At 42.7% G+C, this 120,094-nt stretch overlaps 4 protein-coding genes and 1 non-coding gene across 8 annotated transcripts in view; all 5 read left to right on the top strand.

Moving 5' to 3' along the window:
- Positions 1–11,014: 11,014 nt before the first annotated feature.
- Positions 11,015–64,085, top strand: PHLDB2 (pleckstrin homology like domain family B member 2). 3 transcript variants are annotated; one of them, XM_026041689.1, is made up of 18 exons: positions 11,024–12,358; positions 21,073–21,456; positions 23,941–24,084; positions 24,969–25,106; positions 34,533–34,661; positions 38,486–38,641; positions 39,362–39,472; positions 40,781–40,870; positions 44,256–44,402; positions 45,132–45,305; positions 46,024–46,164; positions 46,701–46,800; positions 52,315–52,522; positions 55,801–55,891; positions 56,326–56,472; positions 58,160–58,379; positions 61,605–61,690; positions 62,441–64,085. In XM_026041689.1, the coding sequence occupies exons 1-18, from the start codon at positions 11,024–11,026 to the stop codon at positions 62,579–62,581; spliced, it is 3,942 nt and encodes a 1,313-aa protein (XP_025897474.1). In that variant the 3' UTR covers positions 62,582–64,085. The 3 variants fall into 3 exon arrangements, with proteins under 3 accessions (XP_025897482.1, XP_025897488.1, XP_025897474.1); XM_026041697.1 differs by lacking the exon at positions 45,132–45,305 and having other exon boundaries at positions 11,015–12,358; XM_026041703.1 differs by lacking the exons at positions 34,533–34,661; positions 45,132–45,305 and having other exon boundaries at positions 11,018–12,358.
- A 1,318-nt stretch (positions 64,086–65,403) lies between these two features.
- ABHD10 (abhydrolase domain containing 10) lies at positions 65,404–72,418 on the top strand. 2 transcript variants are annotated; one of them, XM_026041674.1, is made up of 5 exons: positions 65,404–65,447; positions 67,681–67,864; positions 68,735–68,846; positions 69,840–69,977; positions 70,373–72,418. In XM_026041674.1, exons 2-5 carry the CDS (start codon positions 67,800–67,802, stop codon positions 70,712–70,714), a joined length of 657 nt encoding a protein of 218 aa, XP_025897459.1. In that variant the 5' UTR covers positions 65,404–65,447; positions 67,681–67,799; the 3' UTR covers positions 70,715–72,418. The 2 variants fall into 2 exon arrangements, with proteins under 2 accessions (XP_025897459.1, XP_025897454.1); XM_026041669.1 differs by lacking the exon at positions 65,404–65,447 and adding an exon at positions 66,647–67,000.
- Positions 72,419–77,927: 5,509 nt separating this feature from the next.
- TAGLN3 (transgelin 3) lies at positions 77,928–88,205 on the top strand. The gene is made up of 5 exons (XM_026042005.1): positions 77,928–77,961; positions 78,200–78,604; positions 79,489–79,663; positions 83,921–84,023; positions 87,666–88,205. The coding sequence occupies exons 2-5, from the start codon at positions 78,425–78,427 to the stop codon at positions 87,805–87,807; spliced, it is 600 nt and encodes a 199-aa protein (XP_025897790.1). The 5' UTR covers positions 77,928–77,961; positions 78,200–78,424; the 3' UTR covers positions 87,808–88,205.
- A 10,301-nt stretch (positions 88,206–98,506) lies between these two features.
- The window catches only part of TMPRSS7 (transmembrane serine protease 7), a 29,748-nt gene continuing 8,160 nt past the window's right edge, over positions 98,507–120,094 (top strand). Inside the window, exons 1-13 of the mRNA XM_026041964.1 lie at positions 98,507–98,558; positions 101,499–101,602; positions 103,564–103,762; positions 104,353–104,483; positions 106,940–107,007; positions 107,728–107,921; positions 109,054–109,092; positions 111,006–111,234; positions 112,531–112,661; positions 113,979–114,091; positions 115,605–115,711; positions 118,032–118,168; positions 119,391–119,498. Of these exons, the coding sequence (XP_025897749.1) occupies positions 98,507–98,558; positions 101,499–101,602; positions 103,564–103,762; positions 104,353–104,483; positions 106,940–107,007; positions 107,728–107,921; positions 109,054–109,092; positions 111,006–111,234; positions 112,531–112,661; positions 113,979–114,091; positions 115,605–115,711; positions 118,032–118,168; positions 119,391–119,498 (1,612 nt within the window). The remainder of the gene's footprint in view (positions 98,559–101,498; positions 101,603–103,563; positions 103,763–104,352; positions 104,484–106,939; positions 107,008–107,727; positions 107,922–109,053; positions 109,093–111,005; positions 111,235–112,530; positions 112,662–113,978; positions 114,092–115,604; positions 115,712–118,031; positions 118,169–119,390; positions 119,499–120,094) is intronic.
- Positions 119,691–119,773, top strand: TRNAL-CAG. Its single transcript has one exon. It is a non-coding gene; the product is annotated as a tRNA-Leu (tRNA).

Raw genomic sequence — 120,094 nt, 5'->3', positions numbered from 1 at the left:
GAGCCCGAGCCTGAGCCCCAGCCCGAGCCTGAGCCCGAGCCTGAGCCCCAGCCCGAGCCCCAGCCCCGCCGCGCTCCCGCATGAACGCGTTTGCCTCCCGCCCGCCTCCCGAGGCGGGAGGCAGGAGCGGCTCTTTGTGCGCGCCCCTTTGTTGGGCTTTTCCGCTGCCCGCCGCCGCTTGGCTGCCCCCGCATCCCGGGCGGGTGTTCTCCAGGCATCGCTGGAGCTGGGCAGCAGGGACCCCGCGCTGGCTTTGGGGAGCCAAGGGATTCTTTTATTTCCACCCCCGGCCTCGGTCTGCGCGGAGAAGTTGGCCCCGCTCCGTGGCTCTGGCAGCCCTGGGGGCCGTGTTGCCCGTGAGGGACTCGCGGAGCTCCGAGCAAATGGTGCTTGTAAATCCCGTCCTCCTCCTCCTCAGAAAGCTGCCCGCTCTCCCASCTGGAGGAGGAAGAGGATGGGAGCTGATGGTCCCAACGCCGCCTCCTCCCACGCCAGAACTGTCTGAGAAATTTCCCCGTGTGGAGAAGTGTCAACAGTCTGGCTGTGCTTACACAGAGGATCCGGAGACGGCGTTTCTGCTCCTGTCGTGGAGCTCTGTGTCATCTCAGGCACATTATTTTGTCACCAGCTCCTTTCCCCCGTTTCCTTGTCTTGTCCACTTCATGTCCACATGTCCGGGTCTTGTCCTGGCTCATCACGCGGCCGGGTCCCRCGTTTCTGCCTCTCGAGGGTGACCCTGTGGACGCATTGCCTGTGAGGACGTGGTGAATGTTTGGTCTTTGTGCACCATATCACCACCCTTCCAGGAGAAGGTCGAATATACAAGAGAGACAATTTTGCCAGTTCTCAGATTTGGCAAATTTCTTAAGTGTTTTGTTTTCTAGGTCCTTGTTCTGCCCAGAGATAAGGTACTGCAAGAGAAGCTGAAGGGAGTTGGAGGGGCAGAAAAGGCACTGTGATGTGGAAGTGAATCACGAGCAAGGCAGAGGGGCTGGCTTTCCCATGGTGAAAGGAAATAGCCTAGGAAAAAATTATAACTTGGGAGAGCATTTACCTGTGGTTAGCAGGGTAAGAGTTGCTTACATGGCATCAAATGGTAACCGCTTACCATTTTAAGAGCCACTAACACCTGTTTATGATTGTTTTAAGTAAGTGCTTCCTTTTCCCCAGCAGACATTCCTTCCCCTTCCTTCCTGACAAACACTAAATCAATTCTTTGGGTATCCGTGTTTTCACAGGAAGCCTTTGGCATCTACCAGGACAAGAAGGTAGTTGTTCTTTACCATTCCCCCTCCTCCTCCCCAACAGTTCTTATCGGTACTTATCAGGTACAGTTAGCAACCAGCATCTTGAAAGTATGTGAAGATGCCACTTGACTGTTATTGAGAAAGAACAAAGGCCGTGATAAAAGTTGGGATTATTTCTTAGACGGGAAGCAGAGCATGGGGCAGATAAAAATTGCAGGTTCACTGTGGGGCTGGAGTTGGGTCCGGGTGCTAGAGCAGACAGCGCTTCCCTTTCCATTAAGTAAGCAGCTATAAGATGATGCCCTGTTCCAGGTGTTCATAGCAGCCCTGTTCCTTTGGGCTTTGTTTTAGGCTGTTGGAGCACATTGAGGGTGCCACGGGAATCCAAGAGATTTCCAAGAGATTTTTTCTTACCTTATCTCTTGCAGGTGTGCTCAGATACTAACTGAACTGCCTTATTTACCCGTGTTAATTATTTAAAACGGTGTCGCTGCAGGTGTAGCACGTGGAGTGCTCACTTCAAGGAATGAAATCCTGACATGTCCTGGTGAATGTTTGACCGTATTTGTGTAGGCAGGCACGTGACGGGGTTTGGTGGCACAGCTGCCACAGAGGACACGTCTGGCCACGTTCACGCCGCTTGAGCTGTCACCGTCGTGATGGGGTTGTCGTGATGAGAAGCGTTTTGTTTAGGGGCACGCTCACTGCCTCAGAGTGCCGGGAAATCAAGAAGCATTAGAGGAGCTGGAGGGTATGTTTGGAAATATGGGGCAAGTRTCTCGGGAAGGGAGACAAACTGAGGAGGAGAGGACAAAGGGAATGGAATAGACAGAGCCTGTCAGGGTAAGTGGGCACTGAAGGAAACTGGTTAATGAAACAAACTGACAAAGCCAAAGTGACAGTGAAAGGAATCAGGGCAACGCAAAGTGGATCACGGGCAAAGGTTGCCTCCAAAAGGAGGGTAATATAATAGCAAAAGATGACAAGGACATCCAAGGAGGAAAACGGAGGAGAAGATCTTTAGAGCTGTTTGATTAGTCTGTTTTCTGGGACTTGCGTGTCTGCTGTGTGTGACAGGCTCACATCGGACATGGAAAGGGCAGCCTGAAGGCAAGTTTACTGTGTCAAGTAGTGTGGAAAAGGAGGGACTTTTCCCTTGGTTTTGAATCAAGCCCCTCCTGAAAGGTTGAAGATAAAGAGAAGCTGTATTTCCTGGGCTTCAGGAAAATTGTATCTGTGTAGTGTATTGCTGTGCATTTACAACCACACCACATATGTTGTTTGTTCTGTTCGTGTCGGGCTGCGCAATTAGCTTCAAGCAGTCATAGGCCACCAGGAGACCTTTCCTTTACCTTTAGCCATGTCTGCATGCTTTTTTTTTTTTTTTTTTTAAGCCTGATTGGCAAATCTTTTAATTTTTAATAGGAAAGTAGTTAATGAAAGTACTAGGAGGYAGGAAAATGCCCAGGAGGTCATTGTTACTGCAGTGAGATGAATCTGAGATAGCTGAGATTGGGTCAGGTAACTGACTTTAAGCTTAGTTAGTGGAAAGGTACCGAGGCAGTGAAAAGGAATACAAACTTTTGAGTTACTGGTCGTTATTAGCCCTGTTTTGCTAAAACTTTTTTCTTGATAGTGGATTTTGTTTGGGCAGAAAGGATCAACTCTCATATTAGAAAAGTACTTCCAGGCTCAGTTTAGTTAATTTGAACTAGTCCGGATGGAATGTGGTTTGTGTGAGGGGAGATTAAAGGGGAGGCAGTGATACCTGCCAAAATAAGGCAATCTGAATGAGTGTTTTAATCTCTCTTGTCCTTTCAGGTGAGTAGGAATGGAATTAGCTGAAATGTGTGCTGTTACACTTAGTTTCAGCTAAGAATAGCTGTTGCTGAACAAAAGTTACAAAGCTTCAATATTTCCACTGTAATTTTCTTTTGGTTCCACACAGCAGTCAATGTCTCCATRCCATTTTTTTAAGATCTCAAGTTGTAATCACTGAGCTGTAATAGTTACACGGTAATGAATATTTTCATTTTTGATGAATATTTAAAATCAGCAGTTTTCATGACCTGATAAAATACAGGTTTTCTTTCTGTTGGAAAGGGTAGCTGATGCGACAGCTTCTACAGCATCCATCCTTATAAAGTAGGATGGAATCATGTTTATAAAGTAGGACAGACTATTTTAAAAGCAAGGTATTTGGGTGCAGTTTTGCCTTTCTGCTTCAAGTAGCTGAGGCAGTTACTTCAGTGAGATAGGTGTGATTTATTAAGGGCATGAAGTTATTTTTTCTTGGAGGAAAAGATAAGCTATTAGAGTGGCTTCCTCTGCCACTCCCTTTTCCACATCGGAAACCTGCAGGATTACAAGGGAGGGGCTTAGTCAAATCTGATTCCCATATACTTGATTTTTAATTTATTTAATGTTGGTGCAAGTGCCAAGCTGTGTGCTTTGGGAACCAGGGCTCCCTATAACTGTAACCAGACCTAATGATCACTTGAACCATAGGGAGGAAGGATTTGAGGGATTTCTGTTGTGAAAAGCTGGGGACTGAGCAGTTTTCAAGGCTGTCCTGGCAGGGAATTAGATTTATCTYGAGATCTCCTATATTGTGTTGCAGGGAAGGAGGAGAGGGAGCAGCGTGTGAGTGGATGTGTAGATAACAGCCCTGCTGAGCTCCTCACTTTGGTCTGAGGTGACTGTGATCCCCATTAGGGATGTGTCCCCTCATTACTTTATAGGTATAAAACCTTGGCTGAATTGTGCAGGTTGCKTTTTGTTAATATATTACTGTATTTTGACAGGAGGCTTTAAGAGGTTAGAGGAAGACTCATTTACACATGGGTGTTTTTGGATTTGGGATTATAGAGGCCTGTGAGTTTTACTTGCCAGTCAGTTGGAGTTTACTAACCCCTTTTCTTCAGTACAAATAAGGTGAGGAAAAAACTCAGCCTTGATGTAATCAGGAGCATGTCCATTGTTTTAAGATTAAGCGGGAAAGAAAGAAATAAGCTGGGTAATGGAGAAGGTATTGCAAACAGGGAGAATTGCGTCTGCAGGTGTCGGAGCCGTGGGCCTCAGACCTCGCGTTTGCTTCAGGGCGGGAGGCTCCCTTTCCTCCCCGGCCTCGGGTGTTGAGTCGGGGCAGGTGAAACGGACACAGGTCGTTCAGGAGCCTTCTCCTTTCTGGACAGATGCAGCTGTGACTGCAGTGTGTGGCCTGTGATAGCGATGCCTTGCTGCCCCTGCCCTCCGTGTGCTTGCCGGGGATGGCAGTGCCCTGCTCTGAGAGCCTCTCCAGACGGATACAGCGGGGCAGGAACCGCCGGCAGTGACTCCTGCTAACGTTTGCTAAGAAGCTGCAGAAGAAGAAACAGTGAAGATCAGAAAAGCCTTAGGGGAGAGAGGTTCAAATGTGAGGGAGAACTTCATTTAAAGAAGACTTGATGCTCAGTCACAGGGAGACCTCAGCTWCTCCTAAGAGCTGGGAGTGACTTGGTGTAGCAGTAACTTGTATGCCATGAAAGGCTCTGCTGAAGGGAGRTGGGTATCAGCGAGGCACAAAGGAAGGATAAAGAACTGGAGGTGGGGAGAAAATACTACCCAAATCTGCCAAATAAATGCTGGACMGAGATGTACCTGGCGCTTGGTAAAGCTGCAGTTCTGCCCTTCTGAGCTGGGCGAAAGGAATTTTATTGTAATGTGACCCTGTGTTATAATATCTTAAAGCTGGAATCCTTTGTTTGTCTCACGGCCTGTCTGAGACATGAATCACTGCTTCTTCTGGTCGTTAGTAAAACAAAACTTAATTTGGCCTGGGCACTGTGCGGATGAAACATGATTGGTAATGCTGTATACATTCACTTCTGATGACTTTATAAATACCAGATGAAATCATTTTTCTTCCTTCCAGACAAGGCCGAGTGCAGCGTATGCTCTTTAATGAAAATCAGTCTAGCTGGTTGCTGGATGAGGCCCTCTATAATGCTGGTCTCAAKGAATAGGATTTTGTGTGAGCAGATAAAACTGTTCATTCTGAGCTGTTTATTTGTTTAATTCCCTAAATCCTTGGTTGCTTATCATTTACGTTCATAGCAGAGATTTGTAAAAGGAAAATTCACCCCCTTCCCCCCCGCCCCCCCAAAAAAAAAAAAAAAGAAATCCAATTATGGTTAATTGGATGACTTCTCTGATCTCTCATTCTCTGAGAGAGAAGTGTAATGAATTCTGTAACTTGAACCGGACCTGTATAAATATTTAATCTTTTTAGGACATTCTTCATCTTGGCTATTAGCAAACCTAAGTATTTCTTGAAATGAACAAAAGATTGGATTTTCAGTTAGTTATAAATCCTTCCCTCTGAGTTGCTCTCTCTTTACTGTCTCTCATATTGAGTATGTGCTAGCCATGGCCTTGCAAGATAGACAGGATGCAAATATGTGAGGAGTAAACAGCTGGTTTTTGTCTTTTTTTTTTTTCCTGATGGTTTTAACAACCATTTTAAACAAGCAAAGCAAGTAGAAATGCAAGAAGTCCTGTTATTTGCTTTTTTTTTCCCCAAGCAACCAACTGTTCCTTTTGTCTTTTGATAAGCCGGCTTGTGCTTATTTTTATTTTCTGATGGATAATGTAATTATACTTTTTGGTATAGAGCAGCGGGCATTTTTGCGAGACACCCACTTGCTTGAAGCTGAACACGTCCTGAGAAGTTAAAAGGTTTTCCACTCTCTCCTGGGGAGCACCGGCCTTGCAGTTTGTTTTCRGCAGCACCTTAGGCGCAAGCAGCGGGCCAGGATGGTAACGTAGGAGCAGTTTCAGCAGGAATCCTGTCCCGTTCCTTAGTGTTTGTGGGCAGGCAAAAGGCAGGGTGCCAGCTCCCAAGGGTGGGAGAACCGCTCTGAGCCCTCCTTAGGGCTCCGTGCGGGAGCCGGCCTGGCTCAAGGGATCTGCACATTGGCTGCCTGTCTATCAGCGAGCTCCTGCCGAGGCCCGGGCATGGTCCTCCCAGCCGCATTCCCAGCAGGAAAGGAGGAGACTGTGAGCTGGGAGGGTTATGGGTAGCAGGCAGCTTGGAGGAGAGGGCAAGGCAAACTGGAAGGAATTAGGGAAGGAATCTCCCTGTGGGGCGAAAGGCCCAGCAGGGGGAGAAGAACAGTAAATGTTTAATGTCAATAAAATAACCTGTCGAGCGTGAAACTCTGGTTTAAGAGCTCTYTGCTATCCAGACGGTTTCCCACAGTTTGCTCTGGAAAACTTGAGGCCTGTGGTGCTGGTGAAGGCAGGGCCTGAGTAGCCCGGGGGAGGCAGGGAGCTGTGAGGGGCTCTTCCCCCCACGCCACCCCTCGAGGGGCAGAGCTGTTGCCAAAGGGGGTGAAGATCCTGTTCCYGGGGATGACCCCTCTTCCTAAAGCYGCTGCTCGCYGGGAAGAGACATGCCTGTGGAGTCACAACGCGCTCCTGAGGAGCAGTCAGAAAAGACAAAAATAATAACAATAATAATAATAATAAAAGTTTTTATAAAGTGAGATCAGCATAGATATGATTCATGCTGTAACAGGGGAGGGAGAGGGCCTGGCTAGCACAGCAGGAAAGTGCTTCCCGAGGGAAGAAAGCAAGGAAATAAGAGCCAGAAGCTCTGCAGAGTCTCTCTCCATAGGGATTTAGCAGTCAGCTCCCTTCCTTGGGGGCTGGCCTCCTGGGAGAATGGTGCAAAAAAGGCATGGGGAGCAAACTGGGTGCAACAGAGACCTGCAGCGCTGAGCCTGTGGTACTGAGGCTAAATAGGTGGCTCGTCTGCAGCCTGCTCCAGCCATCTGTCCCCGCTCTCTTTCTTTTATTTTTCCTGCCACATTTCTATTTGCCTGTCCAGAACTGAAGGGCAGAAAGCCTGCAGATGGTCACCATTAATTTTGTCACTTGATGCACTTTTTAAAGCTTTTCTGTCAACCTTTTAAAGGCAGATGTGTGTCTGAGGAAAAAAAGCTTTTCTTTTGTACTTTTGGTAGAGGAACCAACTAGAGCAGATCTTTTTGGATTTTGATTTAATTTAAGTCTTAGTGGCTGGGATTTAATTACAGCATTTCTTTTTAAGCCAAGTCTTTCTCATAGTTGTATCAAAATTTTGTATAGACCTTGAAAAATCACTTTATCTTTGTAGTCTGGTTTCTTTGAACTTAAAAAAATTGTTTCATGACAAAGCATTTTCTGTGCATACCAATTTTTAGGTAGTTTTTTTGCAATTCCTGAATGCTGGCATTAGGTGGGATGAATTTGTGCTAGGGATTTTCAAAAATAGACTTCTGTGTGGAGAAGCCCAACCTTCCCAATGCTTAAGGAAGCCGCAGGAATGCAGACACAACTCCAGAATTCTAGGTGTAGGAACTACCTGCACGGGTTTGACACCATAGCTAATATCAAATGGTCAAATCAGGGAAATGGCCTCTTATACTGAAAGAAGAAGTGCAATAATTTTTTTTGCAGCCTCCACATTAAACTTAGAGTGTCCTTTCCAAACATCYTTTAACATATTTCTTTATGAATTGTGTCTGGAAATTTTTGCACAAGAGAAGTTAGACTTGGTCYAGCTACATGATTTTTAAAATGGTCTCAGAATATGTTTCTGAAAGCAATATATTTTTTTCTTTGGTTACTTTATTTGCATGTCAAAATTTATCTGGTTCACTAGACTTAGCTTTTCTTTAGCCCTCCTGTAGGCGACAAATAGGATGTCAAACAGAAGTAAGTTCTCCTCCTTTCAGAATGTTGGCTCAGGTAATCAATGAATAAAAATAAAGTTGATTTGTCTTAGATGTTTCTGACTGTGTTCTCTTGGTCCTTTAATTCTGCTGACACTGAGCGCTCTGCTCTTACTGCGTGTTCAGCTCATTTTACCAGCAAAACKGAGGCCAGTTGTGATATCCGGATACGTGATGCCCAGTCAGGCTGCCCGGGCCACATGAGGTTGGAATGCATGCTGAAGACCCTCACATCGGATCAGGGAAGGAATTGGGGAAGAGTTCAGGAAAGTAAGATAAGAAAGGAAACGAGGAACAAGAACTGGGCTGGAGGAGAGGGGAAGAACCGGCTCCCTGGCGAAGGGCTGGCTCCGGCGCCCGCCGCGCGCAGCCCCCGGCCGGCGTCAGCCGGGCAAATTCGGCCGCGTTCATAAAGCTGCATCCCAAGCCTTAGCTAACAAAGCAAACAAGCTCTGGTTTGTGGGCGGAAGTTAAGGTTCAGTTAAACATGTGCTGTAGTCCAGCTGGGGTTTAACCTTGTGATTGTGGGCGCTGTGGCGTTGGCACCAGAAACACAGGCGCTGGCACAAGGTTTAGGGTAGAGGGAGTTGAGTTCGAGGGACTGTGCGAAGGTATTGTGACCTTTTCTTGCTGTACTTGTTTGGATGTGAAGTACAATGAACCCTTCCTTGCCGTGGTGAACGAGCCTGAAAGTTTCCATGAGCTAACTTGGTGCTTGGCAGAAGCATTTAGCCGTCACAGGGCTAAATGTGTCCTACTGGTGTTGCAAGGGAGTAATAAACAATTATTAAGGCTCCATTAATTAATATGTATGCTGAGCTGTTAATATAGGAGCTGGTGGGACGCAAGAACATTAGAACTTGAGTTGTGTTCACATTATGATTTGTGTAGTACCTTTTTGATCTGAGATTAGCTCATATTTAAGGGAGATTTGGGAAAGGGAGGTGGAAAAAAATAGAAGTTACCTTCTGTTGCAGAACAGAAGGCAAGTATACAAGACATACAGGCTGTGTTTGATATATATGTACTTTCAAATAACTGTTTCACATGTTGTTCTTTATAGCACCACTAATATGATGGGTGTTTGATCTTTTTCAGATGGCTTGGTTTGGTCTCGACAGTGCAATGTTTAACATGGGTCACGTTCTTCCTTTTGTACATTTGAACTTCATCATTGCTATTCATCAGAAGTTGTAAAAGTAATTTAAAAAAAATTTCTTATAATGTGACATTTTACTTGATTTTTATTTTCCTTATAGCGATGGTAGTCTGATAGAGAGCYCCATAAACTTAGTGGTCCAAAAGCACCTTACTTGTATCATAATAAACATGTTAGAAGCATAGGGAATAAAATAAATATGGTTTGCATAAAAAAAAAAATCAGTTCTGTGTAGTAGTAAAGTAGAGGTCTGAGTGTGAAGCTGCAATAAATGTTTTCAGCCATTAGTAGAGCTTGTAATTAACGCTCTTAGCCCGGTCCATGGTACTCCAAGAGATGAGTTTGCTTTATTCCGTGATGTTCACTTTATTCCGTGATGTTCACTTGTTTTATCCTCTGCCTATTCAGTTCCATTATTTATGTCAGTTACCTTCGCTCTTAAATTATTACTATTATTCTTATTTTCCCTTAAGGATAGGGAGTGCGTTATTGTGCACCTACATGTAAGCTAGTTCGTGTGAGTTGGAGATGATTTTCACAAGCCTGTGGAACAGATGCCTGTTGAGATGCCCCGGACACTGAGGAGTCGCAGCCTCTTGGCCTTGTCAACAACGCAGGGCCCATCAACAAAGACCCCCCAGAGGAGGCATCGCTGCTTGCAGCAGATGTGTGAGGCTGGATGGGCCTCATCCCTGCTCCGAAGCTCGCAAGGGGGAGGCTGGAATACGAGTTGTGTGTCTAGATTAATGCAATTGTCTGAAATGAAGTATCACCTCTGAGGATTTTGAAAGCACATCACGTGCGGAGATGGTCGGTTTTCCTGTAGGGTGGCAGTCTGAGACTAGGTTTCGTATGAGCTGTCCGGAGTCACAGGTGAAATGTGACTGACCCACGAGTAAATCCCCAAAATGATCCTGGTTTTCAGAAGCAACACTCAGTGTGGCAGGAATTGACGCTGATGAGTGACTGCCCCGTTAGTTTGAAGCACAGATAGCCTAGCATAGCTGAGAAGCTGCTCTAAAGGTTAATTGTGCAGTTTCTGCATCAGCTGATGTCTGAGCAAGCCTGCTTAGGGTCCTCCTGTCTGCCACAGCAACTGATCCTGTCAGGGGCTGGGCTTCTTTCTCTGCCTTCCGAAAGGTGGGACTCGGGACTCTAGGCTGGAACTTGCTGTAGAGGTGAATCATGGCATCTACCAACAAAGGCGACGATGCTCCTTGCAGATGTCGCTGTGCAGCTTTGTCTTTTAAGAACTTGAGAGCACTGAGCTAAAGCCCCTTGAAAACTGGACCTCAGYATAGCACTTTTTTGTAAGCCTTTGCATTGCAACCGTGGGAACAGAACAGACTGTTTATGAGCCTTGAACTGGGCAGAGGGCATCGTTCGCAGGGGTTAAAAGAAAAGGTAGCCAACAAAGAGCCCAGACAGGTCAGTGGCCTGAACTTTGAGACATGCATCGGTTCTTCTCGCAGCTTTGCATCTAGCTTTGTAGCTCAGTTCCTCAGCTGTAAAAATAATAATAAAAGCAGGGGCAGTAGGTAAGGTTCCTTACCTCGTGGACATCTCAGGAAACTCAGGATTATAATGGTTGGTAGCCACAGTGTCCTGAAAYGGATAGGATATCAAAGGGAGAATCTAGTCCCCCTTCTTCTCACTCTTTAACCCCAAAAAGGGGTATTGGAAGGTTATATATGCCTTCCTTTGCTTGATGATCTGAGATGCATTGATAACAAGCATGATAATTAATAGAAAAAGTATTTTTTTAGGGTTAATGTACAGGCATATACATGCAAGAGTCTCCCTCCTTACTTTCTAAACACTTTGTTTTTGCTCTTCTCTTCSTTACAGATTCAAGTAAGATTATGGCCGAGTACAGCCACACACAAAACCAGATGGAATTACAAAATGCTAGTTTGGGARAGGGTTCTGTGGTGAATTCACTTGAAAATGGTCTCCAGGATATTATGGAAAACCTCAACCCAAAGAAATACTCATCAAGTCTCAAATTTAAAACAAATGGAGACTATGCGGGTTCTTATTTAACCCTCTCGCAGCCGGTGCCCGTGAAACCCAGTCCTTCCTCCAGTGTTAAAAACACCCACTCGATTACCAAAATTCAAGGAGGAAAGCTGTTCCCGGCTGAGAGCCCCTACCTTTTGGAGAAGAGCATCTCTGCCAAGCATTTGAATTCTGTGCCCGGCCCCTCTCCGTCCTTCGGCGGGTACAGTTTGGCAAGGACTGACTTTGACATCCACGCCAGCCGAGAAAATGAGAAATCCCACGGACACGTGGACAGGTTTCACTACTCCAAGTACAGTCAGAAGAACAAATCGTACGACAACGTCTACTTCCCAGGAATGCTGGACACGAAGAAGATCTCGGGCTCTCTTCTTACCATGTGGAACGGGAGCTCGGGGAGCGAGCTGATGCTCTCGCCCGCGAGCAATTCGGGGGCAGCCAGCATGCCTTCGAGCCCCAAGCAAGGCAGGAGGCTGAGCGGCCAGGACAGCCTGGCTCTTCACACGAGACCCGTTAAGCACCGGGATGTGGTGGCAGAGCCTCTGGCTTCACGAGCTAGGAAATACTCCGGCGGATCTCTAAGTCATATGGGGATGTACAGTCGTTCCCTCCCCAGACTTTATAAAGCAACAGAAAACCAGTTGGTGCCGTTAAGTTTGCCCCCGAGAAACTCTCTGGGTAATACTAAAAGGAAAAAACTTGGAGAAAAAGATCTACCTCAGAATGCTTTGGATGCTGATAATTACCTGAATTTTTCTTCTTGCAGCTCAGGGGTTTTGCCACATGGGAATTCTGTGCCGGAGAATAATCCCTATGTTAGTTCCACTCTTAGTGTTCCTCCGAGCCCTCGAATTGCTAAAAAAATGCTTTTAGCTTCTTCCTCCTCCTTTCTTTCTGATGATTTTGATAGATTTGGGCTCTCAGGAACAAGTCCCAGTAATTCTTTCTCGCCTGTGGATTTTGACAGATCGTTCTCTGTCAGAAGAAACCTTTCCACTAGTTCCATAGAATTTGATGAAATGGATTTGGAAAACTTCAGACAGACACCAAACTCGCTGCAAACTTCTGTAAGAGAACGGAAGAACAGCATTAGCTCCATTTCTGGAAGAGAGGACCTCATGGATTATCACAGGAGGCAGAGGGAAGAGAGACTCAGGGAGCAAGAGATGGAACGTCTGGTAATTTCTCTTTTTATTTTATTTTTATTTTATTTTTATCCTGACAGTTAATGTTTGCAAAATGCCCTTTCCAAATCTAGCCGTTAGAAGGGTGCAGTAAAACATACGCTGTTGTGTTTGGAAATTCAGATCTCATCTCCTTGAGATACATTGCTTATTATGGCAGTCCTTGAAGCAGATACTTAAATAGTACGCTGCTTTCACAGCTCATATTCTATCCTGCAGCCATCTTATAATAATAATAATAATAACGTTGAGACCCACATAAACTATGATCATTCATCCTATGGCCTCTGTTAAAAAGTCTACCTACGTGAAACCCACAAATTGCACTGAAGGGATCCGGCACTTTTGTGTAGTTCGTGGCTGTTTGTTTGCAACCTGTGTCTTCAGTATAAGCTGCTTGGAGTCGCGGTTGTCTCTGGGCTGTCCTGTGGATTCAAGTGTACATGGGTGAAGGTTCTGTCAGAATATTATGTACTATTCAGAACATACAAGGAGAAGAGGAATGGTTTCATATATATTTTTTTCCCCTAAGAAGATACCTAGCATTTATGCAAAAAACTTTTTTTGCAGGAGCCACAAAGTCTAACCGATCCTGTTTACGTGTATTCAAATAATACAGATTTTATTGTTCACCAAGAACTTGAGGTTATGAAATGGGCAAATTTGTATTAGTGAGCACTCACCTTAGATTTGTGACAGTAACTGTGTGCTTTAAATACAGTTTTATATGTTTGAGGACAGCGAAAGCGGGAAGCTCCTCAACCTGTCCAGCTTGGGTGTAGCCTGCCGTGGAGCTGCCCTCTCCTGCGGGGTCATTGCTGTGGCCCCCCCTCGGAGGCAGACGGGGGCTGGGGAGGCTGTGCTGCCCCGTGGGGAAAGGCGAGCAGGAAACCCGAGGCAGGGAGAGCGGCGCCGGCCGCTTGAGGTCGGAGAGCAGGGCGCCCTGCGTGTGCAGGAGCCAAGTGCCTGATCGGATTCAGATGCAGGGTCACGCTCTGGTCCCGTCTGTGCCTCCAGCGCTGCGTGCATCCTTGGCACAACCCCAGCTGAGAGGAGTTCTTCAYGAGGGCAAGGTCCTTCCTTTTCATTATTGGTCGGCTCCGAGGTGTGTTTTTATAAAGCACATGTTACTGGTTTGCGGGGCACTGTAAAATGCTCAGCCTGGCACGGCTGAAGTCCCACATGGGAGATTTGGGCCGGGCTTCCCAAAGCCGTGGACGTTGCCGCTTCCCCACTTCCATTTGATATTGGGATCCCGGCTTGGCCACATCACGTTGTGCAKTTGCCCCTGGAAACCTCCACAGGCTCCATGTGAAGCTCTGCCTTGCGGCGCCTCGGAAGCACCGGGGAGGTTTAACCAGGGGAGCAGAGTCAGTGGCGAGTAGGAGGGATTAGGATAGCTCAGGAACAGGTTGTTACTTTGCACACAAAAGCCAAAAACACTAGCAGAAATGTGTACACATATTTTCTCTTTGCTCCTCTCTCTTCTCCCTAACATTATTTGACTCCATTTTGAATTTGCTTCACTTCCAGTCCTTTGGAAAACAATATCTGACTCAATATTTTATGATGTAAACTGTTTTTCTTATTATCAGACATTTTTTTCATTCGGTAGCTCTTTAAATGTGAGGGRTAATCAGCCATAAAAGGCAACACGGTGTAACGTGTTTGCATTTCACTGTGTATTTTATATTCCAACTCTTTTGTGGTGAGGGACTGCAGCCATTAGGGGGTTGTTTCCACAACCAGTAATGCTAAAATTTGCCCTGACATTTATTAGATGTATAACATACATATTGTATGTTATATGTGGATGTATTTTCTTTCCTCAGTTCCCAGGACAATTTTTTTTCAAGTCCTGATACTTTAGCAAGAGAGTTTGTCTGTTTTTTATTTTTTTTACCCAGTGTGGGTTTTCTTTTTTTTTAAATAAGATCAAATTTTATTTGTTGCATATAGTTTAAACAGGAAGGCACGTCCTTCCTTCTCACCAGGATCCTGCTGAGTGTTATTTTTCCTTGTTTTCTGCAGTCGAAGAGCTAATAATCAGGGCACCACCTCATCAGTGGTGAAGGAGTAWGAGGGAATAACCCACAAAATTAGATCTCAGATGTATGTGAGCAARGAGCGTATTTCTAAGCGCTCACTGTCTTCCTGTGCATCCAGGAGCCCCCACCAGCCCGTTGTGCCTGACCTGTTTGCTTTGGTTTGGGCATTCTCAGTGTCCAGAGCCCCTGAGCCCTCCCAAGGGAGTCTTTGTGTATCCAGCTGGAGTCTGGAGAGGGCAGCCCTGCCCGGGCTCACTGGGACAGGCCATGGGTAGAGGCGAAGGCGCCCTGGCTTTGCGCGCGCCTGCTCCTAGGGACAGGACACAAGCAGAGCCATGCCCCTGAACAGCAAAAATGGGTGCTCAGGAGTGTAAGTCCCGGGGGAGCAGCTCGTAGATAAACAGCCGGGGAAATGCGGTCTATTTTTATACCGTTTTTGGCTCGTATGCGTTGTGCTTTTGGAGCAACGTAGGCGGAAGAAGAGTGGAGGGCTGTTCGGAGAGCCGTATCGGAAGCGTGGCCCTGGTTTTAGAGGGTCAGGCTGCTGCAGAGCCCAGGCACGACGTGGAGCTTGGTTTGCACCGGTGCGGACGGAGAGCGAGTTTAGGGTGTTGTGTTTGCCAGCCACAATTCACCTCTGAGCTTTGGGCCTGCACACGTTATAGTTTAGCTGACTGCCCGCCCTTGGTGGTGTCTTTTTTCTTTCCGTAGAAATTATTCTGTGAGATTTACTTGTGAAATCTGGGAAACTTGTGCTTGGTTTGCTTTTTAAGCATGGGCATTTGTTACCTTTGCACAGAGAAGTTATGTGTACCCATGTGTGTTTGGTGTCTTTGATTTTCCTTTTATGGGCAGATTTACCCAAACTAGCAGAGCGCCAGCGTCACTTAGGTGGCCGGCCTGCTCGCATCCGTGGCTTGAGAAACGCCAGGAACCAGCGTTCCTATCCCAGCCCCTCTGCACAGCCGGGGGAGCGGGTGGGCTGCCCGAAGGGTGCTCCTCCAGCAGCAAAGCTGGATCCACGAGAGGCTCCTTGGGCTCCCTCTCCAGCAGGGCTGCCCAGGCAGYCGGTCTTGGTGTGGGGCTGCTTATACAAGTTTTAAACAAGTGGAAGTCAGGGTGAGCTGTTCCTAAAGTTAGCCCAGGGCAGGGATACAGCACAGAAAACTTGCACGCTGTGGTCTGTTTTCCCTGAGATTYGGTTAGTGATTGTAAGTAGCTGAGGGGGGAATGTAGGGAGGAAGGGGCCGAGCTCTTCTTGGTGGTGGCCAGTGACAGGACAAGGGGCAGTGGGTGTAAGTTGCAACACAGGCAGTTCCATCTCTGTGTGAGGAGGAACTTCTTCCCTGTGAGGGCGCCAGAGCCCTGGCACAGGCTGCCCAGGGAGGCTGTGGAGTCTCCTTCCCTGGATATCTTCCAAACCCGCCTGGATGCCGCCCTGTGCCCCGTGCTCTGGGTATCCCTGCTGGAGCAGGGAGGTTGGATTAGGTGATCTCTAGGGATCCCTTCCAACCTCAACCATCCTGTGATTCCGTGTGATTGGAATTCCTCCTTAAAAGGAGATGAACCCCCTTTTTTTCCTGTCTGAACGCAAAGCCCAGTTGTAGCAGCTCCTGGAACTGAGCGAGGGCTGCTCTGTACAGCCCGGGAGGAGCGCGGGGAGGGCAGGACACAGACCTGCGTTCGCACAGGCGTCCGCTTTGTTTGCTACCCCSCTTTTGAATAGCTCCAGCCTCGGGGGTGGTGTTTAAGCAGCGCCATGTATTTCCCCTAGATGGTGCTAGATATTTAAGGATTCCTTGGGCTGGAGCTGAACGATATCTTGCATTGGCCAGCCAGCTGTATGGATCTGTAAACATGTGTTTATAGTTTTACTACATGTAAGATTTATACTTGGAGAAGTTTCAGCTTCTCAGAGCAATGACAAGTTTGAGGAATGTTTTTTTCCTTTGTCTTCTTCCCACAGTCAGCTCAGCAYTATTTTCTCAGCATTGTTCTCTACACAGCAAATGACACAAAGCTACCCATATTCTGTAAAGTATTTAGCACTGATTCTGTACAATTTTGTATGCTATCCTCCTGCGAGGGAAATTTTGGTCTTTCCAAAGTGGTTTAGCTTTAAAACTATGGATAAGAGAGCTTATAGAGCCGATTGATCACCTACYCTGCTTGAAAAATCTCACATGCATGCTTTAAAATTTATTTTGGCAGTGTATCTTTTTATAGATCCTTTAATTATGCAGTATCCAAGCTGTGCTTAAGAGCATAAGTGACTAAAGTCTTACTCTCTTTCTCTAGAGGAATAAATAAAGGCTAGATCAAGATTTTTTTTCTACCACTAATATCTGACATTTTTTTCTACTGTTACAGAATGGCTATTTAACAACAACTTAATTTAGTAAAAGCGTGAATGTCATACCTTTTTTTCTTTTTTTTTTTTTTAAGCAAAATATTTCTGTAGCATCCTTGATTATCTGAAGTATGGATTTAGTTTAACTTCTCCAAAATACGGTGAATAATTAATGTCCAAATAGATGTATTGTTTTATTTCAAGTATATATATATATATGTAATTTTTGCAACTATGTTTTATCGAATGGAACAGGATGGGCCAGACAAAAATCYGTTTCGGTAGAACTGATTTTATTTACAGAACTTAAGTAGGTATCATGCTAAAACTTGTGCTTTAAAGCACAAGCTTTTGTGCTTGTGCTTTGTGTTAACTTTAGTGTGGTTTAAAAATAAGTGTCTGCACAAGTCCCGTAGGAGCAGAAGGCCTGGATGGGATGCCACCCTGTGCCCCGTGCTCTGGGTGTCCCTGCAGGAGCAGCGGGCTTGGACTAGATGATCCCTGGAGGCCCATCGGTCCTCAGCCATCCCGTGATTCGGTGCCCGAGCCAGCGCTGGGCCGAGCGAGCGGGGCGGGCGCCTCTGGGCGCTGAAAGGCGATTCCTCGCGGCGCCCGCGGGGATTTGGGGAGCTGCTGCCGCTGCCTCGCCAGGAGCTGGATCCGCTCCGGCAGCGCTGGTCCGATTCTGCAGCAGCTCCGCGCTGCGCTTGCCTGGGACCGGCTCAGCTGTGCCCTGGCCCGTTCCCGTCCCTCCGTTCCGTTGTGTCCGTGTGGGGATGGCGGGGACGGGACCAGGACGGCGCCGCTGAGGCCTCCCCCTGGTGTTGGCTCCCACGAGCTCGGAGCTGTAAGGCCAAAGGCAGCAAAACAGGGACCGGAAACAACGAAATCTGCGAGGCTGAAGTGAGAAACTGGTACAAAGCCGAGGGAAGAGACGGGGAAGAGCAGCCATGGGGCTGTTCTCACACCCATGTGAAAGTGTAGCTGTGAAATAGGTTTCTATCTTGGTATCTGACAAATGTGAAATCACCGGTGCCTTAAAAAAACTGAAAGGAAAGCGAAGCCTCTCGCCAGCCTCGTGACCGTGGCACCCTGCAGGTGTTAGAGAGAGAGAAGGTTTGGGGAGGTTTGTCCCGCTGCCTTCTCCCATCCTTCCCTGTCTATCCCCTCCTCTTTGGCTGCTGCCCTGCGCTTACGCTGTGAGGCTGCTAGCTGGCCTGGGCATGAGGTCTTTAAAGAGCAGCACTGGACAGGGGCTGGTGTTGAGAGCTGGGACACAGCAGCAGCAGCAGCAGCAGCCTCCCCTTCAGAGCAAGGCAGCCCTGGTCAGCCCAAATTCTTGTCTACGTTGGCCACACGGGATCGAGACAGCCCTTGTGTATTTAATGAGGTGCTGGGTCGTGCAAGCTGCTAATGGCCCTTTATCTAAAAAGCTTCCTGCTCGCCACRGTTGACGTCACCTCTTTGCTTTTGTAAAGCCTGTGAATGTGACATGCAGCAGGTGAGTAAACGCCGGCATCATTGACGTGGTTGCTGTGAACGGGGGAGTTACTTATCTCTGCTGGTTCAGGGTGGTTTTCTTCACAGTGTGCCACAGAGGTCTCTTGATGTCACTGTTTATCGGTGGCAGAGGAGGTTGTTACTCGGCCTCATCCCATCCTCCTCCTGCACCTGCATTCCCTGTTCATACACAGCAGGTAGCTCTGCCACTGCCTACAGGGCTGAAGCAGCCAGTGCTGCACCCCTGGGCAGCCCTTCTCAGAACTGCTAGAAGATCCAAAGAGAATCCCTGGAGATGCTCTAGTTTAGTAGAAAAGCCATTCTATGAATAAATACCCTGCAAGAGGGTAAAATTGCTTGGGGCTTGAGTCAACACCCCTCCTTTCCCCCAGAACCAATTCAGCCCATCCCGTTTCTTTTGCCACACTGTTCCTCTCCGCTGTGCTCAGCCTCACAGTGGGCRCGTCTGGGATTTCTTGTAAAATCTCTGCGTGGATTTTCCACCTGCTGCCGTTTCTGCATTTTCTCGTTGCCAGGGTGCKTTCCTGGACTCACACATTTTCACAGGAACAGTTAAATGCAGGTGTGCTGGAATGAGCTGGCTGAGGTGAAGTGATGAGAAGAGAGCACAGAAAATAGCCCCGGAGCTTCCTGTCCCTGAGCCTCCCGGCACGTCCAAACAGAAGCGCGAGGCAGCGGCATTGCTGCAATGTGTCCGRAAGGTGATAGGCAATCTTTTGGAGACTGACAGAGCTTTCCCTGTAGCTTTTAAGTTTTCCCAACTATGTGAGACTTTAGGAGGGAAGAAGGAATCTCACGAAGGGATACGTTTGCACTCACAACTTCTTCCCGTAGCATTTTGGCTAGGRGAAGCAGCAGTTGCAATTTAAAGCCTGCTTTTTCCTGCTGTTATTGAAGGAAMAGGGGCTGGGCAGGGTGGGAAGCGATAGATGTGTTGTTGCAGGGGGGCATGGTGGTTTATGTTCTCACGCTGTGCCTCCCTTCCGCAAGTGTTGTGAGGATGGAGTGATGGGGCCAGGCCCGGTGCTGTCACAGCAGGGCCAGCCGCGCAATTCCCGCAGATCCAAGCCAGCACTTGCCCGGCRCTTTGGGATTCGGCTCGCGTGGCCAAAAGCCTTGGTGAGAGGGAGGATGGCAGCTCTGGAGGGGAAGGAGAGCAGCCCGGGGATAGATGCGTGGTGGGAACAAGGTGTGGGCCGCTGGCATTAGGTTCGTTGGGGGTTGACGGATCTCTGGAKCATCTGCTGAAGCAGATATTTCATGGAAATTTTGAGTGAGGAATTGCTTCCCCAAAGCTGCCCAGSGCTTCGGTAATTTCCATAGCTTCTTTCTGGCTGTGCTGTTCCAGGTGGCTTCAGAGACGGGTGCAAGCAACCTGCAGGGCAAACGTGGGGAAGCGGCRCTGCTTGAAGGCAAAGCTTCTGGCTCCCCACTCTGCTCCAGTTGGAAGCAGATGGGCTCGAGGTCCTTSGGAAGTGTCCAGCTGAGGGCTGCAGCCTGCTGTGGGGTGGTAGAGCCCCAGTGGTTTATTTAAGGGGAAAATGGCAACACGCACGGCCCTAACTCCTGCTTGATTCTTGCTGCCACTTGCTGCTGCATTTAGGGGGTTAGCATCGTTAAGAAGTAGCCTTTGGCAAATCCTGTTTGAAAATGCATTGCCAGATAGACCTTGGAAACCTGAACGCTGCTACAGTGGTTCAGGGGGAAGGAGGGTGATATTTGTTTCCTTGGGGCTTTATTTTTAACATGATTACAAATCAGAGACTTTCTAGAAATAAGAATTGTGATAATTAGTAGAGGTGTCGATGTCAAGCGTGGAACTTTCATAGTGACGTTTTTTTCCTGCGGAATTTTCAATAGGCTTATGGTAAGCAATTTTCAATGTATATTTTTTTTCCCTTTAGCAAAAGACACGTAACATTATGCAGAAGCAAGCATGCCTTAGGAATGAGAAACTCAAATAGTTTGAGCTAATCTACAAGTTAAAGGAAGTTATGCATAAAATAAAATCAATCAAGTGGAGCATTTAAATCCGTTTCATTAAGTATCATAGAGATTAAAAAAAAATCAGGAATTAAATGTTTACTGGAACTTGGAGCATGTCAGGTCAAAACAGACACAGCTTTTCAGATTCTTAAGTCTTAAATGTTAGTTTGAATCTCTGTGGAGTTTGATGTAACTGGTAAATATTTTCCCCCTTTTGGTACGTTCAACACATGCTGCGTTTTAGCTGTGATGCTGCATTCATGCTTGCAGAGATCTGAACAGGGTGTTTCAAAAGTGGATTAATTCCCCTGCCCCCTCAAGGGAATCAAAGTTTACAGAAAATCCTCCAAAATCAGAGAGAAATGAGTTTGTGGAAGACCTTTGCAGTGCTTYGCAGTTCAGTAGGAGTATAGCATAAAGTGCAAAGCGTTTAGAACAAAGCTTAAAGTACAAAGTGGAACAATTACCAATTTATAAAGTAAGCTAAGGGAACACAGAAATCGAGTTTGGTTAAAGCAGCATGAATAAACAATATTAATATTAATCTCTTACATTGGAAAGAGAAGTAAATGTCAGCACATGTTACGGTAAATGGGGAACATACTTTTATTTTTTAGAGTTTTCATGCATGTTACCTTTGGTCTTCAAGTGATACTGTACTTATTTACATGAATCTATTTATYATCTTTAATTGTTAGAGGCATACATGGAATTGCATGACTGTAATCTTCCCCCCCCTCCTTTTTTTTAAAGAAAACAAAAAATGTAGTTTTGATTTTGTGATATATCCTTCTTTTCACTAGGAGCGTCAGCGGCTGGAGACCATCCTCAACTTGTGCGCAGAATACTCCAAACCTGACGGTGACCCGGCTACATCTACCACAGTTGCTGATGTTCAGAAAATTAACAAAGAACTTGAAAAACTGCAGCTATCGGATGAAGATTCAGTGTTCGAAGATTCACAACTGAATCYGGAATCGAGGTTCAGAACCCCCCTGAAATCATCTGCAAGTGACTCAGACTTTTCGGAGCTGAGCAGTCACAGTCGCAGTGCTGGTGCTTTCCTTCCCTCCAGAGGGCTGAAAGGTGATGAACACTTCAGTGAAACCATGAAGGCCTCCCCTGCTGCTGCCTCCGGCTTCCTGAAGGATTCCACTGAATCTTCCTACTTGAGTATCACACCCAAGGTAACAAACACCATGTGGAAAGAAATACTGCAGACTTGAAATTCTCCTAGAGAAGTCAGTTTTCAAAGCAGGGTTTGCAGTCAGGGTGGTTTAGGTAGGAATCTTTGTCCCAGAGTCCATCCAGCTTTGTAGCCACCACCAGAAATAGTGATTATTTCATTTGCTGTAATACAAGCTATTTCACAGAATCACAGAATGTTTTTGGAAGGGACCTCTAGAGACCATCTAGTCCAACCTTCCTGCTCCAGCAGGGACACCCAGAGCACGGGGCASAGGGCRGCATCCAGGCGGGTTTGGAAGACCTCCAGAGAAGGAGACTCCACAACCTCCCTGGGCAGAGGCTGTGGAGTCCTATTTATGTTGGAAGTTCCTTCCTATTTATGTTGGGAGTTTTTTTTTTTTTTCCAAGGCATGTATTGACCAGGGAGAGGTTTTTCTGTTTTCCAGGGGAGAATGATTTAATAATTTAAAGCTACCTAGATAACAATGTTTCAGAAGTCCTATTTTGAGCTATTACTKTGTGGAGCTTTGCCAGAAGCGGGAAGTTCTGCCACTTCCTCCCAGCTGAGACTCCTCTTTTTCTGTAGAGAGAGGAGGGTGGATTCTTGCTGGTGGGCTAGAATAATTGTGAGGAGGGACAAGAGTTGTTGCTGGAGCTGAATTTACTGCCCTGGCCACCTCCCCTGGAAGGGACCCAAGCTGCTGCCTCACGGAGCGGCTGTGGCCGCCTCCCTCCTGGCCCTCCGGAGCAATTCCTACATTTGCTGCAGTTTTGCTGTGAAAAGGGAGTTGTCCTTTGAAAAGTGAACTAAGAGCATTCCTGACAATTGAAACATGGGATTTCTGATTTGTGTAGAGGTTTTCCATCTGTTGCCATCTGGAGGTCTTCCCTTCAGCTAAGAAAGCAGCGGCCTAGCTGGTGGAGTGGGAAAGGCTTTAGATTTGTTTTCAGATCAGAGCCCTAGTTCTCATGTGTTAGACAAGCCCTGCAGCAGGATCTGCTGGTAGGCTTTGCATTAAGGAGCTGTAACCAATAAGTAGAATGAAGATCTTGAGAAGTAGAGCCACAGTAGCAGGTTTCTGTTTAACAACGCACGTATTAACAATATTTTCTATGTTTCTTCTTGTTACTGCAAGAGTCTATATACAGTATGATATATTCAGTATGATTGCGTGTCTAACATAAATTTTATTTGTGTTTAACTTACATACGTGCTTATGTTCCACAGAAGTGCAAGTAAAAGGAGAGAGAGAGAGAAGTAATAGAAGAATGTTTTATCTTACAGAAGGATGTTTTTCTGGAAATGTGCTGAGTTGTTCAGTGTAAAAAAGAGAGAAAGCTGCTATTATGCCTTTACTTAACCTTACCCGTGCTTCGTGTATTTGAAAGTTGCCAGGTCATTTCATTACCCTGTTACCCTGCTCTTGCATTTCTCTCACATTCGTGTCTGTTACATTCTTCATCCCAGTCAGAGATGCTATTTTAGATCCCTGTTGGGAAGTGGAAACTGAAGATGTTATGTCAGCATTATCCGAACAGGATACCGGACAAAAGGAAGCTTTCCTGCTAGGATTACTAATGCTAATCAAGGAATACCATCCACGCAGTGTGAAGGGTGTCCAGCTACAGCCAGAGGAAAACAGGAGCAAGCAACAGCGCTAGTGAAACGCGGCTCCTAGTTTCAAAACATCAGGGTCAGGTTTGCACGTGTTAAGGTTTGCTCAGCTCAGAACAGGAGCTGAGCTGCTTTTGAGCATGGCCCTGTGCTCGAGTGGGGAGCGCRGAGCCCCACATGCAGCCCCACACAGGTGGTCACACAAGGAGCCTCAGGTCCCCGGGGTCAGGTGAACATGAAGAAAGCTTCTGAAACACAATGCTCTCTTTAATACAGCCTTTCCTGGTTGCTATAATAAGGTCAAAATACTTTCTTAATAATTTTATTTTGTTCTTGTCATTGTCATCTAATACGTAAATGGAAATGAAGAGAGTGATGTTAGGGATGCTCCTTCCATCAGTGCTAGCTAGGAGAGAGGACCGAGTTTTGTCTCTGCTTTATGAAAGATGCCATCTTTGGTTAAAAAAAAAGTTGTATTCTGCATCTTGGCTTTTGTTGTATACACAGTTAAAAACACAGGAAAAGTATCTTCATCTATTCTATTTTCATGAGGGAAAATTGGACTTTTTGCAAYCTAAGTAGTACAGCATGTAAAATATTGTCTAGTGGTAGATTTTAATAGCTCCTAGAGTATGAAGAGTATTTACTATTCAGTACAGCATTTACTTGCGGTGTGTGCAAGTAAAGCACTGTGTTTCTTTTGCACAGTAAGTATACAAATAGCAAAACAATGGATTTGAAACTTGTAACCGGTTCAGAACGGGCAATACAGTACTTGTCTAAAGAAAACGGAGTATGAAAGGGGAGAAGGAGACCCAGGGCTTAGTGTCTCTCCAACAAAACAAGTCTCTGGAACGTGTGATTGCAGGTACCAGAGTGCCTAAGTGAAGAGCAAAGAGGGCAGGAGCTTGGGCGCCTGGAGGAGGAGCGCGTAGCAATCCTGAATAATTTGGAGGAACTTGAACAGAAGATCAAGGATTTAAATGACCAGATGGATGAGTCCTCAAGAGAGGTATGAAGTGTGTTTTGGTTTTAAATGCCTTGCTTGTTGAATGTGTCTCATAGCACACATCTGATACGTTCTACAAGTGTATAGGAAACTGAGGCATGTTCAGAAAATTAACCCTTCAGATTCTCTGCGTTTTCACTCAAATTAGGTACACAATAATATTACATGGTAGTCTTCTACCAGCAGGGTTATTTTTCCCTAGCAAGGAGATCACTCTAACACTCTGGCCTTTCCCAGCTGTAACCATTATCCTCCTAAATGGAGTTCCAGTACTCTTGCTAGTAGAGTGATCACTCCATTGATCAAAATACTTTGTGTCATTGGGGAGTTTTACGGTGGGATCTCCTGTGACCATTCAAAGGGAAAGGAAGTGCAGTAGCTTCCTTTTTATCCTCCTTGTCCTTACATGACAAGGTTATGCGGCCCTCTTGACTCCTGGAATCTCACAGTTGAAGGCTAAGCTGGCCAGGCATTTAGGCTGTGCTTACTCCAATTATCAGCAACAGGAAAGAAACAGCTGTTCCCAAAGGGGCTCACACAGAGCCTGGGCACAGATAGCTGGGGTAGTGTCAAACGGGAGGATGCCCAGAGGAGAAGAGTTAGAAAAGTAAAAGTTTTGGAAAAAGAATCCTCAGACTAAAGTTGCTTTTGGACTTTGTTTTGCGATGTTGTATGTTGCAGTTTTACTTTTTCCCCCAGGTTTATGAGCTTTTTAAACTTTTTTCCTTTTTTCTGTGGGATCAATACTACTTTTTTTTTTTTTTTGATGTTTCTGTGTTGTGAATAATCACCAACTCACTCCCTTCCCCCAGAAAAAAAAAAACATGTGTGTGTCAAGAATTTCTTTTTATTCTGGATAGCGTCTGAAAAATGTTTTGTGTTCCTAGTTGGATATGGAATGTGCCCTTTTGGATGGGGAACAGAAATCTGAAACAACAGAGCTTCTGAAAGAGAAGGAAATTTTGGATCATCTAAACAGGAAAATTGCTGAGCTGGAGAGAAATGTTATTGGTGAAAAGACAAAGGTAACCAAACTGTTTTAGCTACCTGTATTCTCTGTTTATTTTGACCTTAAAAATACATTTATATAATTGATGGAGGAGGCTGTTTTGTGAAGTAGCATGTATAAGTAAATTTATTTCAGCCATGCAGAAGAAAATAGTTCTCTCATTCTTAACACCTCTTAATGGTCTTGTTTGCCAATGCATGCTTGGCAAGCAAAATACAGTATGCTTAAGTAAGGAGATCTGACCTACAGTGTAGATATTTTAGATTAACAAAGAATCTACCAGGATTTGGAGAAGGGTTGTCTGTTTAAAAGTATTAATAGTATTAATAGTGTTAATTGAACTCTTTCACAGTCTTTTCCAAGCTACGGGTTATATATTTTGATTTATTGAGAATATTTTGTTTTTCAGCAAAGGAGTAGAATGCAAGAAGGCTGCCGTTTCAGAAATGGCTTTCTCTTTTATTATACAGAATGAAAGATGAGACGTCTGTCAAATGCATAGTTCTAAAGTAATCATGTTTTAGTTTGTCTGTTGACTGACAATTTTAGTACTCTGGAATAGTCTCTCTGGGATTAAGTCAAAGGAATTAATTAGTTCTCCTGTCTAGTTGGATATTCAGTTGCTCTCAAATATGCGGTTATGTCTGCAAAATATGCTAGCACTGTGATAAAAGATTTTAAGTACAAAAAGAGAAGGAGACTGTGAGATAAATTTCCATCCTCCAGCCRGAGCGAGATAGTTTCCTCCTGGGCTCTCTCTGTGGGGTTTTCAGCCGGCAGTTCCTGTCTTGCTAGGGTGTTCCACAGCCATTGATATCTCAAGGTCAGGCAGTTTTTCCAGGATGTTCAGGCAATAGATTTCCTTTTTAAAGGAAAATTCCCTTCCTGTAGCTCAAAATTATAACATGTCACTTCTGTGAAAAACTCTAACTAGCTATTTATATCCCTTTTTTATTACTTGCAGGAAATATTGGAAGCCTTTTATGTGTTGTGTGTTCTCTGCTCTTGCTTAAACAAGTTGCACTCTTTTTTAGCTCTTTCACACTTTCCATTTAATTCAACACATCATAGCTTGTGGGTTTTATTTTATTCATTTATTTATTTTTAGTATTTTGCCCTCTGTTTCTATGTACCCTGTTATGAACCTGAAGACTGTTTTGCTTCTGTACTTGCTCCATGTGTATCTGAAAAGGAGAATCAGGTGCTCTTACCTCTTTGCTCCATGAAAGACACTGCACGTCCAGTTTAAGCTTAAACTTTACAGGGCTTCCAGTCTGCACCTTTCCTCGCTCTCACCTTCCCCTCAGCGATACTGCAGCTTTCAGTGATGCCTCTGCTCGACTCGAGAGATGTTTTCCACCTTTTGTATTGTTGCTATTTTAATCTCGAGCTTCAGTGAAACTAATGCAAATTATTCTGAAACGTGTAGGTTGGTCACATTTCCTTGCAATCATATGATAGGATGTAGAACATCATTGTACTAGTGTGTAATACTTAAAAATACTAAAATGGCAAGTCTAGTTAAAAATGTCCAGTTGAACTGAAATGTGAAAAGCAGCCTAGAAAAAGGACTAGTTGTTTAAAGGCAGGTTTGCGTAAAACATTTCCTTTATTATGCAGCACAGCACTGGTCAAACCAGGTACAGTAATTTTAGCCCTTTCTCCTGTGTTGCCTATTACAAAATAGGAAAAACAAAACAACTAAGCAAACAGCTCGGTCTTTGMGTGCTTGCGCTGGACTCAAACCTGTGACTCAGTTAATTCTAGAAGTATCTTTGCAGAAATAAACCAAGTGGAAGGGAGGTCACAGGTTTTGTTCTGGAGGTTCTCTAAAAAGATGCTGTAAATTTGAAAAAGTGGGAGATCAACAACCTGCAGCGAACAGGCAAAATATCATAAAGCAGCAGCCGGTGTGTTTTGGAGAAAGTAGTATCTGACAGCAAAACAGATGCCAGTCGTAAGGCCCACAGCTAAACAAGGTCAGTCTCACTGAAAACACCCTTTTTAAAAAATCTTTTTTTGTGTATCTGTRTGTTTGAGGTGACAAATCCTGCATATATGATCCAAGATAGACAAAATCTTGGCTCTTCAGTAGCACAGTGCCAAACCTCCAGAAGGAAAGCAATGAGCAGGTAGCAACACTAGGTGATGCCTTTTGCTGGAATAAAGTTGAACTTAAAATGTTGAAACTTTACAGAATTAGGGCTTACTTTTTGACTGTTAGTAGCCCCCTTTCTGATGTTAATTTTTGCACTGTTTTCTTGCAAAAGCAAGTGTTCTCATATCTATGCAGGGGCCACAGTGGTTTTTTTAGTTGCTTAAATAYTTCACCTTTAATAATAATGGTGCCCTTGGTTTTGGTGATGTATCCTGGCATGAAACTGTCTGTGCACTTTGGTGTTGTCCTGAGGTAAAGTAGATCAGTGTCAGTCACCCAAGGGTGCCAGGGCGCTGGTGCAGCACATGCCGGGACTTGCCCCTGGAATTCCTCTCCGGAGACGTGAGGCTGCCCTGGAATGTGTCACTGCCCTCAGCACCTGTTTGACAGGAAACCCCTGCCTGGCCCTGTTCCTTCCTGAWGCACTGAGGCACCTGTTCGAAAAACTTGTGGAAATTCCTGAAAAGAGACATCACAGGCTGTGAAAGAGTTATTGGGCCATGGAGGTGCTTTAAATAGCCTGCAAGAGGAAGACTTTGTGCTACTTTCTACTTATTTTTATGACATACTTTTTCTTTATGGCTTAGCACGGCACGTTTAGATGAGAGCACAAGGTCTTGCCAGACTTGGCAGTCTTAAAATCCCTGTTGATAAAAGAAGTTTCTAGCCCTTGGGATAACAAGGCAGTGCTTGTGAAGCCTGAGAATTAATTGCAAAGTATACCTGAAGACAGAAGGCAAATAACCCAGGTCTCTCGCTTCTTCTGCCCTTGCTTTTCCTATAGATGTATACAATATGTATGTTTCATAGAGGTGTGGCTGTATTTATACTTTCTTAAGGCAGTTTTACTATTTTTGGTTATTTCATTTCATGTTTTTTGAATACTTTTGCTTTGGCCTTCATTGACAGTGTTTAGAATACTCTGGCATTAACCCTTCAAAACATAAAATAATCATTGYCTTTCTAGGCCAAAAAGAGGAACTATGGCATAGAGGAGAATATTACTGAAACTGGGAAAGGATGAGGGCCACCTTGTGCCAGGCACCTTRCAAGAGGAAGGAAAAGAAGAGATTTCAGGAAAGCGCGAGATAACCAGAGGGCCGGTGTCTAGTGCGAGTGCTTGGGAGTTTAGTCTCTGGCAGTGCCGGTCAGTCCCTTGCTGGGATGCGGCGTTTTTGTCCCGGCATCTTGCTCGTGAACGGGGCAGGGATGCCGTGAATGTGTGGGGCACGGCTGGGCTCGCTGCGTTCCCACCTACCGGAGGCCGTGAGCCCCCGCAGGCCCTGCGTGCCGGGCCTSAACGCTGGTGAGCGCTGAGGGAACCACTGGGGAGGGGTGTGTGGCCGGGTAGGGTCGSTAGTGACCCACTTCCACACACACAACGTGAAGCTCTCCCACGAGGGCTTTCCTGTATCTTTTGACCAAATTATTTTCAGCACAGGCTGCCTGGGGGAGAACTGAATGAGCGAGTGAGGCGGCCAGGGCATCTCCCTTTTTCCCTGCCATCCAAACCCCACTTCCTGCAGTTACCACAGTGATCATGTCAAATGACAGCACATACACAATAATGTCACTACTGTTTTGAGCGAAAGAGCGCCTCAGTTCCACTGTGCTGTCTACAATTATGACTTCCTTGAAATTACTTTTAGTCCAGAATTGCTATTTATCTGTGAGGAAGCTGGAGAAAATCTTACGCAGTTTTGTGTTCTCCGTATTTGCAGAGCACTTTCTGTTCATACACCGCTTCCTTAGTCTGGATAGTTTTAAAATGAGTGTCTGGTGAATTCACATTCGTGATACTCAATGTCTTCCCACACCTGACATCTCAAAGTGGAAGTAATAACTTGGGCTTGAAAGTAGTAATACAGCAGGGAAAAGAAATAATGTATTAGTGAATCTAATAGAAAGGAATAACCCCAAATGAGTAATGAGTTCAGCTGCAGTGCTGTTGCTAGTAAGCATAGTTAAATGGGGATTTTGGCAGAGAGCATCCAAACAGTTACCTACGGAAGATATAGACTGAGTTTTAGGAAAGAAGCTGTTCTTTCTTTTCTCAAGGACCTTTGCCTTCTGTCACAGTAGAAATGCGTACCCTGGAACACTTGTCTTCTGTCACACAGGTTTGCTTTCCATTTCCAGGAGCAAGTTCCCGACAGAAGTTAGGAGCAGCTGGCATGGCTAACTGCTCCTAAAAAACATGGCATGTTCTTTTTTATTTTGGAAAACGTTTTATTTTGTCTAAATATTTTTGTGGAAATAGTTTTCAGTCATTAAGAGAGTGTCCCAGTGCTGAAGGATTTGAAGCTCACCCTCTTTGCCAAATAGGTACTGCAAAGATTTGCTTGATTTGAGCCAAGGAAAGAGCAGCTCTCGTAATCCAAATGAAGAGGGGCATCAGCAGTCACGGTTAAGTGTACCAGTGATCTCTCATGAGCCATTTTTCTGTAGTCAGAATTCCTGTTGGTTTTTATCCCAATCTGACAGATTTATGTATCAYAGTATTTTATAGTCTTTCCTGGTCACCAAAGGTATGGCTATAAGTATCTAAGTATCTAAGTATTAAGTCAATGAGTTATCTCACCTATAATGCTAGCTACCTCCTTGAGACGAAATATGTGAGATCAAGTGTTCTGAGGAGGCCACATAAGGTTGAGATACTAATGAGGAAAAATAACATTGTGAATAATCAAGGAGAAAAATCTGAATCTCACARAATATCTTTTAAGACAGCTGTGAGAGAAATATCAGTAGAAAAGGGTCAGCCAGTAAAGGAAATCCTCTTGTTATCATCTAGATCCTGAAGACTGTAYAGAATTTTAATTTTCTTGCTTAAATTGTTTTGGTTTGGGTGATTATTTCCCCCTTCTCTCAGTTCATGAAGGAACGGTACAATAGAATAATAAGAGTTTTTGTTTGTCTCTCTATCTGTGCCGTAACATAAAACATTGGAATGCCCAGAGAATGAGCTTAGAGAATTGGGAATACTTAAGGGGTCTTAGGAACAATTTTATGCCTGCAACTGTTGTGATTTTGACTTCTAGCAGAGGCATTGCTTAACCTGATGTAAAATGCTTTTTAACATTAGTTTTACACATTCACATGAAACAAAATCATTAAAAATAAATCTTTCCAACCAACTCCATTACCGCTTAATCTGTTGTGATACATGATAAATTAATTAACTCCTTATGCAATTAAAAAAACCCCACCCTTTTCCCATCACATTATTCTCCTTTTCTTATACCTGAAATATTGTGTTACCTGACTTTTTGTGTTAATACCTTCTTTTCTGAAACCAACAAGGATTCAGTGACAAATAACTGCATCGTGTGAAGTTTTATGCTTCTCTCCTGAAATGGATAAAGGAATGCAGTAAAGTAGCCCTGAAATACAGAGGGGGAAGAATGTATACAGATTGTGTGCAGTAGGGTCTGTTTCTTTTCAACATTATTTTTAATCAAAGTAGTGTGTGGCCCTGCTCCGTTCACATATACAGCCGTAGCTGTCGGTGTTTATATTCCATAGCTTTGGGAATGCTTTCGAGGGGACGGAAGTGCTGGATGGTCTCAGCTGCAAAGCTTTCTCCAGCAGAGCTGCCTGCCCTGTGAGTGACCATCAAAGAGCAAACAGCATTTCCCCATCAGCTCTCTGCTAGGGAACAAGGTGCTTTCCTCAATATTGTCGGCAAGATTTAGACTGGTTTCATTAGTGCATTTATAACGCTGATTTCTCCCTCTTCTGCTTTCTTTCCTCCCAAATGTTTTACTGAATGAGCAAACTGTTGCAGCATCACGCCACTTTCAGTCGGAAAGGAATTATTTCTGTAGCACCTTTCTTTGCTTGTAGCTGACGCTCCCATTTGCTGTAGACTTTTGGAAAAGGAGGGGACAATGTTCTCTGGGGCTTATTTAAAAAAAAAAAAAAAAAAAAAAAAAAAGCAGTTGATAACATAAAGGTGAGTTGAGGAAACTCTTTGGACCAAAGACCTATGTATGTTCCCCTTGCTTGTCAGAAAAACCTGTGAAGGTTTTGTCACTGGGTAGTCCGTGTTTGACAGAAGGCGCATGCGTGTGGGAGGCTTGGTGGGTAATGAGATCCRTGTAACTTAAGACTACTCTGATAAAATATGGCAAGATGCAAGTGACTTGGACTGAGGAAGATCCTGGAGWGTTTCAGACTTCTACGTTTAAAATAGAAGAGCCTGCTGGATGGAAAAACGTTCAGTAATTTGTTTTCTTGATTTATGGCCTGTAGGTTTCTTTGCAGTTTCACTTTTTCTCTGATAATACCATTTTTTATTCTATATTTTATATTATTTTACATTTTTATTGCGTATATTATAAGAATAAAATATTTGTTATTGTGATGTTGCAGGGTGATTCCTGTTCACTGAGCTAGACAGTCCATTTCACAGTGACCCAGTAAAACGGTTGTGTTTCCTCCTGTTTTATATTTTATAATTTTTATGATATAATATAATTTTATACYGCTCCTCACTTCTTTCTGCTGCCTTCCTTAGTGATCAAAACTCATTGAAGTTTGGCCCCCCAACAGCATGGAAAAAAAAGACCCAAGCGAGCCCTAGTTTTAAAATCCGCCTGTCCCTGCAGCTGCCGCTCTCGGGCTCCTAGTGCAGATCACCGCSATCAGCTGGTGCCTCGCTGGGCTCTCCTCCTGCGGGTGGAAACGGCCTTAGGAGCTGGGTCAGACTGCTCCTGATGTGACCCCGAGTGGTCACCGGGGCTGGAAAGCAGCTGCTTGCAGAAAAGCATCCGGTGTGGGCAGGCTCCTGTGGGAAAGACGGGGAGGAGCAGCCTGAACACACGTCTGTTATTCACAGCTGGGCCGCTGGATGTTATTGAACAAGCAGCTTAGAGACAGCTGTGGGGCTGCAGCAGTTGGACCTTGCATTGTTGGGTTAGGCCTGCAGTAGCTGGATCTTGCACACAGCTTACCAAGTTATTAATCTTTTTCCTTTGAAATGGATTTTCTTTGATCTGTTTATAGAAGAAGCTGTGTGGAAAAAAAACCCTAATTATTCAGTTCATTTATTTATCACATTATTTGTGTGAACTACGTGGCCTTAACCAATGCAAAATTAGAGATAGGGGTGAACTTAATTCCACAGCTGCAAAACATGTAATGCCTCTCGGTGCTGAAAGTGATATTTCCTGTGAACACTGCACATTTTGAGAGGAGCCAGGGTGGTGGGCTCTGTGAGCACTTCCTATGCTATAAACAGGCCAGACGGGTATCGCTTTCAGTCTCAAAGGAATACCTTTCTCATTTCTAGAGGGGAGTATTAGTAATGCTATCTGTGGCATGACTCTCAGTTTTATACTCGCTGATAGTGGCTCTTCGCACTTGGTTTGGACTTGCTTAATGTGCGGGGTGCAGGGCACAGACATTCAGAGAGCTGGGAATTGCCTCACRATAATGTCACTCTATACAAGGTCTCAGATGCCCTTGTGTCTGTAAATCAGTGCTTTTCTCTCCTTTGCTCTCCACCTAGCAATGGGCAGCTATGGGCGGTTTGCACATGGTCCAGCCTCCTCCTGAGCGCTGCTTCTGTCCTTGTGACAGAAGCCAGTGCAGGAACTGCCCAGGTGGTTGAACGTGTTGGCTCCCTGGCTCATTTTCACAAGTTTATGAAAGGAAAAAATCTCCCTCGTGCTCAGCATTTTGCCAGTGTGATTATATGGGCGGAGAAATGCCCATGAAAATGTAAACAACAAACTTGGGAAGCTGGTTTGTGCTGGGCTTGTGTGTGAATGCTGCTTGTTGCTGTTCTTTGAATATGAAATCTGATCCTCTTCTGATTAGAGATAAAGCTRTGAAGAAAGCAGGCAACTAATGTAAGTTTGTTATTGTGCCTCTGCCATGAATGAAGGTTTGAGAACAATGTCAGGAACAATGAGGAGAAGTTTGGGAAGAAAGAACATCCTGCAAATTGAAAATGGCAAATTCCATGGGGTGAAAGAAGATTCCTCTTTAAGGCATGTGCCGTAGAGTGCTGCCATGTCTGGTCACATAGCATTTGCTGAACCAAACACTCATTTTAAGATGAATTAGAGTTGTTRCAGGAAAGAAGACAAGTAAGTGGACACTGTCAGAATTCACCTGTTTTTGGAGCATCTGAAAGGCAGGGCTGGGATATTTGGACTGATACTGTGAGGTTTTGTGTATTAAGGAGTGTTGGAGAACATCTGAGAAGAGAGATGCATAACTACAGAGCAAAGAGTAGAAGAAAGGAACTGCAACAGTGTGGCTCTAGGAGTGGTCAGGGAGACCTGGACTTCAGAGACTATTTTATCTCCTCAGCTTTTATGTCGTATCAGGAATAATGGGTTTTTTTTTTCCAGTTATGGGCTGTCCAGTTGAAGAAAATGCACCAGGTGGGCTGACCAGGGCACATATGAGTAATTGGCCTTGACAGAATTTGGTGTATTAGTATCTCTTCGATCCCAAGCTTTGATGCAGACAAGTAATAGTTCAACAAGGCAGTTTTAARTCATTTGCAAAACAGTCTTCAGAGCAGAGAAACACTCAGTATGTTATTACCACAGTGTAAAGGTGAGAGTCTTTGCAGGGTGCTAAGCACTGTGGTGAGTACCAGAAGAAAGCTGTGCTAGTTGCAAGAGGCTGCAGGGTGGCAGAGCAGGTCCCAGAGAACAGGATACGGTTTTGGCATCCTGAAGCAAATGGAGTCTTTCGCTAACTCATAGACAYAACTCATCCTGCTGCAAGAAGAGAAGAGTTTATGCAGTTTTCTGGCCCAAAGTTATAAAGCTCTTCATAAAGCTCTCAGTCTGTCGTTTSCCTGCTTTCTACACGTACTCATCTGTGCAGAAGTGCCTAGGCACGTAATTCACTCCATTGAAGTGCCAGTTTCCCTGCTCTTCCAAACTACAGTCACTTCCCCTCCTTTTCTCCTCTCTGAAAGCCATTCTTTTATTTTGCATTCATCAGCTCTCTAACATGGCTACCTTTAGCTTTCTTTTTTCTTTTTTTTTTCTTTTTTTTTCATTTGGTGAGACAGAGTTTAGGCAATGGGCTTGAAAGGCATCATCYGGGCCCAGGTACAGCACACAGGGATAAGAGAGAGAATTGCAGTGCTAAAATGCTAAATGTTTTGTTTCAGTAATTTTACATCYCATCACCGCATTTCAACTAACAAGAGGTTTCTGTCTTTGTTCTTTTGAGTTTTTGCCACGCACTGTCATAATCACTAACAACTGCTTGGATTTGAAGGTAATTCTGTTTATTTTCTGGTTCATGCTTCAGGAAAAATTAAAACTTGATGCTGAGAGGGAAAAACTAGAGAGGCTTCAGGAGCTTTACTCCGAGCAGAAGACGCAGCTTGATAATTGCCCTGAGTCCATGAGGGAACAATTACAGCAGCAGCTCAAGAGGGTCAGTAGCAAGTTTCAAGATTGCACTAACTTTGTTGTGTTGTTGTTGTTAATTTTAGAGTTAAGTGTAACTTATTCCATCTCACTTATCCAACAAACTGCCTGAACATACTTGCATTGTGTGTGTGCATTAGGAGTGATGAGGTTATCTTTTTTGTGGAGCATTTGTAATAAATATTCTGCATGGTGGCAAATGAGTAGAATGCAAATGGGTGGATTAGAACTACTTTTGTGCTGAAAGCTTTAAAAGCTTTGGGCTGCTTGCCTGTAATTAGCACCCCTGGCCTGGTGGCTGGTATGAAAGCTGTTGGAATCATGCTGTTTGCATGGACACTAGAGCTTTGCTTTTAACTGTATGAGCAAGGAACAACTGTTCAGCTTCAGTTAGTGAGATGTATTATTTTAGCACTCCCATTTTTCTTTGATACTGTTATGTGACCTTCTTTTGCAATGGCTTAAGTTGCTGCTTCTCTGAAACCATGCATACTTTGTTCTTTTTAATACATAATTTAGCTGCTGGCCTGAATTGTGTCTTGAAAATTTCATTCTGACAATCATTTCACTTACTTTAACAGCTTTATTTTTCTTACATTCTTAACAACTGCACTTAAGTTTTTGTTTCAACCCTCATATAATTGAACTGCAGCTTGTCTTTATTATTTGTTACCCAAAAACCTACAATATTATATGTTGCACGTTACCGTACCATTATTTTCTGAGGAAAGATGGTGAAGTGGTTTTGGTACCCATTAACGTTAAGTAGATTCTACAACACATGTAACCAGCTGTAACAGAAAAATCATTTKCAGAGTGTTCATTCTGCAAGCACAAGATGACATCTGAAAGTCAAACTTGATTTTTATTTTTTTTTCTTTTCTGGCCTGAGCATTTGCATTGATAACGATATCTGTAGCAGCAGTGACCAAACAAGAAAGACTTTTTTTGTCAGGCAGWAAATATTCTTTTAAGTATTGACCTTTTTTTCCTAATAATAATATTTAGTTTTATTTGCAGGTTTCTTCTTTTATTGACCGAATTCTGTTTTGTTTTTGAAGGGATAAAAAAGTTAAAATTCCAGCTTTGGAAATAATAGTAGTTGAAGTATTTACCGGGCTTGATACACTAGAGGATTTKTGTAAGCTACCCAACAAATATGAAATAATACGTAGTATCTCATAAGTATTAACAAGGAGAAGCCGTTCCTGCGCTGCCGTGTCTTTCAAAGGATTGATTTGCGAGCAGCTGCAGCGCTGCTGCTGTGGGATGGCAGCAAGTCCTTCTTCCCTGCTGATTGCCCAGAGGCTTCGAGTGGGCTCAGGGACGAGCGGTCCCGTCTTGTTACCCTGCTGCCAGCGCAGCCATCGCTGCGTGAGGGTGCYGGGGACCACATCGTGGCATGGGGTATGGAATGTGGAGTGTGGGGCTTGGGATGTGGGGTGTGGGACATGGGGCATGGGGGCTCGCGGGTGCCGCAGAGGCCCAGCGAGATGGCGGCCGGCRTCCCGCCAGCCGCTCGTGGTTCTGGGGAGCCTGCACTGCGCGGGAAGCAGCTCCCTGGAAATTCACGTGCGTATCCCTGGCTGGGAGCTGCTTCCCAGTGCCTGTGGCTCGCACGCACTTCTCCCCCTGGGCAGGGAGAGCTCCCCAGCGGCGACGGGCGAGTGGGGAATGGCGGAGGAAATGGCGGCTGAGGAAGGGCCGCAGGGAGCGCCTTCATCTCCACCGTGGCCTTTATTAACGTGCCCTCCTTGGCGCTCAGGGCGAAAGCACTCAGATTCTGCTTTTCCTTGGTCCTATGTCTGGGTTGATTGAAATAGGCAATAGATAAACTTTAAAAGTTGATTCCTGCACCATTAGGGAGAGAAACTGCCCACTGTTAGGGAATACCTCACTGTTGGATATAATTGTTCTAGTTCTCACAGATGGTGTCTGCCTGCCTGGAGAGCTCCCACCATATACAGAGAAAGGATTTTTTGATTCTCTCACTGGGTTTTCYCACTAGGTTCTCTCACTGGGTTTTGTCCATTGCCACTGCAGAAATAGTGTTGGGCAAATTTGTGATGGGCAAATTTGTGAATTAGAATCCAGTATGGAAACATTGTATTCAATGTTTCTTAATAGAGTATAACAGAGTGTAATTAATAGAGCATAATGTATAATAATTTCATGTTGATTGTTTTAGGTGAGTGGGGCACTTGCTGTGTGGTTCAGGAAGCTGTTGAACAGCTGTGGTGAAACCATAAACTCTCTTCCACGTAGGAGCCTGAGAAGGTTATGGCGAGAGCCCCGTGACAGAGCAGACCCTCGGTCCTTGTCCCTCTGCTGTGACCCCTGGGCTGCCAGCACCCAAGTCTGCATCACATCTAGGTGCTTGATGCCTGTGGTATTAGGTGCTTGTGACTGGAGGCGCAGTTAAAACTGACCCAAACYGAACCACTGCCACTTGCAGACTGGGGCTTTTGCTTTGAAAAGGAGCTTGGTTCTGAACTTGATGCATTTTTTTTTTTCAGGTAGACACAGTAGATCAGAATGTGATAAAATGCTGTTCCGTAATGTGTCTCACAGAGCGCACAATATTTCATGAGGTGAACTAGTTTCCAGTTGTCTTTTGGACTGTGTTTGTGTTGCTGAGATAGATGAATGTGTTCACAAGGGAATCAGAAATAACCTTCTCTGAAGTTTCCCTCCCTCTGCGTCTGTTGCATTTGATTTGATATGAAATACCCTGAATATGCTGACTTTCGTGGCCAGGGCAAAGTCCTCCTATTTATTTCCAGTACTGGAAATTGCTGGGTGGTTTGAATGGAACATTTCTGTGTTGTGGGGTAACAGCTTCTTACGTTGTTTTTAGTCAGTGTCTCGTGTTTGCTTTTGATCTTTGTATTAGCTACTGGAAGTGAGAGGCCCATCTTTGGAGAACAGTGCCGAAATGTTGATATTTTGTACAGAAACCTGGAGTCTTCAGCTTTTGTATCCCAGCTCTTTCCCTGGTACACAGGCAGCTTTGAGTGCTTTTGCAGGGAGCTGAGTGCACGGCATCAGTCAGCAATGATAATGCCATTGCAATGATGGTATCTTATCTCGCCTCAGGCTGAGATAAGAAAAAGATTAACTGTGTATTTCTTCTCAGCCCTCTGGAAGCTACAGATAGATGTTTGTGTTATGAATATACAGATAGTGCAGGAGAAAGATGAGCTTTCAGTTCGTAGGCTGAAAATCACTGAAATCGTCTGATTGTGCATATGTGGAAGGCAGAAATGTTCTTATTTCTCGAGCCCTTCATGAAACACTCAGCCTCTCTGGGTGCCAGGTCCAGTGCAGCCGGGTGGGAATGCGTGACGCTGGGCTGGTGCTTCCGTAGTTTATTGTGGGTTCCTGGACTAATGCTGGAAGCTCTGCGTGGTTGCTCAGCAGATGCTCTCCCAGCTTTGCCTGTGACAGCCTCTCCGAGCTGGCTCTGGCTTTGGCCGGGGCGCAGCGAGGCTGCAGCAGCGGGGTCTGTCCCGCCACGATGCCCGCCGTGCTTCAGAGGCTCCTGCTCCAAGCTCCGTGGTAAGCAATGTGTGCTCGGTGCAGGCCGTGAATCATCTTCACAAGGGAATCCTTTCCCTAGGAGGGCAGGGAAAGCAGCGTAAAAATAAAGCTTAGCACTGTTTGCTCTCTTATTGTAACCATAGGCCATGAAAAACATTGAGCTTCTGTCTGCTTTGAACAAGCTGTGTGAGAAACAGAAATGCTGCCTCAGAATGCCAGCTTTGTGGGTGTTTGTAAGTCACTCTTGTCTGGTCACAGTAAACACAGGATTCCTTTTCCTTTTCGCTTAAGGATGCTGATCTGTTGGACATAGAAAGCAAACATTTTGAAGACCTGGAATTTCAGCAGCTTGAACACGAGAGCAGGTTAGATGAAGAAAAGGAAAATCTGACGCAACAGCTCCTGCGGGAAGTAGCTGAATATCAGCGTAGCATTGTCAGTCGAAAGGTAAAAAACTGAATGCTCAGCTCATTTTGTTGGTGGTGCTTTGCCTCAGGGAGATCTAGATCCTGGATCTAGATCTAAATGGATCTAGAACCTGCCCATCTCTAAAAAATAGTGCAAAACTTTTCTCTTTGGAAAAGCGTTTGCAGTAGAGCAAAAATGATGGTCTGGTAACATCTACTACATAGTAAATGATACAGTTCTCTGGAAAAGAAAGAAAACAATTAAATATAAAACTCTCTTTGCATATGCAATAAAAAGCACTCATCTTTGCAACAAAAGTATCAAAGCGAAATACCAAGMAAGGAGATTCTCATCTTGTGGACATAACTACTCTGGTTTTATGCTGTCATGATGATTTTGTTGAAAATAATGATAGCCTAAGAAATAATTTATTTATAAAATCAATTGTAAAGGTCTTTTTCAGCCAATTGCAAAACAGTTGCACCCAGAGATCAGAAGTGGCATCTCTAACCCAGTTCCATGAAATATGTTAATCACCATATTATCAAAGTATATGTGCAACTGTCCAGTTGACCCCTAGAGAAATTATCATCCTACAATTTAAATCACATTTCGTCATCTCCTTCAAAGCAGTGGACTGTCTTGTAAAATCTTCTTTTCCTACTACTTAGACTCTCATGAATGCCATCATTGCTGGAGGTTGTCCTATGCTTTCAAAACTAAGCATTGAAAACGGGGTTGTTCTGCTTTTTATTTTAGGAAAAGATTTCTGCTCTCAAAAAGCAAGCCACTCACATTGTTCAACAGGCGCAAAGAGAACAAGATCATTTTGTAAAAGAGAAAAATAACTTAATAATGATGCTGCAAAGGGTAAGTATTTTATGTCTTTCAAATATTTTAAACATGTACTAAAAGAGCATTATATGTAATTAAAGTACCTAGAAYGTGAGAAGAGTATTATTGTGCAGAAACTGGTAAGTCTGTATCTTTTAATTCCAATGACTTGATAGAAAAAGGAAAAAAAAAATTGTAGTTTGGCTTAGTTAATCAGCAGATTTCCTAGGTGAAAACWGTAATGGCATTTGATGATAGAAAGGGACATTCCCACTAAGGAGCCTTCATCCTGAGGTGTCCACGTAGATGCTGAAGCCTGGGTGCTCTGGGTGGGTGCTGCAGGTGTCAGGGACACTGAGGAYATGAAAGCTAAAAGCCTCTCTGATAGCCAAGCAGGGAGTCTCAGCTACGTGCTGGATTCTTACATCTGTCAAACAAAATCTGTGCGTGGAAAGATGCTAAATAAAAYCTGGCTATTACTGTTAGGGTCACAGTATGACACTGTGATGCTTGTAGTGAGTCCAGCCAAAGATTTTTGGAACTAGACCTAAAAAAAGCTCACATTTTTGACTTGTAAGAGGCCATACTGAGCTACAAAATCAGCTATTTACATCAGTCAACATCTGGCTAAGAAGAAGCTATCAGGAACCCTTTGTATTCTTTTTTTTTTTTTTTTTTTTTTTTAATCACAAGATACATTGTGTTTAAATCATTAAGAACCATTAGCATTTTCAGAACACTGAAAGCCTCCTCAGCATTTTTGAGGTGCTTTTTGCTTGCCTTGTTTTTTTTCTTCTTTAATAGTGCTTGCTTTTTCAGACCATTCTGATCCTTCAACGATAAATTCGGCCCTTATTTTTASTTCTCAGAAACTCTCTGAGGACCATCTGATACGCAACCACTTATGGTGGTCTGCGAATGTTGTGGTGGTGGATGCTAGCTGTATGCTAGATCTGGAGTCCTGGAATCAGTGGGAATCAAGCTGAGGGAAAATACATCCATGATTCCTTCTACACTAAGGGACCATGGAGCATTTTGGTGCTCCCAGATATTTGGGAATGTGCCTGGTGGCATCTGACTCTGTATGGTGGCACTCAGGCCAGTGCTGCTCTCCCTGTTCTTGGCCATGAAACCAAGCATGATCTCCATGCAAATGAAACCTCAGTCTAGGGACCTGTGGGGATGATCCAACTTTGTTTCTGGTGTCAACCTGTGGAAGATGAGGATCTTGATTGCCAAGGACAGACTCCTGTAGGACAATTTAGACATGGCTAAAATATGGCTTGCATTTATTTCACTACATTGCTATTGTTTTAAAATGAACTCTATATTTGATTTTAACAGGAAAAAGAGAATCTCTGTAATTTGGAAAAGAAATATTCTGCACTTTCCGGAGGAAAGGGATTTCCTGTCAGTCCCAACAGTCTAAAAGAGGTAAACAGGTTTCATTGCTTTTTACTTTACTGTGTCTTAGGCTTAACTGTTAGAAACATCTTACACGAAAATACTTCAGTATTTAGTGGCTAGTCACACACGTTTTGGAGATGATTGTAAAGAAATACAAATCCATAGGAGGGCAGAAATAGTCTAGAAATAGTTAGGGCAGAAATAGAAATATGTGACATTTTCCCAGATGTGATTGTCCCCGGATAAATGACCATTTTGTACTGGGAGAAGGGAAGAATGTAATTTTCTCTAGATGGAAAGATAAACATTTTTGAAATAAAAAAAAAAAAAACGTTCAGGAATAACTCTGTGTTGAATACATTTCAGTCTTTTTTTTGTACTATGCATGGTATCATTTGCCTTTCCTCCTTTTTTTTGATTTGTTTTTTAAGGATCTGCAGAAATGCATTACAAATGTGCATTATGATCTTTAGAAAAAGCATTGAGTTAAAGATCTCAAGTTACTCTGGTCATATAATCACTACTGAGCTATTTTTTAACTGTTAATGCGTAGTGAGAATAAAGGTACCATATATTTTTGATGGGAAAGTTGAGTTTTTGGGGGCAGTACATGATAAGCCTCAGAGTTCACCTGTGTCTGTCTAGACTTCTTAGCTTGAAGGTTACCAGTTTAAACCCTCGCTGTCAACTGTGTGAAGAAGGTCAGTGTAAGGTAAGCCACAAACTGCTATAAAGACTCAGTGAGCACACATAATATAAAGTGTCCATATTTACCCTCTTGACCTGAGTTAATGAAGTTTCTAAGTTCACCGTCAAGCTGTAAAWGGGGAATCAGGAAAAATGAGCATTCCAAACACCGTGACAGACAGACGTGTGGTGCAAGCACGTGTCCTTTCAGTGCCTGGGAAATGTCATCTTGCTTATTTTTCCCCAAAGCTCCTGGTGAACCAGGATGCCCTTCAAAACATGGTAGTAGGACTGGCTGCTCTTCCTGTCYGCAAATGGTGTCACAGATACTTAGACATATCCAGACTTTTAGTGTCCCAGGCTGTGCTCTCATGTGGGCTTCTGAGCCCCCATCGGGATGTCTGGTGAGGCTAAGCTTTGCTTACACTCTTCTGAGATGAATCTGTTTATTTTTTTGCTAGAGAAGGTGCGCTCTGATTTTTATCATGATATCCACATAATCCTTTGTTTAAGGATAATTTAAATCCTTTGTTTAAGATAATTTAAAACAACTTAAAACAACAATTTGAAACAACTACATTAAGTGGACCTGAGAGATCTTTTATTTCAATAACTTACTCAACAGTGTCACTCTGTTCACTGCAATGAAGTTGCTTAGGGTTTACTTTTAAGGAAAATGAGAGAAGAAACTCTGCATCTCCTTAAGCTCTCCCCAGTATAGGAAATGGGTTTCTTTGCCAGCTCTTATGTCATGTCTCACTTCAGGTTAGTATTTATCTGACTGTCCTTCTGTGCAGAGACCTTTAAAAAATCTGTCCCAAAGTGTTGCACAGGCTTAAACACCCCTTGTGCACCCAGAAGACAATTTCACCCTGCAGTTTAAGTATCAGCTGGGAGTTTAGGCTGTGCTCTCACATTTGGCAGCCTGCAGTGCCTGCCCAGCTCTTCTCCACCCACCATGAAGTTCAATCCCTGTCTGCGTAGCCGCAGAAAGTAAGAGGCGCTCATGGAGTGAAACAGCTGGGTGCTTGCTCCAGAACATAAATCAATGAGGCAGATACACCCTCTTTTAAAAAATTCAGGGTCAACTCGGCATGAGCTAATGCCCAGTGAAGTTTTTTGTTTGTTTCTTTGTTTGTTTTTAAATTTTTGTTTTTAACCTATAGGAATTAGATTTGGATTATAGGAGTTCTGTTTCATACAGTGTTGAAAGTGCTTTTATCACCTACGGGAGTGAATGCAAGATCACCCAGCAATGGTTCTTTAAATCCCATTAAGTGAATTCTATGTTTATTCACACTGGATTCTATTTTACTCTTATATGACTGTATGTTTTGAGAGTAGTCTACTAGTCTAGTAGCTTTTACCCAGTCTCCTTCTCATTTAATAGGGCATCAGATCATGTCTGAGTTACAATTTGTCTCCTGTGCTCATTTCAGATATAACTAAACCTTTTAAAAAAAAAAAGTGTAGGTGGCTTGAAATAATTGATAAAACACATTGAAAATATGCTCAGAAATAAAGGGTTGTTTGTTTTGGTTTGTTTTTTTTAACCTGTCTCCTTTGATCATTGCTAAATTTCTGTATTTAAAAAAAAAAAAAAAGAAAAAATACTGTAGCAATCTGTCTTCCTTGATTATTTAATTGCCAAAAGCATACATACTGATGTGTCAGCACGTTGATACAGTTATAGAAGCATAACCCCTTTGGAGACATTTCCTGATTAAAAGCTCACTGTATAGATTTGAAAATAGGCAGATTTTATCACATTTTTCTGACATCATTTCAAAAAGGATTTAATCTTCCTTTGAATAGCCCTTATGGCAGTGGATAAGGAGTTGAGATGTTATTAGCAGTAATTTGTTTACAGTCTGGTATCTTGTAGACCATGGATTATAAGCCGTGAGCTGTATTTTATATTAGTATTTATTTGCTTATTAAATAAGAATTATTTGGTTAACACCAGAACACACTCAATCATTGTGTTCTCCCATTACATCTCAACTCTGCCTGCCTCAATCTGCTGCTGAGGCAGAGGTGTGTTCTGATATCTGTGCCTTTTCCTASTTTGTCACCTCCTTTACGCTCGCTTAAAATAAAAAAGAAATAAAAACCAAAAGCAAATTGCAATGTCTGTTCATGGAGCTGACACTAACAGCATTCCCAATAATATGTACAAGTTGGAAGCAATTTTCACACGGTGCAAATGGAACATGGGYATTTCTAGAGTAACAGGGGCACGGCCTCCTGTAAATTCTTGTCAGTCCTGTTGGTTATTTAGCCTACTTAAACTGAGCTTAATAATTAGGCACAAAATAGATTGAGGTAAGTTATTTAAACAAGGTCAGAAAATTAAGAAATAAAATGGTAGATGAATAAAATTTATTCTTCCTTTTTCCTTATTCTCCCTCCGTTTTACAGACAAAAAGTTACGTAACTTTTAAATGGTGTTTATATTTTAATAAAGTTTCTTGGTCACTTACTGTACATTAGCCTTTTCATGACACAAATGTATTTGGAATTAAGCGAAGAACAATTTCCAGAATCCAAATATTTGAAATGTAAAAAAGTTGTCTCATTTTCTTACATGCATATTGAAGTATTTGGATAATGATGAATGTTTGGCTGTATCACTCTAAACTAACTTTCATCGTACTGGATACATTAATCCTCTTGCATGTCTTTTGGCTTTTGCTGCTTTTAACTTCTCAATTCCTCCTTTTAGGGTTTTATGAGTGTAAGTGAAATTAGTGAGCTGTATGGCAATTCCACGAATGTATCCCCTTCCTCCTCTCAGACCCCCACAGATGCTGAAGCAGTTGCCACTGAGCCCTCCACGGCTGTGCTGACGAGCCAGCCACAAAACAAAGAGGTTTGTTTGAGAGACATTTCCCTTTGCTTGCATTGTTCTTTCATCACTGCCTTTTCTGTTTTTATTCTATTTTATTTTATACTTTTTTTTTTTTTTGTAATCCAACATGTAGTAAGCTGGCCCTAAGGCAAACTGCCATCTGCTAGTTTGCTGAGTCAGGTAGTGGTTTAATAGTAAAGCTGAAGGATGCTCCAGCTGTGAAGTGTCTTTGCTGTTGGAGATGGGACTCTGAAGGCCAAAAGAACTAAATGATAATGACCCAAGCAGCAGTAAATGACATGTCTGCCTGTCAAACACTAAAATGCAACACACCCTGTATATCTTGCACGTATGGTTTGAATGTTTGGGGAGGATCAGTAGCTTTTACTTACTGTAGTTACTCCAACCTGTCCAATCTTTGTCTTCTAGTTTTTTCTTCCTCATTCTTTGTGACATTTTTGTCTTTGCAAGGAACTTTTACTGAACCCATTTTTAAAAGAATGTGTTACCTTTAGGAATGTAGGCCCACAGACCTCTGTGTTGCAGTAGGGCAGCAGCTGGTTTGGGATTCAGCACTTCTGTGCTGTTCCTGCTGGCCACATATSCTTGGAGAGTTCTGGTACAGCAAATCTCCTTTCCTGCTAAATGCTCCAGTAAACATAGCGCTAAGACTACAGCTTGTATGTGCCATAACTTCTGAGCAATTCCCAAAGGAAAACTCTGTGTGTAATTTCTCTTTTTTCTATAAAGCTAAGATCACCTCTCTGTTCTGGATTTGTGTTTCCTCACTCTCTTTCTCCTCGCTCTATTGCTCGACTTTCATCAGTCCATTGGCCTGAGGTCATGGCTACTCATGTAGATCCTATTCCTTTATCTGATACACCTCCTCCTCTGCCAGCTAAGAAACACCGCAGGCAACCACAGGTAACACAATAAAAGCTGAAGGCTGGGGATGGGGATTTTGTTACCGTGGCCACCAAGTTCATTTYCATTTGAATTTTTTAGGGTGATATGATGGAGCTGACAAGTGGATCGTGCTTGCAGAAAGCTCTCTGTAAACACACCGCTCATTCCAACATATAAAAAWGTATTACAGTGTTATTGAATAAATATACTTGTTATAGTATATGAATATTCCAGAGGCAAATGCTAATACTTAAGAGCCATTGTAACTGTTGGAAGACTTAATAAAGAACAAATGGCTCCCTTTGAAGTCCTAAATCAAGTTTTTTTTCCTTTAACATTTAAATAATGCCTCTCAAAAGTTGGATTTGTTTTAAGCCACCAGTTCTTCAGAATAACCTGGGAAGAATTCTCTGTAATTGGATTTCAGTTGTGAGCTACACTTGATTTCTTTTTTTCTTTTCTTTTTTTTTCTTTCTTTTCCTTTTTTTTTTTTAAGTAATTAGATATAAGGGCATGTATGCAAAATATGCACATGTATTTACTGAATTCTCTTAATCAGCATGCTTTATAATGTGAGATATGTAGAAATACTGGGTAACGCTGTGATGCAGGCGATTCTAATATCCTTTCCTGTGAAGTTCTTAGGTTATTGCTTTCTATATTTTCCTTGTAGAGAGTAACTGAGCAAGTAGGCCCATTCATTCTGTCAAAGCTGTTTAACAAATGACATTTTCAGCATTTCAGAAATCTGGAAGAGCGAAAGAAGCAGCACAGAGAGTGCATGTACATGAGCGATACTTTACCCCGCAAGAAAACGACTCCATCCGTATCACCACACTTCAACAGCTCTACTCTGGGACGAAGCATTGCATCTAAAGTAAGTAGTTGCCTGCAATGAATACCTTCCCCATTCTATATATATGTCTGTATATACTTCCCCATTTCTGTCTGTCTGAAAATTTGTATTACACTAGAGCACATACGAAAACATACGTAAGACATTCCGTACTTCCAGCCTGTATGCTGGCATATAGAAATGTGCTGTGACATTAATCATAAATGCATGATTATTACTATCTGAAGGATTATATTTCCAGGTTAATTTAAATTGCTTCTCARTCTCAGCAGATTATTTTACTTTCCTCCTGTTGTCTTTAGATGGTAAAGAAAGGTTGGGTAAAAAGTGGAGATTGTCRTTATTTCGGATAAGGCAAACCAGCAAATAACAGCCAGTGCTGAAATTACTTTGAAAACATCTTGATCAAATGGAGGCTGTGGACAACCAAACTAACGATCGCTGCTTGATATGTTACAACATTCACATTCATGAAAAAGCCAGTTGTTTTGCCCTGATTTTCTGGCAAAGAAATGTCTAAAAGAGCCGTTTTAACCACATATTTACAAATGCTTTAGGGACATTTACCACTTGGACAGAGCAACAGCTGTGGCAGCGTGCTTCCTCATTGCCTGGCCACGATGACCAAAGAGTCAGAATCAAGAAGGATGCACAAAGGTAAGACCTTCTTGTTTGATGCATTGCTGCTAAAAGTCAGTGCTTATTTTTTTTGAAAAATAAATGCAGAACTCGTGTATCTATATTCCACAGGACTGTAAAATAATAGTTTTCCCTCCTAGTAAGAAAGCAAATTCTATATTCCATTTGCAGGCAGCAGCAAAGTATGAGGTTAAGATTATGACACAGCTGCATGCATATTTTTGAAGTACATGGTCATCAAATATATTCCTGTAAACAAGGAAAATATTTAGAAAAATGCACACTGAGTCAAGTGGATCATTCCTAGATCAGAATCTACCTGATACAGAATTTCATAGAATCTACCTGAGTGGTAGATTCACAGATAGGAGGGGATAGAGGAGAGGGAAGAGAAGAATCAGTTAAGGTGCTTGGCAGACCATATGTTATATGCYGGGAGCAATAACATGTGCTCTCCTGCTGCTGTACTAGAGGTTAGTTATTGCTCTGAAGGAGCCAACAGTTTGAATGGAAATACTAAATTATGAAAGAAAGCCATGGGGAGTTGGATTAATTTGTAATAGCAAGGCAGAAAGTTCTAGCTGGGCAGCTTCCAAGCATCAGCTTTGTGAATGGGAATTGCTGCTGCTTTCAGTGAAATCTCACAGGATTACAAAGCAAGGGATGCAATCAAGACATGGAGGGTGTAGGAATACAGGGATTCTTGGTGCACCTCCCTCAGCATCTCTCTCAGTGAAGGGTTTATTGCCTTTCATGCTCGAAAGATAGTGCCCTGCATTTATTTCTGTGGGAGCAAGTTGAAGAGCTTAACTGCTTTTCTCCTAAATACCGTGTTTCTTGGCTGGGGAGAGATCTTTTATCTCAGTGACAAGCTTTTCTCCCTGATTGTGAATATTTTCTTTAGAATAAAGAATACAGTTTCTGTGGAACAGTGGMATTTRTAAAATGTTTTTAACATGGTCCATTTATTTAAACATACAACACTGTATTAGTGAAGTAAAATATTCATCTATTCAAATTCTGCAGTTTTAGGTGGCTCTCAGTAAAATCAGTGAAATCTGAGTTGTGGAAAAAAAGGGTAATTTCCCAAGACATCMCTTCATCACTTAAAAAAAACTAAGACCAATCGGATGTAATTGGACATATTTTGTCTGTGCTTGACCATTGCCTACCACCAGCATACTGACTTAGTTAGGGTCTCTCAAATATATTTATTAGATAATAAATACCCTATTTCTTACCAAAACAAACATCATCATTCCTGAGGAAGATCAGCCAAGCCTTTTGGGAACAAATATTTGAATGAGTTAGATTTTCCACCGAGCCAGCAGACCTGTGCCCCATTATGGAAATTGCTTAGACGGAGTGACTCTGCCGGCTTCTTTTTCCCTTCCTCTTTTGTGCGACAAATGCCACTTTATCCTGGGAGCCCTGGCCACAACACAGTGTCCCATGAACTGTGTGGTACRGCGGGGGTGTTGGACTTTGCTCCACAGAGAGGCTCCCTAAGTGGTGTTAGTACCTTGCTGCATTCCTTGGGGCTTGAAAGCCTTGGACAAATGCCTGGGCTGGATGCTTCAGTGAGTGGGTATAAATCTGAGGCAGGTTTATTCAGCGGTGCCTGGAGGAAGGAGCAGCTCAGCTGATTGAAAGATGTGATCTGGGAATTGCAAAAGCATCGGTGCTGTAAAATGAATTTTCTTTAATTGCTTTCTCCAGTCCTTCTTATTTTGGTCCAAGAAGGTAAATGTAACTGTGAGATGAAAAATTCAAAGTTAAAAATGAAGTTATGGAAAAAAAACAACCACTTCAGTTTGAACATCCGGAGCATGTTCCTGTACAAAATCAAAGATATTAACATATAAGTAATGTCTATGAATAAATTTTAGGCCACATCCGATGGAGATTCAGTAGGATGCATTTTCATAAATTTGTTAATCCTAGACAGTATTTTTTTCAGGATTACCAAAGGTGCATTTAGAAAAATGTCCTTTGAAAGTTCTTGATCAAAATTGCCTGAGTAAAGAGCAATATATCAGTTATTTAAGCGCACACTTCCTTTTTATAAATGGTGGGAAAAATGATTTCATATGCTATTCCTGAAGGACTATATGAATATATGTATGTATATTCAGTTCTTGTGTGCACACATTTGAAAGCAAACTGTGGGAAGAAAAAAAAAAAGAAAAGAAAAAGATAAATGTCATTTGGTATAATCTGGAGACCTGGCACTACACAGGTGGCATATGGGGCCWTGGAGTGAGGATTCCTTGAGCAGTCTAGTCCTGTGCACCATGGGCTGCTCTCCCAGAGGAAAAAGGTGGTGGGTGCCTGGGAGTTAAAACGTGAGACCAGAGCCGACCCTGAGAAGAGCACCATTGGGACAGAAACGTTACATACCAGCAAGAGGCTTGCTTGTGATATTTCTTAGCAGAGCTTTACAAGTTCTGCTGAAAAAGATCTAATGAGACATACGTATTTAAAGACTAATCATGAGCTTTACTGTATGATTTTTTTGTTCTTTCTCTTATGAAACTCAGGAAAAGTCAGAAAAGGTATGAAAGCATCCCTTTACCTGGCTGTCTCCGTCATCAAAAGTACTAACTGCATCAGCACGGTCAAGTAGCTCCCAAATTCTATGAAAAAATGAATATTGCAGCATAATAATAGCATTTCATAAATACATTTTTTTTTTCACCCTGTCAACTAACTGGTCACAACAGAACTTCTGAATAATGTCAGTATCTCTAGAGCTACGGTTCTGTGCAGGCCTCATCTTTTGCTGCTTTGCTCATAGCCAAGCAAGCAGAGCAGAAAACTCCGACATAAATCCTTGTAGATTTGCCGGTGACCTTGACAAGGTAGACTAGGGTGTCTTCCTGCGGCATGTTTCCATGCAAAAAATGTACTTTGACATTTTCATATCTGTGTTTATTGGAGGAAAAAGAAAGGAAAGAAACGAAAACGTTGCACTAAGCTCTTTGAAGAACTCGTTTTAACGTACTTGACGGTGCCACCTTTAACAACAACAACRCTCAGTTCTAGTTTTGACCTTGCTATTATTTTGTGGTGTCATACTTACATTCCTTTCCTACTTTACTAATAGAATACAACGCAACAAAAAAMCATTATTTTAGCTCTTTTAGCAGCTTGCACTTATATTTTTGGGAATATTCCCTTCTTCTGGGAAGCTTGCAGTGAAGTGCAAGATCGTACTAGGCATTTAATATTTCTAAGTGCATGTTCTGTGAATATGCACCTAACCTTCTGTAACTGATGGACAGTGCTGTGTGAAGTGTAAGGCAGTCTGCCATGGAAGCAGCTTGGCTGTGAGGCTTCACTGCTCTGCTGTCTAGAGAGATGTTTCTTCAAACCTATAGGTACATTTGCATGGTTACATAAGCTTAACTGAGAGCTTTCTGATTTAACTAAAGGATTCTTTATTATCATAGAAAGTTGTCCATGTCATGAAATTGTTCATATTTGTAAAACTGTCGTAATTTCTTTATCTTTTACATGTTTTTTTTTTCTGTGAAATATACAATCTGAAAGTCAGATTTCTAAAGTAGTCTAGGTGTTTGCAAAGGGCTCAGTAGGCAAGCCTTCGTTTGAATACCATTTCTTTCACTAATTTATTTTTTCTCTTTCTCCATAATGAATAATTGAAAACCATTTTTACAGGAGCAATTAGTCATTCCAAAGGTTCGAGTATGAAAGGTAATTGCATATCTGCAATTATAGCAGCATTTGCCSTAATAATGAGGAAAAGCAAATTGCACGTGTAAATCAGTAACATCTGTGTTATGTGCTGCTATTGTCTGTGAATGCTGAAGTGTGTTCGTGCCCCTTTTGTCTCTTCTACTAATCAGTGCAATTGAACTTGTATTGAAATTGAATGTTCCCTCAAATGGCAAGCACAAATATTCTATGAGTCTCTTGGAAACCAGCTTTAATTGCCTATGAGAAGCCTTTGTGTCAGAGAGAAGTGGAATGGAGGGAAGAAGAAACTATCTGCCTTGGAAGATGTGTAGGGTATCGCTTTCATAATAATAGGCTTTAATGATTCAGCCTTGAGTCRTGCTCTTCAGACACCTTTTGGAGATACTACAGCTACTCGAAGGCAGAGCTGCAGTTGCTGCCTCGCTAAAAGAGAGTCTCCAAAGCCTCAAATGTCAGAGGAAGCATCACGGCCTTGCACGTGCAAGATAGAGAATGAGACTAAGACAGGGAAATACTCACATTTCAAGCAAGGTTTTCTAGCATTATCTTAAAGCTCTCTGGCGGGGGAAAAAAAAAATGTGTGTACTTTGTGAGCATTTTCCCAATGTCTGTTTGCTTAAATATCTGGAATGCCAGTGGCATGTTTCCTCTGTGAGTGGGAGACTTTCAGCTCGTCTAACAGTCCTCCTTAACCCCTGTTCGGACACCAGCTCACTTTTTGGGTTAGGGCTGTGCACAGGGTGCTTGTGAGAGTATGAAAGCTGTGAGAAAATGGCATTTCTTGCATCAGTTCAAGATGAAAGAAAGAAAATGATGAACAGTACACGCTATACTGGTCATCAGATACTAAACAAACCTTACAAGGGCATTGTAAAATTTTCACAGCAGTTGAAATGGCAACAGTCATTCAGCACAGAAACCTCTGTGAGTCTCTGTAAAGGCTCCTGCTTTATTTACAAAGAGTAGTGGAGACATTAGATTAAAAATCTCTCTTCAGAATTATTTTTAAATGAGATGTAGTCAAACCACATTCCTTGTATTCAAGGATGGCTTTTAAAACACTTAATTCCAAATTAGCCATGCGATGTAGTTGAATACTTAACCTGACTTGAAATGTCTGAAATAAATATAATGGTGTACAAAGTACACTTACAAAATTAAGGACTTTCTAGTCATGTTGAATGCCTTGGTTTTATAGAAAAATAAAAAAAAAAAAAGAAAACATAAACACTTCATAATCCTTATTTTTCCTTATAGTCATTGAGCTACAGATATAAGATGCAATCATGTAGGGTGAATTTGGTCTTAAAACTCTAGGAAAGTACCTCTGCAATAGTAATYATGATCATGTGAAAAGTAGTTTATTTCAACTGAAACCAAAAGGCCAACCTGCATGTACTCAAAGGGAAAATTCCCTGCAAAGAAAAAAAAATTCACATTCCCTAAAGCCAACCAAGTATTTAATCCTTTGAGTATCAGGGCCATTTTTTATTCAAACAGTGATAATTGTTTTAGATCCCTGAATTATTTTGGGGATTTGGCCTAACTTGTGTGTGTGAAACTTTCTCAGCTCACATACCAGAATATATATAGAAAAGCCAGCCATACTCGTCTGCACAGATTGCAGGTACTGTGCCCATCAGAGATAGTCCGAGTCTTTCCAGGATTTATTTCAGGTGTGATTCCTTCATGAAATTAAATGTACCACTGCACTGAAATGGAGCCAGTGCCCCGAAGCCTTGCCCTGCTACCACTTGATGTGCAGCTCGCAGAGTTTCCCTGCAAAGTAAACGAAGCCTCTCTACTCCCCAGGCTACAACCATCAGCGCATGTGTGAAGAACACAGACAGAAGTCTCCTGAATTCTACAGCAGAACCGCATCCGAGTCGAATGTGTACCTGAATAGTTTCCATTACCCAGAGCGTAGTTACAAGGACCATGCCTTCGATACCCTGAGCCTGGACAGCTCTGACAGCATGGAGACCAGCATATCGGCGTGCTCGCCAGATAACATCTCCAGGTAAATGATTGTCATTTTTGACCTTGCAATGATTATTCCTTTATAATATATATTTTTWAAAAAGGCCAATATGCAAATGTCGATGCTACATTAATGTGATTACTGCTAACAGGTTAAGAAAATATTATTAGATGGGCATAATATTTACRTTTGTGTTGCCTTTTGTCAAGTTTAACTGTCATCTTCTCTGTTTATTTAAAGATGGAAAAGAGGGAGAGGCTAAGTGACAGGTTCAGGGCTATACAGAAATCCATGTCAGTCCTGAACTGAAATTATTAAGTTATTGATGCTCTTKTCAGACAGAGATAGTGGTTGAACTCCCTTCTCTGGCCACTACATTTTTCCAGTGATAGGGAATTTCTCAGAGCCACTCACATGCGAAGCTTGTTCTGCATGTCCAGCATAATAACTTACTGCTGAAACATTTGGGGCTCCTCTTGATWATCTTTTTTCTTTTTTCCCCCCTCCATTTCCACTCCCTTTTCTGGCTCAGTACACTCAAAGCAGTAATAAGGAAAATGGCCTTGAACCTCAGGCTGTGTCTCTGTCATCCTAGGAGGCTGTCAGCTCACGCACTAGTTACATGAAAATCTTCCATTTATGTAAAAAGAAAAGTCCAGCTGAGTCTCAAAATTGTGAGCAAATTTTCATCTGGGTCTAACAATAGGGCTTTCATTTCTGCTCATGGTCCTGCCCCTGTAGTTTCACAAGGGTAAATGTGAACTAAATACAGCCTCAGTATCCCTCGTGAACCCCGGCACAGCCTTGTGGCTAACATGCTGTGCTTTATTCAACACCTGGTTCCTGCAAGAGGCTGTCAGCCCCACTCACTTCTGCTTGTAGTCCTTAACACTGCAATGCAAAGTCTCAGAAAATTCCTGGGAAATTGATTTTGCAGGTTGCTTTCAAGTAGCAGCATTAGGACTCGTGCTCTGAGGAGTTTTCTTTTTAAATGTATAGGCATTTGGCTAGTTTCTGGCCTGAGCCAGGCCGGGCATCGCGCTCTTACCTTGGCAGCGATGGAGCAGGGCAGTGCTGTCCCATCCGGCCGCTCGGAGCGGTTTGGAGGAGGCTGCTCTGTGCTCGACCTGTGCAGCAGCCTCCGAGCCGGCCTGTGAACGGGATCGTCAGCCTGGGACTCGCCAGCCCTGCCTGCTCTTGCATTTCACTGGGGCCGTTCGCCTGTTTCGCTCTTTCTGGCTGTTCTGCAGGTTGGCTTTGAAAAAAAACTAAATTAAATTAAAGGAACTAACAGAATAGAATCGATGCACTGCTTGCTCAGAAGGCAAAGCTAATTTARGAAAGAAAACAGGGCTTCAGCTGAAACTCTTGATAATTGGAATCTCACTGTTTATTTTCTGTCTTTGACAAAGATTCTCATAATCAAAACGAATTCAGATGATTTTAGATGGTGTTTGAGCATCTTTTTTAGCAGTATCAGACTTCAGATAAAAAAATCTATGTTGCTTTTACCTTGCATAAGGGTCTTTTTTTTTTTAATGAGATAAGACTTAAGTTATAATACATAAGTTATTTGACCCAGATTCTCCAGACAACAAAACATACTAAGGCACATTTTAGATTCAGGCATCTAAGTCAGTGGCCTCGTTTTGTGTGTTTTGTTCAGMGATAATAAGCTTTTACCACTTGGATAGATTTCAGTTGGAAATTTAGTTGGATAGATCTGCAGGCTTGGCTTAACCAGGTATGTTATTTTGCACTGTACTATTTTCTTTCTTGCCTCCAACACGTAGTGGGGCTCCTTCCACTCTGCCTTAGTCCCTTCAGAGCTGCTCTGTCTGCCGTTACGAAGCAGGAATAAACCTGCCCTTTGACACCTACTGCCACTGCCTTGGTCAGTTAATTTTCAGGATAAGTCAAGGTCCATTTTCTGTCTGCCCTGAATATTTGACCCCGTTCAGTTTTGTTACATGGTAATTGTGTATTGGCAATTGYCCCCTTCAAGAGAAAGCAGGCATTTTGATAGAGCTTATTCAGAATTAGAGCATTAGCAGAGTAGCCTAGAAAATGCTTCCTTTCCCGAATAGGGATCTTATTATGGAATGAGGGATGAGATGGAAGCACCTTCTCAGGACATACCAAGAGTGATTTCTGTACTATGAAATGGCTATCTGCTGAGGCCCATCCATAGGTAGGCCACAGATTAAATTTCCAACAGAGCATATGAGCAGAAAACTGATTCTTTTGTGATGGGCTTGTCTGCAGTATTAATTACAAGAGTWTTGCCTCAACAAGGGCAACTGATGTTTTAAAACTGTGATTCCTTTGCTGAAGAATCACTGTGAAGCAAAGAGCATAAAGGATCTCGTGCCCATCAGATATCCACGGTACTTTACGGCATTTGTAATTTCATTTACAGGAACAGTTACTCATTACATGAAGCTGGAACAGGGTGCCACGGTAGGCATAGTAAATCTATGACATAGAAATAGGACAGRAATATGTAGTCTGTCCACAAAACCAGTGTGGGCACCTGGTGGCCTGCCATAGCTAGAGACACTCTATAAACTGATTTACCATCTGTGCGTGCTGGGATCCCGCTCTTCATCCCCCGCCACATGAAGGGAGTACTGTTTAATCTAGAGATTTCGAGTCCAAGATACAGAAGCGACGCTGCCTTCGATAGGAAGTTGGAAGTGGAAGGTCATCCCAAAACCCTTCTGTTGCGAAGCATGAGCCGAAGAGCCGGGCAGGCGGTGGCTGCTGTGAGGCAGTGGGCCGGGATCTTGTGCTCCATGTGATGGGCACCCATGTTACCTTGTCCTGTTGAGTACTCCAGCTGGTAGAGTGTCCCTCCTTTCTGACACTGCTCTGCCCCAAGTGCCTTCTATGGACATTTCCTAAATCCTCTTTATTTTTACCTAGCATTTCCTGGTGATGACCTTGGTGGGGTACAAAACAGGGACAGCCCCTAGCCAGAAAGACTTTAAAAGCCTATTTAGCTCATTAATACCTGCCCTGAGAATCAGTAGCATGTTCTGTGGTCACTGACTCCATCCATGTTCTGGTATCTGRGAGAAGATGACAAATCCCAGTGGGATGACACACGTTTTTAGGCACTTGAATCTGCAGTTTTCACATGGATAACATGTAMATTGAGAGAGCGTAATGTACTTTATATGTTATTTGTAATTAGTGCATACTGCACATCAGAACAACATAGATTCACTTCTTAACTAGTGTTGGATTGTAGAACTGTGGCTTGGCCTAGCAACTATTGCTTTAAATAACCCTGGGGGGTTTGTGTGTGTGTGCAGCGCAAGCACTTCGAATGTCGCAAGAATAGAAGAGATGGAGAGACTTCTGAAACAGGCCCATGCTGAGAAGACCAGGCTGCTTGAGACCAGGGTAAACAAATGATTTTATGATTAAAACTAAGAGCTTGCATGTTGGATAGATAATGCCCTCCTAAATAAACCTTTAGGTCCTGTATAGTTAATGTCTAACGGGGCCTTAAAAATTGCTTCTTTCTGTTCAGTATTATTCTGGCTGCTTCTCACAGTGCATCTTTGAGCTGCTGTCTCAATGAGCAAATTCAGGGTAAATTCCTGTTTGCAGCTAATCAGAGTTGCTCCTATACCTGCTAGGAGAGTTGCTTATTAATAACACATATTTCTGGAGCAATAATATTTGTAATTGTGATTCCAGTTCTCGGTCTGCTTTGGATATATATTTCTGCCTACCTSAAGGCAAGAAGACATTAAGGTCTAGCTAGGAATGAATTACATTATCAGCCATAATTACACATTTAGCTGAAATTCTGCATGTGTTGTGGTATTCAGGAGCGGGAGATGGAAGCTAAAAAGCGAGCTCTGGAAGAAGAGAAACGTCGCAGAGAGCAACTGGAGAAAAGGCTGGAAGAAGAGACCAGCCAGAGGCAAAAATTAATTGAAAAGGAAGTTAAGATACGTGAGAAGCAAAGAGCACAGGTGAGATGCATTGGCATGAAGTGGTTTTAGTGTAAAATTTTCCCCACGGTTACAAGAACAGGAATGAATGTATTTCTGTCAATGATAAGCTGACTCATTTAGTATTTCTGAGATGTAACTGTGTTCCTGGAAGTGTCTTTGSGATCCTGGAGCCTCAGATATCTATTTATTCATTTAAAGCTAAATATTAACATAGGTATCCTATGTTACTATCCTATATCTAAAATATGAATATTAATCTTATAATGTTTGTTTCTGAGAATAGGTAGGGCAGCATATTAATCTGAAYAACAACAAAAAATGTGCTATAACCCCTGGGAGGGGATATTTGTTTGTGGTTTTCCCCTTTTAATGTTAATTGCCATTTCCAAAATACTTAACTGGAAAAAAAAATAGGGGGAGGGGCAGTGGAGGTCACCTCCACATCTGCTCTAGGGAGAGAACAGCACTTTATCYTTGGGTTAATAAAATGCCCTATCAGTGCTAATCGGTACATTTAGAAACTGATAGCAGAACTGGCAGGAAGGGGGGGGAAAAGCCCAAAAAAACCCAACAAAAACAACCAAACAAAAAAACTCCCATCTTTGCACATGCCCCAGGCAGTTCCAGCYGGTATAGTACAGGCTGCATAATTTTAGAAGGGTGCTAAAAGCTCTTAGAGGCAACACAGCTGCCTTTGCATGAGGAGATGCCTGAGAATGCGAGGAGAGAAAGCCCCTTCGATTTGTGACCCGTGGTGGTATTTAAAGACYAGCTTGAGGCCTGGAGCAGGGAGCGACTGGATTCAGCAGGGCGCTGGCTTCTCTGGAGTCACTGTAGAGGGGGCAGGAGACTGCAGATTGCAGCAGGAGCCTCCCGAGACTTGTCTCCTGTGCTTAAAATAACGGGCTCTCGGGGCACTGAAACCGAGCCTTCTGCTGCAGCTGGCAAAGGTCYTGAATCCCACCTGGAGTCACTCCCTCAAGTTGTCCTGTCCAGGCAGGATGCAGCAATAGCCCTAAACATAGCTGAGATTGAGGCCCTGTTTCCTGCCCGCTTTGCTCTCTCAGGCACAGGGTTGTCTCTGTGCTGGCTTGTGGATTATGAACTGGACAGCACATTTAGGTAGTGAMGAAGAAGATGTCCTGAAAATAGCTAGTGAGTACAGTCCACTCTCTTCACTCTCCTGCTTCTTAACACTATTTTTTTCCTAGTAAAAGCATGTTCTTGATGTTTTTCCTATACTTTGTATTGAAGTACTTGTAATACTGAAATGTTAATATATGGAGCCATTTCGCTGCACAGAGAGTGGCTATCTTATACAGAGAGGTAAAGCGCTGATTTAACTCAATTTTTCTAAAACAACCACAGACCTCTCCCACGTAAATCGTTTTTTAATTCTAAAACAACATGCATCTATTCCTTGTTATCTGGTCCTTGCTATACCAGTTTACCCAACAGAGGATTTCAGACATTGTCTTGCTGTAATCTCAGTTTTATACAAGTATCAAACACTTTGTAGAGATGCCTGTTTTAAGGATTTCTCTTTTGAAGGAAACTACGCCTGCTGCGTAGAGCACTTTATTGTTGTTATCTTCAGTGTTGGACTCTATGCGTTTATGCAATTTGTCCTGGCGGCAGAAAGAGCATGAGAGAAAAGTTGACTTTTTTTTTTTCATTAAATCTTTTTTTCTTTGCTGTCTTGCAGGCCCGTCCCTTGACTCGCTATTTGCCCATTAGAAAGGAAGACTTTGATCTGCGAAGTCACATTGAAACAGCTGGTCACAACATAGAGACCTGCTACCACATCTCCCTCACGGAGAAGACCTGCCGAGGCTTTCTGATCAAGATGGGAGGGAAAATTAAAACATGGAAAAAACGGTGGTTTGTTTTTGACAGAAACAAGAGAACTTTTACTTACTATGCAGGTAAGTTGTTTTCCAGCATCACTACCAGGCTTTCTATGTCCSTCTGCTTCCCCATCCACCTCAGCCATGTTGCAAGTATGGAGGAAATCCCCAGGAAAACTTGAAACTCCAACTTTTTGTTGGAGCATTTTAGGTATACACTCACAAATGATGCAGTCCCTTCCCTGTAGCAGTCAATCTGAGTAACAGGTAAGGCACCAATGAGCATAACTGACAAAGGGAGAGAGTGGACAGGCAAGAGAAAATAAAGTAAGTAAAGTAAAAAAGTAAGGTCGTCACATTCTTATTACACAGAATAACAGCTCTGCATAAGTTATTTTCCAATATTACCTATGTCCCCTAGGACAGAATGATTTCTTGTTGCCATAGTGAAGAGTATAATCTGTGGTATTTCCAAAAACATAAATAAATCGAATGCTCTGCAGTTCCCTAAAGTTAAATACACAGCAGTAGACTTAAAGAGTTTASCAGGTAATGAGAAAGGCTAAAATATTTTTACACGAGCAACATGAAGTATTCTRCAAAGGTTTCTATCGATTAAATTTTCTTAATATGATATCTGGAGCTGTTATAAGCATTATAGTAATTTCTTATATTAAGTCAAAACCAGAATTCTGGAACTGAAGAACTCTGGGACTTAAGTTCTCACATCCCATGATTTGCTGTATAAACTATGCTGAGTTTGACTTTGAAGTTTTGGAGGAAGTCATAAAAATTACTATGTGCTCTAAGTTTTTGTTTGGAGAGGTCAACAGGGGCATATGTGGGATGGTATTTGCTAAGAAGCAGAAGAAAACATCTGGCATATGAAAAAAAGAAGGAAAAAAAGCAACATTTCTCCTTTTCAGCAAGTCATGAGGGACTTGAAATTGATGGTAATTATGCATTGCTCAGTCAGTCTTTTTTAAAATACATCATCTGATTCCATTATGTATCCACTAAATATTTCATACTACTTTACAATAATACTGAGAAAAATATGACAAACAGAAAGTTTTTTTTTCCCTGTTTTGTTCTTAACAGCCAGTTTATGGGTTGTCAAGGCCCGTAACATACAATAATATTTCCATCTGGTGCTTATCTTTTCTGTTTTTAAAGTAGTTATGTTAATAATTTCCAGTTTCAGTTTTGAGTGCAGTTCAGTTGCCATAATACAATTTCAATTACCAAAGAAAACCTTTTTTTAATGTCTCAAGGACTCCAGCCAACAAAGAAAGTTTCAGGAGAATTCTGTACCAGCTGAGCAAAAATGCAGCTGTTTGCACAAGTGAGGATCTGTCTAGGTCTTCAAATACATTCTAGACTTCCAAAACAAATATTGATTCTGCAAATTCAGAATAAATGAACATTTTGTGAGCATACAGGTTTATGTTGTTTAAATTCTGCAAGTGTAACAAGCAAAGACTATGCCCTGAAAATTGGAAATTTGAAAATTGCCCTAAGCCTGAAAATTTAGTTTTTTGACTAAAACATTTGCATTTCTGACCTGAAACACACATGAGACTCCAGAAAGACCTCTTTGATAGGAATTTTTGGGTTACCTGAAATGTTGCTGTAACCAAGGGTTTGAAAGGAGAGTGGATCACAGCTTGCCTGTGCTGTACAGATGGTGTATTATGTTCAATAGTATTGTATTTGGTTAGCTGCAGGGTGTTCTGGGCAGTAATCTTACACCTCAGAACTCCTCCTGGTTCCCTGGGGCTGGCAGGGAGAGTCCCAGCAGTGAAGCCTTGGGTTTCTGGGAGCTTTTCTCCCCATCAGCTGAAGCTTTGGCAATTGATTGCTGTAGGCTGAGCTCCTAAGTGTTGAAAAGGACTGTGGAGCCTCTCGGGGAGGGATGGACATTTTCTCCTTAGCTCTTCAGTGTTAATGGAGTAACTGGGAGACATTACATCTTCCAACTGGCACAGCGTCCTAGGGGGAAGTTTGCCTGTTTGTGTCCCATGCAGCTTTGGTGTTTCTTAATGCCCCCGGGGATTATTTAACAAACTCTCTTTCACTGAAGGAGAAAGTAGGAACCTGAAGATCTACCCTGTTTCCTTGCAGCACATTACAGTTGTGATTTTTAAGATGCACAGTCTGTATCTCCATTCAGTAGCCAGTGCTGGGATAGAGGCAAGCAGGATGTAGGCTGGTGGCCTGCAGACCACAGATTGATCTCTGCTGCGGGCTAACACGACATATGTATGTTAAGCCAGACTTTAACAAGTTTATACTTGTTACTTTATACACTTTTTAAAACTTTATACACTTTTTTTAAGTGTATAAAAATACCTGCTCTTATCTGGATACCTTCTTTCCCAATTGGGTCTGCCAGATGACACAAATCAATGCCAAAGGGAAGGCCATATAGAGACTGTGCAGAAAGTCAACAGTCTTACTCTGTTTATTTTTAAAATCTCCCAATAGAGCTGCATATGATGCAAAAGCTTTCTTGGATTCGTAGGGTGGGACTTAATATATTAYTTCCCTTGAAGGTAGATATATAAATAATTTAGAATTTACACTCTAGCAGCATCTGCTAGAGAAAGCTATAGAAGCTATAGAGGCTTCTGCGCAGTTGAATAATAAATATTAGCTTGAGACTACAGATGTCTTATAAACAGGAAGAAGCTTTTCTAAACAGAATCACTCRTGCTGTTCTAAGCAAGGCTTTTACTATCAAATTGTATCTGAAATTCACTTTTCATGGCAGTTTTTCAGTGCAGGAGAACCATGGGTCTCGCCCTGCCAGCTTTGCTGCGGCCCTTGAGCCGTTTGTGAGGCCCGGCTGCTTTACGATGATGAGTGGTCACCCAGTAGTCCAAGCAGCCCRGGGGAATCCTTGCCCCAAGGGAGACTGTGTGGATTTCTCTCTGAGCTACCRGCAGAAATGGAGCAACTTAATAATTCAAACGCATCTGTGCCTCTATTAGCTAAAACTGCACAAAAGGTTCATAGACTTTAGTGAAGGCACGGACAAATAGGGCAATCGCAAAAGCTTTGGAAAAGCCTTTCCTTGGAAACCGAGCTGAAGAGAAGATAAATTAAATGGAATAGGAAATATATCTTTTAACTCAACTGTCCTTCCTGTCAGAGACGCTGAAGATCTCTGGGGCGTTTCACAAGCAGCAAAGCTCGTCCAGTCATTGATATACCCTGACAAACGTGGAAATGAACATTACCCTTTTGCTTGTTGAAGTACTGTGTTAGTTTGCAAAAATCATTCTCTCTTTCCTATTTTAGACAAACACGAAACTAAATTAAAAGGTGTAATATATTTTCAAGCTATTGAAGAAGTCTATTACGATCATCTAAAGAATGCATATAAGGTAAGCTTTGTTACCGTTGTTTTAACAGAGTGCCATTTGGCAGTATCTAAAATGCAGTAGCTTTTCTAAATACAGAAGGAGATCTGACGGTGCAAATAACCTTGCACATGAACAGGGCAGAGGAGAAGGAAGATGAAGCCAGAGCGCTGAAACACATCAATCTTTTAATCTTTTGTACCAGTGAAATGAGAGAGCTGGGAGGAGAGAGTGTTTGTGCCTAGTGATAGTTCCATGGGGGTTTCCTTAGTCCTGCTCCTGGTTAGACCACTGACTTTGGTGGCTTTGGCAAATCAAGAAATGGCAGTAAGTGTCTGTCATAGCGGGGATGTTAGTGGGTACCCACAGCTGATGGCAGCCCCTTGCCTCGTATCTATAATTTAGAAGGTCTGTGAAATCTCTCAACTTCTTTCGTGCATGGGCTTGTTTTGGCTGAAGTGCTTTTGGCTTCTGGATGAGGGTGCCTAGGGAACTTTTTGTTGCTTGGACATTAAGCCACTTTTGGGAGCCCTCTACTGCTGTACCATATCCAAGCGTGGAAGTACATCCTAAAACAAGTGTTTGTGCTGGGTGCAGGCACTTTCAACACACCTCTCCTTCTAGGACTGCAGTGTTGGATGCAGTGCTCGGCATTTTGCTCTGCATCGTTCTCCTTAACCCTCTTCTGCATCTCCCTGTAAATAATTGTACTTAGAGCGCAAAGAAATTGRTTTCATTTCATTCCTTTGATGTCTTTCTTCTTTTTTGTTTTAGAGTCCCAACCCACTACTCACTTTCAGCGTTAAGACCCATGACCGGATATACTATATGGTTGCTCCCACCCCAGAAGCCATGAGGATATGGATGGACGTTATTGTTACGGGCGCAGAAGGCTACACTCACTTCATGTTATAATAAAAAGGGGCAATAGGGCATATTGCAATAACCTCACGTACAAAGAAGTTAGCCATATCTAGTAAAATCCGAAGAGCCACCTGCGTTACTGGTGAATGCTCAGAAATAGCCTCCTTATGATGTGCACCCAAAACCACGGAATGAAAGGGTTTTATACATGCATTGAAAAGGAGGACCTGTTGCTTATTTTAGTTGACCTGTATAGGAGCAGAAGAGCTAAAGCTCTGCAGTCACAGTGTGCTGAAATGGATAATCGGGCAGCTTAAATGACAGCATCTTGATTAAACGATAATTCTGTACAATTTCTCCTATACAGAGAATGTCTTCATAAGCTCATACTAAACAGTTTACAAAGGTGTTTCTTCTCGTCAGTATGCAAAAATTCTAGTAATGGAACAAAAGGTATCATAGCATATATTTTAATATGCAGCATTTGACATTTGTAGATGATTAGCTGACTTTTTAAAACTCTTTTAGTCACATATTTTATAATAAAAGTAAAAAGCAACCCTAAGGTACACACACTTGCCTTAGTAGTTGAGTATTAAAACTAAGCCAAAGAGTTATAAAATTCCCCTCTTTTTTTTTTCCCCAAATTATTAGGTGTAGTTTAGCTTTCTATAATGGGACGTGCCAAAACTCTTCCTGACTTTTAACATAAATTGTTACAATATTCTGTAGGGTCAAATAATCCAGTTGCAGCAACTGGATATTGGAAGTTTGCATCTGTGGAGCTCAGCAGCAACAAGAGAAACGAGCACAGCTTTATAAGGATTTTTTTTTTCTTTTCCCACAAGGTGATATTAAAAAAAAATAAAATAAATGGAAACCTCTGATATTAGAAGGAAACTGTCATAGGGAGGTGTTTTCTTAATCTGCCTTGTTGCATTGATTGAGCTGATTTTTTTTTTTCAATGTAGTCGGGTCCTAGTATGGCTCTAATCTTACTCTGTGCCAAGTGAACGCTTTACTGCAGTATCTCAAATATTGATCCCTGTGAAGTCAGTGCCAAAATACCSAGCTATCTAGATTCATTGAAGCCACAGTTTCAGTCCAGAGTATTTTTTAATGCACGTGTGCAGAGTCMTGTTGTCAAGTAGAATACAAATAAAGAGGCAAGTTCTAAGAGTTTACACTAAGTAGTGTATTAACTAAGAAAAAATACTCAAAGTTTTGAGTAAAAGAAATCTGAGGATACAGTGGACTCCAGTTTAAGACCACTGTCCAGTCCTTGACTAATATAGCAAAAACATATTTAATGGAACTGAATTTGAAGAAAGTCTCGTATATTATGACTTTRAAGAGGTCCCCATTCCAGTAATCGAGTTGTATGTGCTATGTGGTTTGTGTAATTAAAGAAAGCGCATTAGACGTTTTTCCGTAATGAAAAGTTAATGGCTTTTGATGGAGCAAATTAAAAACAGAAAGCAGAATAGGCTGATGGAATATTTTTATTGTACTCTTAAGACCCTGTATCTGTAATGAACGGGTATGAATTGTTTCTTGTGGTGTATTCACGGGTCGCGTGGTTGGTCTCTCATGCTGTGCACCACTTCTGACTTGAGTCATGAAGGAAGGGACAGTTGTGCAGATCACCACAAGCGGCCTGTAATCTAATGATTTTAAAGCACTATCAGAAAATAATTGCTTTGGTTTATATAATTATTACTGTTCCCTGGTATGTATCTTGATTTTACTTATAAGTATGGTTATAAAGGTTTTCTAATCATGATTTTTGTATCCTGCATGATGCAATGAAGGCATTTCAATAAATGTTTTTAAAAATACACTTGGTTGGAATATTCATCTTTGAATATTGCTGACATTGCTGAACTCCCAACATTTTGGGTTTGCCTACTTCTTTGATTTGGTTGTGGCTCTGGTGGCAGGAATCATTAGGGCTGTCATCAGAGCAGCCCATGCAGCTTTTGGCCCCTTAAGTACAATGGAGATAGTACAATTTCTGTCCCCATTATATGCACACAGAGGGTAGCGGGGTTTTTATTGGTGGGCATCAAGACAAAATCACACAGGCCCTTTCCCTATACCATGTTAAACCAGACCAGCAGGACCCATGTTTCATTATCTAGAAACCTCCATGGCTGTGGTGCTGGGCCCGCTCTATCTGTAGCACAGGTCAGGCTGCCCCTTCTGAGRAGAAACCCTGGCGCTCTCCACACCGACTTCTTCTCCCTATTAAAAGTACAGTGTGTCTGCACAAATCCATGTCTTGACAACCTCGACTTTATTTGCATGGTCATTTACTAAGTTCTCTGGAGTGAGGAGGGGGGAAAAAAAAAAAAAAAAAAAGCAACTGAGTATTAGTTGCTTGCAGCGGCCAGTAGATGGGGAAATTGCCAAGCGCCGGTGCTCTCACACGGGTGCCGAGGGAGAACGGTCCGCGAGAGCGCCTTCCTGGCCGGGCCCGCCGGAGCCACGTTATGACGCACAACTGAAATACAACGTGCTCTAGCCCCGTACCCCGAGGCTGCCTGCCATACTCCGCTTGTTTAGACAGGGCTATCCCAGCCTTACGGCGGTGCTTCCACCGAGGACGCCTGCACGGGGCGCAGACCGACGAGGCGCAGCCCCCCCACCCCCTCCACAGCACCCGCCCTAACGGTCGCGGGGCCCCTAACGGTCGCGGGGCAGCGGCAACTGCGGCAGGGGGCGGGGGAGGGGGAAGGCTGCGCATGCGCGTGGCCCGGGCGGGCGCGTGCGGCGCATGCGCAGTGAGGCTCCCCCGCCCGCCCGTGTGCGGGGCGTGCGCTGGCGGCCATGGCGGCGCTGCGGGGGCTGGTGCGGGGCGGTGCCGCCGCCGCCGCCGGCCTGGGGCGGGGGGGCCGCCGCGTCCCGGGGCTCCAGGGTAAGGGAAGGGCCGCGGGGTCAGTCAGCCCGGGAGAAGAGGCGCGCGCGGCTCTGTGTGGGCGTAGGGAGGTGTGCTGGCCCTCGGCGCGGGGGTGCCTCCCTGTCCTCCCTCCCCCGCCGCCTTGGGCCGCGGCTGGCGAGGGGCAGCGCGGCCGTTAACGGCCGTTGGCTGCCGCGTGGCGGGTGCGCGCGGGCTGCGCTGCCGAGCTGCAGGGCCCGGGCCCCGGGAGACGCAGGSGTTGTGTGAGGCGCTGGGCCCGAGGGTGCCCGTGAGCCCCGCAGCAAACCGCCTGGCCCGTGTGCGAGGGGGCTCAGCGAGGCCCCCCGCTTGCCCAGCGCGGGAGCGAATAAAAGTGTTCGTTGTTGCCAAAGGCCTGTGTCGTGTGTCTGCTCAAGAAAGGTGTTCTTGTGTAAGGTGCGTAGTTGTAGCATGATCAGAATAACTGATTGCTTAGTGTGCTGCCAGGTGCCCGCAGGGAGGGCTAAGCAGCAGGGCCCATCTGTGCCCTGTTATTTTCTCTGTCGTGGTGGTAACACTACGAGTGCATTCCGAATGTGGATAATGTACAGCCCATTATTGAGAAGAGCTGCTTTTGTCTGCAGCTTCTCTTTGCAGTGAGTAGGTTACAGTACTTAAGTATCCTCAGTTGTTCAGAGGATTTCTTGGGCCTTGGTTAAGGCTTCAGCCTGCGTGGTTCTGGCCTCATTTGTGATTGCTGCTGGTTCTAACAAAATAACACAGTGTCTCTGTTATCATAGAGACTTCCGTCGTGTCACACGAGGCCCCTGGGTTTCCTGTAGTTAGCTGCTGAGTGTGTTTGCAGTTATCTGGCACCTTCCAGAGATGCTTCCCTGGTCCTGCTGAGGATTTTTGGAGAGACCGGGGCAAGAAATTACTGGGTGCATGTTCAGTTATTAATGTTTCTGACCAGTCTGAAGAGAAGTCTGAGAATGTGGCTCATGTGGCTGGCTCGCATGATGGCCTTAGGTTTATGTGTTACTCAGGTTGGGGTTTGGCAGTGGTGCTTGGGCAGAGGCCCTTGTGAAATGCACACAGCTAGAGAGATTGCAGGTGCAGGGTAAGGGCCTCACCACCCAGGGTGCTGCAGGATGGAAACCCAGGCCCTGCAGAGGTGGTTTGTGAGAGTTYATGGGCAGGAACACTATTTAATTCTTTGTGACAAGTTTAGCTCTTTCTAGTGTGCRTGATCTGTTATTGGCAGGTGAAGGAGGGGCTGCGTTGCTGACATAGGCACATAAACAAAAAGCTGTAGTGTGAGCACATCTGAATAAATACTCCTTCACTGTGCTGTTTATTCCCCTTCATTGTAATTTCAGYATTAGTAGGACAAAAAAACCTGTCCCAACGTTTCAGGAAGGATTTAATATTCTTAGTCTGCAGTGCAAAATCCTGACTGTTACATTTTTACTGATACCTTTCAGTGTTTTGCAATATCCAGCATCTTTTCTGCATGCACCTTTCCTTGTGTGTGTGCAAATTAATACAAAAAGTGAAGCGGGATAACGGACTGTATTATTTCTCACTAACAGGTCTGAACCAAATCACTTACCTTCACCCACAATAGAGAGCTAAGTTTTGATTAAATATGGTAACAGCCCCTRAGATTTGTTGTATTTTTATTGATAYTGATTTTGATAGCCTTTCTTCCTTGYTTGAAACCAGCTCGTTTTCTTATGATTATATATGTGAATAACAGTCCAAGCAATCTCATGTTTGTTTTCAAAGTGTGTCTGGTTTGCTCTCTTGAACAAAAACAAAATAATAATTCTTTAGGTTCTCAGGACACCAGTAGGAAAACTTCCATTCTGTTAATGTGGACCGCTTTGCCAGAAGTTGAACTAACCAATCTTGCATTTTTGTTGTTGTTGTTTTTAATAATGGTAGGATACTTAGATTTGCAGAGTGATAGTTTAATCTGGATAAATGTAGGACAGCAAGAGGAACAGATTAGTTTATCTGCCCTGGCAGATGAACACAAGGGGGAAAAGAAGTAAAGCAGGTAATGAGTCACAGTTAGCTTTACCTTCCAAGTTGATCAATGTTGGGTAGATCAATGTTGGGCAGATCAGTAAGGTTTTTTTTTTTTTTTTTAATGCAACTAAGTATATTATTTTCAAACTATGCTGGTACTTTCTAAACCCTGTTTTTATATCATACTGTTGTTTCTGCCAAAGTCATCATGATTGTGCTAACTAGCTTTCTCTGTCAGTTTGCAGGCTGAAATCGTCGGTYAGCTTCCTTACTCGATCAGATCGACCAAATCTAGCTTACCATAAACTCAAAGGCAGGAATCCAGGGATTATTTTCCTTCCAGGCTTTAATTCAAACATGAACGGTCAGAAAGCAATTGCCCTTGAGGATTTCTGCAACTCGCTAGGTCATGCCTTCATCAGGTACATACAGAGCATTGTTTTCAAGAAAGTGGAATAATTTAAGTATCATTGGTTGGGAGAGGGAGGAATGCTTTTGATAGGAAATAATACATAAATTTTGAGATTAATTCTGCTTGTTCGCTTAGTAAATGTATAAGTTGTCATTTGGTTTGGAACATGGGCAGTGCTGTATATAGGCTTAAAAGTATCACTCTTCCAGTGATCATTATCGTTGGAAATCTAAGCTTTCTGTCTGTTGAGAGACTAAGGTAAATCAAGAAAATGTATTTTGAAAGTAATTCAGAGAACTGTGGTAAATTTCTGTAGTCTGATCAGTGCTATGTGTTGTGTTAGGGCTGCAAGCACAAAAATGGAGAAGGAATGAGAAGCTAAATTCTGGATTTAGGACCTGAAATTCTAATTTTTGTGGATTATCACTACTGGCATTCTTTTTAACTGCAAAATCTGATTATCCAGTGGCTTGTATGATTTTAGAGCATCATTTACAGAGTGGTTGAGATTCTCCTTTGATAGACAAGGTAGAATGCTGAATTTCAAAAGTATTTATAGTAGGGTATAGGAAAGTTTGTTTTTTAAACACCATTAAAATAGAATTTTGACTTTTTGACAAAAATTCTATGTATTTGGGATTACCCTGATAAATTTGTCTATTTATGTCTCTCATTGTAAGAGAATACAGCGTAATCTCATTGCATATATTGTTTTCAAATCTCACTTATTTCATTTTATTTTAATACTAAAGCAGGGGCAAGTGATTAGTGAAGCAGTGTGATACATTGTCCTCTGTTCGATTTTGATTAAATCGTTTTGTTAGATTCTGTGTAGCTGCGGGCAATGCTACAACTTTCATTTTTCTTGTTAACTTTGCAGATTTGACTACACAGGATGTGGAAATTCAAATGGTAACTTCGAGGAGTGCACAATAGGGAAATGGAGGAAGGATGTTCTGTCTATACTGGATGAACTTACAGATGGACCACAGGTTAATTTTATTCTTACATATAGAACATTTTCCTCCCTCCTATCCTCAAAACYGTGCTGCAGAAGCTCTGGTAAGCAGTAGCTTCTGCTTACAGTCTCTTTTCCCTTAGTCACTTCCTCAAGGTGATTCGTTTGAAATAAGAGAGATTCGTAGGGCGTCTTGCGCACAACCACAGAGCACAGAGCGGTGGAAGCTGGGGTTGGCAGGACCCTCTGGAGGTCACTTAGGCCCTGCCTAGGACAGGACTGTCAGCGCAGCGGGCCAGGTCRACCCGGCTTTTGGCCCGACCGCTCTTGGAAACTGAGGGTGAAGTTTCCACCCGACCTCTCTGGGTAGCCTGTTCCAGCCCTGCTCTGCCCTCCTAGTGGAAAAGCTTTTCCCTGATGTCTAAATTRCAGTGCTAGATGCTGACAAATTAAGTAATTAAAATGACAGTAACGTTAAAAGTTAAGATACTGTGTATGGTGAAATAGGTAACAAAATTGTCAGGAGAAGCAGCATTTGGTTTCTTCTTCGACTTTGGAAGTGAATGTAGAAGCTCATTCAGCTACAGTGAGGATCTTGARAACTACTGCAACCTGGACGTACTTCAATATTTTTGTTAAAAGCTTTCTGTGTTACAAATTGCTTTTGTTGCTCCCTGTCACTGCACTGAGCCTCTGTGATGTGCATTTATTTTAAGAAGGAAGCATAAAATATGCATGCAGTACTGAATTGTTTCACCTCTCATTTTGTTTACAGTGTTTCAGTCCCAGTCAGCAATAACCAGCCATGCCAAACAAAAAAAGAATAATAAAATACCAGATCCTGGGGTGCTTACTCAGGCAAAATTTCCACTGGAGATGACAGCAGTTCTGCCTGGGTAAGGACAGCAGGACTGTGTCCGAGGTTTAACTAGTTAAACAAGACGAAAGCTGATATTTTTGTGACAGAAAAAAAAAAAAAAAATCAGTTGCTTCTTATAAAATAACGTCTTGTCTTCTCTCTTTTAAGATCCTGGTGGGCTCCAGCCTAGGGGGATGGCTGATGCTTCATGCTGCCATGGCGCGCCCGGATAAAGTAGCTGCTCTAGTTGGAGTGGCTGTAGCAGCAGATCACCTCGTAACAACTTTTAACAGGCTTCCCATCGAGGTAAACACTTAGGGTTGAATTTTGGCAAGCTAAAATCCATGAAGCATTTAAGGTGCTGTCTTGCTCAGGCGCTGTACTTGGCCTGTACACCATCTGGTARCTTTGCTCTGAAAACATGCTTTCTGATAAATTGTGGCTGAGAAGCTTAATTTAACTGGGGAATATTTGCTAGGTACAGTGCAGGCAAGAGGTGCAGCCTCCCTTTTGTGATATGTTAGGAGTTTTGCCCTCTCAGATGCTGGAAAGARTATACTTTGTCTGCTAACAGGACTGGGCAAAGTGAAATTTAAAAAGTCAGAGAGGGTTTTAGTGCGTTTAAAGCAGGAGTGAAAAGATGGAGGTCTCAGGGAAAAATCAAAACCTCTCCCTTGTGTATTCTTTGCTTTTTTTTGTAGACACAGAAAGAAATCGAAGATAAAGGCGAGTGGAAGTTTCCAACAAAGCACAGTGAGGAAGGCTACTACACTCTCACGTACGACTTCATTAGAGAAGCAGAAAACCACTGCGTGTTGAATAGCCCTATTCCCATCACGTGCCCCGTAAGACTCATCCACGGCATGAAGGACGAGGACGTCCCGTGGCAGATCTCGCTGCAGGTGGCGAATCGGGTTCTGAGCAGGGACGTGGATGTGATCCTGCGCAAAGGCGGCCGCCACCGCCTGAGCGAGAAGGAGGACACCAAGCTGCTCGTCAACACCGTGGACGACCTCATTGACAAGCTGAGCACAGCGACCTAAGCCCTGCCATCACGGAATCCACGGCCTCTGCAGCCGACCCGTTCCCAAAAGTAGCGGAAACCCTGTTCTCTAGGAGATGATGCCAGGGTTGTGGCTGTCACAGTAGGAACTGAAGCTTCTACCTGCTGTTCCTTACCTCTGTCTTGTAAATACAGGTGTTTTTATTGACGCTGCATTTGCACAGATAGTTCCAAGTGTGAAGGGAGTGCTGCTGTTTGTTCCGAAATCTCTCCTTCACCACTTAGACCTTTTTTTTATGAGCTTCCTACACTGTTTTCTACTGAAACATTTACCTTCCTGATTTTGTGCCACTGGTTCCTTTTGTTACTGCTTGACCTGTACAATACAACTTAATTTTTCTCATTTCTTTGGCACCTTTACTGCCCTGTGCTTTTGTCTGAAACCCTTCTGTGAAAGCCAAAATACAACAAAAGTGTTTAGCAAAGTTATTAGCRTTAGAAAGAGAATATATAAACATGAAGCGTAATAAACAGGTTTCAAATGAAATGATGATAGTGTCCTTAAATAGTGTTAAAATTGTCAAATTAAATTGTAAAGCCCTGATAGTGTGCCTGGCGTGCTGGCTGAGGATTTGGGATTTGTTCAGAGGATGAGCACTGTGTTCTACAGAGYCGAATACCCAGAGGCCTGTTACGTGACTCCCAACATGCACGGGAGTCCCGCTGTTGCTGTCTTAAGAGTCTGAAAGTCTCAGTGCCTCGGAGTGYGAATTTAGCTTCCCTGTATATTTTTACAAGTGGGATTTACGTCCTTTTCTCCAGGCTACCTTGGCATAGTGTTTAACTAGTGAGACTTATTAAGGAAATAATATATAATCTTAGTGTAACGCAACTGAAGTTGGATCRGTTCTGTAACTGTTTACTTCTATAGCAAGTGCTTCAAAGTGAGGAGTACAAGAGCATATGGACTCCGTGCCTCTCTCCAGCATGTGGATTGCCAGGAGGATTGTCAGTCTTCTGGAGTTAGCGTGAGGAGCACAACTGCAAACGTGAGCAGCTATTAACTGAGAGGTAATAGTTGGATAGTTCTTGAAACATAAATCACTTCAGAATTTAATACTTTGTGGATTTAATTGCAAAGGGCACTATTACTTATCCTTTTCCAAAAGTAAGGCGTCATCCACACTGTTGGAATAGACATCAAAACTTAGGTGAAATAAGTCCTGTTTGCCTCAAAGTGAAGCCTCAGTCAGAAACATTTGCTAGTTCCTGGCTTCGCTCTTTGAAGTATGAAGTAGCATCACTATTCATACCCAGAAAATTAAGGCTTCTAGGGACAAGGTATTTCTATAGGATTTGTCTTTTTCATTGTTAGCATTCTCAGTAGAAATTCCTTGTACGGAGCTTTGCCAAGGTAGTCATTAAATAAAAAATACAAGAACTGTATTTCATATATCTTCTTTGGACGTAGGCTTCAGCACTGGAAAAAAATGAGCTTTGATGTGAAATTTTTGCATCCGATTGGGAGGATAAAAAAGATGGCTCTAGTTCAAATAAAGTTATAGTAAAATTAGAGTATAGATGTGACCCTTCTGGTTTAAGTGAACTAGTTTCCCAATGGAGTAAACTAAGCTCAGGAATATCTGTCTTGGGAACTGTCTTATTCTGTGGAATGTTGTTTCCGCTTATTGCTGGTTTCTGAAGGGAGGAGACACTTTTTCGGCCAGCATGAATATGCCATTCATTATGTTCTTGAACTTTGAAGAGTCTTAATTACATATTTTTGAGGAAAAARCCAATAGGACAGCTTGTGAAAATTGTTTACCTGCTTACATACTTGGAAGACCGAGTTGTGTTCATCCTTGTCTACTGTTGAAGTTATCTTTGTGTGCGTTCATATGACTGTTGCATCTCATACAACCTGAAAAATAGATTTGTGGGAGTTTTAAAGGGGGAACCAAATCAAAATTAAGTTACTTTAAAACTTTTTGCTATTTACTAGCCTATGGCTGCTGCTTTTTTGATTCACTTGTCCTGTCTCTTAAATTCCTTTGTCTCTTAAGGGAACACAGATAGGGAAGGAATGAAAGCAGATAGCGGCAGTTCAGTATTACTTTAATTAAGGCACAAAGTTACCCATTGTAGTAGCTGTGTTTTCTTTCACCGTTATTAAAGAAGTTACCAGCCAACTACTCAGTTGCTMCCCCGGGGTTTTGTGTTTCTCTTACCTTTCTTCTCACTAATGGTGACAAGTGTCCTGTTTGCTTCAGGTTCCTCCAGATTTGAAAGGTAATGCTTAAATAGCAAGGCACAGATGATGCTTCCTTCACAGAGTGCCCTAACTATTTTCCGCATCCAGGCAGCATTCCTCTTAAATGCCAGGATGGCTTTGAGCTGGGCCTAGGGTAGACTTTTCCTCTACATTGGCCGCAGTAGTTCCCTGGATACTGCAGTGCCTGTCGCAGCCTTTCCTGTGCATCCAAGCTGGAATTTACCGCGTTTTGGTTACTGTCGACTTGACATGCTCACGCGTCCGAGGGAAGGGCCATTCCTGTTTTAATCCATAGAATGTGTCATTTCTGCCAGTAGGTGCATAGGAAGTGAATTACTTTTAATATTAGTTCACCTTTAAAAAAACTATTCCTAAAACTATTTCTCTCTTGTAGAAGTTCTTTTGTAAACTAGTGTACTCCGTGCTTGGAAAGGAAGCTTTGCGTGGTGCAGATATATAGAGTCCTTTCTAATGGATTCTTCTGTTCTTTGGTTTGTTTGGGGTTGCTTTTGTCTCATTTCTATTAATGGCCATCTGACGTGCTGGCCTGTACRAGATATATTTCCTGGAAACATAACGTGTCTCTTCGACAGTCTGCTGGATTTGCACAACACGGAACATGGCCTGAGGCTTCCCCACTTCCAAATGCACCAACCTGAGCGGCTGGATCTTGTGGTGGTCGCAGGGTTTATTTTCTTTACATTTCTTAGTCTGCTACAGTGTGAATCAAAAGAATCTGTGAAGCTTATCAGCCTTTTTTTACTGTTAACCAAATGCTCGTCTTCTGCAGCCGTGGAGCAGTACTGGTGCAGTTTTGGGTCCGTAGTAGTTTTTATCTTGTCATACATTACTCATGTTTTCACTCTTCTCTTGTTGGCCTTTGTATCGCACACAACAGCCTCTTTCTCCAGTCAAGTGGTGTGAAGTGTTCACCCCACTTTCTGTTTCAGCCCGTTTATTTTCCCTTGCGTTAACACTAACAAAGCGCTGTTGGCAAAAAGACCCCTGCTTGGAAAGGCCTCCGAGGAGCTGCCTCCTGCCGCTTCATTTTTATGTTAATTTTGGATTAAGGGCTTTCTCTTGGGCAGGCTGCTTGTTATTCATTGGGGCTGAGGCTGCTCACACCATGCCTAGGGTGCCAAGTGAGAAGGTGCTTGGAGAGGAACTCCCAGCCAGCTCTGAGGGGACAAGAAAATCATGATCTGGGGAATAACTCGGTCCCGCTGTTACAAATGGCCACCCTGTGATATAAGGCATAGTTTAAAAAATTGGGATAAAGATTGTGTTGAAAGTATTCAAAGATAAAGGCTTCCCTGTGAGGGAAGCAGTAGAACTGTCTCTRAGATGAGCAGTCCCTGCCTGGCGGCACTGTACAACTCCAGCCGGGTTTGGAAAAACGCTGAGTTCCCGTGCAGCTTTGTGACAGTGAAGAGCAGTGTAAAGAACCTGTATCCGGACACCTGAGGTGAGGACGCAGCCTCTTGGCCTGCCCTCGCGCCCCAGCCCAGCGCGAAGAGCAGCGGCAGAGCGAGGCCTGCTCGTGCAACCCGCGTGCAAGGCCGCTCTGCCCGCTGCTTCTCCCTGCAGGCGTCTTCCAGGGCGTGGGAAGGCTGGGGACAAGGGATAAAGGATAAAAAGAGGCTGCCCCCAGGTTTAACTGCTCACAGGTCAGTTTATGCAGTTTGGATTGATTTTGAGGCTGTAGGACCTCCTCTCGCTTTGATGTGTACCCAACTAGAAAACTGTTAGAAGTTTCCACCTGGGACATGGTACCTGCACATCTCAGCTAKGGGACCCGGTACGGCGTGGTTGAAGGCCTGACCTCATCTTTCTCCTTCAAGCCCTGCCTAGGTATGKTATGGCCCAACACTTCTATCTCATTGAAGAGAAAAGGGCATCCCCCATTTGGTGGGGAATGTTGCTGGTTACGGCAACAGGTGAGGAATCACCTCACGGGTTATCAGGTTGCGGGTGAGGAATAGCCACCTTCCCAGACGGCTGCAGTGTCTGGTTTTATGCTCAGCAAATGGCTCCAGGAAACTGCGTTTACAGGGAAGTGGTGCAGTCACCGTCCCGGCAGTGCTGAAGAAACGTGTAGACGAGGCATTTAGGGAYGTGGTTTAGCAGGTGGGGCGTTGGAGGGTTTACGGTTGGAGTTGATGATCTTGAAGGCCTTTTCCCAACGCAATGACTCCATGATTTGGAACGCAAAGCAAGCGGCAGCTGCTGACGCTTCCAGRTGTTTGGAGCTGAAGTTGCCGCGCAGGTTCGCAGCACATGTGGGTCAGCACCCAAGAGGACACGCTCCTCTCGGTGCCATCGGACTGTGGGGCCATGCGGCAGCAGCGACGCTGGGCTGGACCGCGGCGTGCCTGGACGTCATYGGCCTAGGAAAGCCGTGCCCAGGGAAGCAGGGGCTGCCTGGAGCAGGTCCGGGCCCTGGCAGAGGGGGYCTGGACGCAGACTGCGTCTTGAGTCAGTCCCTCTCTGCGGACCTCACTCGCTGGTACTAAGGATAGAGTTACYGTCCCACCTCCCATGTTTGGTCAGGCCGAGCCCTTTGGTTGCAGTCYCTCACCAGACTTCATCCCCACCCGTTTATCCTCCGTTTCCTGCCCTGTTTGGTTTTGTTTTTTAAAGCTGCTGATCCCTGTGACACAAAGCTGCATCAAAGCATTTATCTGTCCGCACCATCACTTTGGCCACGCTGATTTTTTGTCCGCTCCAGGTAGGTTGCATTCAGCCAGTGTCCTTTGCTGCTTACTAATCGCAGCTTGCCTAGGCTGGGCTCTTACCGGGAGTTCGGGTCTTTTCGGGTGGTTGCCACTAACACGTTAAATAGTTCAGTGATGAGGACATATCCTTGGGCAAAGTGGATGAAAATATACTGGGTGCTTGAAGTTTTCTCAATTACAATCATATTAGCAGACCTACTGGTTAGCAGCTTTCATCTGTTTTGTGTCTCGTGTTATTGTTTCTGAATGAGGTTAGTTCCCCAATCAATGCGCCATGTGGTAGCCACATCTAATGTATTTCAGAGCTTTTAGCAAATTGCATTGACACTATTGCTTTTGAAACCAAAATTACTCTGTAGTTTTCCTAGGACTAAAGTCACAATGGCAACCTTATGATTTGATTACTTGTCCTTTGAAGATATTGGAACAGGACCGGCGTTTTTCCAATGCTCTGCAACTTCCCTGGTTTTCCAAGCCATATAACAAGTTAATATTGATGGACAAGGCTGTTTTTTAGCTTTCACAGCCTGGAATGATCCCATGAGAGCAGGTTGCATGGCCAGTGTCTGTGAAGGGGGAGACTTTTGGTGTGTAGCTTCTGGCAGGAAAGCTACTCACTCTTGTCCCTAAGCTGGGAAGTGAATGGGAGCCTGACACAAAGGTACATGAACCTGGTGAGCCCCGAGCACCCTGGCCTGACCGGGAATGGCCAGGCGATGGAGAGAGCCCCTTTTCAAGGGAAGGATGCGAGAAGACCTGAAAGTACAGAACAGTTTCATCTTCTCTGTGGCCCTGGCCAGAGCGTAAGGCCTAGCCCTTGCTGGCCTTCCCATTCAAGCAAACATCAAACTTCAAGCAAACTTAAAAGTTGCAGCCCTTGATGTTTGCTTGAACGGGAAGGCCATAAAATTACAGTGGTGCCATTTATTCCCATTTCCAGGCTGCGTTTGCATCCGTTGTTCCCATGCTCAGTGGCTGTGCTCTCTGCTGAGCCCTGTTCTCCAGCATGTAAGGTGCCCTAGTGATGGCCTTGCCGCGTAGCACGCTCAGTTATGTAACGGGGTATTGCATGGGGTTTTAAAGCCAGCAGCGCACAGAACAGAGAGCACTCAATGAAATGCCCGTGGAGGAGAGCTATGAATTAGGTCTTCTATTAAATTTTTCATCTCTTGAGTCTGCTCAAGCCCAGGAGCAACCCAGGCAGGATGAAGCTGAGAATTCATGGCCTTAAATAAGAAAGTAATGGAGGGAGAAGCCATTATGAGAGAGATACACAAGGACTTGCACTTCACTTATTTTAGGCACCAGAGACGCAATTTCACTGGCAAAGAACTGACACTGAATCCACCTTGGGTTTACCAATCCTCCTGCGTTGCAAACTAAACATGACACTTTTGCCATAAGGGAGCTGCTTTATAGCAGGTTTGAAATGTGGATATTTGAAAGATATTCAAAGGTATTCAAAGATATTTGAAATCTGGTGCTGCTTGAGAGASGCACAAAATTAATGTGCTTAGTAAGGGGCAAATATGTACAGAGGAGACTGAAGTAAAATTCTCTTGGCTCTCCTTGCTTTCCTCTGCTTCCCTCCCATCACTGCAGTGCTGTAATCAAGATTTAAATGTCCGTACGTGGACCCAGCTCCCTTGCTCCCAGCAGAGGTGTGCTGACTCATACCCACAGAAAGCATCTAACAGTGTGTGCTTCACAGCACACTTGCTGGATTTAGTGGCTCTTGCTTATTTTCAATGGCTATTTCCTCAGGACCCTATTTGATGAGCTAGTACATAGTGACGACAGGGGCCGTTGCCTCACTGCCCTACCCAAATGCCCTCTCCTCCTTGGCTTTGCCCCTGCCACCCATGCCGTTCGCGCCCCGCTCCGTGCACGGGGGCAGGCCCCGYGCCCCAACAACGCGGCGCAGACGGGGGACAAGAGGCTTTGGCCTCTCCTTGGCGCCGGGAGCAGCGTGGCGGAAGGGGCCGCACGCGTGTGGGGCGCAGTGGGGTGGGCGCCCTTGGCGTCGGCGGGGGGCGGCCATGGCGACGCCGCTGCCCTGGCTGCCCTCGCGGCAGCACCACAGGCCAGGCCGGGCCGGGCACAGCGAGTCCTGCGCCATGCAGCGGCCCCGCGCCCGGGCCGCCTCCGGCTCCTCCTAGACTCGCCCCGGCTGCTGCGCTCTGGGTGTCCATCGCCGCAGAGGCAGACCCCGAGCGCGTCGTCCCTCAAGGGGCTCCTTGGGCTCCCATGCGTCGCCTTCCTCCTGCCAGCGAGTACTAGGTAGGCTTTAATTTTGAGGTGCTTTCGCGTTCGCAGCAGCCGCAGCATCCATCTGAGAAGCCTATTGTGTTCTCTGCAATCAGAGCAGAAGCCTCCCCTTAAAACCTACCGCGTTTAAAACCTTCCTTTTCTTCTCACTCCCTTTCTGCGCTTTAGGGGGGGAGGGAGGAGGATTATCCCTGAGGTTTTCTTCCTTATTTATTTATTTTTTTTAAAAAGGTTTTTTTTTTTTTTTTAGCTGATGTGCACCTTTGGAGAAGGGATATTCCCTCCTTGGTCCCTCCCTTGCTCTGCATGCAGAGCTGCTCCACGCGTTGCTGTGCAGTTGCTTTCAGCGTTGGCGAGCATCTGCTCAGCCGCGCGGCGCGTCTAGCAGGCTGCTCGCTGCTCTGCGGCTGCATTTTCCGCCGGGCACTTCAGAGCTGCGGAGCCGAACCCGCCGAGGTCTGGTCTGCTTGCGGAGATGGCCAACCGAGGACCAAGCTATGGCTTAAGCCGGGAAGTTCAGGAGAAGATTGAGCAGAAATATGACCCGGAATTAGAGTCTAGGCTGGTGAACTGGATTATTATTCAGTGTGGAGAGCAGATAGAGCAACCTCCGCCCGGGAGGCAACATTTCCAGACCTGGCTGATGGACGGAACGGTAAGGGATTTATCTCGCTCTGCACCTGCATGTGTTTGCATAGGCGTCCCTGGGAATTTGGATATATTATCATCTGGGTCCTTTGTATTTTCATCCAGCTAAACTGAATGGAGCTCCTGATGATTTTAGAAATTATATATCTTGGCAACTGACTGATTTCCTTTAGATGAGGAAATCTTAACCTCAGAAAATAATTATTCTAGTGATGTGTGGGGATTAGTGCAGTACTTATGATTCTTATGAGTCATGTATTCTATATATGAGTATGACTCATTCCTCCAGCACCCTTTCTCATGCAGTTAAGAGAGATCTGGTTTTAAAATCAATGTCTGCTTTCTTGTCACTGATAAGAAATCAGTGTTGGGAGAGAAAGGAGAATAGATGCAGAGAATCTGATGCAGTACATTGTCATAACTGTCTTCTTCTTGGGAATAATTCTGCAGCTAAAACGTTGTATTCCACTGGTTTATTGAACAACAGACAAATGCTGCTGTTTGCAGTGGAATAGGCTAATCATTGAATCTCTGCCAGAGYGACTTTAACAATATTTCAATTGACATTGCTTTTTCTTTTGGTCCAGGCATGTGGGTTTCTTTTCTCTCAGTTGTTACATAACCTTTGCCAGTGATTGCCTTGTTGTTTCTAGCAGATTAGGATTTATTTGGTAAGACTATCACCACCAGTTCATGAAAGCTTTAATGCATTTCTAATATGCTTGGATTATTACTGATTGTGTTTTTCTCCTCTTTGATTTTAATTGAAGAAATTGTGTCCCCAACAAAAACTGACTAGGTCAAACCACTTTCCAGCCTCATTTCATGTGCAGAAATTGCCTTGTAGTTTGGTGACTGCTTCATAATTCTGTTTCTGTGTTTCTCTCTCAGCTGTTATGCAAGTTAATAAACAGTTTACATCCAAAGGGAAATGAGCCCATTGCAAAGATCTCCGAATCAAAAATGGCTTTCAGGCAGATGGAACAAATTTCTCAGTTCTTAAAAGCTGCCGAAATCTATGGAGTAAGAACAACAGACATTTTCCAGACAGTGGATTTGTGGGAAGGTAAAAATAATAAACTTGACTTGAGCTTGCAGTCTTCATTTTGCTCTGCTTTGATGTGTTGTAATGGTGCATTTTGTCCAAGACAGATTCTCTAATGTAATTATCTTTTGTTTCTGTTTGCCTTTCCTCACTACCACGTCCTTCCGGTGGTGCATTATCTCCTCTGAGGGATGGATATACATTACCCTGAGGGCATAATGGCTAATATGTTATCCAAAAGCCATCATTCTGACAGAAATCCACAGCCCTAATAAACCAGATGTTCCCCATGCTAATTATTTCCAAGAAAATAGCTGCAAATAGCAAACATGGAAAACCTTCATCCTCTCATGGCAAGCTCTTATTGTACTTCTCAGAATTATAAGCAGGGCTCAAATCAAAGCTATAAAATGCATTCCCTGGAGCAGACATGGCTCTTTGGAGCTTGTGAGRGCTCACTCATGACTCGCTAGAAGTGAGGCTTGCTGCTGGAATATAGGGGGCTCTGCAAGGATATTAGCAGAGCATCCTTTTCGAATGTGCTCTTTAGAATGTAGTAGAATGTAGAATTTAGTCTCTTTAGAAAGGTCATTATGGAAACAGCAAAAAAARGCTCAGGATGCTCCCGGGATTGTTGCAGTTGCAAAGGTGAAGGCTATCTCCATCCCCCGTGGGAAGGGTCCTCTAGTTCCTGAAGGGCTGATTCATGTTCATAGGCTGCKTTTAGGCACCTCTGTGTTGATGCAGCATTCCTGGTGAACTTCCTAAATAAACTCTATATCCTGGCTCTCTCTGGGCAAGGTGATGCGTAATGCTTTTCATGGGCTCAAAGCAAAGACAGCTTCAGGAGAGTGAAGGGCAGATGTTAAGGGTTGTGAAAGGGCCAAAAATCCACAAAGAGGACAAAGCAGTAGAAAGAGGGAAAAAAATGAAGCTTTGAGGAAGCTGGTCRGTGCAGCAGGAATAGGAACATGCAGTGGGATTTGTTTGCACAGGGTGTCAGGACGTGTGGAAGGGGTCACCGCTCTGAAGAAGGGCTCAGTATGTGARGGCTCTGCAGATGGGCTAGGGAAGGATGGACCTACAGCCCGAGTTATGGGGCTCTGCAGCATCCTAAGAGTATCCAGTTTGCTTGACAACTTGTACCTTTGGGCACATGGGCAGGATTGCTTCTTTACTGTTTGATTTTCAGTGTTTCAGCCGATCTTTACATGTGTTAAATGAAGGGGTATTCCCTTCCCTGGAATGGCACACTCCCCTGCCCCAGCCCAGCAGGCTCTAGAGGGGAAAGCTCCATCCCTCTTACCAGGCATCCCTGGAATCAGCTCATTTCAGAGGCCGTTCTTGGCAGTCTTTTGCATCTTGTTTCACACTAGGCAAATGAAAATACAGAACACCGATTCTTACAATTAAAAGGACTCACTTCGAAGAAGAAAAGCTCATGATGATGTTGACTATCTCCTCCRTTTCTCTTCCTTTCATTCATCACCTTTTCTCAAGAGATGTGAGGAAAAAAGCCAGCAGCTCCAGATGACAGGAAGCCAAAACACGATTGCCAGCTGAGAACAGAGCCATGGGGAGCCWTACAAGACTTGTCTCCAGTTATTTTAGGACTTCTCAAAATTATTCTATATTTCCTTGCTTCCCCGTTCTATCTTCCTCCCTCCGTGGCTCGTTTTGGTGCCATTCCAGAAGTRGGCCCACACAAGCTTTTGGCATCTAACTGTAGCTCTCACTTCTCACATCCCTGCTCTTTCAGGGATGCACCATCTGAACCCAGGTGCATCAGCTGTACAGAAAGGGCAGTATCTTTGCACTGTTCCATAATTAAAATAATCCTCCTGAAAATATAAATTATTATCCTGAGTTAAATGAATCCTCCTGAAAGGATTCTCAGGCCAGAGTATGTTTGGGAAGAGGGGGGCTGTGCACATACATTTATGGGGGAAAGGGAATTATGTGCAACTGAAAACCAGCTTCTATCTGGCACTGATGGTTTTCTGAGAGTTTTTTTTTTTTTTTAGCTTCTTAGTAATAATTTACAAAACCTGTTCAGGATGTGATCTGTCATTGGCTGTTTCAAACCTATTTGCCCCATCTGGTGCATTTTCCCTAAATCTCTCACTCCCTTGGTCCAGAAGTACCACCTCTCCTCTTTTCCTTTCCCCCATGAATATCAGTGTATTCATATATACCGATACACAGTATATATGTGGCTGTGTATAGCAATTTCCTTAATCCAGGCGCTGCTTTGTGGTGGACAATCAAGAGGGAAGGCTCCCTGGAGCCGAGGGAAGGTGCTACCTGCAGCCTGCAGAGACGCCGGAGTCAAGTCTGGCTTAGAGAATACTTATCCTTTCTTACAAATGGCTGGTGTGTTGGGTGACTTTTCAGCTGAGACTTAAGCCCTTGATGCCCTCTCCCACGCTGCCTCTCCCAAGGCCTTTGTGCCTTGGCAGTAAAAGGGTGAACACTGCAGGACCAGGGACACGCAGGGTGGTTCCTTCTCGGCATCATCCTTCCTTGCTCGGCGGCGCCTTGGCTGCTGCCTTGTTTTGTCACGTGGCCCACGCTCGCTCCTGCTCCTGCTCCGCTTTTTCCCTGCAGCGTCTCCCACTCACCAGGGACAATTAAAGCTGAGCTGGGCGCAGGCGGCGGGGAAGGCGGCCAGATGGCTCGGGAGGCTCCTCATGATATTTTACTGCCCCTCTTTTGTTTCTTTTTTTTTTTCCCCTTTTTTTTTTTCAGTTTCCATCATTATTCAACTCATTCACTTTCAAATCCCTCTTTGCATCTCTCCTCATCCTTGTCAGTCACCGCACCCCTTGTTACACGGGAGGCATCCCAAGGACGTTGCATGTGGCATCTGTTGCAGCATATGGTGCATCTGCTGCTCTGGGGATTTCTGAGTGGTTTTGCCTCACGCTCCTCCATGGGTGTTTGTGTACGTGCGTGTGTGAGAGGTGGGCCTCTTCAGCTGCCCTCTCTTAAGCAAGGACCTCGTCTGATGCAGTTTGCRTTAAGAGACAGCAAAACAAGGTTTCTGGATGGCTGGCTGTTTTATGGGCAAACGGTGCCCTGCAGATAGGATTCCTGTACCCTTTGAGAGGTAATGTGACAGTCACAGTTAGAAGCTACTAGATGTTTTCAGCTTTAGGATGTCTTCCCCACCTCGACCAATGCTTTATGCTTTTCGGTTTGAATGAACCCAAGCCCTGAACTTAATCTGCCTGTAATTAGGGAGACACACAGCATAAACACATAACGTGCGAAGGCTGCTTTCCTGTACACACCAGCTGCTCTACAATGATTTTCCTTAATGTTGATCCACTAGAGGTGTTTCTGAAGTCTATCATGATCAGGTCTCCAGTATCACATGTTTCTATGGATTATTTATTTCCCCAATTGAAGAACTTTAACTTGAATCCTTTAGAAAGCTTTTTTTTYCCTCTACTTTAATTATGGAGAAAAACCTAAACCTATTGGAGATATGTAACTTATACTTGGCTGAAGAAGAGATGAGCCCTGTGTCCTTGAAAAGAGGAATGGGATGAGATAAGATAAGGAGGGGGAAAGCAGAGAAGAATAAGAAAAGAAAGAATTATATGGGAGGATTATGTATGAAACAGTAGAGCACTGATTTTTGGTAGTCTAAAAAAGGAAGCCCTGAAGAAGGGTTTGAGGGAGTGATTTGGTGGATAACTTTTGAAGGATTCATGTGAGTTGTCTGCAAACAACTTCTGCAAGACCCCTGTAAGCTCTATTGGCACATGGACTRTCTGCAGGTGCCAGTGTCTATATGGTGGGATCGGTCTTCCCATTTTACCAGAGRAGAAACTGAGACACAGCATCAGTTATGAACTGCTTTGCTCTCGCTAGCYGTATTTTCTGCTGGCAGCAGCACTCTGTGTCTTCCCATTCCTTGTGCATCAAGGGGACAAAACTCTTCTTATAATTCTGAATTTCAGAAAAATCTGCCAATAGAATTAGCTAGCAGGACTTAAAATAGCGTGGAGGAAAGACTCTTAAATAGCTGTAGGCCTGGAAACACCTGAATTGTAAGACTTACCTTAACACAGATCCTTGAATGGGCTTCAATAAATTCTTGTATATCAATATTTCAATTTCAGCATCAGTGAAATAGCATTTATAATGCCATTACTGCAGCTTCTTAGGTGAGTCAAGGGGAGTAATTAACACATTGAGTGAGTAGGGTTGTCAAAATGCTGATTGCTGTGCAAGGCTTTCCTGTATTGATTTCCCTGTCTGGCTTTCCAGGGAAGGACATGGCAGCGGTGCAGAGGACYTTGATGGCTCTGGGCAGTTTGGCGGTGACTAAGGACGATGGCTGCTACAAGGGGGACCCATCCTGGTTTCACAGGTAAAAGCTAAAACACAAACCTCCTGGAATATCTTCTGCAGAAATCTGGTAATATGATCTGCCTGTAGCTCAAAGTGACTCGATGGAAATGTGTTGGGAAAGGAAGATAAGAATCTTCCCGAAAAATTCTTGTGATGGAGAGGGTATTTTTTTTTTCTCTCTCCTCTGCAGCCTGGAGGAAGGAAGCCAATACCCAGCTAGTCAGCAGCATTTCATGCCCTTCACAGGTTCCCACTGCTGTTGTGCCCGTGTCTCACCACATCTTGTGGGCTGCAGCTCCCACCAGTGCCGTTGGGCAGAAGCCCCTGTGGGAGCCGTGCACCAGGGCTGTGATACCATGTCTACCCCCTAGCCCCATCACCGCATCATGCACCCCTCTCCTGCTGACCTCCAGGTGGGAAGGAGCCACCAGGAGCTCAGTGAAGGTGGTCAGTGAAGGTGCACCCTGTCCAACTGAAGCCTTCCCTTGTGAACATCTCTTTACGAGGAGTCTACACTGATCCCTGAGAAAGAGATGTATTTCCCTGTCCACCAACATTTCCCCCAATTTATTACTTAAAAGGAGAGCAGCAACACTTAGGAAATTCAACCATTAGTTTGGGCGAGATTCATGTATTGAGCAGCTTCAGTTCATCTTCTATATCCCCTTGCAGGGGAAAGGAAATGAAAGCAGTGCGGCCACTTGAGCTCTCCTGTCCCACTTGAACCTTGATGTAATGAGTTTCCACCACCCAAGAGTATTTCTTATACTGCAGTGTCTGAGGCATGTTAGCAAAAGGAGCTCTGGCTGCTGTGTTTTGGTTTCCTTTAATTTGTCTCATGTCTGCATGAGGCTCATCACAAGCAAAGCAAACTTTATTTATGTTAAAGCTTGAGCTGATTTAAACGAGGCTAAAAGACTTGAACTTTAGGTGAAGAAGTGCCAACTCCTACACAAAATTAGTTTAAATGGACTTAGTACAGTCCACAAAGAGATTTGTATTTATTGATTATAATTGGTTTTAAAATTCAAATCCAGTTACAAGCTTTAATATAAACCAGACATGAAATCATTGAGAGCTGGACAGGCTTACTTGTTTCATATAACTAAAACAAATTCTTACATGGAAAAATTAATTTTCATCTGGCTCTTAATTGTGGGTGGGAGCAGTTTTTGTCAGCATAGATGAAGATGTGATCACTTCCATCCTGCCTGTGCTACACACATGGATAATCCATATCTATTGCAGCTCCTGCAACACCAGCCTGCTGTCTTAAGGAAAACTGATCTTGTTTCCTTAAGGACSTTATGTTTGGCAGATTAGGAGCTGTTTTTCTGAGTAACTTTGCTATCCCTATAGGGCAATCTGGCCCCCTCACTGCCACCCAGCGTTGGTCAAGAGTCAGGGCCTTCAGGCTGATCTTAATCTTCTTAAGTTCAATTGAAAGAAGTCCAGATTAAATGGAATAAGAGTATTCATGGAGAGATCTGTCATGATTAAGAAACACCCTCGCTTGAGCTAAGCTGTTTAACTTTCCATTGCCAGTATCTGGCATACCCAGTTCCATCAGGCTTGACTTCCCCCTTCTCCTATGTCCTAGCAGAGCTCCTGGATCCATGGTTGTTTATTATCTTGCAGTGTGGCCGTCACAGACACTACTGCAAAGCTGGTTAAAAAAAATAGAAGAAAAACTGTCAGATCTGAATGGAACTATTTCACCCTCAGTTTGCAGTGAGGCTGATGTCAGATGGTGGCAGACAAGGCCCAAAAGAACTTGAAACATTTCTGAATCTCAAGGGGGGCGGCTTCTCTTCTCCTTTCTTCCTATAGTCTCARACAAGGCCCTTTCCAGCAACCTGAAAGCTCACTATAAGTGCATGCTATTATCTGTTAAGACCATCACATACTCAATGGAAAAAATAATATCATCCAGACTGCTTATATACTCAAATGTGAGCAGCATATCTAGACTCCCCTTTAGGCACTTTTATTTWTTTWTTTTTWATTATTATTATTTGCAGTTCTCCTTTCTTCCTGTTCTTAATTACATTTCAACCATCTGTAGTGAACAAATTACCCCATAACATGGCTGAAAATACTAGGAGGAAAGAGGGGAAAAAAATAGAACGTGTTCCTGTCATTTTAATTAAAATAAAGGCAGATACAATGAACCTGAAATTCAATTAGGTAATAGGAGCAKTTCTAAAAACATCCTCTCTTGGAGACTCTGGCAGCTGTTTGGATAAGGATTCTGGAAAAGAAATCGAGCAGCAGTGGGAAGGGGTGGCCCAGGCTCCGAGATGCCTCCACTCTGCCTGTTTGCCTCCAAAAAGCCCTGCTCTCTGGGAAGAGCTCTGAGATCCGACCTTGTGTTGGGCTTCTCTAAATCCTGCTATGAATCTTTGCATTGATACTGGAGGTGCATTGTGAAAAGCACCAGGCCACTGCTGGTTTCTTTTTATGGGTATTTCTCACTTTTCTGCTGGGTTGGACTTTCATCCAGGGAAGGTTCTCCCGCACCATCCTCAGCACCCTAAGCCCAGCTCAGCTGAGGACAGTTTAAGTGCTTTTCTGGCCTAGAGCCAGTGTGCTCAGCCCTGTACAGGATCAGGCCCTCCTTACAGATTGTATTGATGTTTCTCAGTCACAGCAGCTGCCTAATCTGGGATACTCATCTAATGTTGGAGTGGGGAGAAGTGGGCGAGTTGTAACGCAATGCAACAGCAATTGTAACCTGATCCCAGGACAAATAGGCATTGATGGGAGACAGGTCCCACCCTGGTGGATGTTGAGTCCAGCTGCCTGAAATCCTCCCTCAGTTGGGGCCTCTGATGGTTTTTACAGCCTAACTGGCAGCAGCAGAGTGACCTCTCTTCATTTTAAATCACTTGYTTCCCCTGTCTTGTGTGTATGTAAGATTAATCTAAGATGAATAGACAGTTTCTCACAGGGCAGCAGAGTACAAACTTTTGAGCCACATCTTTGTGACCACTTTTGCTCTCAGTGCTGTTTTCAAGGAAAAGAGGCTTCTTAAGTTCCAACAAAGGTTTATTGATCTAAAGGGTTCTTCAGACCACAGGCGCCAAACAAAAGCAGCCAGCATGTCTTGACAGAAGATAAAGGAGCGTCACATGCCTGAGACACAGGTGCAAAAGGGCCAAATCTATTATTTAGAGGAGAAATCTGGGAACTGCAACTACCTATTTACCCTTATTTATTCCACTGAGTTAAATTATACCGAATTATATCAATGCTATAGATGGGTMCCGGATCGTATTAAAGCACAGGAAAGCACCTCATTGATCTGACTCTCTGGACAACAGAATCTGAGAGCTGTGTGCTCGATATGATATAGGCTCCTGCCTATTCCGCAGCTGCTGGGGAAGTCCCTGGGGTAGCCTCAGGCAGGCAATGCAGAGAAAGGCTCAGGCCTTGTGGGTTTGAGTAGGATGTTGCTTCTAACTGCAGGAAAGCAGTTAACTCCGTCAATATTGTCTGCCCTGTGGGATGGTGAAAACAAAATGTTTCATTGCGTTGAGCCAATTTCAGATTGTTTTTCACGATTATCCGGGTATGTGAAGAATAACAGTGTGTGTTGCTTTTTTTTTTNTTTTTTTTTTTTTTTTTTTTTTTTCTCTCTTGTGTGTGTGCATCTGGACAGGAAAGCACAGCAGAATCGGCGAGGATTTTCAGAAGAGCAGCTTCGTCAGGGACAGAATGTAATAGGCCTTCAGATGGGCAGCAACAAAGGAGCATCACAGTCAGGCATGACAGGCTATGGGATGCCGAGGCAAATTATCTAAAAGCATCTGTCTGTAGAGACAACACTCCTTCTGCAGCATGATCTGTTGAAGAAAAAGAAAAGAGAAAACAAAGCTCATTACTTTCCTCTCTGCCTGTTTTTTTTAATAGTTAGTGCACTCTAAGATTTGGCATATTTTTGGTTTGGTTTCAGCTGCAGCTGTTCATCTAGGAACACGGGTTTTCGTGGTGGTGTGTATCATTTCACAGCATGTGTGCACCGCTGCCTCCTCTTCTTCACTTCTGAACTATGCAAAGACAATTATTCTGTATTAATTTATTTGCAAACTCTTATCTTCCATATTTGTCTCACACCACTCTTATATTGCAACCAGTAACCTCGTTCTTCAATTCAAGTGATGATATTGTTTGACCTAAGAATAAAGACAAATTAAAACCATCTCTTAGACTCATTCTTTAAAGAAGCAATTAAACCCAACCAACATGTGGTACAGTCCTGAGGAGCTAAATGATTTGTTTCATCCATCTGTCTCATGGACAGTCTGTCTGCAACCCAGAGCTTTCTTTGAGTGGTTTCTTGCTATCGTGTTGACAGTCTGTATTATATACTTAATTCAACATTGTCAAAGGCACATCTAAATTCTCCTAAAAATATTTTCCTAAAGAGAGAAAAGTTCTATTATCCTGAATCTGTTTTGCTTGGTCTTACCCAGTTTTTCTCAGATTTGATTTGCATCAAATTTTGAAATCTGATGAATTTTCCTGAATGCAAACCTTACATCTTGATCATGAAACAGAAGTAAGAACAAGTTTTGCCTTGTGATAGTTGATATTATGTCAGGGAAAATGCTGCAAACCAAGGTGTTTTAAATACAGAGAAAGAAAGAAAAGTGGCACAATGTTTTTGACTCTAAAAACATCTGCAGTTCAAGTTTGAAAAATGCATTATGCTTGCCTGTGTTTGCAAGATTCATTTTGGAGCAAGTCTGTGGAGGGTCAGTGGCAGTATTGCCTATCAGCCTAATCATCTGGCCACCAAAGCTTGCAAGAGCARGTCCACCAAGCTAGTGCAGCTTGCATTGCTCTGTAGCATGTATGCCGAGGAACATCATACTGTTTTCTCTGCAGACTTTTTCTCCTATTAGCTATTTCTGTACATTGACAATGTTCAATTGCTTCTTTCCTACGGGCAGGTAGGAATGTGTGGTTACCAAACTTTGTGTACTTTTTAGTTCTTAGGCATCCAAGGAAGCCTAAAAATACAGTGTTTGGGAAGGTAACAGATGAATGGTATTCTGCTCTAAGTTGGGTTGACTTCAGTGCTGGGTCTGAACCTCTTGTCCACTCAGTAGCTCTGGAAGCTGTGACTCTCACATTGATGTCAATCTGAGTTGATTGGCTTCCAAAGTCACTACCACTGTGTAAAGTGACAGAACAATTYGGGGTACAACAACTCTTCTCCCTAGAGAAACATAGGAATAACACTACCCAAAGCATTGTGGCATGTAGGAAGTGAGAACTGATGTGATGTTTGGCACTGAGCTGATTTTACAGCAACTGGTGCTGAGAGGGTCCTGCCCCACTTGTACAAGAGGTACAAAATACCTCTTGTATCTGCCAGGGCATCTTGGCCCTTCCACTGTGCTCTGGTTAAACACTTTATTTTTCAGTTGTTCCAACTTAATACCTTTGGGATTATTTCTCTGGTATTGTGTGAGGTGGAATAGCTCAGCACAGAATCACGAGCAGTTGAGATGGTACATGGGGAAGTGAGCATCTGGGAATAGGAACTCACTTTTCAGACATAGTGGGAAGTTAGCTCAATGTAGGGTATAACATTTAACTTCCCCCGTATGTTACATTAGGCACACCTTGAAGTGGATAGCAGGGAGACTGCTGTCTGTCTTAGGAAGAGCCAACAAGCTCCTTAAGGTGATTGCTGCTGGAAATTTCACCCTGGAGAACATGAATGTGMAAAGTAGCCATCACCCTTTAATAAAAACTGGAAAGTCACAGCCATAGCAGTCAAAGCAGCACGTGTTGTTAGTAACTGGAGGAGAGGAAGAACTGACCTGTGGTTAAGAGGTCTGAAAGGCTCCAAGATCCTCTGCTGTACACCAGCTGTGTAGGGGACACAAAGCAGGTGGCCACTTCGCCCTTGGTGACCTGAGTCTCTTACCTCCCTGTGGCTATAGAGCTATCCACTGTGTCCTTCTTTCTGGAAACAACATTTTTATGCACAACATGGTAAGTGCATCCACGACCCATGTCATGGTTTTCTGCATCCTTGATTGCCACAGTGGAGCGTCACCTGCCCTTCTTCCTGGTACTATGTCCTTCCCTGGGCTTGCAGCCAACAGGGCAAGTTCAGCTCCTAGGCTGATGCAGGGGATTTTCAGTGAGGTGGYTGAAGTACCTAGCACAGAGAACTGGCCTTTTGAACACAGCAGTGTCCATCTCACCAGGCACTCTGCCTTTGGCAATGGCAAGAGGAGAGGCTACACAGGGAGATGACACAAACCCGACCACTTTCTGCAGGCCACTTCCTTCATTCTCCAAACAGCTTCTGGGATTGTTGTAAAACGGCACATCCCAGCAAAAGAACGGCCCCGTCCCTGGTAAATAATCTTTCACCAATACTACATTTCTGAATTAAATGTGCTTTCACTGGATTTTGGCATTCTCGGTGAGAACAGCCTCACTGAAGCTACTACAGAACATACTGTACACTTGCAGGGTAAATACACAGCAAGTTTAACAAGCCATGTTGACAACAGCTAAGCACTGTGAGAAAGAAGATCCGTAACTTTTGGCTGCAGCCTCAGGACCTGTTCAGTGTGGGAACAAGAAGAACAAAAATGACACATACCCAGAATCTCACCTTCGGTAAGCTCCACCACTAAAGCCACAACATAGCCTTTTACTGCCTTAAGCCATCAAGTTAATATAGCTATTTATGTTTGGTAGGTAGATGCTCCAAACTATGCTTTATTCAGTGGATTAACCTTATCCATCAATATTTTTATATTACAAGCTGAGAAATAATAACTTTGCAGACACCTTGAGACAGACTCCAGATTACTAATGTCCCTGTATTATAACATCCTTCTTACCAAATCTACAAATATCTTAAGCTAAGAAGTAAATTAATATGCTACAAAGCTAATTTAGTAACAAGCTTGTCAGAAAAGATTCTCGATTTCCTTATATTAAAGACAAGCCACTGTAAGCTTACTTCTATTACCTGAAATACACTCATGCAGGTCTCCCCAAAGCCTGATTTATTTCTGTTTATAACCTCCTACATTATTACTACTAGAAACCTTAATGTACATTCTAAACAGTGTCAGCAGAAGGGGGTCACTCCACAAATGCTGAGCTGCATACACTCAAGAGGTTAGAATTATGCCCATATTCAGCAAGAAATAACAAAACTATGAAGTAAACATGAACCTCTTCACAAAAGGGGTAAGAGACGTACAAGAGCTTTGAACATGTATTGGGAGGCATGGTATAAAAATATGGGATTTTTTGCTTGTTTGTTTGTTTTTTGAGTGAGGGATTGTGGTTATCTCTCCTGCTTGCTTTTGGGATCTCTGATGCTAAGAGGTTGTTCCCTTCCATTGGTAAAGAACAATACCTCACTTCAGGCTGTGGCCTCCTCATAGTTCAAAAGCTAACGTAGGTTTGCTCACACATCGCCTATAGCTCTTCATGAGGGCTGGCTGTAACTGAGATTGGAAAACTATCCAGTATTTCTTTTTTTTTTTTTTTTTTTTCTTTTTTAAAAAAGTCCTTTGTGAGCAATGCTTTGTAAACATCACACCACCTCCATGCCAAGCAGCTGCACTAGGGAAAGCACTGCAGTAGTTGGACCAGAAGCACCTTAAACATTGCCTCCCCAGTGCTTCAGTGTTCCCCAACTGCAGAACTCACATAAAAGACACATATCTGCTTTCGTGAAGGTTTTAGGACCATGACCCACCTTATTATGCAAAATTACTCAATAATTTCTTTCGAACAGTCAGATAGCATCTAATGCCCTTCCAAAAGAGTAGTATGTGGGTGTGTGAGTGATGAAGAGAACAAACCTCATATGTGAGTGCCTCAGATACGCAGCATGCCTGTACACACACCCCTTAGAAAGGGCATTAGAAAGAACCTGCTGCTAAGAGCAATAGGAACTGGTTCTTCTTTTCCACCTCTGAGCTGCCCTTGCAGGATGGCATCCCTGCAGGCACAGCTAAAACAGATAAAGACAACTTGGTTTTCTAACTGCATAAAGCAAAGAGACCCACCACRAAGGAAGGACAGGGCTCAGTGTGCCAGTGTTTTCTTACCATGTCTGTAATTGATTGCAGTTGACTCTGAGTGCAGTGTCTGACTCTGCTGACTCAGTGTCTCTTGCATGCCAAGTGCAGCTAGTACTCACCTAAMAGTAGTAGTTCTGACCAGCTCAGACATTAATAGGATCAGTGACACCGTCACTTCTCCTCATTAGAAAGAGGCTTTAAATACGTTGAGAAGGGCTGCATTGAGAAGGGATGTGGAGAAGGGATGAAAGAAATGCTGCTGCTTACTCTAAGCCTCCTCTGTCCCTGCTGTGGTAACTGACTCATGATTTGGGGAGCGTAGGTATGGAGTGAGGGGCATCCAGGTGGTAGGTGAGCACATCTATACAAAGCTGCTCCAGCTCTCCGACCTTCTTTACACCTACTAATAGAAATATAAATGCTGATACTTAGTAGCCTATATAAGCTACTATGGCAAAYAGTCTGTGGCATCTTTTTCTTCTACGATGTTCTTAAAAACACAGGAAGAGGAACTGAGAGCTTTGTCTGCACTCATGTTTTGAGCTCAACATGCTGTTAAGAGGAAATCTGTTTTTTTCCCTCTCTATGAAGCCTGCTATTCTCAAGAGATGTCAAGTTTTCTGGGAACGAAGGCAGAAGAAGGAACTGCTGGGAAAACATGCACAAGCAACCACCTCTCTTTCCCTCCTCTTCYAAATATATTTACCTATTTAAGTTTCTCTGAGATTATTCCTCCCACCCAGCTCCCCAGAATAAAAACATCACAGTTCTGTGACTAACCTCTAGCAACAGGAGCCCACGAGGTAAAGCTAAGAAAGAAAACAAGACACTAACTATTATAGGAGGGGGAAAATCACAGCCTTGGGAGGGAAGTAATAATTTTTCTGCTCTCATCTCCCGGTGTTCATGTGACAGCACGGTGCATGAAGCTGTGACATTCAAGTAAAGCTATAATGTCGTTTCTCAGAAGCATAAATAAATGTGTCTCTAGTCCTATTGGATTTGCAAAAGATATTAGAGAGGTGACCTTTCTCCCTAATGAAATTTCTGTCAAATGGCTTACTTTGGTAGAAATGTGACTCTGATGGAGTGATTCCTATGCTCTGGTGAGTCATTGCTCCTCAGACCTCATGGCAAAGCTGAGGCTTATGCCTACACTTGTTGGCATTCAGAAATGCAGGAGCAGGTCCCTGCTCTGAGGAGCTGCAGGGCCAAGGGAGAGCAGGATTGAAGGGAAGGAGATGGTGTTGCCGGACATCTGGCTTTTTGGGGACTGCCTGTCTGAGACAGACCATTGAGCACTGGGCACAGCAAACCACATCTTGGTAAAGGGCTTCTTGCCAGGGGAGGTTCAGGTTAGATCTTAGGAAAATTTTCTACATGGTAAGAGTGGTCAAGCATTGGAACAGGCTGCCCAGGGAAATGGTGGAGTCRCTGTCCCTGGCAGTGCTCAAGAATTGTGTAGATGAGGCATGTAGGAACATCGTTTAGCAGGCATGGTGGTGATGGGTGTTCAGTTGGATTTGATGATCTTTAAGGTTTTTTCCAACCATAATGAATGTATGATTTTGTGATCTGGTCAATAAAGATGCAAGGTGGAAGAAAGCTTCCGTGTTCACACGATCAGCTAAAGGCACKGCTTCTCTCTTTTCTTGTGAAGGCCTTGAAAAAGAGAAGAAAAAAAGGATTACTTTGAGGAGCAGGTTTCCAATCAGTGTCATTATGAGTCAACATTTTATACCAWTTTTCCTTGTATTTAGCACCCACACATAATATGCAGGGAAGGATAGTTCTGCTGCTTCCAGTTCCTTTCTACCTGCAACCCATTGGACATGGTTTTGACCAGGTCTTTGAAGACTTCCAACCACCTTCCTCTTGTACAAGTGCCTTATCACTCCCAGAGCCATGGAGTGCCTGACCGTGTCTGGGGGGTTGGCTGTTGATAAAAGGGGACAAAAGCATTTCCTATTCTCTCTTGAATATTGTGACATAAATAACAGGACTGCTTGGATACCATGGTAACACTGGTCCTCTAAGTGAAAAGAAAAGCTTCTGACGCAAGGAGGAAAATCAATACTTCAGGTATTGTTTTGGAAGGCTCCCGTGGATCATCAAAGGATCCACTTGTAAACACCAGGAGTAATCACTGTCTCCTGATATCCTTCTAAGACGTCTTTGTCCTGACCTTTCATAACACTTCAGAAAAAAAAAAGCCTAAACTTAATCAAACAACACTGTGCCATAGGTGCAGTGATACTGAATCTGGGAAGAACCACTTAGACTCCCCCTTAGATTCCCCCTGCCTTACAGGTGAATGTGAGAGGATCAGGCACAACTGGGTCCTCAGACCAGCTACAAGGCTTTGCTATTAGCTAGACTACAGGGCAGCTATGGCCAGGGGAATTTGGTTGTTAGTTCGTATGAAGGAACTACAGCAGAAGGTTTAGACCTTGTCCTAGGAAAGGACATAGGTGCGTTTAACAGAGGTTAAGCTACATAACCTAAAGTATACAGGGCTTTTCTGCTGTGGAAGCTTTCTCTCTGAGGTAACCTCCCTGGAGTTGCTCAGCCAAAGCTATGAATGCTCCCTGGTTTCCTGGCTGCTCTCAAGCTTGTTTTCCTGTGGGATGTTGATGGAGTAGCTGCTAGTTAGCAGCAAGGCAGCTGCTGCTGGAAATGAGCTACGGGTGAGTGAGAAGGGAGGGAGCTGCCTTTTCCTTGAGCATGCCGTGTCCTTGCAGGAGCTGCTGGAGGCAGAGGATGACCACTTAGGAAAAGCTTGTGGCTAAGATGTATTAGCTGCCTCCGGGAGAGGTCAATTTAGTGGGGTTTTTTTTTGTTGTTTTTTTTTTTTTCAGGAACAGATCTGCAAAGTTGAAGTTCCAGGTATTATGTTTCAGGCTCCTATGCATTTGACTTTTTTTTTTTTTTTTTTTTTTTTTTTAACACTTGTACTAAAGATACTAAAGAGTTTTACTCTTCTTCAGAACTTCTGGGTGTAACTAAGAAGTATTTCTGCATAGAGTTTAAAAGGACATCCACTGAAATCGCAGTGTGTGCCTTGAAAGAGGTTTACTTTGTGCCAGAGGTCTTGCTAAAAGCATTATGTTTTCTTTTCTGGCTGAGAAATTTTTAAATTATATTAAATTTTCCTGAAGATATATTACATAGTTTAACCTGGCTTATGAGGTGCCATGCATATGGAAAGCAAAATACATATTTTGGGAGGAGGGGTGAGAGTCAGGTTATTACTGTGTCCTTTCTGTGAATTAAGAGAAATGTTATGTGAAGGTTGTATTGGATTTTCATGTTACCTGGAGATGAAACCCATGTTACTAGGTGAACTGAAGTGAGCAGAAAAACAGTTGCACACTTAAAGACAATAGAAAAAAGAAAAAATACTAACCTATTTCAAAATTAATGAGGTTCAAAACTAATACTTAGTGCTTGATTCACTAGTCCTTGTATTCTGTAAAAATTAATTAATGAATGACTGATTATGATTAACTGACAGTGTGCCGAGCATGGCTTGATTAAAAACTTAGCTGTCTYATATTTGCTCCTTAAACAGAGCTCCTAAAATACACAGCAATGCACAGCACTGCAGTGTCATTGRAGCAGACTACATATCTGAACTTCACTTGGGCAGAATATGTTCTCTATTTTAAAATATCTGTCTTGGTGTAGTATAATAAGTCCTTTGGGAACTAACTTCTGCAGTTGCTCYGTGAATTGTACTCCCACTGGAGACAAGTGTATCCAGGCAAATGGGATTATTAAATTGAGATATATGGGTCCAGGTAGTGCTTAATGACCCGTGATCCTACTGTTCTTTAACTAAGTATAAAAGCTGTCTCACATAACAGCTGGAGATCTGGAGGAAGGAGACTTTGGTTCAGAGCACAGTCTGCTTTCTGCAAGAAGCTGTGAGTGCTAGCTATAATGGAATGAGTCACAAGCCAGAAGGAATCTTCAGTTTTGAAAGCAATGAATTTCAGAAATTCACAGCAATGAATTTCAGAAATTCACTTTACAGCTCTGAAATGGAGTGATTTAGTCTTTTATTTTGGATAAAATCTTCTTAAAGCTATATTGCTATAACTTAATCTCTACTGTAGGCATAACATGCATGGTTAAAGCCGGTTGAAGTTACCGTAGTTAAAACTTCAAAATATTACCTTGCCGTGCTATTTTTAGAGAATCTGAAAGTGGAGGGTGAAAACAGATGGTTTTCTTTGTTCACTTGCAATATAAAGGTGACTTGAGAATTTTCTTGTTGTTGCCTAAGATCTGAAAAAGGGAAGGGGATGCCATCTAATAGAGAAGGGGAAAAAATGAACATTTCATACCTGCTCCATATACAAAGAAGCTGGCAAAATAGTGTTGGTTCATTTTGTTAATGTAGTCCATTGTGTTTTAATTTTGCCTATTTTGTAGATGTGGTGGAGTTCTTTGTTAAAATGCAAAATGGAAAGTAAACGAATTGGAAGAGCAAATGATTAAAAAATCTGCACTGAGCAGGCTTGAAATAGCCTGTGAAATACAGGACGGGTGATAGTAGAAGAGACATGTTTATTCAAACAAACACCCTTCTGCGAAATCTAGAGAGGAGGGATTTCTCAGCATGAGAAACAGATGCTTTATTAGAAAAGGGATCAACTCCTTCATTCATGAGGAGGGGAATGACCTCTGCAGATGAAAGCATAAAATGGTCAGACCTCAGGTCATTAGTATCACTCTTCCTCTGTGACCTCTGAAAAGAGGATCTTGGGTTTTAGTTGCCTCTTGGTCAACAAATGTTGGTTTTCAGTTTACTGCTAACTTAAATCTACATTTAGCCAGTGCCTGCCTTCTTGGTTGGGATGGGGGAATGTAGATCTTTGTTTGTATTAGTGGGGACTGTTCCTAGTAGAGACTGGTAATGTAAATTAAATAGAACTGGCATTTGTTTATTTGGCCATCCAAAAATAAAACTGAAAGCACTTCAGAGCAAATGTGCCCTTTCCAGACTCTCACCTTTGCACGGGCAAAACTGCATCTCTTGGACAAGTAATTTCTGTGTCCAGTAGAAACTATCGATCTGAAGAAATAAGGGACAGTGTTCCTCTTCAAGTATATCTATTTTGAGATTTTACCCATGGACAAATGTCCATCAATCAGAATGAAACCAAACCCTCCAAATGGACAGGAAATCTTTTTGAAACTCTAATTTGCTCCCTGGAGCAAAGAAAATTAACTCTAAAAATAGCTCTCCACAAAGCATTTCTTATGAGCTGGGGTGCTTGTAACTACACTGTGTCCTTTGAGATAAAGGCTGTGGCTAATGCTCCCTGCTTAGAGGTGTGCAGAATGAATCATGCTTCCTCCCTTGGGACTCATTACAAATGCAAGGTGCCTTCTGAGATTTAATGTGGTGTTTAGCAGTCCTTAAAAGGCCTTAGGAGKAGGACTTCACAGAAAATGCAGTGTATCAGGAGAATACAACATCAACAAAAAAAMCGATTTCTTTAACCAATTTTAAGCATAGAAATCATAGCTATGCTTACAGAGTCCACCAAGCCCCAAGTAACAGAAGGAAATCAATCTAGAATTTCTATTGTTAAAAATATTAGTAGATTTTTGGATCTCTGGAGAACTGTCTGAGAGTGATCAACCTGAAATAAGTTTGAGAATGTGGTCCACTGCACTTTGATCCCTTGAACGGGAAACCAGCAGGGTAAGTGGTGCGTGCAACCCTTTCAGCTGCCTCCCACTGGTGGTGCTGGAGAAGGAGCACTGACAGCCTTGCTTGTGCCTTGCAAGGACATTGTGCAGCTGCACGAGATCCTAAGCTATGCAGTGAGGGCTCTAGGCTGTCCATGCAAACTTTATAGGCATGTTTTGACTTGCTTGGATTGCTATAGGTCCATGATAGTAAAATCAGCCTGAGCTAAAGGAGAACGGCTCTGTTGTGATCTTAGATGATCTAAACTTGGCTCTYCCCTCCTATTGATTTGGGTAAATGATTCAGCTCGCTTATATTWAAAAAAAAAAAAWAAAAGTCATTACATATTAGAAGAGTGGAAAAGGCAGGAAGGTGCCTGGTTGACATGGATATTGGGAGCTTCCTGTGTCTGAAGGTCAAGATMAAAGAAACTTAGCTCCAGTCTGGCAGGGAGGCAGGAAGAACAGTTTTGTTATGTTCTGACAACACTGAATACCAAGTGTATGTACAGTATTGTGATCTTAGCCTCTGCTTTCCAGATAAAGGACACTGGAAACTGTGCAAGCAATAAGTCAAATCAAAATGATTTCCTTAATGGTCTCGATTAGCTTCTTTTCACCTTGTTCTAGTATTGAAGGTGTTGAACCTGATGATATCAGATAGCTCACCTGAAAAGCAATGGAGTAGGTTCTCTTTGTGAAAAATGCAGTATTTAAATCCGCTATGAGTTTTGATCGTAGAATTGGTTCAAATAATTTTGCTCAGATGTGTATTGGTATAGCAGGATAACATGACAGTGCTSAAGCAAATTTCACAAACAATTCAAGGTTAGAGTATGTGGAAAGGATGCTTCTCCTTGCTGAATTTCCATGCGGCAGACCCAGGAGGTGATTAAAAACTGGAGCTCTTACTTAAACTATGGTATCACTTTTCAGGAGAGACTTGTGATAATATCTCAGTCAGAGCTGAGGGGGCTGTAAATATCTCCCATTAATAGTTTCTGGTATGGGCTCTGGCCTTTTGCCATGCATCAGCGGATGTATAAGTGCACTCTTACATGTGGATCATGCACGTGAGTCCTTTGATGCAAAGGCTTTGAAACTCTTCTGTTCTGTTGCTATTCAACATGTAAACAGCAGCCTCCGTAACATAGCATGTATGTAGCATCTTGCACAGAATAACTACCAACAGGCCAAGAGGAAATGGCCTCAAGTCGCATTATGGGAGTTTCAGGCTACATATTATGACAATTTTCTGCACAGAAAGGTAGTCAAGCATTGGAACAGGCTGCCCAGGGAAGTAGTGGAGTCCCCATCCCAGGTGGTTTTCAAGAAATGTGCAGATGAGGCACTTAGGGACATTGTTTAGCAGGTATGGTTTTAAGGGGCTTATGATTGGACTTGAAGGTCTTTTCCAACCATAATAATTCCATGTAGAGGCAGATAGGGGAGGAACAAATGTCTGTTACATGGATCACAGGAATCATTTTTGTATTTTGACTTTGTTTCCATTGATTCAGCTCCTCTTATATTCTGCCTATATTGCCTGCAACCCAAGAACAAAAGCAGGTGACAAAATATCTTTGCTGTTGAAAAAGGTGATGGATTAGGATGAATTATGAATTAGGATGTGATTTGCAAGGAGGAAGGCACATATATTCACCAGTGAGTGAGATGTGCTTTGGCTTGTTCCACTCTGGACTGGCTTATCCAAATACCCACAAATGAGCACTCTGAGGGGTTGGCATATCAGCATATCCCATCACCCAAAAGATTACAAATGCGTGCTATGTGATTTGCTCCCTGCCATACACAGCTGTCCAATTCCATATGTGTAAGAGAAATTGAGAGGAAAATCAAGCTGATGGCTCCAATAAAGGAAGAGTGGTGCAAAACGATTAACTGATGGAATAGCTGAGCTTGTCTGCCCTTAAAATGCCACAGACTGATAAATGGSTGTTGTGCCACAGGATGTGCTCACATAAGCCTTTTTGCTTTAACTTAGACTGATGGGATAGAAATAAATTAGCTCCGCCTGCAGTCTGCATAGGCTGGGTAAAACAGCTCTATAAATGCTCGGAGAAGCTGCTATGCAAACGGTAGCCAGCTAATAAATTTTAGATCATATGCTCAGTCAAAAATCACTGTCTCACATCTGAATCCTTGAAGAGAGTTCACTAGGCTTTAATTTCTAGTTTCAAAAGGTGGATTTTGACAAAGATATTGAAATAAAGCTGGTTGCTGTTCATTCAATGGTGGAGGAGAAAGAGATTTGAAGTTGAAAATAAGCAGAAGCTACAAGATGGTTAGTGACAAATGAATACAGCAGCTAATGACTTCCCATCCACTTCAATATGTAGGTTAACTTGATTAACAATTTGAACTTGGAAATACTGGAGAAATGGCTGTTCTCTACTGGATTTTATGATCACAGTGTGTTTTTTTTTTCTTTTTCTTTTTTTTTAATAGTTCTTGCTTGCCATTCCACCTTGCTGTTCTGCCTCCTTTTTATGCTTTTTTTTTTTTTTTTTAATCCGGGGAGATTATGGTGTAATTTGGGTAATTACATCAATGCTTTGAGAGACCCCAGTATTTTTTTTTTTTTTTTTTAATCCGGGGAGATTATGGTGTAATTTGGGTAATTACATCAATGCTTTGAGAGACCCCAGTAGTCAAATTATGTAATTTAAATTTTGTCTTAATATTTGGGGTTTGGAAACAGTTATTTTTCATAATATGGAATAGACTGATAAATATTTTTTCCCATCTTCAAAGCATTTGTATTGGTAAGGGGTTAACATGCCACTTTATGTGGGTAAAATATGATAGTTCTAGCAGAAATAACAAATGAGGTATTTGGCTTATCCTCTGAAGCACACGGCTGACACAAATACAAGACATTTCATATTTTAAAAGAACATTATTTAATGGTAGATTCTTCTGAACTATATTTGTCCTGTACCTCTTCACTACTATGGTGCCAAGTTTTCTATGATTGTTTCTATGCATTCTAGGCTTAATGTCTCTGAAAATTAATTCAGAGACAACGTGTGTGTATCTATATATATGTAAACAGTTTATTTTTTGATCAAAAAAGCTAATATTTCTCCACTAGAGCGAAGGAAGGCATTGAGATTTTTTTAATCAGCTTCAAGTATAAGGCAACTCTGTACTTAGCATTCTTTGCTTAAGTACAGTTACATGCATTCTAAATATTTAATTACTAAGGAAGATAGGATACGACTGTTATGACACAGAAAAATTCCTGCATCTCATCACAATTAGGAGCATTTGTTGTGTTTCACTGTCTCAATTTGAGTTCTCCTATGTCTTAATGATACAAACTGTAGGGGTTTTTTTCAGTTGTATAAACTTGCTCTTACATTTATTTTTTTACATGCTTTTTTTTTTTTTGTGTGTGTGTGTGTGTGTGTGATTAATCCTGTTAGTTTTGCTAGCAAATAGATTTCAGGACTCTGTTTTGGTGCATTGAGGTTTATTCCAGCTTAAGATAATGATTAAAAGCCTTTTTTTATTCAGTCTAACTTTGAAACCTCGTTTCCGAGTTACCTGATAGCATCCTTCTGATATTCATAAATGAGTAACAGGGAAGATAAAATTACAGTTGGAAACTCATTAAGGTAAATTGATGCCTCTTCTGAGGCTCTGAACATTGTTGTTAACTGTCTTTRGAAAGAAGTGTTGGTGGTGCCTAGAAAACACTGCAGGACTCTCTCATAACTCGGATAATAAAACAAACTCTGCTAGAATGGAGGAAAAAAATGATGAGTCATCAGGCAAACCTGAAGATGAACTACATGTAAGTAATTGRCTTAATCCTTCTTGATGCTATCAGACCAGTTATAATCTGCTAAGCCCAATGCTTCATTTGACATCCCAGCTAGCTTTGTTATAACTTTTTCAACTTTCCTAACCAGTGTTGGAACAGTTGGTGTGTTTTTGTGCATCTTCAGATTGCTYGCAGCATGTGTTGTTACATGTCTGAAATAATGGGAATGTCAGTGTGGAAATATGAAAGTGGTTTTTCTTGGTCTCATGACACCATGCTTTTCCAATAAGAAATCAATTTCTAGTCAAGGAAGGCAACATTAAGTGCTTTGTTACTTTTTCTTGAGGAGATGCATATGGACTCTACTGCCTGAGGATTAACAGGACAAAAAGTGATTTGTATAATTTAGTGYATTTTAATACTTGATTTGCAAGCTAGAAATCAGTTCTAGATACAGACACTGAACTGCAGGAGAAGAAAACTGAATTAAAAATTACCATTCATACTGAGGAAACAACTCGAGTTGCTATTGTTTCCCTTGCTATAGCAAGGGGACCATAAACCAATGGTTACCATAAACCAATGTTTACCAATGTTTATGGTAAGCTAACTTAAGGATACACTGAAAATCTAGAGCTTAACAATACATGCTTTTTGAATCATGTATCAAAGAGACTTGCTCCACAAGCCTTGATCCATGAAGTGCATTTAAAGAGAAAACAAACAAACAAAAGAACACATTACAAAATTATAGAGTGATTGAAATTGGAAGGGACCTCTAAAGATCATCTAGTCCAACCCCGTCCCCTGCTCAAGCAGGGACACTTAGAGCACTTTGCCAGGGATGGCATTCAAAACTCTCCTGGGTACCTCCAAAGGAGACTCCACAACTTCTCTGTGATGAAGATGCAATGAAGGTATTGACTGCTCTGCACACATACATACGTTCCGGGAATATCAGTCCTGAGTAGTTTTTATTGATCCTTGAAAAGGACAGTCTATTTCTAATTTTTAAAAATTGCTCTGTCTGCTTAGGTCTACAGCCACAAAAAAAAAAAAGTGGAATGGATATTCCACTTTTGGATATATGGGTATAGGTTGAAACACAGGAGGTTCCATCTCCAGGTGAGGAGGAACTTCTTCCCTGTGAGGGCGCCAGAGCCCTGGCACAGGCTGCCCAGGGAGGCTGTGGAGTCTCTTTCTCTGGAGGTCTTCCAAGCCCGCCTGGATGCTGACCTGTGCCCCGTGCTCTGGGTGTCCCTGCTGGAGCTGGAGGGTTGGACTAGATGATCTCTAGAGGTCCCTCCCAATCTTGAACATTCTGTGATTCTGCGATAAACTTGAGTAGAAATTAGTCTAGGGGAAGATCTTGATAAAAGTGCCAAGAGTTCTACCGAGTACCTGAAGTGACTCCTTTGTTTTTGTTTTTGTTTTTTTTTCATCTTTGAATAGCTTCAGCTCAAAAGTCAAAGACATTGTTTTTTGACTACCAGCTTTACAAGCGGTATGTGTGATCCCTTGCTAGGTTATATTATTAAGCTGCTGCTGGAAAAGCTACTCTTCTGCAGTATTTTGTCTGTCTTGCCACAGGCAATGCAAGGCAGTTGAAGGTTGCCTGCCCGTTTTACTAAGAGGACTAATGTACTTCATGGTAATGGGGGATGCACGTGGATGTCAGAGCTTATTCAGATGGTAAATACTGGTTAGCAGTTGCATGTCTATGAGACTATGTCTTAGAGTACCCTGTACTCCTAYGTTCCTATGCAATAAACCCTAGGGATTGTCTCTGTATTATGTCTGCTGTGCTTCTGGAAGAACAGAATCCTGCTTCTTCACTGGAATTTCACATAACTGTTATTAACTCTTATTAAGGCAGCAGTGTTTTGTGTGGTAACAGATGAATGTATGTGGGAATCTGCTGGTTACCTGGTGCTGCTTGAAATTGCTGCTTGCACATTCCATATTGTTTGATGTCTTTCACCTTACTTTAGGTATCCAACATCTCTGTCCAAACGGTAACTGGAGAAGATAGATTGGTAAAGAGGATTCTTGCAAGGAAAAAACATGGCAAATTGAAATTGAACACAGAAAAGAAGACAATGTGGAATTTTCAAAACAAAATCATTCTTTTTACCATTGTTCTATTCATTTTAGGCGTTATCACCTGGACTTTACTGTGGCTCTTTATTGGTGAGTTACTGAAAGCTCAAGCCAATCATTGTCCCCAACAGCACTCTCGATTATTTTTAGGATCTCACTTGTCCTGAAGGCTTTTTCTAAGATAAACATACGTGTTATTTCAATGAGACCTGGAGGACTTTTGACTGTCTTTGTTAGGACTTGTATTAGAAGGTTGAATTAACAAGCAATTACAAAAGTAGGCACAGCTGTTCTCCGCTAAGCAGACACATCTCCTCCAGAAAAGCTGTTATCTTCAGGCCCTCAGGTTAATAACATTTATTATAATAATAACATTTATTGGGAATAACATTTATTGGGAATACTTTATAATTTGGATATTGCTATTGTCTTTATTTTACTGCCTCATTTGTACAGTGGTGTTTTTCCTCGGGTGTAGAGTTGCAAGTGCTCAATAATCTTAGTGCGGTGCTTATCTAGAACAGTTTGGCCATGAAAATAAGATGCTGGTTTAGTAAACTGTAACGTAAAGCTGAATAGATCAGTTTGGTTTGGAATTAAGTCAGTAAAAGCACTTTATTGTTACTTAAAAAGAATTATTGTTAATTAAAAACAAAAACTATRTCCTTTGTTTCTTGCAGTTCAGGCAGAAAACAAAGATGCATTGTATTTTGTTGGACTGTTTCGTGTTGCCAACGTAGAATTTCTTCCAGCATACAGGCAGAAGGAGTCAAAAGAATTTCTCTCCATGGCACAGAATGTGCAGCAAGTGGTAAGATGCATGGGCTGCCCAGCTAGCAAATTACTCAGGCTTGTGAACAGGGGGTGCAGCTTTTGTGTGGCATTGAGGAGAAGCTCTGTTGTGTGCCTTGTTCTCCAGAAGACTGTGCACAAAGAGGGGGTRTGTGGAGGCAAGAAGGGACTAGCTGCTTTTAGCCTGCTAATTACAAACTAAATTTGGGGAAGATCTGTTTGATAGATGTGTGAGAACTCTGTTTGTTTGTTTGTTTTCCCCTCCCCGTGCTGCCCCCAGGGTCTGTAACTAGAATCCTACAAAAGCCCTTCAAAATCTACCTAATACTTTTGAGACTTCCAACTGATGCGTTTCCTTGTATTCAAGCTGATATCTGCTGTCAGCCTTCTGCCTTACAGTATCTATAATTACTCTAGAGTTCTTGAACACATTTACTTTTATATCTCATGCCAGATCATCTCAAGGCCTTTACTCTTTCCAAACACCTGTCGGTCACAGCAAAAATAGTACTCGCTTGTAGACTGCCAAGGTTGCTTTAAACAGGGAAGCAAGAGGAGGTAATCAAGGTTAAAAACAAATGTGACTTTAAAGGCATTTGATGTGGGTAATAAAAATCAGTAATGTTTGGGAATACAGCACTGTCCATGTTACGTCTATAGCAACAGTGACAAAACTCCCAAATGAAATTAGATGGATCAGATGCAATCAAGAGATTTTCAAATAATTTTTAATTTTTTTTTTGCATTTTAGAATTTGAGTTCATGCTTGTTTTCCAGCTCTATATTTGATAAGAGGAATGAATATTTTTTCCTCTAAAAGAGTTGACATGGAAGTGGACAGTCTAGTCTTCCTACCATATGAAGCTCTCAGTGCTTTGAGGAAGGGGCACATGCACAGCTGTGCATGAAGTGCCTTCTTCTATTCCACAACAGCATCCTAAGTCTGCTCTTTTGATGGGGAAGAGCTCCAACTGATTGATCTCTGTGTCTGTGTCCTGTTCTTGCCTTAAAGCATCTTGTGGTTGTGGCATGTAATAGAGAGAGCGAGTAACAGGTATGAATTACCTGTATTCTCCCTGCCAACATCGCTTACCTGAGCATGACTCAGATATGTCTTTCTGCCTGTAATCTTTATCTAAATTCTCCAATGGTGATTTTTGTATCACTGAGCCTGTGCTTCTCAATGACTTGGCTACCACTCGAAATCTGCAGTCTGTTTGGTTTGTTTGTTTCTTTCCCTACTCTTTTGCTCATGGCTTCTCAAATGACAGTGAAAGAACCTCTTGACATAGTCTCCTTTGATTGTCAAAGTAACATGTAAAATCCCTTGCAGCCTAATGTGGAAAAACTCTCAGATTCACCCATTTTATCTGGACCTTCAAAATAATTGTTTGGACTTCGTACACCAAACCCTAGAAGCTTGGGGTTAACCTTAATGTGATCCTTGCTGTGATCTTTATGGCCTTTGCTTCAAAAGCATATGTGACATTCACTTTGGCATTGATTTTTAGCTACTAAGCAGCAGGATGGAGCTCTGAACTGCTTGAGGTACCTGCCACCTTGTGGCTTTAGCAGCATGCCTCTTTGCACATTGGGAATGAAGGTTATCACCAGGCTTTGGAGCTGTTGAAAGTGGGAGCAGGCTTTCCTCAAAGGYAACCTAGTGTCATGAAAGGGAGAATATTTTTCTTCTCCCCTTACTTAACACTGTGTTAGTAAGAAGTACGTGACTGTGAGCTATTTAGTGAAGAAAATGGGCACAAACTGAACCAAAATACAAGAAATTCCGTTTACACATATGAAAAGGAACATTACTGCTGTGGGGGTGGTCAAACACTGCACAGGTTTCCCAGAGAGATTGTGAGGTCTGCATCTTTGGAGATATTCAAAACCCAGCCGGACCCAGTGCTGGGTGATCTGCTGTGTTGAACCTTGCTCTGAGAATGGTGGAGGAGGGACTAGCTRCCTCCAGAGGTGCCTTCCCACCTCAATGACTCTGTCATTCTGCAGATATAATCTGCGGCATACCTTTAGCTGCATCCTTACCACAGCTGAGGAACMCGCACAGTGTTACAAGTATGTCCTTTTTTTTTTTTTTTCCCTGACAAATGACCATGAAGTTTCAACATTGGGAAAGAGAAGCTCTGTGGATCTGAAATTTCCTGGGCAAAGGATGTGAATGCTTTTCAGGCTCACTTATTTGTGAGAAATATTGCTGTACATGTCAGTTGGTTTTGTGTGGAACATCTGATACTTCTTGGTAATACTGGACTTGCAATAGGTGCTTTGAATAGCTGATTTGTCCGTGTTTGTTGCTTTGATTGGATCAGTTACTGTTTGCTTGTACTTTGCAATTGTATAAACCTTATAGAAAAAAAAGGATGTTCCTGGGAGAATTCAGGCATATAACACCTCTACATCTGGTTGGTTTGGCGAAGTGCAAAATCTTTATCAGCTTAATACTTTCTCTTTCAGATGAACTTGGTTTACACAACCTCTGCTTTCTCCAAATTTTATAAGCAGTCCACTGTTTCAGAAGTCAGGTAAAACTGTGGTTAATGTATTAGTGTTTTTGTTGACTTCATATAAAATGCAATGTTTCTGGTGATTTTTTGTTGGTGGTGCATTTGCTATGCACTTGGGATGGCAAAATCCATTCATTAACTGTACTAATTTATTTCACACTAGTAATGACAAACTTTAGTCATAAGGCTTAAGGTAAAATGAAATAATATCTCCCAAAGAGTTTGGTGATAGTTTGACTGCTAGATCATTAATACACAGAAGTTTGGCCTCTATTGGAGCAAAATTCTGTATTAGACTTGTGCGTTTTTTATAAYGTATATCAATACAAAACTGCTTTGTACTGAGAGAGCTCTCTGCATTGTAGAAGAGTTAAAAAATGTATACTCTTACAAGGTATACTTAATACTAGAGTAAGTTTACAGTTAATGGCAGAGGTTTTGTTATGGTTGAAACTGTTGAATCCTCTTGAATCTATATGGTTTTAGAATTGAGTTTCCAGGGTACACTGTATTTAAAGATAGGAATTAGGAGTCCTAGGATTAGGAAATTATTCTAACTCCTAATCGGAGATTTAGGCTTTTTTAGAATAAAAAATTGRTTCTGTGTGTGAAAACAACACAGCAAGATGAAAAATGAGCCACAGTCTTCTAAATTTGTACTTCAGAAGCTTATGTTAAGAGTTCTGTCTTGATAAAATCTTCACCATGACAGCAAGCTATTGGACCTCTCTGTTTCAGTAACAACAACAACGGAGGCCTTCTTATCCACTTCTGGATCGTGTTTGTAGTACCACAGGCGAAAGGCCAGGTGCTCTGTGAGGACTGTGTGGCTGCCATCCTAAAGGACTCCATTCAGACAAGTATCATCAACCGGACCTCAGTGGGAAGTCTTAAGGGCCTTGCAGTTGACATGGACTCCATTGTACTGAGTGGTTAGTGTTAGGACATGCCCATGTTCTTCACGAAATATTGTGCTAGTCAAACAGGTTTATCCTTGAGTAACAGTTTGCATGAATATACCAAAATCTATATTGTGCGTTTCTAGAGTTAAATTTTTAATTAAAAAAAAAAAAAAAAAAGGTGTGGGGGTCGTCAAGTTAAGGTACAAAGTGTCCTGATAGCAAAGAAATCAGCAAGGTAGTATAGTATTCAGGTAAACCAATTCTGGTAAATGCATTTAGTTACAAAATCATGCAAGACTTTCAGCTCTCCGAACATAGTTAGAACAAGATTGTTGCAAGTGAGTGTCTAGYTGAAAACCGAAAAAGATTGTGTCAGTGGAAATAACCCCCCTAGGCAGCCTGTTCAGTTGCAAGTGCTTGGCTTGCTCACTCGTTCATACTCACTTATGTGAGCTGGCACACTTGCTTGGCCCTCTCACTTGTATTCAATTGCTCTGCTCGCTTGCCCTGATCACTTGTGCTTGCTTGGTCCACTTGCTTGCATGCATTTGGCCTGCCTGCTCACTTGGTCTCCCTTGGGCCCACTTGGGCCATTTCTTTGTGTGCCCTGGCGCGTGTTCGTGTGCACTTGGCCCACACATGCTTGTTCTTGGCCCACTTGCACACTTGGCCTGCTTACCGAGGCATGTTTGGACTTGCCTGGCCCATGGATTTGCACTCCCTTTGGGCCTCCTAGGCCTGCTCACTTTGGCGTGCTTTGTGGCGCTTGTGTTCGCTTGGCCTGCTCACTTCACACACCAGGGCACACTTGGCCCGTGTGCTTGCATGTGCTTTGGCACTTGGCCTGCATGCTTGGCCTTAGCTTGCATGTGTGAGCATCTCCATGCTCTCTTGTTCACTTGCTCTCCTTCTCAGTTGAATGTGCTCCATGTGCATGCGGTCTCTTTTTGCCTCAGGCATTTCTTGCCTGAGGTTCTGAYACTAGCTACTCCTTTAATTTGCAGATCTTGCAGGTCTTTGGCTGCCTTCCTCTTGCAGACAGATGTTCTGTTCTGTATAGAGTTTCATTTAAGCAAGTGTGATTGAAATAAACTCCAGATTCTGGACTTTGTGCAAATGAAAAGACTTGCAGAACTCTCTCTCTTCTTTTTTTCMTATGCAGCTGGTCTTCGATCAGATTATTGGTCAACAACAGGAACAGGTAATTCACCATTCTTGGAAGATTCCTGGCAGAGGGGAGAAAAGGAAGCTGTTAGTTCAGCTCTTTGACTCACAGTACTCAGTGTTAATTTAAGAAGTTTAAAGTCAGCAGTAGAATTTATGCTCTGACCAGGATGCCTGCTTTATTTTGACTGCAACTTTGCAAATGTACCTGCTAATTAAGCCAAGTCAGTCCTTAGTTTGCAGTTCCTTCTGTTAAAGGGGAGGAAAGAAATCACTTCTAATTTAGTTTCAAATTTGGAGTTTCAGTCCATTTACTGACATTTACCCTCAACAATTGCAATGCTTATGTCTATCTCTTTTCCTCCTCACTTTCTCCAAGATAGGTGATGAATTTACATAGCAGAAGTTAGTCTGAGATTCTCTGGCAGGGTGCAGGGAGACTTTACAAGCCAGGACATACACACAAACAAAATTACAACAAAGTTACATTGACTAATACACMGGTGCTAATCACTATTTGATGTAGAAACCTGATGAGTCTCTGCTGGCCCAGCAGTTGTCCATCATGTAGGGATGAGATTGMTTCCCTTGCTCCTGAACAGGTTTACTCTTCACCTGGCTGCATTGCTCTTTTAGTTCTACCATTTTTTAAGGGCTTTGTACTTTTTCACGTCCATGTTTTTGTGAGAAACTATTTTTTACTTTTCCAACAATTAAGTTTCTCTCTGTTTTCTGCTTCTATTATCTTGCTTGGCAGCAGCTTACACACTCTCAGAGCTTTACAGCTGCCTTTCTCAGTACATTAAAGTTAAGGCCTCATAGCTGTACTGTCTGCAGCTGGACTTAGGGTCACACACCCTGTGCCATGGCTTTTCCATGCCTAGACTGATATCAGCCCATAATTTCTCAGAATTCAACTCAACTTTGCTAAAGCAAGCACTTATTCAAAACCTTTTTTTTATTTTTTTTTTTAATTTTTTTTCTGCGAAGCACAGGAAATTAGCCTGTTACTCTCATAGCTATGGCTGTGCTGTGCAGGACCGGTTTGGATAAAATCTGTATGCAGCTCTGATTTCAAACTGGTGTACTTGCAATGCCTCCATTTCCAGAGCTGACTCCTAATTTTCTGCAGCACTATGTTCCTCTCTAATAGTGAGCAAGTTGCATAACTCAGTATTTAGGAAAAAATGTCATAGCTAGTTAACACTGAAGAACTCCATTTCAAGCAAGACTGACTTATAAGGGCAAGTAAATAAGCACAAGTAAATATTATAAGAAGAATGCTATTGGGAAAAGATAAGAGAAGAGGGAAGAACAGTGGCTCAACAAAAGCTTTAAATAGTCCRAACTGTAAGTCACTTGAATAGTATGTGACCCTTACAGATTGTTCAGAAACGTTCATATCATGAGTTTCAAGACGGTAAATTAGAAGTGAAAGTCAGATAAAGCTTGTCACTTCCTGTCTTGATTCATTGCTAGTAACAAGACCTCTGTTTAATCCGAGTCAACTGATGGGGAACTTTTGCAGTGATCTAATTGATGTTCCAGAATTGTCGCTATTTTGGATACCTTTTTTTCATTGGCAGAGATTCATGCAAATATTTGGGTCTTATTCTCCCCAGTTTTCATTTTTGTTCCTTCTTGCCTTTCAAAAAGCTATTTTGAGAATTTGGGGTATGGCCAAACAGAAAAATCCCTAAGCATTTTGCTGRATGGAAACTGTAATATTGAATTGAAATGAAGACCTCAACGTATCTGATTTGAAAGCCATAATAATTTCAACTTAATTGGAAAGTTGGATGCAAGTAGGGTAACTTTCTCATCATTCTGGTCTAAATTATGATTTAAAAATGAAATTAAGCTGCATTTTTATATTCTTCTAATTTATGTGTGTACAGGGATTTTGTTTGGTTTTGTTTTTAATAAGTGTCCTACTGTCCATTTCCACAGGAACAAATTGTATGTATGACCTGTATGCTGATCACCTACATGAGCGCCTTCCTCTGGATGTCCCTGCTCCTTCTGAGGGAACAATCTGCTATTTTAAACTTATCGCTTTAGTGGGCCATCTTATTCGTCTTTCAATAGTGTCCCTTCAGATTGAAGCAGATAACTGCATCACTGACTCGCTAACTATTTATGACTCTCTGATGCCAATCAAACATAAGATACTATACCGGTGAGTATAAACTTCTCTTGAGAATTCATTCTCTTTTTTTTCTTTTCTTTTTCTTTCTCTCTCTCTCTTCTTTTTTTTAAAGATTTGCTATCTGTGTTTTGAGGGTTTTGCTTTGTTTAAAACACTCTGATCCTCATCTGCTATGCAGATAGTACCTGCAAGATACTTTTATTTTTTTCTTACATGAGAAGTAAAACTGATCTTGCTCATAAAAGGAACAGCTAAATAGTCTTCAGATTATTCTACAAATAAATAAGATCACTTCTCACCTAGATGCAGAAATATGAGAAGTTCACACATTACTGGGCGGAATTTTCTGTTTCTTGTCAGGAAACAGATGTTGACTAAAAGAAAATGTCAAAATTTCCTCTCTTGAGGAAAGTTTTCTTCTGTATATTCTGTATGAAGTTTGATGCTCTTCATATGACAGAAGTTCTAAAAGTAAGTCACCTGTGGGATTTTTTTTTTTGCCTGCTCTATTTGAGCTCTTTAGAGTGATAACAAAATGCAGAGCAGAGGCTCTGATGGCTTGAGGAAATGTAGGATCTACTTTTCTTTTGGGGGACCATCATTCTTGTCTGGGGCTCTTTGAGATTGCTAGCAGATAATTTAATGGGGCTCTGTCAGAGTATAAAAAGGAGATGTCACCTCCACTAAATGGACAAAACACTTAGTATTACAACCCCTGAAATAATTTCTACTGGACTCTGAATGTGTGAATAAGCCTCAGAAACAGCCCTGGCTTTTTAGTACTCTGACTGCTGCCCTCCAGAAATCTGAATCGCTTGCTGACTTGGTCATGCAACAGCATGTGGAGTTCACTTGGTGGCAGAGGTCTAAGGAGGTTTGTGAAGCAATGCATAAAAAAGTAGCATTTTTATGAGACTTGTAGATGTGCCTCAGGTTCTCTGTTTCTGACTTGAGCTTGCCTTTCCCGAACCCCTACTCCCCAGCTAAATCTATTTGTCTAATAAATTATTTCTCCCTATAAATGGCTCTTTTGCTAATGGCCTCCTTAATTTTTGCTGAGTGAAGTATAAAAGTCTAAGTCAATATTATTTCCTGGAGTTGACCAGTCTATTTTTCATGTGTATAGTTTCTTTCTTTTATGCAAGAAGTGACTTGGCAGTACGTGGTTTCTAACTGGTATTCTGACAGGTCCTTCAGTGTTGAAGTGCATGGCTAGGCTTTGGAGTAGGTGAGGAAAATTTACTGGAAAATTTACATATAGAGTAAAAGTTATGTGATTTTGTTACCGATAGCTTATGAATGTACTCTGATTTCTTTCCTTCTCAGAGCTTGTGAACCAGTGGATTCGTCAGTGTCATTTGTGTCCACAAATAATCTCATGTTGGTAATATTTAAGGCAGCCCAAATAAAGGAACAAAAGGAATTCCGTGGATATTTTGAAGTCATTACACAAGAAAGTAAGGATTTTATTTCTGAGTTTGGACATACATCTACTATGTTGTTTTTACTTGAGAGCCACAAGTGTCTGTCATGTTCCTGAGCCTGGATAAATAACTCCTTGCAGATTCGTGTTTCTGTGTTCTACACCCTGACCTCTGTCTTCTGGCAATTACAAAGTAATTGCAATTGCTTTGCAATTACAAATCAAGTAATCATCTTCCTCTTGAGTTACTTCAAATTCAAAAAGCTRTTCAAATTAGCTGTCCTTATAGGAAGTATTAAGATAGCGTGTTAAACCCAGYACTGACTGATTTAGCTTGTTGAGGACTCCTGTGTGCCAGTAGATGGAGTAGTTATTTCAGGTATTGAAGTGTGGGGTTTTTTCCCCCTCTTGCCTCCTCTTTCCTAGTTTGGGACTTTGAGTAATAATATTAAAAGTGGAAAAGACAAAGCTTGAATGAAACTGTTTTCCTTTTTCTATTGGTCTCTGCATCTTTATCAATACAGAGGAACTGGCTTTGCTTGTGCACTTGATACTGCTTTAAGATCTGGGTTGATAATGTTCAACAAATATTACCCGCGACATCAGACACGTAGTGCAAAGGCAACATAGCCCAATGTCTGGAAATTCAAGCTACTCAGAAGATTCTGAATAGTTTTGATAGATTATATTTTTTTTAATTTTCAAAATAATTTGATATTAATTAAAAAAGGAAGTTTTGCCTTTCGGGGGCCAGTTCCATTAGTACAGTGTCCACTTCTGTTTTAACTGGCTACATTTTTTTTAAGACTAGGTGCCCTCAGGGACTGCTGCAATTGATGCCTTGATGTGCAATACTGTTTGTTTGAGACTTGCAGAACTGCCTTCAGAGGAATAACTGACATAAACCTTCACAGTGTTTTCTCCTGTTCCTGAAGAGCTAACATAAAAGTCAACAGCCCAAGAAAAGGCTCCATTTAAAGTAGGAAGAGACATTTTATGTTTCCCAAGCTTTTTGAGCTGAGAAATGGGGCTGCAGGCAGTCATTTTTGACAGCCTTCATGTACCTAACAGATAATGTGAACTGGTGAGCTTCCTATTTTGTGAGCAAGAGATTCAGCAGATTACTACAGCACGCGTTCCTAGGTTTTTACATCCCTTCCTAGTCTGTCTGCATTACTATTGCCTCTCTGCCTTTCTTATTATTTATTTATTTTTGGCTCAGAACCACCTGGGCAAAATTTCTAAGCTGTTCTCCACAGAAATAACCTCACCAGAAATATGTTCAGGTTTACCAGCTCTATCTCTCTCTTTTTTTTTTCTTTTTTTTTTTTTTTTTCTCCTCTCTTGCTAGAGTGTGGGAAAGCAATAGTGATAAAAGAGAAAACTGGCTATGAAGGGAGGATCACGAGTCCATATTATCCAAGTTATTATCCTCCAAAATGTATGTGTGTGTGGAGCTTCCAGGTAACGTAGAATGTGTGCTCTCGTGTGCTTGCTCTCTCTCTCTCAGCATTATTTCTTATTTTGGGCATAGAAAGCCCTGAAGTACAGCAAAAAGCTTCTGTAGGATGTAATTTAGTTTCTCATAGATGTGGCAGTTTATCAAAATGAGATAGCTGAATAGATTATTTCTGGGGTTTTTTTTGGTTTTTTTTTTTTTAATTGCAGAGGTATGGGGGCTTTTTTGTGTGCCCTTGTTTTCAAAAAAGAAAACCTTTTGTCCTCTAACTTACTAATACTAATATTGTTGCTTCTCCATGAGTCCTTATAAGCCTATTTTGTTATACTTAATAATTTTTCTGTTTACAGGGTGTATAACACCTGTATAGGGTGTTATATCTACCTGTATAGGGTGATAGATCACAGTTTGTTATGAACAAAGTCCTTTAATGCATCTTCTTTCCTAGTAAGATTACTTCCTGAAGCAACAAACAAAAAAGATTTCAAAAGTTCTTAGGAAATTTTCTGGTATCTCTGTGGCAACATAGGGTTTTCCTCTATAGAAAACATGACAGAGGACACAATGCAGTCAGTTCTTTATCTACCTGTTTGCTTTAGCTACTCATTTCTAGTTTAAATAATGGTTGCCCACATGGAATCAYGCAGAGTAAATTGGAGTTCAGCTAGCTGGAACCGAAAGTCTCTTTGTCCTCTAAAAAACTAGGACAATTTGCCTTTTTTTTTTTTTTTTTTTCCTTTTTAGTTTCACCTTCCAGAATTTTGAATCTTCAGTTCATACTGGCCTGCTGATGCAAAGGTTTCTGAGCACTTAACATGTGCAACCACCTCAGATTACTTCTCAAAATAATTTATTTCCCAATAGTTTAATGTTGAAATTTCCGTTGTTTCTCTAATTATATATTTTCTGTAAGAGAGAGAAGGAGGAAAAAKTTCAATTTCTGGATTCTTGTTCTGACTCGGCCCTTCTTTTTTACATGACAAGGTTCCCTTTAAAAAGAGTCTGTTCCTTTTTAAAAAGGAGCTTCTATTAATTTTGTACACTCATGATATGACCACATTTAATRTAAAAAAGGCTAAAGAATCCTGGGTAAGCAGATGCTAGCAGAAGACTACAATATTGTGGCAGAAATGACTCCTAGTATTTCAAGTGTGACAGAGGGATTCAACACAGTGTCTAACTCAGCCAACCACTGGGGTTGCCTTTCCTTGTGCGACTTAAGGTGGGTGCATTCGAGTGCTTTGATCTCCACACAAAAACTGCCTTCTGTCTGCAGCCAGGGGCCTTTTGAAGGTGAGAGGACTGTTTGCTTGAGGAGGAGAAAGGCTGCAGGTGCTGTTGGGCTTTSCCAGCCTTGGCTTTTACTGGGGACTGAATAGCTGGCCGAGGTCTCGGGTGCTGGCTGTTGAGCTGGGGAAGCAGGCACAGCTTTCCTACTAAGCACTACTAAGCAGTCATACTAATAAGTCTACAAAAGGAAAAAGGAGAGCACTTGCACTGTTTTTCTTCTCACAACAGACTCCACAAAAGAGCCTGGGTGTAGCGCTGAAGTTTCATAACTATACCATAAGTGAGAAGAATATTAAAGGCTGTGAGCGAGGATGGTGGAAAATTAATGAGCACATGTAAGTACTTCTGCGTGGTTTTTTTCAACTGACGTTGCCAGAATCACCTTTCCCATAACTGCAGCAGGTGGCTCRCAGGGGTTCCTCAAAGCCAGAGATACCTCACTGGTGTTTATGACCATTCCTCTCCCACTTTGGCCAATGAAGTAACTGATTTCTTGTAAAACACACACAAACTTTCTAATGAAAAGTACTGCAGAGCTGAAAATTAAGTCTCTCTGTGCTCTCCGGAGAAATCAAAATAGAAAGAGCAGGTGAAAGGGGGTGTCCTGTGAGCTTTAAAATAATTCCGGGTTTCCTACCAAGTCTGTAGAACTSTATTGAGTGTAACTAAATTCCGTGATTGTTCACAGGGGCACTGAACCTGAGTAACTTCTCTGCGAAAGGCATTGCAGTGTAATTGCTGGGAACAGAACAGTAGCTGCTTTTACAGCTCTTGGCTCTTGAAAGGGAGCCCACACAGAGATCAATTCCCCAAGTACACTGTTTCTTAAGAGCCTTTATTAAAATTTTTGATACTGCTGTTCTCTTGCATGCAATTTCCACAAGTGTTTAAATGATCTTTCACTGGATGCTGAGGCAAGACTTTCTTTTTTTAATTTTTCTTTCTTTATTATTTTAATGGGAACTTCAGTGAGATCAGACTTGAAACTGAGCTAACGAGTCAGGCCTCTAAGAGCATAACTGAAAGAATATATATTTTTTTAATATCATACAGCACTTTAGAGAATATTCATATTCTCTAAAGCAATGAGCATTGTGCCTTAGTTGGGAATTGGTTGCTGGACTAGATGGGCCCATAATAAAACCAATCAAACCAGACACTATAGGGTGGTTTGGGGTGATTATTTTTTATTGATATGGCACAAATATGAAGATTTTTGATGTTGGAAGACTTCTGAGAGAGAAATCAAATACAGGAATAATCTGAAAATGAAACTGGTAGTGGATTCATATTATCGGGATTCTCTACGAAAGACCTGCTTTTAAATAATGCTTGCAATTAAATGTTTCATAGAAGCCAGTGTTGGGGTCATCCCTTAGAAATGCACTCCATGGGTTATTTCTGAAGTACTGCAAAAGAACATATGTTCCTGACTTCTGCAGCTAGTTTCTGATAAGTAGCCCAAGTCAAATCTTCCTTTGAAAGTGTCTTTTTTTTCCCTCCACTGAAGATAAGGCTTTTGAAGGCATCTTCTGTTTTGTGCCTACTTTCCATGGAAAAAAATGTGCTTTAAAGCATGAAACACTTGGTTATATTTTTCCTTGTCACATTCCCAGTGGACTTGTAAACATTTGTCTATCAAGTTAGAGAAGTTGCTGTTGATGAACTGATATTGCTGAAACTCTTAGAGACTGAGATATCGAGGAGTCTCTGTGAGCAGGCCTTTAGAGATTTGTCACCAAAGACGTTGCTGCTATATATTTTTTTCCTTAAATTCTTAAATCTTACATTTTTTTTTGTGATGTTTCTTTTGCTCTCTCACAAGATGCCTACTCCTGTCCTGAAAAGGCATCCCACTCCCTGCTCYGGCACCTTGATGAGTTTTCCTCTCTAGCATTGGTGCAGAGTTACAGATGGAGCTTTGCAACCTCCATTTGTCCTGGATCTGGACAAATGGCTGGTAAAACACAAGTAGACAGCTCCCAAGGATCTATAGCTGTCCAACAAAATCTTCAAGTATATAATACTTCTCATTCTACAGCAAGTAGTTTCCCTTATGTAGCTGTCTTGGCTCTTTCACAGTTGGGCAGGACCTTCCTCTACTCTTGGTGCATAGAGATTATTTTGTGAGAGAAGTGGTCAGAGCAGTCTGCAACTTCTTTAAATGGTGCCAAGGTTTGTTGGGACCTCTCCTTCAGGGGCAATACTGGAAATCAGAATAGCTAGATATCCCTTCCACCCTGGTGACATTCCCTGCTCAGTGCAGACCACTTGGAGAAGTCCTCCTGCTAAATTTCTTTATGCCTTTGTCAGTCTGTGTGATTCCCTTAATATAAGCAAAAAACATCAAGTCTTTTGAAAACAGATATCAAAAGTGGCGACACAAGCACCCATATTTGTCTTAATGAATTTTTTCTTGTATCCCAAATCTGCTGGCCTTTCTGCTGTAACATTATGCTTGAACGTRTGTGGCTATTGTACTGAGGAATGGGCGATCGTGTCTTATTTTTTTTTCTGGAATTTGGGTATTGTTTCAGATTTTGGTTCTTAAAGGTATGCCAGCTGACTGCATCGCTGAGTTACAGCAGTGCTGATATTTAAGCTGCATGTAAGGCTCTGTGAGTGCAAAGGCTGCTCTAGAACTCTCCCTTTTAGGTACTGTGGTTACTACGTTGACCAYGAAACGGTCTTCCACGTCGCGAGCTCTCCTGCATACGTTGAGCTTCAGTGCAGTTCCCAGCTCTCAGAGAAACCCCTGCTGGTGGAATACGGCAGCTATAACATCAGCCAACGTGAGAGGGATTTCAACCCATCTTTGCATGTCAGACCTGTAAAACTTCTCAGGTTCAGCAGGATTTACATGTTTTATGCAGGAAATGCTGTGATTTGGTGGTTTTGTTGTTTGTTTGTTTGCTTGTGAGTTTGTTTGTCATTTTTGTTGTTTTTGCCTCTTTTTATTCCWAATCTTACTAATCCAAGTGACTAGCAAAATAAGAGCCTTTTCTGGTTCTTCATGGCTGTGCAGCTAAGGCTTGTGGGCAGGTGCACTGTGTTCTTGTTCCCTGTGCACGTGCAGCCTGCTGTCTTCTGCACACTCCTGAAGGATGCCTGCAGCTGGAGTGGACATAGGCTGCAAATCTGGTGTGCTCCTGAAGTCTCCAATTTCCTCTGTCTGCACCACTAGCTCTGCTAGTTACGTGTTCGCTATGTATTTAAATCTTGAATAATGCAATGGCACACACTGAAGTGTCCCAGCTGGTGTGGGGGTCAATCATTTATACCTGATGTTTGTTCTTTTTTTTGTTTGTTTTGTCATATGTCTGCTCCAACGAGCAGCTCCAGATAATGAATAGACTGCTGAATAAGCAACTGCTTATTTTAGTGTTTTTATGGGTTTAACTAGTTTGCATGCAATTATGAATTAGGACTGAGAAACATCGYAAAACCACATCAAGACCATCTACAAACTATGAGGTTCCTTCTCAAATTCTGAATTGGACAATTAAGTACTTTTTTTTTTCTCCTCCCATTTTAATTTTGCATGCCCCTGTTGGTAAAGTGTAGCTATTTATGACATAAGAATACTACACATTGCATACATTTATGTAGAGTATGCAAAAAGAYGGTAACTTCGTGAGGTGGAGAAATGCTTCTGCAATTCATAAGTTATCTCAGTGTAGRTTTCTAATTGAAGTTGGTAGGACTTGAGCCCTGTTGAAAACTTCCAACTATTCTGACCACTGAAAAGAGAGAATATTATTTAGGAGGAGGTGATACTGTGTCACCCCATAAAAAATTAATGAGTCTGCTCCAGTTGTGGTGCAGAGTTATAATAACAGGTTAATTTGAAGCTTAGACTTTTATTTAGATTTAATTGCATTTTTTTCGCTCCCTGGACTAAATTTATTTTAACCCATAAAAAAGTTTGATCTCCTTTGTCATTCCTTGCAATTGTTTGGAGACTGCAAGTAATTGGGGGAAAAAAGAAATTTTAAGTTGTTATTCTATTTCCAGCGTGTCCACCTGGATATTTCAAGTGCTCTACTGGCTTCTGCATCCCGCAGGTGCAGCGCTGTGACGGGATAAACAACTGCTTTGATGAAAGTGATGAACTCTTCTGTGGTTTGTATTCTTTTATTAGACATCTGGATTGGAAAACCCAATAAAAGTATTTTCTAGTCTTAAAAGGCAGCTGAAACAAGGTGATATTTTTGCTAGTTAATGATCAAAAACAGAATGAAAAAGATATGGAACTGAAGACAAGATTAGGAGAATTTAGACTATGGTGCCTATGCACACGGCTTACCGATAGGGGTCAGGATGGCCGAGCGGTCTAAGGCGCTGCGTTCAGGTCGCAGTCTCCCCTGGAGGCGTGGGTTCGAATCCCACTCCTGACACGCTCGATTTTGGATCCAGGAAGGAGAAGACGGATATTTGAGGTCAACGACTGTCTGCGCTGCTGGTGTTGGCAGCAGGGTTTTGGCTTCTACGACCACAGGACTCAGTTTGACGATCACCATCTAGTGGGACAGGATGGGAACCACCTCAGCAGGAAGGGCAGGCGTGTTCTCATGGGGGATATCAGCTGGAAAAGACAGCACAGCGAGGCACAAATGGTCCTGGAGGTTTCTGCAGTGCATCGATGACGACTTTTTGGCACGGGTTGTGGAGGAGCCGACGAGGAGAGGTGGGCTGCTGGACCTCGTACTAACAAACAG

Source organism: Nothoprocta perdicaria, unplaced genomic scaffold (genome assembly GCF_003342845.1).
Source record: "Nothoprocta perdicaria isolate Ctin4 unplaced genomic scaffold, notPer1 scaffold_102, whole genome shotgun sequence".
Taxonomy (NCBI): Eukaryota; Metazoa; Chordata; class Aves; order Tinamiformes; family Tinamidae; genus Nothoprocta; species Nothoprocta perdicaria.
Note: the sequence above shows the minus strand (reverse complement) of the source record. Positions and strands in the feature narration are given on the sequence as shown.